This window comes from Myotis nattereri (genome assembly GCF_964212035.1).
Source record: "Myotis nattereri genome assembly, chromosome: 3".
In the NCBI taxonomy this organism is placed as follows: domain Eukaryota; kingdom Metazoa; phylum Chordata; class Mammalia; order Chiroptera; family Vespertilionidae; genus Myotis; species Myotis nattereri.
In genome coordinates this window covers 203,510,846-203,640,973 of record NC_138077.1, presented here as the reverse complement: position 1 = coordinate 203,640,973, position 130,128 = coordinate 203,510,846, and the positions used below count along the sequence as shown (strand labels likewise).

The 130,128-nt window shown below is 54.4% G+C and overlaps 1 protein-coding gene across 1 annotated transcript; it reads right to left on the bottom strand.

The window, feature by feature from the left end:
- Positions 1 to 9,298: 9,298 nt before the first annotated feature.
- On the bottom strand, positions 9,299 to 108,664 carry HSPG2 (heparan sulfate proteoglycan 2; the record flags this gene model as incomplete). The annotated part of the gene is made up of 98 exons (XM_081086921.1): positions 9,299 to 10,407; positions 10,521 to 10,624; positions 10,908 to 10,991; positions 11,167 to 11,237; positions 11,350 to 11,428; positions 11,520 to 11,595; positions 13,268 to 13,324; positions 13,416 to 13,538; positions 13,633 to 13,804; positions 14,162 to 14,406; positions 14,689 to 14,910; positions 15,306 to 15,404; positions 15,935 to 16,043; positions 16,164 to 16,273; positions 16,403 to 16,502; positions 16,589 to 16,733; positions 17,439 to 17,550; positions 18,206 to 18,322; positions 18,403 to 18,550; positions 18,753 to 18,862; positions 19,537 to 19,803; positions 20,781 to 20,878; positions 21,410 to 21,614; positions 22,684 to 22,944; positions 23,238 to 23,417; positions 23,654 to 23,849; positions 24,319 to 24,500; positions 24,744 to 24,878; positions 25,185 to 25,325; positions 25,436 to 25,580; positions 25,952 to 26,103; positions 26,422 to 26,563; positions 26,945 to 27,096; positions 28,142 to 28,289; positions 28,487 to 28,638; positions 29,197 to 29,335; positions 29,578 to 29,729; positions 29,833 to 29,968; positions 30,780 to 30,931; positions 31,028 to 31,166; positions 31,571 to 31,722; positions 31,874 to 32,009; positions 32,717 to 32,868; positions 32,962 to 33,097; positions 33,289 to 33,440; positions 33,894 to 34,041; positions 34,127 to 34,278; positions 34,852 to 35,002; positions 35,198 to 35,346; positions 35,433 to 35,568; positions 35,845 to 35,987; positions 36,065 to 36,217; positions 36,351 to 36,476; positions 37,268 to 37,448; positions 37,547 to 37,647; positions 40,469 to 40,579; positions 40,728 to 40,895; positions 41,091 to 41,149; positions 42,877 to 42,963; positions 43,102 to 43,229; positions 44,263 to 44,376; positions 45,769 to 45,999; positions 46,220 to 46,300; positions 46,641 to 46,733; positions 52,247 to 52,438; positions 52,821 to 52,961; positions 53,269 to 53,363; positions 53,681 to 53,730; positions 54,215 to 54,301; positions 54,701 to 54,828; positions 54,971 to 55,084; positions 55,249 to 55,360; positions 56,007 to 56,125; positions 56,245 to 56,424; positions 56,614 to 56,790; positions 56,907 to 57,047; positions 57,903 to 57,970; positions 58,148 to 58,206; positions 58,294 to 58,380; positions 58,703 to 58,830; positions 59,677 to 59,824; positions 59,918 to 60,114; positions 60,215 to 60,394; positions 60,903 to 61,066; positions 63,564 to 63,710; positions 63,804 to 63,955; positions 64,050 to 64,194; positions 64,358 to 64,489; positions 65,491 to 65,610; positions 65,703 to 65,939; positions 66,219 to 66,344; positions 66,743 to 66,793; positions 68,161 to 68,321; positions 68,609 to 68,667; positions 68,769 to 68,878; positions 74,408 to 74,452; positions 74,957 to 75,092; positions 108,602 to 108,664. 98 exons carry the CDS (start codon positions 108,662 to 108,664, stop codon positions 10,235 to 10,237), a joined length of 13,221 nt encoding a protein of 4,406 aa, XP_080943047.1. The 3' UTR covers positions 9,299 to 10,234.
- Between the last annotated feature and the right edge of the window lie 21,464 nt (positions 108,665 to 130,128).

Sequence of the window (130,128 nt, the reverse complement as noted above, 5' to 3'; positions counted from 1 at the left end):
CCTGTGACCTTAGCACTCCTCTCTAGCTGCTTTTATGAAGGAGGTTCCCATGATTTCCCTCCTGCCAAAGCCAGTGGCCTCTCTGTCCTCAGCTCTGCAGTCACCAGCACAGATGACCCCTCTCGCTATCTAGACGTGTCCTTCCCCGTTTCTGAGCAGCGTCCCTCCTGGTTTTCCACTTCCGTCAGTGGCTGCTCCGCAATCTTCTTGGCCACCCCCTCCTCTTCTATTGGTTTTCTCATCTAAAGGATGGTGTAAAGGAAAAGCTCATTCCTATGTGTCTCCTGTATTCTCAATACTCCACTCTTACACTTCTGTGAGTTTTCCACTCATCCAGCAATTCTGTGATACCACGTGGGTGCCCTACAATTTAACTCAGACACTGCCTACCTGGAGACGGCATCAGATCACACAGGGTAGGGATTCAGGCTAATACGACTGCGCGCGCACACCCTTCAGCTATCAGTTGCACGTCCAGGTCCTCACGGTGCTTTGGACCAACTGCTTGTCATTTGGAGGTTCCCACAGCCCCTCCCCACACACTTGGGTTAAATTAATTTGCTAGAGTGAAACATTTTAACTACTGATTATCAATTTATTATAAAAGGATCAAACTCAGGAGCAGCCGGTTGGAGGAGAGGCATTGGGTAAGGCATGCGAGAAGGGACACAGTTTCCACACCCTCTTTGGGGGCATCACCCACCCAGCACCTTCACAGCTTACCAACCAGGAAGCTCTCGGAACCCTGTCCTTTGGGTTTTGGGGTTTCATTACACAGGCTTAATTGATTCAATCATTGGCCATTGGTGACTGGACTCAGTTTCTAGCCCCTTTCCCTCCCCTCCCTGAAGGTTCCAGTCCTCTAACTATGGTTGGTTCTTCTAGCAACCAGCTCCCACATTCTCAGGTTACCTAAGGGGCTTTCCTGAAGTCAACCCATTACCATAAACTCCTGTGATTGAAAGGGGCTTGTTATGAGCCCGGCCAGTGTGGCTCAGTGGGTGAGGTTTGACCTGTGAACCAGGAGGTCACAGCTCAATTCCCGGCCGGGGCTCATGCCCAGGTTGCATGTTCCTTTCCCAGTAAGGGGCGTGCAGGAGGCGGCTGATCAATGATTCTCATTATTGATGCTTCTCTTCCTCTCTCTGAAATTAAAAATATATTTATGAAAGGGGTTTGCTATGAATAGCAAAAGACACCTTTTGGCTAGTGCTATTTTGGGGCTGAGCCCATCAAATTTCCAGATGATCTAATACATTTATAATTCTTTACAAATTCTCTAATCGCTTCAGAAATTCCAAGGGTTTTAGGAGTTTTGTGGTAGGAATGGAGAAAGACCAAATATATATTTCTTATAAATCACAATGTCACAGCTCTGTCCACTAAGCAAAACTGGCTAGGGCCACACACTTATTCTTATTTATTGGATAACTGCTCTGTGCCAGACACTGGGCATGCTCTGTTAACCTGATTGCTTTGTTCTGAGTAAAGAAAGCACATTCTAACCTGCCTGGGAGTTAGTTGTACGCCCTGGGACCTGGGAGTCAACCTAGCCCCTGGGGCCTGGGAGTTGACTTGCCCCTGGGAGTCAACCTTGGAATGTGGTCAATTCTCATTCAAGAACTGCCTATTATCATTGAAAGATTAACAACCGTATTACCCGAATAATAGAGTCTAGTCCCAGCCCAAATTGCCTATAATCTGTAATCATTATACCCATTTTTATTCCTTTTGCCTACTTCCCCAGGCCTGTAATACCCATTCTTTTATTTATTTATTTTTTTAAATGTTGTCCATACATCTTTATTTTATTTATTAATTTTAGAGAGAGAGAGCGAGCTAATGTTTTGTTATTTCACTTATGTATGCATTCATTGGTTGCTTCTTGTATGTGCCCTGACCAGGAATTGAACCTGAAAGCTTGGCCTATCACAATACTCTAACCAACTGAACTACCCAGCCAGAGCCTCATTCTTTTATTTTTTTTCCCCATGTATTTTGATTTTTTACAGAGAAGAAGGGAGAGGGATAGAGAGTTAGAAACATCAATGAGAGAGAAACATTGATCAGCTGCCTCCTGCACACCCCCCACTGGGGATGTGCCCGCAACCAAGGTACATGCCCTTGACCGGAATCGAACCTGGGGCCTTTCAGTCCGCAGGCCAAACGCTCTATTCACTGAGCCAAACCAGTTACGGCTCATTCTTTTATTTTTTAACTTATCTTTATTGTTGATAGAATTACAGATGTCCCCTTTGGGTTTTTTGTTGTTGTTTCCCCATTGACCCCCTCCACCCAGCACCCGCCCCTCCCAGGCCTCACCACACTATTGTCTGTGTCCTTGGGCTCTGCAGACAAATTTCCCAGTTATCTTCCCCCACCTGCCTCCCCATCCCCACCTCCCCTTGAAATTCCTCAGTCTGTCCCATTGTTCTATGTCTCTCGATCTATTTTGTTCATCAGTTTAATTTGTTCATTAGATTCCACATATGAATGAGATCATGTGATACTTGCCTTTCTTTGACTGGCTTATTTCCCTTAGCATAATACTCTCCAGGTCCATTCATGCTGTTGCAAATGGTAAGAGTTCCTTCTTTCTTTTTTTTTTTCTTTTTTTAAAATATATTTTTATTGATTTCAGAGAGGAAGGGAGATGGAGAGATAGAAAACCAAAGATGAGAGAATCATTGATCAGCTGCCTCCTGCACACCCCATACGGGATTGAGCCCACACCCCAGGCATGTGCCCTGACTGGGAATCGAACCCTGACCTCCTGGTTCATAGGTCTATGCTCAACCACTGAGCCATGCACATCAATCAGGCTCTTTGCCCATTTTTTCATTGGGATAATTGTCTTTCTTTTGTTAAGTTGTATGAGCTCCTTATATATCTTGGAAGTTAATCCCTTATCAGATGTATCATTGGAAAATGATACATAGATTGTATCATTGGCAAACCCCATATCATCGTCCTACCCCATATAATAGATTCAGTGTAATCCTGACTAAAATACCAATGACATATTTCACAGATCTAGAACAAACACTCCAAAAATTTATATGAAACCAAAAATGACCTCTAATAGCTGCAGCAATCTTGAGAAAGAACAAAGTTGGAGGAATCACAATACCAGATATCAAGTAATACTACAGAGCCACTATACCAGCCGTGGGCAAACTACGGCCCGCGGGCCGGATCCGGACCGTTTGAAATGAATAAAACTATTGAAAAAAAAGACCGTACCCTTTTATGTAATGAAGTTTACTTTGAATTTATATTAGTTCACACAAACACTCCATCCATGCTTTTGTTCCGGCCCTCCGGTCCAGTTTAAGAACCCATTGTGGCCCTCGAGTCAAAAAGTTTGCCCACCCCTGCACTATACACTAAACAGCGTGGTACTGGCACAAGAACAGGCATGTAGATCAGTGGAACAGAATAGAGGCCCCAGAAATTGACCCGAACCGTTATGCTCAGTTAATATCTGACAAAGAAGGCTAGAGCTGCAATGGAGTAAAGGCAGTCTCTTCAAATAAATGGTGTTGGGAAAATTGGAAAGGTGCATGCAAAAAAATGAAACTAGACCACCAACTTCTACCATACACAAGAATAAACTCAAAATAGACAAAAGACCTAAAGTAAGTTGTGAAACCATAAAAATCTTAGAAGAAACCATAGGCAGCACAATCACAAACATCTCAAATATATAGCAATATATTTACTGATACATCTCCTAGGGCAGTGGTCGGCAAACTGCGGCTCGTGAGCCACGTGCGGCTCTTTGGCCCCTTGAGTGTGGCTCTTCCTTAAAATACCGACTTCTGCGCATGGGCCACAAAGTTTCAATCGCACTGTATGTGCGCGCCCGCACGTGGTATTTTGTGGAAGAGCCACACTCGAGGGGCCAAAGAGCCGCATGTGGCTCGCAAGCCGCAGTTTGCCGACCACGGTCCTAGGGCAAAGGAAACTAAAGAGAAAATAAACCAATGGGACTACATCAAAATAAAAAGCTTCTGCCCAGCAAAAGAAACCAGCAACAAAGTGAAAAGAGCCTGCTTCATGGAAGAACGTATTTGCAATGCATATCCATTCTTATTCCCTTTGTCCTACCCCATATAAGCAGCTGGTTTATCGGGGGTTGCCGGGCAGATTTTGTGGATGGCCTGCTGCTCTCCCGGTTGCCAGCAGTATTGGAATAAATACTCATATATGACTCAACCCTGTCTCTGCTTAATTGGCTCAAGTAGTGATAGGCAGTCCGGACCCATTGGTTGTCCAGTTTCTCTAGGGGTTCAGAGATCAAAAAGACAGTTACAGAATGCAATTTTAGTGGAGGCCAACAGGCAATACATACAAGATAAAAATAAGCAAAATAATTCCAGTGAGTGCTGATGGAATAAATTTGGGTAGATGTGATTGAGTGACAGGAGGGAGAGTGCTAATTCAGATTGAGAAGTGTGGTCTGAGGAGGTGACATGTGACCTGAGACCTGAATGACCCAAAGAAGCCAGCCATGGAAAGCTATAGAGCAAGAGCACCCCAGGTGGAGGGAGCTGGGAGTGCAAAGGCCCTGACCATCCTGGGCCAGGTGAAGTCCAAGGGGGAGTTCCTCGGCCTGCGCCTGGTCACCAGAGGTCGCCAGCCCTGCGTGGACTTCGTGGGAGAAGTCACCTCTTTCCTTTTGGGTGGGTTAGGGCTGTTGGCCAGGACGGGGCCTCCAAGCTAGGGTAACTGCGGCCCTGGGCTACCAATAGGGCACTGGGAGCACTAGAAGATGGAGGGGATTGGGTCCTAAGAGAGGGAAGGAGGTGGTGAGTGGTGGCGGCGTTGGGCGTAGTCACGGTAAGGGACATTCCAGACTCAAAGAGCTTTCCCCATAAATCTGGCTTCCATGGCTGCCCATACCAGACACACATGCTCCCACACACTCACACCCACTCACTCACACTGTACATGTACACAACTCACACCTCATACACATGGAATTCACATCACACACCTCATACACTCACAGTACCACCTTGCACACTTCCACACAACTCACACTCATGTTCACACGCCTCTCCTCTATCAGCAGAGGGGCCTAGTTAGGACTCTCGAGTCTGCATGCACATGGAACCAGCCTCCTCTCACCTCCCACATTCTCTCACTATAGGACCACCCATCCTGCTTGCTATGGGCTAGCCCACGTTCCTCATAACATGCATCCCCCTGAGTCTGGTGTGCAATATCTGGGGCATGGACAACTGTGGCAACAGCAGTGACCAGGCTTCCTGACCACCAGCCAACTGCAGAGGTCAGTGACGGGGTGCAGCCTGGGCCCTGCTGAGCAGCTAGGAGGGAAGCTGGGGCCCAGCTCCCCTTCCCCAGGGCAGGGCCTCGGTGGGGAGGCCGGAGGCGGGGGCATGGCAGAAGAGAATAAGGGGAAGCACAGTAGTGGGGAATCGCTTTAGAAAAACTGTGCACACAGCCCACAGAGTACCTGAGGATCAGAGCAAGTTAGAGCCAGAATGACATGAGAGATTATCTAATCCAGCTGCTTTCAAATATTTTTTAAAGAAAAAAAAATTTTTTAAATTGACTTCAGAGAGGAAGGGAGAGGGAGAAGGAGAGATAGAAATGTCAGTGATGAAAGAGAATCATTGACTGGGTGCCTCCTGCACATCCCCTCCTGGGGATGGAGCCCGAAACCCGGGCATGTGCCCTGACCAGGAATTGAACCGTGACCTCCTGGTTCATAGGTCGATGCTCAACAACTGAGCCACACCGGCCGGGCTCAAATGATATTTTAGTGCTGGAAGCTCTTCCTAAAGAAGCCCAGAGGCCCAAGACATTAAAGGAGAGATGCTCTGTTTGAGTGGACAGGATGGGCCCCGTGTCCCAGTGAGGAACCTGGCTTTGACTCTCAAGACTTACTTTTTTTCTTTCTTTCTTTTTTAAATTTTTTATTGATTTCAGAGAGGGACCGAGAGGGAGAGATAGAAACATCAATGAGAGAGAAACATCATCCATTTTGGCTGCTTCCTGCACACCCCACACTGGGGACCGAGCCCGCACCCAGCCATGTGCCCTTGACTGGAACTGAACCCAGGACCCTTCAGTCTACCGGCCGACACTCTATCCACTGAGCCAAACCAGCTAGGGCTCTTTTTTCTTTTAAATATATTTTATTGATTTTTTTACAGAGAGGAAGGGAGAGGGATAGAGAGTTAAAAACATCGATGAGAGAGAAACATCGATCAGCTGCCTCCTGCACACCCACTACTGGGGATGTGCCCGCAACCAAGGTACACGCCCTTGACCGGAATCCAACCTGGGACCCTTGAGTCCGCAGTCCGACGCTCTATCCACTGAGCCAAACCAGTTAGGGCTCTTTTTTCTTTTCTTTTTTTTATTTTCAAGACTTACTCTGGCCCTGACCAGTTTTGCTCAGTGGATAGAGCGTCAGCCTGCGGACCAAAGGGTCCCTGGTTCAATTCTGGTCAAGGGCATGTACCTTGGTTACGGGCACATCCCCAGTGGGGAGGTGTGCAGGAGGCAGCTGATCGATGTTCCTCTCTCATCGATGTTTCTAACTCTCTATCGATCTCCCTTCCTCGCTGTAAAAAATCAAAAAAATATATATTTTTTAAAAAAGACACTCTGAAAACCACTGATCCAGTCTGACACACATTTCACAGATGGGGAAATGGGCCTAGGGAGGAGAAATGACTCAACGGCTCCAAGTTAGAGTCAGTGATGACATAACCAGGAATGACCTCTAAGTCCAGGGAGACCAGGTCACTCAGGAGTATCCTTCTGAGAATCTGGAGGTGCCCTTGCCCCCAACAGGGCTGGCATACATGGCTGAACAGGTTGTTTACTACAAAAAAGCAGCTGGCGGAGTGGAATCCAGCTTCCCGGGTCCCCGCACACTCCCTCCTCAGTCCCCTTGGCAGGTTCCTCGCCACCTCCCTGTCGCTCTGTGCTTTGTGCCATCAGGCCCAGTCCCTACATCCGCTCCTCTTCCATCCTCCACACTCATTCCCTCAGTGGTCTCCTTCAGAACGCATACCAGCTGGAATGTCTTTGAACTCTAGTTATATAACCACCTCCCTGCTCATCTCCATGTGGGTGTGTAGGTGGCATCTCAAACTTAACTTGGCCCAAAACTGAACTCCTGATCCACAGCTGTTGTGTGACTCTTTTTTAAGTATATATATTTCTTTATTGATTTCAGAGAGAAGGGAGAGAGAGATAGAAACATCAGCGATGACAGAATCATTGATCGGCTGCCTCCTGCATGCCCTACATTGGGAATCAAGCCCACAATCCAGGCATGTGCCCTTGACTGGAATCGAATCCGGGACCCTTCAGTCCGCAGGCCATCGCTCTATCCTCTGAGCCAAACCAGCTAGGGCTACGGGTCTCTTCTTAACCCTCACTCTTAATGAGCTCTCTCCTGACCCCTTAATTTTAAAAAAAGCAACGCTGTGTCCACGGACAGGTGAATGGATAAACAAAATGTGATGTGGCCACACAATGGGATATTATTCAGCCCTAAAAAGGAAATTTCAACATGTCTGAAACCTTGAAGACACTCTGCTCATTGAAATAGGCTAAACAGAAAAGGATAAATGCTGTATGATTCCACTTCTGAGACATGGGGGGAGGGGGGAGGAAGAGAAGAGGGAATTAGTATCTAATGGGGACAGAGTCTTAGTTTTGCAAGATGAAGAGCTCTGGAGATGGATGATGGTGATGGCTGCACAGCAATGTGAATGTGCTTAACACCACTCAACGGTACACTTACAAAACGGTTAATGGTTTATTGTGGTAAACATCACAACCTTAAAAAAAAAGCAGCCCTGCTCTGAGCGAACATGCCTGTCCCTTTTCCCTGCTTAATTTTATCTCCATTTGACATCATTTCCTTTGTGTCTTCTCACACTGAACTGCCAGTTCCATGAAGACATTTTTGTCCGTTTTGCTCACTGTTGTATCCCCAGTCCCTAGGGCATAGTAGGAGATGCTCGAGAAATATGAGTTAAATGAGAGGAATGAACCTCCATGCCTCAGCTTCCTTATCTGTGAAATGGGGTGATAAACCTCACTTTTCAGAGTTGTTACAAACTTTAAGTGAAACGCCATAGGTACAGGGCCTAACACTGAGCACGGTGTTGGGTGCACAGAGAACGCTGAATGTGTGCACATCCTCCTTCCCGAGAAGTAGCTCCATTCATAAACTCCAGGCCCTGGAGCTGGACTGCATGAGTTCGAGTCCGCCCCTATCACTCCAGCTGTGTGACCTGGCAAATGACTTAGCCGCCCTTCCTTGATCTACTAGCTTACAATGGAAATACTAATTGTAACAAACAGGTTTGGAAAGGACTAAAGGAGACATAGCCATGTCTTAGGAGCCCAGTTCTGTGTTAGCTCTGTTATTTCCCACTCAGGTCCCTCTCTGATGCCCAGCCAGGAGGGGAGTACAGAGGCTGACACCTCCAGGCCCCCACTGTCTCCCCAGCTCTCGGGTCAGCAGGCCCCCTCCAGAGTGCAGCTGGGAGCAGTCCCCCAGCGGGCCGGGGCCCTGCACAACAGGATGCAGCTGCAGAAGGAAGATGGTCTTGTTACCACCTGTCCCCACTCCTCCAGGTGTAGGGAACCGGGGGAGCAGGCCAGGCTGAGACCTGAGTGGACTCTCCCTTTCCTCCTGCAGGTCCCCGGCTACAGAAGGTGGCGCTGGCCTCCTCGCTGCTCCTGGACTCCGCTGGCCTCCTCTGGTGCTGCTGCTCCTCCAGCCAGCTGGCCCGGAGGGCTGGTGCCCGTGGCCTCTGCTTTAGCTGCACCATCTGTCACACAGGTCCTGGCCAGGTGGCCCCTGGTGGACTGCGGCCGAGAAGGACAGCCTTCCAGGGTCAGGGAGGCCATGCATAGAGAGGCTGCGGCTTCAGAGGACGGACAGTGGGCTCTGGGGTCGGACAGACCCTGGGTCTGTCCCCACCCCCCCGAGGACTGTCTGACCTTGGGCAGGTCACATAACCCTCTGAGACTCAGTCTGCTCCTCTGGAAAACGGACGATCCCTGCCTCCCAGGGTTGTGGGGAAGGCCACAGGAGGTGACCGGCCCCATAGCTCGTGTGGTGGCTGGCACTCTGCTGGATCTGTGAAGGGCAGGACCTCCGTGCCCAGGGCAGGGAGCAGGGGCCTCGCTCACCTGAAGCTTCCCTGACTCACCCCCAGGCCTCACCTGCCCTGCTCTGGTGCACCCTCAAGTTCCACAGGTGAAGCCCTAGTCAACGACACAGGGGACCGCCCTGGCGGGGATAGCACCGTTTATTAAGAAAGATCAAGACAAAGACCACAGGAGGGCCCTTCTGGACAGAGGCCAGGCGTCCTGACCCAACATCTGGGGAGCTACTGGTGGGGCGGGCGCTTGTCCCCAGCTGGGCCCTCAGGTTCCCACAGAGGGGGCAGGGGTGCCATGGCCCCTTGCTGTCGCTCCGTCATGAGTCCTGGCTTCCCCCACCCAAGGCACTCGCTCTTTCCAACCAACACCCTCCTCCCCCCATATCCCTTGGGCCTTCACTTCCAGGTGAGTGGGGGGATGTGGCCCTCTCAGGGCTGGGCTCGGGCTGCAGCAGCTCCTGGTAGGAGCTGGGGTGGAGTTTCCCTGTAGCCCCTGAGGGCGGGGGCCCTGGGCTAGGTGTTGGGTGGGGGGATGCAGACCAGCTGGTCAGGCAGAGGTGAAGGTGGAGGGGGGCGGGGACATGGGCTAATGGGGTGGGGGCTGCCTGTCCAGGGGTGAGCTGCCTTTTGCTCCACAGTTGGCACTAAAGAGCTTTTGCTACCCAGAGGAGGGTGGCAAAGGCCATTGCGACGCCCTCTGCTCCTAGTGGCTGGGGAGGACCCAGGCTGTACGCCATGGTTGGCTCTTGTAGGGACAAGGGCTGCAGACACGGGTGGCCTGGCTCTGCCGTGGGGGCACTTCTGAGGCCACTCAGCCACCATGCCTGCCCCTCTGAGGCACCTGCTCCCAGCCAGCCTGCCCTGTTCCCCAGCCTGCGGCTTTGCCCAGGTGTGTTTGGGTGGGGGGGTGGCATGCCCACCCTCCAGTCCAGCCCAGGGCGGTAGCAGCAAAGCGTGGCATCGCCTCCGTTTCTTACAAAATATTCATAATAATAATATTAATAATAATAGACTCGACGATGTGGGGCTGGGGCACTGCCCAGGAGTCCTTGTGGGCAGGCAGCTGCCTATGAGGGGCAGGGCCGCGTGCTGGCCCCCTCCTGGGCGTTGTGCTGCAGGTCCAGGGGCTGTGGGGGCGGGGCGCCCGGCCCGGCCGAGTGCAGCACCAGGTTCCTGAGACAGCCCATGATGCCTGAGGAGAACCTGCCCCCGGTCAGTGTGGCCACGTTGGGGGCTCCGCCTGTGGGGGGAGAGGACAGGACCTGTCAGCTCCAGGGGCCCCAGAGGAGAGGGGGGCGTGTGCTGGAATCTGCAGGCGCCCTTCTGGCACCGAGGCCCCAGCCCAGGACTCACCGACATAGATGCTGCCCTTGGTGTTGACGGCCACATTCGGGCCTGGGGACTGGCCGCTGACCAGCTCCTCACCGTCCACCTGGATGGAGCCCCTCCGGCCCTCTCTGTGGGGGCGGGGCTGGGTCAGGCCTCCGCGCTTCCTGACCCAAAGAGCCCCTCCCATTTCCACACACTTGAGAAGTCCGCACCCAGAGTCCTTCCCTTCCCCCAGATAAGAGACCTGCACCCCCAGCTTCCTAGCACCCACCAGGTTTCACCCACCCGTAGGTGCTTCCCCTCCATGCCCTGCCCTGAAGTCTGTGCTTCAAGCTGTCTCCCCAGAGCCCACCGCCTGCCTCCGAAGCGTGGTGGGCCCCTTCCCCAGTGTCGGGGGGGGGGCTCCCTTACCGCAGCGCTGTCACCCGATGCCACTCGCCGTCATTGATGGGGTCCTCAGAGACAAGGCGGGCCTCCCCGCTGCCCAGCTGGTAGCTGCGGTCACACAGGCCCAGGGAGGGGTGAGGTGGGCAGGACAGGAGGGGGTATGGGAGGGTGGGGGTGACACTGGGAGCTGCAGCTCCTTGTGGGAAGAGCTGTGAGCTGAGCAGACGGGAAGCTATGGGGAGGGCGGGGGAGGGGGAGGCGCCAGGGAAGGGAGAGAACCCACCTGAAGACAAGGTGCCCATCCTGAAGCCCGAGACTGATGAAGTCCTTCCCTTGGCTGGCCTCTCCCATCTCCTGCCAGGGAAGCACAGGGTGTCTGGGGTCCCCAGCGTGGAGAGCTGAGGCCCCTGACGGTGTGGCCTCTGCCTTTTTCTTTCCCACTGCCCTGCCGGACGCCCACACTCACCATGCCCTGCCAGAGCAGGAGGCCGCTGGCTGTGCTGGTCCGAACTTCCAGCTGGATGGTCTCAGGCACCCTGGGCAGGCTGGGGGGGTAGGTGGATAGGTGAGGGGGCGGAAGTCCCAGGTTCCCACTCCCCTCCCCGGGCTCACAGGCTCTCCCAACCCCCGTCTCACCTCCTGGGGAAGACATAGCTGGGGAGGGCTAGGAAGCCACCGTCGTCGAAATAGGCTCCGTACTGTCCTGGGGCATCTGGGGAGAAAGGGGCTATGGGACAGCTGCTCACCTGCTCCGAGTGTCCACCCGCACCGGGTCCTCTGACCCCACCTCCACCCCGTCATGTAGGACCAGGGGGCCCTGAACCTGCAGGCCCTGGACACCCAGGGGGCGTGGACAGAATTCAGGGGCCTGTGGACTTGGATAGGAAGCACTAGGATTCTGTGTTCCCTGTGGTCTCGCTGGATCTAGCCGTTTCTCTAGTTCTGCGCGCAGGCAACAAAGGGGAGGAGCAGCAGGAGGGCCTGTGACTTCCTCACCAAGAGATTGCTTTTCGAATCGCAGTCGGTGCCAATATCTCAGAACACTGTGTACGCTTATTGAACTGTGTTAGCTGTTAGGACCAGCACGAGATCTTATTTAATGTGCTGATGAAGCAGCACATAGGTTACAGTTGAGAAAGTTTAAAACATTTTGATCAACTTATTTCAGTGTAATTGGTTTCCTATTTTTGTGATTGTTGATTTTAATACATTTTTATTGATTAGGGAGAGGGGGAGAGAGAGAAACATCAATGATGGAAGAGAATCACTGACCAGCTGCCTCCTGTACATACACTATCGGGGATTGAACCCCCACCCCAGGCATGCGCCCTGACTGGGAATAAAACCGTGACCTCCTGGTACATAGGTTGATGCACAACCACTGAGCCACGCCAGCCTGGCTGCATTTTTTTTTTAAAACAGTCAATAGGTCCATCCCTAGTTGCTAAGTCCTTTTCCTGGTTTTAGCTCTGAAAGTCCCACAGCTCAGGAAACCCCCCAGCCCCCAGGAAACTGGGACAGTTGGTCACCTAAGTCCACGGCACCTGAAAGATCCAGAACTTTGTGTTCCTTCCATCTCCCAGATGGGAAGCCAGGCTCAGGGGTGAGTAACTTGCCCAGGAAGTAGGAAGTCTGGATGGTAACCTGGACCTTTTGGCTCTAACATCCATACTGTGCGCACCTCCAACACCCAGCCCTACCTGCTCAGACCCATCCCACAGGCCAGTGCTGGCCCCTGTGGGCCTGGCAGCTGCAAGGGTTGGGGATACTTGGCCACCCTCCACCAAATGATGAGGAGAACAGCTAACATTTACTGAGCACCTACTACGTGCCAATCACTGTGCAGGGAGTTTCACATCCAGCTGTAAACATAATTTCATTGAACTGGATCCTTATAACAATCCCATGACTTACAGATGATATTCATAAAAGCTAACATCATATATCCACCAGGTACCAGGTGTTGTTCTAAGCATTTTAAAGACTTTCAGTAATTTTACTCTCACAATATTTTATCCCAAACCTTGTGGAAGGATGTTACTTCTCTCCATTGTACACATGAGGAAACACAAACTCACACAGCCAGGCAGGCTGGCTTCCGTCTACACTCTGACCCACGACACCACCACCTATCTCAGTAGTGATAAATGAGATAATGTCTATAAAGCAGCTAGCACAGTGCCTGTGAATGTTCAAGATGGTAGGACCCAGCTCTGTGTGGCTTTCTTTGCTCTTGTTTAGTTTACTTGTGCCCAGCGAGCCTCTCACATGGACCTGTTCTGTTTAGAGCCAGGATTAAAGGTGTGGAGTAACTGGACAGGGAGCTGAGAGACCCGAATCTAATTAGGAGACAAGTACACTCAGCTTCTCTGGAAAGTACGTACCGTTGCCCCCACTGCCTTCAAGATGCCAGTCGGATTCCGCGGTGCCATGTCTAGAGCCTATGGAGAAAGGCAGGGTCCCATCAGTGGGCACAGACGCTGTCCCGCCCCAGAGCTCCGAAAAGGGATGGAGAGAAGCTGGGGCAGTTACCTTGTTGGCAGCGGGGGCCAGAGAAGCCGGGGGGACAGAGGCAGTGGGTGCCCTGGCAGGTGCCCCCATGCAGACAGGGCTCACGGAGCTGGCAGGGGTTCTCCTCATGCTCGCAGAGGTCTCCTGCGGGTCATGGCAGAGGTGAGTGGCATGAGCTGGAGTTGCCGCTGACCACCCCACGCCCCTCCCTCTCCCAGGGCCTGGGCAGCTCACACACCTTTGAAGCCATCTCGACACAGACACTGAAACTCAAACTCGCCAGCAGGAAAGCACGTGGCGCCGTTCTGGCAAGGCTGGCGCTCACACGGGGAGCTGTCATAGCACTGCCCGATGCCCCGGCTGCCCAGGAAGCTGTAGGTGAGGTCTAGCCGCTTTCCATTCACTGACACCTGTGGGCATAAGGACACTAAAGGATTCGGGCCACACAGGAGGTGGGGCATTGGCGTACCAGCAGAGAGAATGCAGTAGAGAGGTAGCTGGGAACCCAAACTGGAATTTGAGTGGAACAGGGGACTGTCGGGTAGGAAAGGGAGAAACAGGAACACCTACTGTGTGCCATCAACCTCCATCAGTACAGTCAATCCTCAGAACAACCCTTCCAAATGAGGTGTAATTACCCCATTTTACAGAGGAGGAAACTGAGGCTCACAGGTGAAGCTTCTGGTCCCAAGGGCCTTAGCTAGCTGCAGGTGGGGGAGTCTGGTTTGCACCCCTCCCCTCCTTGTCCTCTGGAAGCTGCTCCTCACCTCACCCAGGCAGCCACGGAAGGGAGTGCTAATGTTGGTGGCCGGGGACAGCTGCACCGAGGGCTCCACGCCACCGAGGTAGAGGAGGGTGTGCAGGTTGAGGCCTTGGCTCTTGCCCGGGGAGGAGCGCAGCACAGGGCGTCCGCCGTCCACCCGCAGGCTGCCGTCCTTGTTGAGGCGCTCAGCAGACACACGGTGCCAGCGGCCCAGGGCCAGTGGCTCTGGGCTCCTCAGAACAGCCAGCCCTAGGGAGGATGCCGGGAGGGCTGACACACAGACAGCCCCTGCCCTGCCCTGCCCCCCCCACACAGGGACAGGGAACTCCCGTCAGCGTCCTGGTGTTCCACAGGAACCTGAGAGGTCTAGGGACTTGAAGTCACACACACAGAAGGAATGTGAAGGAGCAGGGAACTCCAATTGGTCTGACTTTTGAATTCATTCCTCTGAGCCTCCTCAGGGCACAGGCAGCCAAGGGGGCACAGAGCGTGGCCCCTAGAGCCCATCTGCACTTGGTGTCCAGTGCTCACCTGACCCCAACTCGTAGCGGAACTCCAGGTGGCCACCAACCATCGCCAGGGACACGAAGTCCTCCACAGGCTCGCGCTTGCCCCCACTGAACAGCAGGATTCCGTTGGGTGCCAGCGGCTTGAACTCAATGTCCAGGCGTAGCTCGTGGTGCATGTTGGTGAGGGCGGGCAGTACCAGATAGGAGCCAGTGCCCGACATGGAGGGCGTGGTCACGGTCACACCTGCAGCAGCCACAGCTCAGCCAGGGACAGTGGGGACACCAGAGTCCCGGGAGGGGTCCCATTACTCAGCCTTATTCTGGGATCCCTGCCCACCTCACTCTCTAGTCCCAGAGGCTGGAGATCAGTGAGGCAACAGCTGTGGCTGCACAGAAACTCCTGGCCCACCCGGCATGCAGACCAGGCTGGAAGGATCCCTAGTAAGAGGGGCAAGTCCCTTTGCGGACTCTCACATAACGGATTGGGACTGGGCAGAAGCTAGGCCAGGTGACTTTGAGGCCCTCTGGCTCTGGCATCATTTTACCATTCTAGGACCCATCATGGCCTCAGAGGGCCCCTGTCCAGCTTCCCCATCCTTACTGGGATCCCTGGGGGGTCTCAGGCTGGGCTCTACTCACCTTCCTCACACCTGGGCCCGGAGCGGCCCAGGTGACAGCGGCAGTTGTAGCCTCGGCCATCGGGCCTGTTTACACAGGTAGCGTCGGGCCCACAGGCCTCTGGGGGACACACAGGCCACGAGAAGGACATTGAGGGTATAGTCCTGATGCCAAAGCCCTACCTATTGCATCTCAGGGGCCTCGGCTATCTAGGGCTTGGCCAGACTAAGGAGGGGGAATGGATTAGAGCAAGGGCCAGAGGAGGCTGGGCAGCGGGACCGCATGACGGGAAGTGAATGAGGACTCTGTGGTGTTCTCGAAAGACTGTACCTGGACAATGGTATGGGGGCCGCTAATGGGGCGAGTGCCTTGGTAATGGATGGGAAGGTGGTAATTACCTGGGTTGCACGGGTGGGAGAGAGGTGAGTACCTGGGCATCATAATGGGGGTAGGTACTTGGGTAGCAGAGATGGGAGGCAGGGGAGTGTTAGGTGGCAGTGATAGAGATCAGTATCTAGGAGGAGTGGTAAGTACTTGGGTAAGAGGGACAGCGTGTGGTAAGTACATGTAGCAGCTGGGGTACAGGTGGATATGAAGGGGTACAGGTAAGTTCCCCAGGGTGACAGTGATCAGGGGGAGTGGGTCCGCACCTGGGTGGCAGTGCAGGGCCTGGGAGTGCTCACAGCGGCTCCCGGTGAAGCCAGCTGGGCAGATGCACAGGTAGCTGCTGCTCTCCGAGTCCTGGCACCAGCCCCCATTCTGTAAGGCACCCCAAAACATCAGGCCAAGAATATTGGCCCTCCCGCTCTGCACAGGGCTCTGCCACAGCTGAGGGCAGTGTCCAGGGCCAGCCAGATGGCATGTGAGGTGTGGGGTTACCTGGCAAGGCTGGTCCTGACAGGTGGGGCAGTGGGAGATGCCATGCGCTGTGAGGTTGAGGTCATGGAAGACAATCTCCTCGCCCTGGATTTGTAACTCCCGGACACAGCCTGGGGGGGTGGGCAGGTGGATGAACAAAGGTGGTGGTGCTCATTCCAACCACACTTCGCAGGGCCCTCCCAGGCTCCGAGGGGCATTGGAAAGGCTTGGGCAGGGCGGGAGATGGGGAGGGAGCTCACCTATGAAGCCGCTGCTCAGCCCCGCTTTGGGGATGGCGCCATAGTCAGGGTAGCCGCCCAGGTAGAGCTCCTCATTCAGATCCAGGCCCTGGAACTTGCCCTGGGGAGTGGGAAGGTCAGGAGTGGCAAGCAGGCCGGGTGGAGGTGGGGCTGGGGCTGGGAATACGGGGATGGGCTGGGTCTCACCTGGGAGGTCCCGTTGACTGGGGCCAGGCTGCCTACAATCAGGGAGCCCTGGGTGAGGCTGCGCAGCAGGGTCACGGTATGGAACCGGCCCAGCACCAGCGGTGTGGGGTGGCGGATGGTGGCCATGCCTGAGCCGGCGTCAAACCTACTCCATGGGGCAGGGCCAGGGCAAGAGAGGGAGGATGTCTGGTTGGTAAGAAGGGCTGGGCAGGGGGCGCAGCCTGGGCAAAGGTGACTTCACCATTTCCCGCAGTCCTGCTCCAGTTCCTGTCCCTGCCTTGTGGCCCACCCCATTATCCACTCCCAGCTTGCCCCATCCCTGTGCCTTCGCTCGCTCTTCTCTCCCCCCACACCCCTGCCTTGGGAACTTATCCAGAGTAGCCCCCAGGGTTCTAGTTGCCCAGTTCTGAGGCCCTGCAGCCTAGCACCTGGCCTCACTGTTCCTCCGAGATCACCTTGTTTCTTCCCATCTTTGTTTACGGCTGATCTTCCCCAACTAGACTCTACATTCCCACAAGTGCCCGGCACATAGCAGGTGTTCAACAGCTGTTGAATGAATGAATGAATGAATGAATGAATGAGTGAATCCTGGACTGCAGCAGTGCCAGCTCCTAAGGATGCACTTAGCATCACTGAGTATTTCTGTGCAAGTCTCAGGCTGCTTCCTCCTCCACTGTGCCTACTCCAGCAGATCGAGTGGTCGCCGAGGGTAACAGCCGCATCTCCTTCCTCCAGAACCTCCATGTATAACTCAGCCCAGGGCGTGTATGTCTGACTAAAGCCCTACAGTCTAGTCCCTAGCCTCCCCCCCCCCCCCGCCCCCTGTAAATGGGGAGGGGGAGGGTCTCACCGGAACTCAGGCCTCCCACCCACGAGGCCGAAGGAGATGAAGTCGGGCAGCCTGTTGGCCAAGTTGGAGGGGCTGCCTGGGATCCGCTTCTGCCCATTGTACAGCAGCATCCCTGGGGGAGCACAGGTATGTAAGGGCCTCCCAGCCAGTTACCGGCTCCCTGTCTGCCCAGCCCAAGAATGAACCACCCATGCTTGTGAGCCCTCCACTCTAACAGCTGTCCCTCCCCTGGGACACCCCACACAGCCAGAGCCTCCCCACTACCTCAGGATGTGCCCTAACAGAAGGCCTTGCTGACGGCTCCTAGGCAGACACTGAATTGGCTTCACTCACACTGTAGGGTCTACCTGAACGAGGTGACGGAGGCAGAACTCACCCGAGTAGAGGAGGAGGCCTGGACAGTGAAAGTCAGAGACCCGCAAGAGGTGGGAGGAGACAGATGAGAGAGAAGAGAGGAGGAAAGGGTGAGAGATGGGAGAAGGAGGGAAGACGGAGCAGAGATAAGAATAGGAAGGTGGGACAGGAGGGCTGGGTGTCGATGCACTGATGGCAGAGGGACCATGGGGAGACTGAGATGAGAGAGGTCATGGAGGTGGGGATGGAGAAGAGAGGAGGTGTGAGAGAGGGCCCAGAGGGGAGGCCCGGCAGCCTGGGGACGCCAGGACAGGGGAGGGCTGAGGGAGGTGAGGAGGACTGGGGGCTACCAGGGCTCATAACATGACGGCAGTGACACCAGGCCCCCCCAAATCAGCTTCTCTCCTGCTCACCATCAGCTGAGTCAGGCCGGAAGGTGATCTTGATCTCAAACTTTCTGTAGGCATCCTTGATGGTGGGCAGTGGCAGGAAGGAGTGGGGGGTCTGCGTGAAGTAGGGCACCACCCGCTCTGTTGGCAGAGAGCAGAGTTAGAGACGATGCCCACCAGGCAGTGGGCAGGGCCCTGCTATCCCGGGGGTACTGTCTTACCTGGTACCTGCAGGTCGGCGAAGGCTTTGACCTTGCCCTGGCGGTTAGTGGCAGTGCAGACGTAGGTGCCTGCGTCCTGGGGCTGAACTGAGGGCAGCAGCAGCATGTTGTTCTCCACGCGGCTGCCGGGTGGCAGGTTCCCATCCAGCTGCAAACACACCCACACGTTGGACCCTACCTGGCCTTAGCCTGCACCTCCATAGGGCCCGTCTCCCATGTCTGCCTCAGGCCCATCCTCAAACCCTGAGCACTCTGTGCCAAGTCTGGGCCAGATCCTGGGGGCACTGAGATGGTGAAGACCTGGTCGCGGACCCTCAGGCATGCCCACTGGTCCCCTGCCAGGCCTTTACCTTGCTCCAGCTGATGTCAGGAGTAGGGTAGCCAGAGGCCATGCAGGGGAAGGCGGCTGCAGAACCAGCAGGCACACGGACCTCTGGGGGTGTTGAGATCAGGGGCAAGGCTAAGAGGGAGGAAGGAGACAGAGGCCATGAACGGGATTGACAGCCATTGTTTGTGAGCCTAGCCTATGCCCTGACGTGTTCATTCCTGGTTGCACAGGTGGAACTGGGCAGAGGCAGGGCCCAGGAACAGGTCCATTTGACTCCACAGCCCAAGACTCTTCAACACACCTGGGCAGAAAATGGCGCAGTCCTCTGGGGACCTGAGAAGGGGTAGGTACTAGGGCAGTGTGGGTCAGGAAGTTAGGGGCAGAGCATAGGGTTTGGGGTGAAAAGGAATTGCCTTTGAAGAAAGCACAGATTTGTGCCTGCTCTGCATCCACGGCCCTTATTTTATTCTCTGTTATGTCTCTTTGGTGTTTACAGGTCTCAGCCCTCAGACTGGGCTGTAGGTCTCCCTCATCAGAACAGGTGCTCCAGTAAGTAAGGACTACGTATCCATTTTCCTTGGATGCCCCTGGGGGTAGCCTTTTCCTGCAAGTCCCAGCCTGGTCCAGAGGAACACTCATGTTTATCCCCTGCTGCCACCACTCGTATGAAACCTGCCTCTTAAATACACAAAACTGAAATTTCCCAGGAGAGTGGAAAGGAAGAGTCAAGCAGGCAAGACAGGAGATGGCAGCATGAGAAACCCCTGCCACACTCCAGTCCCCACGGAGTCCCTGCTGGCCCTCACCTTGCACGAGCAGCAGCACGTGGGACTGAGTGGTGCCGGCGGCGTTGGTAGCAGTGCAGCGGTACTGTCCAGCGTCGGCCAACTCTACGCGGGCAATCCTGATGATGCTTCCGCTCTGCATGACGCCAGGCCGCAGGCGCCCTCCAACTTTGCTCCATGTCACTTGAGGCTTGGGGTCACCCATGGCCAGGCACTCGAACTCCACAGCATGGCCGACCACCACGGTCTGCACGGAGGTCCGGATGTTGATGAGCACCGAGGGCAGGGCTGGGGGAGGAGGAGGCAAAGGCAGCGTGAGGCCAACCTGCTGCAGGCCTGGCCTGAGGGTGCGGGAAAGGTGAGCACTGGAGCCCTATGCCAGTGGTTCTCAACCTTCCTAAGGCCGCAACCCTTTAATACAGTTCCCATGTTGTGCTGACCCCAATTTCATTGTTACAAATTGAACATAATTAAAGCATAGTGATTAATCACAAAAACGACATGTAATTATATATGTGTTTTCCGATGGTCTTTTTTATTTTATTTTATTTTAATTGCTTAAAGTATTACAAAGAGTATTACATATGTCTCCTCCGCCCCCCCTTGACATTCCCCCGGCCTCCCTTTCCCCCTTTTCTGATGGTCTTAGGCGACCCCTGTGAAAGGGTCGTTTGACGCCCAAAGGGGTTGCGACCCACAGGTTGAGAACCGCTACCCTAGGCATTCATTCGTTTCTTCATTCACTTTTCAAAAAATATATATATTTTATTGATTTTTTACAGAGAGGAAGGGAGAGGGCTAGAGAGTTAGAAACATGGATCAGCTGCCTCCTGCACAACCCCTACTGAGGATGTGCCTGCAACCAAGGTACATGCCCTTGACCAGAATCGAACCTGGGACCCTTCAGTCTGCAGGCCAACACTCTCTCCACTGAGCCAAACTAGCTAGGGCCTTCATTCACTTTTTGAAGCATTCACTCATTAACACACTTGCTATCTGCTCTTTTGTTTATTCCTTACTCACTTGTGTATCCAATGTTATTCTTCATTGGTTTGTCTGAGCACCCACTTACTCCACCCATCTCCCTTCTTCCTTCTTCCCTTGCAATATTTGTCAACCCTCTTACTCTATGCCAGACACAAGCACAATACAATCGGATCATTCTCTTCATTCATAACATTTAAGGGGCTTCCTGGGGAACACAGTCCCTTTGTTCCTCATCTCTGTCCCCTGCTCTTGGCAGAGGCCTGACACCACCATCTTACCTTGGACAACAAGCTGGGCACTGGCCTGGGCCTGTCCCCATGGTCCATAAGCCTGGCAAATATATGTCCCTTGGCAGCTCTGGTCCAAGTTCTGGATTCTATAAAGAAAAAAATAGTAAGTCATCAGTGAATAAAAGCAATTGGTGAGAATGCTTTGCAATTGCATGGGAGTTCAAAGCCACCAGAGATCAGCACAGTGTCACTTCCAGTTCCCCAGAAACCATGTGAGGTGGGCAGGGTGGCAGGCAGGGTGGCATCACCACACTCATTTTGGATTAACACCTTATGGTTTAGAACTCAAGGTAAAAGTTACCAATTTGTAGAGCTGCAACCTGGATCATGTGTCTGTATCTGGCCACAGAGCCCGTTCTCTTTCCTCTATATAATAACACGAATATGGGCCACTCTTTACTAAAGGCCTTCCATATGCTAAGCACTGTGTCAAGTGCTTTAGATAATTTCATTTTGATCTCATAACCCACTGTACAGCTGAGGACACTGAGGTCAGAGAGTGACTTGCCCAAGGACATTGTTTTACGTGGAGCCGCAAGAAGGCAGGTATTCTAACAGCCCCACTGGACACCTGGGGCCGGGGTGCCCAAGTTCAGTCCTGCCCCATCCCCACTCACCGGAGCACCCCATCCTGCACACTGTGGCCAGGAGGCAGCTGGCCCCCTTCCTTGACCCAGCGGAGCTGGGTGTCTCGGTCGTTAGGCACGGCACAATGGAACTCCGCACTGGCCCCTATGCTCTTGGTCTCCAGCTGAGGCGTGACCTGAACGGTGTGTGTGGATCCTGCTGGGATGGGGGTGGCAGGGAGCGAGCCGGAGGGGCCTGTGGAGACATGTACGAGGGTGTGTGTATGTGTGTGTGTATGTGTATATGTGTGACCCCTGACGCCTCCCCAGGACCCAGGGAGCCCCATCCTAAAATTGAGGGAATATTCTTCTCCCGGTAGCTTCTCTGACCAGAGAAAAAAGACCTTTCATTGGCACATTCATTCCTTTGCTCGCTCAGGCAGTCACCCAATCACCCCATGTAAGAGCCTGTGAGGCGCTGGGCTCTCTGCTTCCACCAGCTCTCGTCTCTCCTAAGAGGATCCATGGTCATGGTGAAGGCGCGGGTCCTCCGGCAGGGGATGGATGGCAGGGTAGGTGCAGATACACATTATCGCCATTTACTAAGTGCCTACTGTGTGCCACCGGCTCCATGTATGTGTATCTCTCTTAGTCAGCCTATGTGCTGGCATTGTTCTCCCATCTTTACAGACAAAGAAACTGAGGTATGAGACAACGTAGCCATGTCTGACCACCAAGTGACCGAGCTGCCCACTGAACCCAGGCTCGTTGTAGCCCAGGCTCTAGACCAACGGGCGACATGCTTTTCCACTTCTAGAATATGGGGCCCAACAGTACTTGTTGGTCTGGTGTAACTGATGGAGGAGACCATCGAGAATGGATTCTTTGGAGATCCACGGGAACCCTGGGCACGCCAGGGGCGGGCGCGGCCCTGTCACACATGCCCGGTCAGCAATGCCAGCATTTACGGAGCCTGTTCTGGGTCCTGTGGTGGACAAGCCCGGGGCTGCTGAAATGACGGAGGCCAAGCCCTGCCCTGAGCGTCCCCAGTCTGGTAGGTGAAGTCCGGAGGACTTAGGTAGACAGCCCTCGGCAGTGCGAGGTCAATGGCAGTGGAGGGATGCAGCCATGAGAGCCGGAGGTGCTGAGAACTGAGTGATGGGTCTTCAAGCTTTGGAGAACAGGGGGGAGGAGGGATTTCCAGGTGGGGTAATGGAGGGAGGTCCTTGTGTCCTAAGTGGGGGTCCCAGGTGCCAGCTGCTGGGTAAGGAAAGGGCCTGGAGGAAAGCTGACCGGTTCTGCCCAGCCTGAGCTAGGCTGCTCACCTTGAACATGTACCAGGGTGAAGGCCTCTGCCGAGCCCACCCTGTTGGTGACCTGACAGCGGTAGCGGCCTGAGTCCTCGGGAGCCACGGACTCAAAGTGCAGCATCTCGTTCCTGGCCGTCGCCCTCCCGGGGAGGCTACCACCCACGCGGCTCCACTGGAAGGTGAGTGGGGGCGTCCCATGAGCCAGGCACTGGAGCTGCACCGCCTCCCCTGCCCTCACCGAAGTGTGCTCCGGGTCCGTGGTGGCGTACGGTGGGCCTGGGGAAAGGGGACGCAGAGGTGGGGAGAGGGGAAGAACAGAGGTCAGATGGGAGCAGGAGACTTGCCAAAGAACCAAGGACACTGAATGGTGAGCCCCAAGGACTGGGAATAAGGGAACCAAAGGTCCCAGGAGGGAATGTGGGCTTTAGGCGAGAGGAGGCTCTGGGGGGCCGAGGTGCATGGGACCTGCCGGATGGGGTTCCATCCAGGGTGTAGCCTGGTGGGGGGGCGGGGCTCAGACCTGCCTGCGGTACAGACAGTGGCCCAAGGAGGGCGGGTGAGTGCCTTACTCTCCACATGCAGGAGGATGGTGGCCTCCGCATGTCCGGCAGGGCTGGTGGCGTTGCAGATGTACTGGCCGGAGTCCTGCTGGGCTACCCGGGGGATGATCAGTGTGTCACCTTCCAGCCTGTGCTGCCAGGGCAGTGGGGAGCGCAGCTTAGACCAGTGGATGGTGGGCTTCGGGCTGCCTGTGAAGCAGAGTAGAAGGTAGCCGAGGTCACTGGGCTGCCTCAGGGTCCAGCTGGGAGTAGGGATGGTGAGGAGAAGACCTGGGTGGTCCTGCCCCTTCACGGAGGCACCAAGTGGGCACCTCAGCCATCACTAGGAGATGCAGCAGCGACACCATCTTCAGATTTCTTGTGTCTAAAATTCAAGCCCAGGCACCACTGCTCTGCCTGCCCCGTGCGCCAGCCCCGGTCCGCACCTGTGGCTGAGCAGCGCAGGGCGGCCGTGTGTCCGGCTTCCACAGTCAACTCAACTTCTTCCACCTGGACCTGCGGGGCCCCCGGGGTCACGCTGCCCGTGTCCACAATCACCTCCACCCGCTTCTGTGCCGTGCCCAGTGCATTTTGAGCGAGGCATACGTAGGTACCCGCGTCTGATGGTTTAGCTGATGAAATCTGGAAGAAAGCAAGGAGGCTGGCCATGAGAGAGGACCCTGGCATCAGCCCCCACTCTGCCTTGGCTTTACCTCCTTCCTCTACCCTTCCTTTGGTTTTTAGCTTTCCTGTTTGACTGGCTGCTTGAGAGCTAACACTCAAGACATCCTATTGGTCCGTCTATCCATTCACCCATCAAACCGCCCACCTATTCATCCATCTACCCACCTCCCCACCCATCCAACCCCTACCCTCTCTTCTTTCCTCCCTCCCTCCCTCCCTCCTTCCTTCTTTTTTCTTCCCACCCATCTTCCAATCTACCCACTATCCACCTCTCCCATTCCTCCCTTTCTCTCTCCATCCATTCATCACCCGACTGCCCATCCAACGTTCTTCACTCCAAGCATCTGCTCAAGGATGGGCCCTGACTGGGCCTCAGACCCAGAGATAAAGCAGCCCGGGCCTCTGGCCAGGGGAAGCCACGCCTCACCTGCAGCATCGTGTGGCTGTCCACAAACCCAAACATCTGCTGCTCCAAGTTGGTGGGGGTGCCGATCCGAGTCCAGCGAGCAGAAGAGCGGGGCTCCCCAGCACTGACACATTCCAGGGTGATGGCCTTCCCCACTTTCACCCGCACAGGGCCCTCGGGGAGCACAGACACCGTAGGCGGCCCTGCCCAGAGGAATAACCGCTGATCCACCTGCAGGCTCTGTTGGTCACACTGTCACCACCCCTTCTCAGGAACTACCATGTGGGTACTTGTCTCCCCACTGCACAATGTGGAAACTGAGGTTCAGAGAGGTAGAGTGCCCGAGAGGGAAGCAGTGGCAGAGGCAGGATTTAAACCTGGAGGCTCTGAGCTTGGAATTGGGGCGGAAACAGGAAGGCAGAGCCCGTGGGGTCGATGCCCCTCACCATGGACGCTGAGGTTCACGACGCTCTGGGCCACGCCGTAGGCATTGGAGGCCACGCAGCGGTAGGCGCCGTGGTTGCTGGGCCGGGTGCCCACGATGGTGATGATGGAGCCGTTGGGGCTGATCTGGACGTTGTCTGTGGGGTTGGCATTGGGGAGGGTATGGTCAGTGAGGGTGTCCCATGCCTGGGTGCTGTCAGTAGGTGTACCTCTGCCCCACGCCCCTGACACCTCCAGCCTGCGTGTCCAGCTCACAGGGTCACAGAAGGCAAATGAAAGAGTCCTTGCAGACTCCTGGGTCCAGGCCGGAGGCCCCAGAAGGGAAGGGCCTTACCCAGGGTCACACAGTGAGTTTGGTGCCATCCTCAGCCTCTGCCCACCCACAGTGGTGATCACTATACACTGATACCTGCCTCCGGCCCCACCCACCTCACCCAACTCACCCTCCAGCTCTTGGTTACGAAACTTCCACTCAATGCTGATGGGGGCGGCCCCGTCGTGAACGAGGCACTTGAAGCTGGCATCCTGGCCCTGCTGCACGGTGCTGCTGGGCGGGTCGATGGAGATGACAGGGCTATTAAGGCCTGGGGGGTGGGGGCATGGAGGGCCGGGCTCAGCAGGGCTGGGTTGGCTCAGCGCCGCTGCCTCAGCTCCAGCCTCCCCTTTCCCCGGCCACGGCCTCTGCCACACTCACGGTAGGAGGAGCCCGCTGCTCGGGGTGGGACAGTGACTGTGAAGGACGCCTCCTGCTCAGGGCCGGCACCGCCCGCTACGTGGCAGACGTACTCGCCGGAATCGGCTGGGGAGATGTTGTGAAGCCGCAGCTGGGAGCCGTGGGTCTGCCGGAGCGAGGACGGGGCGGCCATCAGGCCAAAGACTTGGACGGGGCAAGTCCCCAGGCCTGGCTGTGCCCGTGCCCGGGAGCTCTCCCTTGGGGTCCAGGGCTCCAGCTGATACAGGTGAGCTTCATTCACAGAGTCCTACATGTCCAACCCCCCACGTTACAGAGGAGGAAACTGGCTCAGGAAACAGCTCAGCAGCAGAGCCAGGAAAAAAACTGGGTGTCGACACTGGTGAACTCTTCCCCCCAAAAGTACTTTCTCCCCTGGGGCGCTCACACTGGCCAGGGTTTGCTTGAGGTTTGGGGTGCAGAAGGCAACTGCAGGTCAAACCCTGCCTGCCTGGGACCACCCTACCCTGGTCCCTATACCTGGTGCTGGGCGGGGAGGCTGCCCCCACGCTTGTACCATGTGACCTGGGCGTGGGCCTGCCCGGGAACCACACAGTTCAGGTCCAGGGTCTGTCCTTCAGCCACACGGGAGGAGGAGGCCTCGATGTAGATGGGCTGGGCCAGTCCTGGGGCTGTGGGCACAATGGGTGAGTGAGAAAGGCCAGGCTCCTAGGGTGAAGGCAGGGACCTAAAGTGAATGCCAACTGGTCCTCCTGGAGGCACAGTGACTGCCATGGCTGTGCGCCATTGACCTAAGAGGGGTCTCCATTCCCTGGGGGCCAAGATGCCATGGTGAGACTCAGCGTTAGACCCCGGTGGCTGGGGAGCAGCTGGAGGACCTCCAGGGAGCCCTGAGCCAGAGCCCTGCTGGGAGAGGAGGGAGGAGCAAGGCCAGAAAGGGGCCCCTACTGGCCAGTGCCCCACCATCGCCCACTGCTCGGGTCACTCACCGGGAATGGGGTCTGGGCTGGAGGCCTGAATTGTGACCTGGACAGAAGTCCCCAGGATGTCTGAGCCGCTGGTCACTTGACAGGAGTACTCGCCAGAGTCAGCTGGGGACACCTGGTTCAGCCTCAGCAGGGGGCCATGGACCTGGCCGAGGTTGGGGTGAGAGTGGGGGTGAGCTGGGGGCCAGTGGCCAAGGCCTTCAGACATCCAAGTCCTCTGGAACCTGCACCCCAGGACTGCCATATGCAGTTATACAGGCCGCATCCTGCCAAAGGCAACCCCCTTTGACATCAGACATTGTAGAGTATGTTTATTATGACATTTTTTCTGGGAGGAGGAGTAAGAGCTGCCCTCTTTTAATTCCCATCAAGGTGCTGGGGGGCCAGGAGTGGCACGCAGGGTTCTTGACCTCCTGACACCCAGCGATCTTGGGGCCACCTTCCCTCCGGGCTGGATTCCGGCAGGATTGCCTGAGCAGGGGGTGGGGTGGGGAGTGCCACCCCCCGCTTTCTCCAGCCCCCTTACCTGGTGCCCGGCGGGAAGGCTGCTCCCTCGCCTGTGCCATGTGACCTGGGCGTGGGGCTGCCCAGGCACCACACATTTCAGATCCAGGGTCTGCCCTTCAGCCACGTGGGAGGAGGAGGTTTCAATTCGAATGGGTGGGACTCTGCCTGGGGCTGGGGCACAAGTAGAGGTCAGTGAACTGGGACTGCACCCCCCTTACACCCATGCCCTAGTCCCAGCCTCGGTTTCCCAGATGTTCAGACCAGAGACCATAGGGATTCCCCCTTCCCCATCCTCCCGAGGCCGGGGGCAGCTAGGCTAGTCTAGTGGGTAGAGGTGCCTCATTTTCCCAGCCCCGCCCCAGACACCGGTCCACCTCCTCCTCCTGTGCTTCACTGACAGCCAGGACTTGGGGCTCAGGGCTCAGGGCCAGGCACCTCCCCACAAATCACTGATGTTTCCTAAACATGAGTCATGTGTGGCTAAGAACTCAGACTCTGTGGCCAGACTGCCTGGGTTCAAAACCCAGCTCTGCCATGAGTTCTGTGACCTTAGGAAAGGTACTTCACTTCTCTGTGCCTCAGTTTCCCCATCCGTAAAACGGAGAGAGCAAGCATACCTACCTCCACGCATCACTGTAAGGATGAAATGAGTTAATCTGTGTAAATATAACATTATTTATGCTGTATCATGTCTATTACTCAGCAACTCATGTACTGTTATCATGATGTCTGCCACAGCCACATGTTCCCCTGTGTTACATTTTCCTTTTGATTGATTCATTTTAAAAAACCCTTTCATACTTAGCTCCGTGACAGGCAATAATTTCCATGAAATCATTACAGGTTTGATGTGCTGCTGTTTTCCCCCTAATATACCACTATTAATATAGAAGATGTCTATTAGGGTGTCACCTCAAAACACCCTCACATGCCCCCTGCGTTCCCTACAGGTGCGCTGCCAGTCTTTAGGGAACTCAGGTAATTGTTGCAAGAGCTCGACTGTCTCCACTTTACAGATGAGGAAAGTGAAACGCAGAGAGGAGAGGACTGTGTAACATCTCAGGGTGTGGACAGAGGAGCTGGGACCCAGGCCCACATATGCCAGGCTCCAAAGTCTCTGCTCCAGGGCCCCAGAGCTGCACCCCACTTGACCTCTGCCTGCAGGTCCCCCCCACCCCCTTTTCTAGCCTCCTGGCACCACTGTAGGGACTCTTACCAGAGACAGGAACAGCACTGGAGCCAGAGGCCTCAACGGTGACCATGATCGAGGCCTCCAGGGAGCCAGAGCTGCTCACCACGCGGCACATGTACTCGCCGGAGTCCGCGGGGGACAACTGGTACAGCCGCAGCCGTGAGCCGTGAGCCTGAGCAGGGACAGGACAGGGGGACAGAGGAGCAGACATGGCCATCGGAACCCTTGAAGGATGGTGCCAGGGAGGCAACTGCATCCCACAGGCTCTCCCAGGCCTACTTGCTGGGCAGATCTTAGGGAGCAGACCCCGATCCAGGGCCTCCACACCCAGCAGCCCTCCCACCATTTCCTGCCCACAAACTCCCGTACCTGGTGGTGAGCTGGGAGGCTGCCCCCACGCTTGTGCCACGTGACCTGGGCGTGGGCCTGTCCAGGGACCACACAGTTCAGATCCAGGGTCTGCCCTTCGGCCACGTGTGAAGATGATGACTCAATTCTGATGGGCACGGCACCAGCAGGGGCTGGGGGCACAGAAACACCAAGTCGGGGCTTTGGGCACAGACAGACTGGGGAACAGCTGGGTTGATAGACACACCTCAGCCATAGAAGCTCCCACCCCCAAGGTAATAATGATACAGTTTACACTTACTAAGCACTTACAGTGTGCCGGGCATGCTCTAAGCACTTTCCGGATGTTAACTCATTCAGTCCTCACAAAATTCATAAACTTTCTTCGATGACAGAAATGTCCTATTACCTGCACTGCCCAATACAGTGGCTACTAGCTATACTCATGTGGCCACCAAGCACTTGACATGTAGGCTAGACATTTGACATTTTAAAGAATTTAATTGCCACATGTGGCTGGCAGCACCGTTTGAGACAGCTCTACGAGGCCGGCATAGCAATATGCCCATTTCACTGCGGAGGAAACAGGCTGGGGGAGGAGAGTAACTCACGCAAGTCCCTTCGTGGTACGGGCCGGATTCAAACCCAGGCGTCTTTCTGCAGGGCCCGTCCTCCCCAGGGCCCTGTAACCTGTGCCTCCTGGCCCCTTCCAGGGTCTTCATCAGACTCACCGGAGGGGTTGCCAGCATTGGGGGAGACGGAGACCCTGATGGAAGCCTCCCGGGCATCGATGTTGTTGTTCGCCCGGCACACGTACTCGCCCGAGTCGGCCACGGACATCTGATACAGCCGCAGGAGGGAGCCATGGGCCTGGAGGGTAGATGGGGAAGGAGGGAGAGAGGAAGTGGAGGGGCCAAAGGGTCACGGACTGGGCCAGGCCTCTTCCCAGGCCTCCCTCGTCAGACCTCTGAGGCGACCCTCTGTCTACCCGGGCAGCAGGGAGGACTGCCCCAGGATTGCCAGCTAATGCTTCGGGGTCTTTGCCCCACGGCCGTCCATGCGCCCACCCAGGAGGCGAGGTTCCACCCCCTCGGCCACGTTCCACTCTGTACCTGGTGTCGGGCAGGAAGGTGGCCCCCACGCTTGTACCACGTGATAATGGCCTGGGGCTGCCCAGCGACCACACAGTTCAGATCCAAGGTCTGCCCTTCGACCACTGTGGGGGATGAGGACTCGATCCTGATTGGTGGGGAGACACTGGGCACTGGGGACAGAGAGGGTCAGATGTAGCCAGTCAGCCAACACTGACGGTGCCAGAAACCTCCCCCTGCCCCCACTTCCTGGACCCCCTGCCTGTGTGTTCTCACCATGGGAGGAGCTGCTGCCCTGGATGGTGACGATCAGCGAGGTTTCCTGGGAGCTGGCGCCGTTACTGACATGACACACGTACTCGCCTGAGTCGGCTGGCGTCACCTCGGGGATCCGTAGCCGGGAGCCCACGATCTGAAGGGGAGCAAGTGTCAGTGGGTGAGAGCAGCATCTCCATGTCTTGGGCACTGCTGCTGCCGGGCCTGGACTCTGGGAGCACCCCTGCCTTGCCTGGGGCCAGCCCTCAGCCAGCCTCCTTCAGAGCTCCCTCAGCCGCCTTCCTGAGGCTCTGGGCGGGGAGCACAGTGCCTCTAGCCCAGCCGTGGGCAAACTACGGCCCGCGGGCCAGATCCGGCCCGTTTGAAATGAATAAAACTATTGAAAAAAAAGACCGTACCCTTTTATGTAATGATGTTTACTTTGAATTTATGTTAGTTCACACAAACACTCCATCCATGCTTTTGTTCCGGCCCTCCGGTCCAGTTTAAGAACCCATTGTGGCCCTCGAGTCAAAAAGTTTGCCCACCCCTGCTCTAGCCTTTGTACTGTTCTGCTGAGGCCCATCCTAGTGACTCCAGAGCGCCCTGCTGTGGCTCCGGTTACACTGCTGTCAGCTGGCACATTTGCCTCACCCTGTAGCCTGTGAGCTCCCTGAGGGCAGGCACCTGTCTCCTTCCTTAGCGCCAGGTACAGGACTTGGCCTGGAGCAAGTTCTCAGGGAAGTGGAGTGAGTGACTCATAGAATGTTCTGCTAAAACATGGGATTCAACTGAGGTCAGAGGGGCTTATCTCCATATCCTCAACACTGGTCGAGGGCCCACACAGCAAGAACAGCCGGTGTTTGTTGAATGACTAAACGAGCACAGAGGAGGTGCTGAGAGCCCCTCCTGATTCCCATCAGGGCCAGTGCGCTCAGCTTTTGCCCTCCCTGCCCGCTGGTTGGTACCTGGTGCCGTCTGGGTAGGCTGCCTCCACGCTTGTACCAGGTGATGGTGTGGGGGGCTTGGCTGGCCACCAGGCAGTTGAGGTCCAGGGTATGTCCATGGGCCAGGGAGGACGAGGAGGACTCGATGCGGACGGGGTACACCACACTCTGGGCTGGGAGGGGGGGACGGGAGGCAGGGTGTGGAGCCGCTGAGGGTGGAGAGGCCCTAGCGGCTGCACACCACTTTCCATGACCCCTGAGGTACTCACTGTGGGAGGGACTAAGGCGCTGCTGGATGGTGACGAGGACTGAGGCTTCCTGGGGGCCCGAGCTGCTGGCCACACGGCAGACGTATTCTCCAGAGTCGGCTGGAGTCACCTGGGGCAGCCACAGCCTGGAACCATGCACCTGAGGACAGGAGGAGGCAGGCTCAGAGCTGGGCACTGGGGCTCGCAGCCAGGTTCCTGCTCCCTCCCAGCCTGCTCCCCCCCCTACCCCCCACCCCTCCGCCCCCAGCTTGAGGGAAGCTCTTCCAGGGAGAATCTCCATTCATGACTGTTCAATTCCCTGTCCCAGTGTGAGGACTGGGTCCCGCAGGAAGAAGAGGGGGACCAGCATCTGCTGATGTGCTACAGGGAGGTGAAGTAGTCAGTGTGAGGATCGGGAAGTCAAACGATTGGCCTAAAGTTACACAGCAGGCCAGAGGCAGAGAGCAGCATCTGCACTTGAATGTGCCTGAATTCAAAGACTATGGTCCTTATTCTGTAGTCACAAGGGTCCTTCAGGCCGCTTAGTAGCTCCCTGCCTCCTACCTGGTGCCGGGCAGGAAGGCTGCCCCCACGCTTGTGCCACGTGATCTGGGCGTGGGCCTGCCCAGTGACCAGGCAGTTCAGATCCAGGTTCTGCCCTTCTGCCACGTGTGAGGAGGAGGACTCAATCCGGATTGGGAGGGTGACTCCAAGCGCTGGGGACAGAGAGCAGAGGGTCAATCCCTGGCTGGAACGGGAGGAGCAAGTGTGGTGAGTGAAGGGAGGGGAAGTCTCCATTGGCTGGGCCGTAGCCTTTCCGTTCCAGCCCTCCCGCTCCCCCCACCACCCCCACACAGTACCACTCACCAGGCACAGAGCTCACAGACTCAATGGTGACCCGGACAGAGGCCTCCAGGGGCACCGGGCCCCCCACCACACGGCACACATACTCGCCCGAGTCAGCTGGGGACACCTGGTGTAGTCTCAGCTGTGAGCCGTGGGTCTGGCGGAAACGGAGGTGAGGTCAGCGGGGGGCTCAGTGAGACCCCTGCACTAAAACATGCCTCTCTCTCTGACCCCTGAGGCCTGGCCATCAGCTCCATCCTGCTTAGGGGTGGGGAAGAGAGGTCTCATCCCAGGGTGACCAGGAGGAGCCATGGTGAACTGGACAAGCACCAATACCACATCCCATCAATTCTGGGACATACTTTCTGACGTCGCTGATGTCCCGATGCGTCTTTTACAGTGAATAATCTTACAGCTAAATGGCAGCTTTTTTTCCCTTAGAGACACATAAAATAATGGCGCATCTTGCAATCAATGGCATCCTAAATTCTATAAAATACATGAATAATAACAGCTAATGGAATTACAGTAAAAACACTCTCTGTGTGCCAGTGCTCTGAGCACTTTGCATAAACATTAATTCACTCCATCCTAAGACAACTGTGTAAGGTAGGGGCTATTACCATTTAACAGGGGCTGAAACTATGGCACAGAGAGGTTAAGTAACAAGCCCAAGGTCACAAGCTAGTAAGCGGTGGAAGCAGCATTCACGCTGAGGTCCAAGAGTCTGGGCTCTATCCCTGCACTCTACACCTGCGCAATGGGGCCCACGGCTTTCCCGGTCTCAGAGGAGCCCCCGGCCCTCACCACCCAGGGGCCTCCCTCCTGTCTCCTCATTGGCCCATCCATTCTCAAGTCCTATACCTGGTGCCGGGCAGGGAGGCTGCCCCCGCGCTTATGCCATGTGACCTGGGCGTGGGCCTGCCCGGGCACCACGCAGTTCAGGTCCAGGGTCTGCCCTTCAGCCACGTGGGAGGAGGAGGACTCGATACGGATGGGCTGGGTGCCAACAGGAGCTGGGGGAGAAGGTCCGTGGGTCACTCCAGTTCTCTGCAGCTGCCCGTCTATTCCCTTTCTCTGTCCCAGCCCAGCCTGGTGGCCCTACTCACGGTAAGCAAAGTTGGCCCCCTGGGTGCCGGTTACTGCGACTGTGATGGAGGCCTCCACACCATTGTTGGCCCGGCAAACGTACTCGCCTGCGTCAGCTGGTGACGCCTGGAAGATGTAGAGGCGGGAGCCGCGGACCTGGGCAGCATGGGCAGGGCTGTGAGGAGGGCTTCCCAGGGCCCAGCAGATGCCCCCCTGCCCACCCTTTCCCCGTTCCTCTGAGCTGGGAACTGCCAGCCCCTCAGCTCAGAGGCCAGGATGCCTGCCACCCAACTGTCCATGGCTCAGCCCAGCTGACCCCCTCCCACCTTCCTGCTGCTGTTATGTACCTGGTGCCGGGCAGGGAGGCTGCCGCCACGCTTGTACCACGTGACCGGGGCATGGGCCTGCCCTGCCACCACACAGCTCAGGTCCAGGGTTTGCCCCTCGGCCACTGTGGAGGATGAGGACTCAATCCTGACAGGAGGGACGGGTCCTGGGGCTGTGGGGAGAGGGGTGAGGGTAGTAGTAGATGCTACCAGAAGAGAGGGCAAGAGCTGTCCACCCTGGAGCCAGCTCGGCCTTGTCTTCTGAGGCCAGGCCCGTGTTTGGGGGGTAGGTGGCCTGGGCTTGATGTCCTCAGCTAAGCAACCCTGGGGGAAGGGCCGGGGCACAGGCAGAGCCTTGCAGAGTGGAGTGAGGAAGTGGGAGGGTGAAGGTGGTTGAGGCTGGGAGAGAGGATGAGGAGGCAGCAGCAGAAACATGAGGAGTGATGTGGCCAAAGAGTGATGGAAAGATGGTGGGTAACTCAGAGAAGTGGAGTCTGCCTGGGCCAGGCCGCGGCCAGCTCCAACATGAGCCTCCTGCCCCGAGTCACAACAGGAGTCCCTCGGACTCAGCACCTTGGGAGGCTCTCGACCTCCTCCAGCTTGCCCTGACATCGGCAGCCACTCACCCGGAAGGGAGCCAGTGCTGGAGTCCGAGGCCTTGATAGTGACGAGGACAGAGGTCTCCAAGGGCCCAGAGCCAAGGACGACACGGCACACGTACTCGCCGGAGTCTGCTGGGGACACCTGGTACAGCCGCAGCAGCGAGCCGTGCGTCTGAATGCAAACAGGGAGGGTTGGGAGGGAGCCAGAGCGGCCCAATCCAGGCCCTCCAGCAGGCTGGCCCTGGGGGCTGCTGTACCTGGTGCCGGGCGGGGAGGCTGTCCCCACGCCTGTGCCATGTGACCTGGGCGTGGGCCTGCCCGGGCACCACGCAGTTCAGATCCAGGTTCTGCCCTTCAGCCACGTGGGAGGACTCGGACTCGATGCGGATGGGCTGGGTACTGCCCCGAGCTGGGGACCCACCAGGAGCTGGGGCACAGAGAGGCTGGTCAGATGGGAGACCCGTCTGGGGCTGGGACCTGCTCCTCAGCATGGCCAGCCAGGCCTCTTTCCCTCCCAACCGCCAACTCAAGAGTTCAAGGTCCATTTGCCCACAGCCCCTAGGCCAAAAGATGCAGGCTACGCCACAGCCCCTTTCTATCGTGTTTGCTGTTTTCCTGGCATATGGTGGTGGTATGGTCCTCATTTCAGAGGAGGAAACAGGCCCAAAAGGTAAAATGACCAGGTCAGAGCTGATAAGGGGCAGTGCTAGGATTTGAACCCACGTCAGCCTGATTCCCTACTCACTGTTCCACCCTGATTCCGCTGCTTACTGCCGAGCTCTGAAAACAATAGCCTCATCATGGCCCCAGGTGCGCTGGACCAACCTGATCCCCACCTTAGTCCTCTCAGCTCCCCAAGCAGGGAGTGGAAGGTCAAAGCCTGCCTAGTGGCCCCCCTTGCCCTGAAGGGACCACAGGCACCTCCCCTGGGAACAGTGAGGTCCCAGGGCTCGGCCTCTGCCCAGGCCCACTGGCTCCTCACCTGGGGTGTTGCTGGGGCCTGAATGGGCGCCGTGGAGGACAGAGATGGTGATGGAGGCCTCCTTGGAGTCTGATCCGTTCTCCACTCGGCACACGTATTCTCCAGAATCAGCTGAGGAAACCTGGGGGAGCCGAAGTCGGGAGCCGTGCACCTGGGCCGGGTGGGGACAGAGGTTATGTGAGGATGGGGAGAGGACTGTGGTCACCACTGAGCCGCCCCATGCCGGAAGCTGGAGAGGGAGGAGAGTAAGGGCTGGCCCCTGTGCGTAAAGTGCCAGGGCTGTGTGGAGCCTCCATGTGCACAGGACCACCCCAGGACCCCTGCCTCAGGCTCAGGGAGCTCATACCTGGGTGTGGGGAGGCAGACTGCCCCCTCGCTTGTACCATGTGACCTGGGCTTGGGGTAGCCCTGTCACCACACAGTTGAGGTCTAATGTCTGCCCTTCGGTCACAGAAGATGATGAGGACTCAATCCTGACTGGCAGGGGGCTGGCACCTACAGGTGGAGGCAGAGGAGTGAGTAGGCCTCAGGAGAGCCCTGGCTGGTGCTCCCCACACCTCAAGCCCCCACAGGCCCTGCACCTGGAAGGACAACCACTTGGATCCGGGCCTGCGCGGTGCCAGCGGGGCTGGTGGCCACGCAGAGGTAGAAGCCGGCATCTGCGGTCGTGATGGCTGGGATGAGCAGGGTGGCGATGTCTGTGTGCTCGGACCGGGCCTGCCACACAGGAGAAGGGTCAGCTGCCTGAGTGGCTGTGGCAGCCTGGCAAGGGCTAGCCAGCGAGGGTAGGCAGAGGGGGGAAAGGTAGAGGCAAGCACAGAGCCAATATTAGAGCCCAGCTGGGCACCAAAGAGGCATGGAGCCAGGCCACCATCTTGGAAGTGATGAGAGCCTGAAGAGGCAGAGATGGGGTAGGAAGTACAGGTGGGAGGGGCAGATGGCAAATGCTGGGACTCTCTTGAGCCTGTGGGCCTGCCGGATGGATCTCCTCACCTGTGTGGGGAGGCTGCCCCCTTCCTTCCGCCAGGTGATGGTGGCACTGGGCACGCCGGCAGCCCTGCAGTACAGCCTGACCGTGCGGCCTTCGTGCACTTGGGTCCTCTCTGGACTCACCTGGACCCTGGGCCCATTGCCCCCTGCAGACAGAACCCTGTGAGAACACCTCTCTGGGCTGCCCATGTGCTCCCAGCCCACCCTCAGCCTGTCCCCTCACCATGCACATGGAGCATGGCCCTGGCCACATGTTGCCCGGCGCTACTGCGGGCATAGCACAGGTACTGGGCTTGGTCCGAGGGCTCCACAGCTGGCAGGCGCAGGATACCGCCATGGACTTGTGCCTTCTGAGGCAGCTGGCCACCAGGACCCCCTGATGTGGAGAAGTGGGTCAGCACCTGCTGAACGGGCATTGCTGCCCCCCTCCCGGCAGCCTAGAATGCTGCCCCAGGCCTCCCACATCCAGGAGAGCCAGGCCCTGAATGTCATTCCTGCCACGGCCTCACCTGTCCACTCAAGAGTGGGTGTGGGGTGCCCCGTGGCGCTGCAGCGGAACTCGGCCAGCTGCCCGGGCTGCACTGTGAGCTGTGGTGGGTGGATAGACACCACGGGGGCAGATGGGGCGCCCGAGGCTGACGGGAGAAAGAACATGTGGTTGGGGGAAGTGTCTTCTGAGCTTCCAGGCTGCTCTCTTTGCTTCTACTCCAGCCCCTCAGGGCCATTTGTCCACAGAGCAGGCAGAGGGAGCTTATGAAATATCAATGGGGTCTGTTACTTGTGAATTTAAGGCCTATCTGTGGCTCCCTATTGCTCTTAGAATAAAATCCGAACTCCCTGCTGTGATCCGGCAAGTACTACACGTACTCACCTCTGCCTGCATCTTCAAGTTGATCATCCCCCGCCCCCTCCACAGCTCCAGCCACATTGGCCATGCCGTTCCTCATACATCAACATGCTCCTGCTCCGGGACCTTTGCACAGGCTGCTTCCTCTGCCAAGAACACTCTCTGCCGGCTTTTTAAGTAGCTGAACACTTTCCCTTCCTTCAGGCCTCAGCTCAGATGCCACCTCCCCAGGGAGATCCCCCCTGACCACCCATGAAGAGTAGCTCACCCTTCTCCCACATCATCGCTCACTTTCCTATCACCATTTATTACTAACCCAGCGTGCATCACCCTGTGTAACTATCCTGCATGTTCGTCGGTTCCATGTTTATCCCCGCCCTCCGAGAACATGGAGTGCAAGAGAGCAGAGCTCCTGTTTGACCTCCTTTGCTCTGTTTCTTCCGAGTCTAGGCCAGGACCTGGTATACCATGGATGCTCAGAAACTGCCAACTGAACACTAGTCCTGGTGGGCATTGGGGAAGGCCGGGGGTGGGGAGTGAGGTGGGAGGGGGGGGCAGGCATGGGCATGAGCAGTATACCTTGCACATGCAGTGTGGCTGTGCCCTGGTCCATGGCGAACATGTTGGAGCCAGTGCATACGTAGGTGCCTGCGTCACTTGGCTGGGCATTGCGAATGGTCAGGATGCCATTGAAATCCATGGCTCGGTCTGGCAGTTTCCCATTGTGCAGGCGGGTCCACACCAGAGTGTAAGCCGGAGACTGCAGGTGGGGCAAGGGGATGGGATGGGGGTTAGGGGTGGCGCTCGGAGACCCCAGAAGATAGAGTCTCCCCGGTGACCGCTCCATGCCTTGCCCACCTTGCTCTTGGCTGTGCAGATGAAGGTGACATCGGCTCCGGGACGCACACTCTGGCTCCGCTGCTCCTCCACTGTCACCGTGATGGGCTTACTTGGAGCCTCTGCAGGGACGGGAGGCCCCCGTGAGTGGTGTGCGGCCAGGCCCCTGTCCTGTGGCCAGTTTCTCTCTCTCTCTCCATCATCTTGTCTGGGTGTCACTTGCTTCCCAGTCTAGCGTAGATTCCATTCCCCTGGAATCTACTTTCCACCCTTATCCATCCGAACCCCATTATCGTCTTTTTTCTGCTGGCACTGAGCAGGCAGCGGGCTGTGACAGGAGAATGTCACACCATGAGCCCGCTTGGCTCCAGTTCACGACCGCAGACCACAAATGAGCTCTGAACACTTCACACTTCACTCCAACTGGCCTTCTGGGTCTGGTTCAAGTTCCCATCCTCCCCAAATCATTTCCCACTTCCTCCCATCCTCTCCACCCTCCAGAACCCCCCTTCCTCTTCTGTAGCTAATGGCTTCAATTCACACTGGTGGAGAAAACAAATTGCTGGACAGGAATTTTCCTGTCTTTCCAAATCTACCCACCTCCCTCCTTCCTGGTCCCTGAGGAGCGAGCTCTCCCTCCACAACCCCTGCTTTCTGGGCGCTGGAGCCCCTCCCGGGACTTCCTCCCTCTGCCGCGCCCGCTCTGCCGCGTCACTCTCCTCTCCCTCTCCACTGGATCATCCTCCCCGTAGACAAATGCGTTCTAGCATTTCCCGTCTCTGGAAAGGCCCCCTTGACTCCAAACTCGCCCCAGCTAACACCCCATTTCTTGGTCTCCCTGTAGAGCCAAGACTCGAAGGAACTGTCTATGCTCGTTGCCTTCCCATCCATTCTCTGCCTCACTCGAATCTAGTTCTACCCCTTTGCTCCACTGAAAACAGCTTTTGTCAAAGCATGCTCATCGGGTTATTTCTCTGCCACATCTCACTTCCTCCGGGCATATGGCGAGGCCGAGCGCCCCCTCCTGGAAGCCTTCACCCCTCTGGGCTTCCAACACGCACCTCCCCGCCTCCCCGCCTCCCCCTAGCTCACTGGCCTCACCTGCTCCAGTCTCTTGCTGTAAAAGAGACTCTCCAACTTGCCATGCTGAGGTTGGAGCTCCTTGTGGCTCTGTCCTCAAGCCACACTCTCCCTGGTAATTTCACCCTGTCCCATAGCTTTAAACACCACCCCTAGCCCTAGCCAGTTGGGCTCAGTGGATAGAGCACTGGTCTGAAGACTGAAGGGTCCCAGGTTTGATTCTGGTCAAGGGCATGTACCTCGTTTGCAGGCTTGATCCCCAGCCCCGATCGAGGTGCGTGCAGGAGGCAACCAACTGATGTGTCTCTCAAACATCCATGTTTCTCTCTCTGTGTTTCTCCCTCTCCCTTCCACTCTGTCTAAGAATCAATGGAAAAATATCTCGGGTAAAGATTAAAAAAAAAAAAATATATATATATATATATATATATATATATATATATAGATATATATATAGATATATAGATAGGTATCTATATATCTATATATATATAGGTATCTATATATCTATATATCTATATATCTCACCCCTATGCCAACACCCCCCAAATTCATTTCTCTGGCTGGGGCCTCCTTCCTGAGTTGCAGGCTCACATACCCAATGCCTGCCGGATGTACCTACTTAGATGTTTCCCCAACATCTCAAACTTGGGGTTCCCCCTGGCTTGTTTGTAGCAGGTGCTGCCAGTGCCCTGCCCAGTCCCCTCACCCTGTTCCTTCAGTGCCACCAGGTCTGACTGCTGCCAGCCACTGCACTTCTTCGCACAAGGGTTTTCTCAGGTCACCAGAGACCACCGTGCCTGCCCAGGAGGGGGGCAGAATGCAAGGGAACTGGTGCTCCTACAACAGGCCCCAGCTGATGGCTGATAGGAGCTGGTAGGTACAGACCCCAGCACCCTCGATCCTGGGGTGGGGTGACTCCTAGGTGCATGCTTTACCCTAGAGCAGTGGTTCTCAACCTTCCTAATGCCGCGACCCTTTAGTACAGTTCCTCATGTTGTGTTCATCCCCAATTTCATTGTTACAAATTGAACATAATTAAAGCATAGTGAGTAATCACAAAAACAATATGTAATTATATATGTGTTTTCCAATGATCTTAGGCGACCCCTGTGAAAGGGTTGTTTGACCCCCAAAGGGGTCGTGACCCACAGGTTGAGACCCTAGCGCTTCCCAGAGTTCCCTTGGCTGCATTAAAAAACTGCTCACAGTGGTAACTTGCTCAATAACACACCTGTTGCTGGCTGCCTTCTCTTCCCTGTCTTTATCCATCTACTAAATAAACTACTAACATGCAAATCATTGTCTCAGACTCTGCTTTTGGGGGAGCCCAAATGAAGAACCCTCCTATCGAGCCTCTCTCATCGCAGTAAATGGCACCCCATTTGCCTGCTGCTGGAAACCAGATGGCTAGGCATCATCCTAGACCAGTCGTGGGCAAACTACGGCCCATGGGCCGGATCCGGCCCGTTTGAAATGAATAAAACTATTGAAAAAAAAAGACTGCACCCTTTTATGTAATGATGTTTACTTTGAATTTATATTAGTTCACACAAACACTCCATCCATGCTTTTGTTCCGGCCCTCAGGTCCAGTTTAAGAACCCATTGTGGCCCTTGAGTCAAAAAGTTTGCCTACCCCTGTCCTAGACGTTTCTCTCCCTCAGCGACCACAATCAAGTCTGGCCATCTTTGCTCTAAAGTCAGTTCTTAACTCCATCACCTCTCTCCATCTCCATGGCCAGTGGCCCTGTCCAGGCAACCACCATGCCCTCTGGTAGATGAATGTGTCAGCTGCCTGGGTCTGCAGCCTCAGCCCAGCCCAGAGCAGACTGTCCTGGGGACAAGAGAAGGAGGAACTCACCAGTGACCAGCAGTTCTCCGCGACTGGTATTGGCATGATGATGATTACGACAGGTGCAAATGTAGACCCCAGAATCAGAGGGCTGGACGCTGGGGAAGTGGAGCTCGGAGCCTGGTGGGGAACAGATGGGAACTCGTCGATGCATATGCACCCTCCTCCCATCACCCAGCCCTGTGGAAGGGCAGGACCCCAGCAGGGCCGAGACAGGCCAGTGCCTCCCCGCCCATTGGGTGGTTCATGGGGTTGGGGCCATGGGTACCTTGATGTCGCTGCTGGGTGCTACTGGGCAAGGGCCGCCCATCCTCACGAGACCAGTAGAAGTAGTGGGGTGGGCTCCCACTGACTTGGCACCTCAGGGAGTGGGGGCCACCTTGGGGTACTATGCTCCGAGTCGGTTGCACCTGGACCACCAGTGGGGCTTGGTCTGCTGGTAGGGGGAGGGGAGGACAGGAGAGGCCATTCAGGTAGGAGGCCGAGCATATGGCACCATCTCAGTATCTCTACTTTTCCAAAGACTGGTCTGCCCTACTGCTGGTCCTGTCCCCCAGACCTAACACTTCTCAAACTCCCTAGGCTCCCTGACTTGCCCATCACCCCAACCAGGGGCCATGGTCCCACTTACTCTGTGGCAGGCATCGGCCCCCTCGCACACTGGGGTTCCCCACGTAACCTGGGGCGCACCTGTAGGGGAGGAACAACGACCAATTCTGTCAGCTCCCAGGGCACCCAGTGCCTCATGGTGGACTTGGGGAGATGGCTGCCCAGTGTGGGCTGGGAAGGCTCAGTGCTCTGGAAGGATTTCAGACACCAAAGAGGCCTCAACACAGTGCCTTGGTGAACTGAGAAAGGGGAGGGCAAGGGGATATCAGCAAGTTAGGTGTGGGGGTGGTAAAGCATTTATTGTCCAGGAAGACTTTCATTCAATTAACATTTATTAAGCAACTATTATGCTAGGTTATGGAAATACAACAGTGAACACAAAGTTCCCGCTCTTACGGAACTTACTTATTGGGAAACCAACATGAAAACTACATAATGGTGCAGCCACTGTGGAAAACAGTATGGCGTTTCCTCAAAAAATTAAAAATGGAACTGCCATTTGACCCAGTAATACCACTTCTAGGAATATATCCCAAGAAACCAGAAACACCAATCAGAAAGGATATATGCACCCCTATGTTCATAGCAGCACAATTTACAATAGCTAAGATTTGGAAACAGCCTAAGTGCCCATCAGCAGATGAATGGATTAGAAAACTGTGGTACATCTATACAATGGAATACTACGCTGCTTTAAAAAAGGAACTCTTACCATTTGCAAAAGCATGGGTGGAACTGGAGAGCATTAAGCTAAGTGAAATAAGCCAGGAAGTGAGAGAAAAATACCACATGATCTCACTCATTTGTGGAATATAAAGAACATTATAAACTGATGAACAAAAATAGATACAGAGGCAAAGAAGCATCGAACAGACTGTCAAACTACAGCAGGAAGGCAGGGGAGGGTGCGGGGGTGGGGCGTAAGAGACCAACCGAAGGACTTGTATGCATGCATATAAGCATAACCAACAGATGCAAGACACTGGGGAGGAGCGGTGAGGGCATGTGCCGGGGGGTAGGGGAGGCCGGGGGGAGGTCAACGGGGAAAAAAAGGAGACATATATACTACTATTTGTAATACTTTAAACAATAAAAGTAAATAAATGGAAGGAAGGAAGGAAGGAAGGAAGGAAGGAAGGAAGGAAGGAAGGAAGGGAGGGAGAAAACTATATAAAATGAGAGTGAGGAACATGTATTGGGGGCTGTGAGTGCACAGACCCAGCCCTGAGAATGAGGCTTCCCAGAGAATGGGGCTTCTGAGCTGTTATGTTCCCTGGGAGCTGTTATATTCTCTTCAGGCTACCTATCAACGTTTGTAATTATATATTTGTATGATCACTTTTTTGCTGTTTTCTCACCCATTACAGGTGGTAGACTACACAGGACTGGGATGGAATCTGTTTTGTTCACCACTGCATCTCCAACACCTTCACACACTACGCATCACATAGTAGGTGCTCAATAAAAATGTGCTGAATGAATGAATGAATGAATGAAGCTGAGCCTTGAAGGCTAAGGAGTTAGCCAAAAGGGGAAAGTTTGAGGGTGAAGAATGTTCCATGAAAAGGAAATAGCTCGTGCAAAGGCCTGAACATCAAGTAGTCACCAAGTTCAGCCCAACCAGAGCAGAGTTAGGTGTTGGGAGTGGATGAGACTGAAGAGTGACAAGGCTACCCAAGGGCAACAGAGAATCAAGGGCAGGGATATGATCCTGGTGGAGAACTTTCTTAGCAGCACCCTATCTAGGGCTCTCACCTAGGAATTTACCATAGACCCGCTCCCTTCACCCTTCCTGTTTGAAAACTTACTGCTCACAGTACTGGCCAGTGTAGCCAGGTTCGCAGGCTGTGCAGCGGTACCCACCAGCTCCCTGGCTCTCACAGGTACGGGAGAACCTGGGATAGAGGAGGCAAAGGTTAGGCCATGGGATGCCCACATCCCACCCTGCTCCCTGCACTCTGGCCTAAAAGCCAGTGCAGTGCCCTCTACCCCCAGTGGGAGTTCCTCCTTGGGCCTTGAGCAAGGGCACACACATGTTCTCCGGGTTGGTCAGTGGGCAGGCACAGGGCTGGCAGTCCTCCGGTGTTCCGGCCGTGGCATCTCCATAGTAGCCAGGCGCACACAGCTCGCAGAACTCCCCAGCGGCATTGTGTTGGCATTGCTGTGAGGTACAAAGATGTCAGCCACTCGCCCTTCGGCAGAATTTACCAAAAGCCTTACAATTTTGGAATCCTTTGATCTGGAAATACCATGTTTGTGAATTTATCTTAAAGACTGTTTAGCTCAGTGGTGTTTATAGAAGCAAAATGCTGGAAATAAACCTAAAAATCTGTGAAGAGAGAACTAAAAACAACACCCACCCAAATATCTAACAAAGGATGATGTTGATTACATTTCTTACATTTTCTCCCTACACACCTGTAATATCACAGGAAAAGTAGAGGGGTACACCTGGGTGTGTGGGGAAAGAGTTTTAAAAATAGGTGCTTTATTATAAATACATGTGGGTTAATAGTCTTCTCCGAAGAGATTCGTGTTTGTTTGATTAATGTACCATGTTCTTTGCTCTGTCAACCACCCAACCCTGACCCTTTACTGCAGGGAGGCTAACACACCCCACTCTGAAAACTTCAGGTATAAAAAAGTACTTAATGATACGGAAAGATGTTCATGACCTTTTAAGTGAAAAAAGGTCACTGAACACATCCTGTGTTCATTTGGAAAACACTCTAAGAATCAATGGAAAAATATCCTCAGGTGAGGATTAACCAAAAAATCTATAATAATAAAAGTGTAATATGCTAATTAGACCGGACGGCCAAACAGCAGAACGACCATATGGATGACCTTCCGGACAAAGCTGGGGCTGCGAGGCAGACTCCACAGCTGCAAGGGCTGAGGCAGCCGTGGCGGCTGCGAGGGCCAAGCCCCTTGCACAAATTTCGGGCCTCTAGTAAATAAATAAAGATGGATGCTATTCCATAGTTCTGACTACCTCACCATGCCTGCTGCTGCTTGGTGATCAGACCTGCTGGCCTAGGTGCTTTGTCCCACAGGCCATGCCCCATGACCTTTGCCCCTGGACCTAGGCCAATCTTACCAAGCCCACCCCCTCGCTATCCCACAGCGAGCCCTGGTATCCCACCCCAGGCCCAGCCAAGCTGACCCCTGCCCTGGCCCTGCTTGCATCTTACCGAGCAGGCCCCAGTCTCTGGGTGGCACAGGTCCGAGTGGCCATTGCATTCACACAGCTCACAATGGCCGAGGTAGAGCCCACTCCCAGTGCGTGTGTAGCCCGGGGCGCAGTCCTGGGCAGGGAGAGAGGAAGGTTGGTCTCCATCTCCAGTGCAGGCTCATCCAAAGCCAGGAGACCCAGAACCCCACACCCTCCATCCCTTCCCAAGACTCTCACTGGCTCTGGGAGGGAAAATCCCAGGCCCAGCCCTCCACCCCCTCGCCCTCTCTCAGCCGCCCTCTTCCACGTCTTCATCTTCACTTTACACTCCAAAGCCGGATGTTGTCCGAGCCCATCCTGGCATCGCCCGCCACTTAAATTTACTGAAATAGTAGTTAATCCTGAATGGAGACCCTATATGCACCCCTAGGACTCCGTTCCTGAAAATTCTCCTGGCAGGGTCTTTACTGAAAAAACGTAACCCTCAATAAAAAAAGCGGGTTCAGGAGAGGAGGTGGAATGAGCCCTTGAAGAGCTGCACAGCCATTTGCACATCCACTAAATAAAGTGACGGAGGCTGCACACATACAACCAAGGATGTTTTTACTCATTCTCGGTGAGTAGTCATGGGTTTTGAAACAATGAACTGCTGTTCGACACCCCTTCTTTGAAATCTCTCCAGGCCCTCCCTCTCTCCCCAACCATTTCAAAGGCATGTTTATAATCTGTTTTGCTTCACTGCAGAAAATGTGCACCAAGGGATACTGCTTTCCCCAGGGGTTCGCCTTCAAAATGTGTTAAATCTTATCATTCCAAGGGACCTGAAGTTCATGTACTTGGGTTTGAAAACTCTTGTGGCCACAGTCAAGGTGCACAGATGTAAAACTGCAGAAATGTGGACTTCCCACGGTGGGGTTCCCGAGTGGGTGGGGGGCTGTTCCCATGGTGGACCACTCCACTGCCCTTCCTCCCAATAGGACTCCCCGTCTTTCCCTCTGCCCCATCCGTCTCACTCACCATTGGCAGAGGGATTTTCCCGGGGCCCAGCTCCCAAGGGTTGCCTTGTCCCAGGCCTAAGGAAGTTCCCACACCCCAGCCCAGCTTTCCAGGGGCGACCCTTCTGCATCGCAAGCTATGTCCCCACACATTCCTCTGAGCTTCTGCCTTCCTGCCTAGAATCCTATCCCCTCCCCGCGGTTCCTCCTCTCTCTGGGACTCTTCCTTGCTCTGCTTTGGGCGAGAGTCTCTGCATGGGCTGCCTGTCTCTGGTGGGCACCCTGAGAGCACGCGCTGGGTCTTAACCTCCGGAGAGGGTAGCTGTGTACCCTCATAAGCCATTCGTCCTTCAGTGCCTCTATTTTTAAAAAACCTGTTTAAAGGGGATAATTACACATTTCCAGGGCTGTTGGGAAGAATAAATGAGATATTGCAGAGCACATTAAAGTTACGACTCGTCAAATGCCAGTTGACCAGCTTGCTGACCCAGCTGTGCTAGAGTAGCGGAGTCTGGGCTGGCCACGCTCACCTGGCAGGACAAGCCCACATAGCCTGGGGGACAGCGGCATTCCTCCACCTCCAGAGCCGGGGGTCCCCTCGAGGGTCCTGGCTGGGCCACCTCCAGGCTGACCCCGCTGATGCTGGCCGCCAGGGGCACCGAGGAGAACGTGGCCCGGACCAGAAGCTCGTCCAGGTCAGCCAGCGCCATCAGGAGGTGCTCGCGTGTGGCTGGCTGCCCGTCAGGCCGGCGCCAGAATTCCTGGGTGGGGGGACGATAGCATGTGTGGGTGAAGGGGGTTAGGCTCTGTGTGCTGCTTCTGCAGCAACCCGCCCCCCAACTCCTGCCTTCCAGGCACTGGAGGAGGACCCTGAGGTGAGGATGGGGGAGTGAGCAGCAGGGTGGCTGGCGTCAAAGCCAGGCTCCAAAGCAAGGGTGGGGGTGTGGGGGAGTCGGACACTGGGTGGCCGGTGCCCCTTACCTCTCGGAAAACAATCTCATAGCTCTTCCTCTCGGAGCCCTGCAGTGCTGGCTGGGAGGCCACCAGCATGATGTTGTTGCCCTGTGAGACACCAGTGGGATTTGGAGGGGAATGAGGGGCTCTTGGGAACAGTGGAGTCTTCCACCAGTTCCAGACTCTCTGTACCACCAGCCTCCCACACGCCAATCTCCCAGGCTCTTGTGCCCAAAGGAATCTGGCACATGCCCGCTGCCCCCTTCTCCCGGCAGCTGGGCCTCTGCCTGGGTAGTGTGCAGCCAGATGTTGAGGTGGGAGCATGGGCTTACCCCCTCCCCCCAGCCCGTGCCAGGCCAGCTGAGTGCTGGACTGAAAGAACAGAAGAAGCAATGAGGGTGCTCCCTGGCCTCCCCTCAGCCCACCCAGCATGGAATTGGGGGCTCACCATGATCTGGATGTCAGGGTCAGAGAGCGAGCTGCCCTGCGCCCCGGCTGTGTAGGACAGGGTGTACCGCAGCTTCCCGCCATAGGCCGCCACCTGCAAGAGGCAAGCCCTGCTGTCACAGCCTGATTGCCTTTCCCAGGTGAGGGGGCAAAACCTCTCAAGGCGCTTTTGTACCTGTGCTGTCTCACCCCACCACCCAAACAGAGGCCGGTCACTAGGCCTGGCCTGTGCCTGCCTAGGAGACAGGCCATCACTCAGTTCCTTCAAGCCTGAGCCGGTGGCAATGACCCTGAGCAGCCTCTTTTCTGCTTCTGGGGCTCCCCATTTCCAAGTGTCCGATAATCACACCAAACATGCTCCAAGTCCCTGTCCGTCAGAAGGAACTACCCACAAAGCAGACAGGAGTAAGGACAGTGACCACCCAGGGGAGGCTGCAAAAGGTTCCAAGTTCTTAGCCAGGGGGATGGGGCTGAGGGTGGCTCCTCAGAGGTCTCGTCTCCTGGGCAGGTGGGTTTTGTTTGCTCAGAATCCATTTCCCCGCTTTTGGCAAACTGCAGCCTTGGTTTCCTTTAAAAGAAACTATGTCCTATATGTGGGCCATGTAGTTTGAAGAGAGACATGAGCCAGGCCCAGCCAACCTGCACATTCCATCACTCCCCTCTCCACTCCATCAGATGTGGACACGTGAACCTGCACATCTGCTCTTTCTACTGGAACAGAGAAACGTCCTTTACCAGCCATTCTGGAAGCCAGAGGAGGACACCAACTGAGATAAAGTCTTAATGAACCCCTGGATCCAGCCATGCCTGATACCAGACACCCTTGGACTCTGGAGTTACCTGAGCCAATAGATTCCTTTCTTTGTTGCCGACAAGACAGGTGGACTTAGATTTTCTTTTTTTTTTTTAATTAAATCTTTATTGTTCATATTATTACAAGGAACTTAGGTTTTCTATGGCTCACAATGAAACAGCCCTTAGGTCTGCCACCGAAGGCTTTCATGTGGGCAGCCAGAGCCTCAGCTCCGCCCCACAGGACTTCCCTTTCTGTCCTTTGCCACCAGGACAGATGTTCAAACCAATACCACAGTGCATCAAGCCTAGCCCATTTGTTCATTTGTTTGTTCATTCAGTTGTGAGCATTTATTAAATGTCTATGGATGACATGCCAATCCTGGGCTACACGGGCCCCGAGATGTTCTCCACAAGCTCAGGGTAAGGTAAGAAGTTTAGGGCCATCACCAGATAACCATGAAACAACTAGTTTTCTGTTTGCTTTGGATGCCACAGGTCACGTAAAATACTGCACTCAGCACAGTGCCTGCGACACCCATCCCTGTCACGTCCAGCTCCACCCGTGGCTTCAGCAGAGCTTCCCCATCCTCATTCTCCTGGGCCGGACTTTCTTGTCTGCTGCTCTGTGTGTTATTTTATTACAAATTATGTGTATTCTTTAGAACAGCGGTCGCCAGCCGGTGGTCCATGGACCACTGGTGGTCTGTGAGGTCCAAAAGGTTGGCGACCGCTGCGTTAGAAGACTCTAAGTCATTTCGGAATAAGATGGAGGTAATGCCAAGATAACACTAATGTTAATAACACTGCTGCTGGTACTGATAACAGGCAGGATAATCAGACTGACAGTGCGCGCTGCGAGGCCAGGGTCTTCACTCATCTACACTACAGCGCACAGTGAGTGCATAATCCATGCTTCTTGAATGAACGAATGTAGTGCCAAGAGCTAGTTCAGTGACGCAGGGTAAATGGAGCCTAAAGGAGGGGTGTCTACTTCCTGAGGCTCCCTCTAAGGCAGTGGTTCTCAACCTTCCTAACGCCGCGACCCTTTCATACAGTTCCTCATGTTGTGGTGACCCCCGACCATAAAATTATTTTCGTTGCTACCTCATCACTGTAATTTTGCTACTGTTATGAATCGTCATGTAAATATCTGATATGCAGGATGTATTTTCACCGTTACAAATTGAACATAATTAAAGCATAGTGATTAACCACAAAAACAATATGTAATTATGTATGTGTTTTCCGATGGTCTTAGGCGACCCCTGTGAAAGGGTCGTTCGACCCCCAAAGGGGTCGTGACCCACAGGTTGAGGACCGCTGTGCAAGACAGCCCCTCTGCCAGGGGCCTGTGGCCACTTGAAGAGCAAGTGCTGAGCTGGGTGTAGTCTCAGCTACTCTGACCTAAACGTGGAACCCCAGACGAGTCCCTTCCCCTCTCTGGGCCTTGGTCTACCCATTTGATCATGAAGGGCTTTGAGAAAGGGCCTTCTGACATTTCAGGATTCGATGACACCCTGAACCCTCCCAACTCCTTGTTACCTTGTTCCCCAGGAAGGCTCGGGGCAGCTGCCAATAATAGAGGCTTTCCGGAAGTAGAGAGAAGCTTTCGTAGGAGAGAGAGAACTAGGACAGAAGGACAGGCAGTGAGAGCTGAGGGAGCAGGTGCGGGGCACGAGGGCTGAGGGACAGAGGCCCGCACCCCACCGCCCAGGTTCCAGCCCTGCTTTTGGAAAACCTGCTTCCCCTGTCTGGACCGAATACCCCAACTGCTCTCGCTGGGCGTGGTTTGGGTCCGTGTCTCCTGTGGACCCCAAGGTGACAGACACAGCACACCAGAAAACATTTTTAAATTTAATGGCAGTCTTAAAGTGTACTTAAAAAAGTATAGTTAGCATAAATGAGTTGTTCCATGATTAATTTAAAGGAAAATCTGAACTAAATACTAGTCCAGGCAGTGTGTGGAAACGCCAGAAATTGTAAAGTTGGTTCAGAACCAATGTCTAGAAAACATGGTGTGTGTGGGTCTTTGGTGGGTGCCTTGGCACATACCTGCGAGCCTATGGAAGCCAGAGGAGCAGAGGAGGCGGAGGAGGAGGAGGAGGAAGAGGAGGAAGAGGAGAAGGAGGACGGAACTGCTCGCAGAGCAGCTGCAGGCTGGGGACGGGGCAGGAGCCCGGGGGCAGGGGGGTGAGGTTGGGCAGCAAAGCTGGAAAGGAGCTGCCAGATCTCAGCGTCCATCCTCCTCTGGGCCTCGTCCACCTGAGGGACCAGGAGAGGGAGGACAGAGGAAGGAGCAGAGAGGGATAGAAAGAATGTCATGAGGCTTTGCCCTCCCACAGGCCACACCAGGCCCAGCCAGCCGCCTGCTTCTGTTCTATCTGTTCACAACTGCTGATGCCTGACGCTCTGGCCCTTGCACCCGCCACCCTCTTGCTCCTCATGAGCTTAATGGGGCTAGCCCAGGGCGGGCTCAGGTGACTATGGGCTGTGGCTATGGAGAGAAGTACATATAGAGGGTACCTGGCAAGAGAGGGGCAGACCTAGAGGCATCTGTGGGAAGGAGGAGCTCCTTGGGCCTCACTCTCCATGCGTACCCACGGTGCCAGGACAAGCCATTTATGGCTCTGGAATGTGTCCCAAGGACAACACTGGGGTGGGCTGGGCAAACAGGCTGGGGCCTGGTCTGGCATGGGGAAAATGGCCCAGGAAGGCCAGGGCCTCGGCTCAAGGCTCCTGCTTGGACTAGGCTCTCAGGGGCCCCTGACACAGCCTGTTCAGGCCAGGCCCTGGTTACCTGTGAGAGCTGCTGCGCCCGGCCCCTGCCCTCTGGGGGTCCTGGGATGCTCCCAGTAGTCACAGCTACCCGCAACTGCTCCTCTGAGAGGGACGTGCGGTTCTGATGGGTAGAGGGCGTAGGCCAGCTCAGACCTCCCGGGACCTAGAGCTGGAGGCCTGGGGAGTGTCTTCTCCCGGTGGATATCATGGCCACAAAGGCTCACACTGACTGGGGAGAAAGACGCATGCTCCCCTCTCCAGGCTGGCACACAGGGGTTAACTCCAGGCTGCTAGAGGGGGGTTGCACACAGAGGGTTAATGTAGGCTGCTGGGGAGGCAGTGCTGGGAAAACCTGGGGAGCAGGTATAGTCATGTGGTTTTTAGCACTGAGTTAGTTTCCCTGCCACTAGGCCACCACTCTGGCCACCAGATGGTTGGCACCAGAACTGGACCACACAGCAGATAAGGCACACCCACCTCCTGACTCTAACTCCTAGCATCGCAGGGGCTTGGGCACAACAGTGCCACGACCGGGGAGCCAACGGGCACTACCTGGGTTCATGCAGACCCACAATGCCTTGGACACTGGGCATCTCCCCATGCACGGCTGAGGGCATCCAAAAACACACCATGCCCATGTCACATCAACTTCACACCACTCAGATCACATCATGGGCCTACCTGGTGAGCCCGGCGCAACCGCGCAAAATATGCCTCCCTCTGCGGGGCACAGGGAGACACCAGGAGAGGAGTCAGAGAGAGAGAGAACTAGGAACTGCAGGCCAGGCCAGGGGAGGAGGAACCCGAGAAGGAAGAAGAGACTAGAAGGCAGACAGCCCTGGGAGAAGGCTGGGATGCTTGGGTCTGTCCAAGGAACAAGGTCAGGACAGCTCGAGACTCCACCTCCTCAGCGTCCCTGACCTTCCTGGGGCCCTGGGTGAGAGGACATGTCTGCCTGAACACCAGCCTCACCAGCAGGGGGCTCCCGGACCAGGACCCCCTTTCTCTGGGTGCCACCCAATGACCATAACGACTCAAGGAACGCATTTGGGCAAGCTGCCCTGGATCCTCCCCTAAGACCCTGCACCCCACAGGACCACCATCACCACCCACTAGACCTGTGGTTGGCAAACTGTGGCTCGTGAGCCACATGCGGCTCTTTGACCCCTTGAGTGTGGCTCTTCCTAAGCCTTAGGAGTACCGTAATTAAGTTAATAATAATGTACCTACCTATACAGTTTAAGTTTAAAAAATTTGGCTCTCAAAAGAAATTTCAATCGTTGTACTGTTGATATTTGGTTCTGTTGACTAATGAGTTTGCCGACCACTGCACTAGACCATGACTCCGGAGTAGCAAAGACATGCTTGTCTCTGACTAGTGTAGTTAAGGAGGGCCTCGGACCTGGGTGTGAATCCCAGCATGGTCACCTTCTGGCAATGGGAGCTCAGGCAAGCTGCCTAACCTCTCACCTGAGTTTCCTCCCCGATGAAATAGCGCAGTCGTAGTACATAGCTCATACAGCTGTGATTTGTGATATATAAATAAGTGCCTGGAACAGTGCTGAGCATGGAGTAAGAGTTCAATAAATATGACCTACAATAAGAATTATTATTATGCCCAACACCAAGCACAGAGCCATCGGCACAGGTGCATTTTCAGTGAGCAAATGAACAAAACTGAAACACATGTCTTATTTGTCCATGTGTTTCGTCCAGGACCTAATTGCATGAAAGCTAACAATCATCAACAGAGGAGCACTTACTATGTGCCAAGCACGATCTCCAATCCTCCCAGTCACCCTGGAGCTGAGGTTTATCAAAAGGCAGCCAGCTGGTAACTGGTAAGGTCGACTGAGGCCTATCCAACCCTAAGGCCTGTGCACTTAACCACAATGTGGCTGACACCTGCCTGCTGGCGCAGACTGCTCTGAGGTCAAATAGCGTCTGAGTTCCCACTGGCCCCAAGGCTCAGCAGAGGCCTGGCCCAAAGATGACGGTCAGGGAGGGCCTGCCAGCCTCTGCTGCATGTCATACCTTGTCTCCCTGGTATTTCTCCGGCAGCTGCCAGTAGAAGGAATCGTGACCAAGTTGGGCGAAGTTGCCAAAAGAGAGCTGGGTGCCCTCAGGCACGGGTTCCACGGTGAAGCCTCCTGTCAGGCGGCTGTTCCGCTGCGGATTCACCAGGGCAAAGCCTTGGAAGTCCCCGGGGGCAAAGTGGGTAGAGATCTAGAAGCAGGAGGGTGAGTGTAAGCCTGTGTACTGGCGCTGGCACCTTGGTGAGGGAGGGGCATGGGAGGGCATGAGGGAAGGTAACAGGGATGGTGGAGATCAGGGCCGAGACAGAAACAATGGGCGAATGGGGAGGACAAATGGGGAAAGGAGGGGATTGGGCCCAGTGCTGACAAAGCAATTATGGGGTCATGGGGAGTATTAGGGCAGGGCGAGTGTTGCTGGGATCTGTACTGACACGGCAATAATGGGGGCATGGGCATAGGTGTCCTCATAGACAGTGGGGATGCCACTGGGCCAAGGTTCTGATTTGCCCCAGTGACGAGTCAGGGAGAGGCAGGTGGCAGGCCCCAGAGCAGGGGTGGGCACAGGCTCTTACCAGGTGGCGGGTGTAGGAGGAGCTGGCGCACTGCTGGCTGATGCCCATGCAGAAGCAGGGCAGGCAGCCGTCGGGGTTGCTGGCGTTTAGGTAGAAGTAGTGGGGCTGGCAGTGGCTGCAGGTGCGGCCTTCCACCCGGGCCTGGGAGGATGGATGAAAAGGTGGGTGCAGGGAGCTAGGCTGGGTCTCTTGCACCTCCAGTCACCCTTGAGCCCAGTCTTCCCAGCCATTTCCAGCAATTCTGGGAGCCCTTTTGGCCCCATACCCAGGCCTCAGATCCCATCAGCTGCTGCCTGACTTCCCACCAGTCTTGGAGCCGTGGGGCAGAGAGCAGCCCTCTGAGGGTAGGTGGCCAGGGCACAGTGATGGTCCCGAGGGTACAGTGATAAGGCCTGGTAACCACTGTGGCTGCAGGTCAGGCCTCATAAAGGGCTGGGTTTAGACTAACCTTGCACTGGCATTGGCCAGCAGCGTCACACTGGCTGCTGATGCTGCCCTGGGGGTCGCAGGCACAGCCAATTGGCTCTGGCATTTGGCCGTCTCCTGCAGTGGAGGGAAGCCACAGCTGGAATCCCAAGCCCGCTACCAAGCACTCCCATTTCCACCACCCCGGCCATCTAACTCTCCGCCAAGATAGGGAGCGTTTATTTCTGAAGCACGGGTAGGCCTTCTACACATTCACAGCAGCCCCCTGGCACGGGGTGCCTTTGACTAATCCCCATGTAACAGGCCAAGAAGCTGAGGCTCCGAAAGGGAAAGTCACTTGCCCCAGGTGGAAGGAGAACAAAGGCTCTGTCCTAACTTCACCCCTGGGGCAGACTGGGTAGCCCAACCCCACAGGCTTCCCCAGCCATACTCACTTCGGCATGGCTGGCCCTGGCGGGGATTGCCATAGTAACCTGGGGCACACCTATGGAGAGAGAAAGCACTAGATGAATGGAGGCAGAACTACAGAATCCTGGGGAGCCTGCTGTGAGTCAGGGATCAATGACCTCACAGCGCTAGAAGAACCAATGGGCCTAACTCACCCATTTTACAGCTGGGGAAACAGCTGGGAGAAGAGCAGGCGGGTGGCCTAGGCCACGGAGCAGTGTAGTGAGCATGCTCAGGCCTCAAACCTATGTCCTTCACAAGAATGAGGGGTTTTCTGGGAAGACTCTGGCCAGGGTGGGTCAGGGATGTTGGGGCTGGAGGTGAACTGCAGATCTCCGAGGACCTCAAATGGCAGGCTTAAGGTTGAGGCTCTCCGGGAAGGGAGCTGATCACCTTCTGGGGGCTTGTGTATGATGAGTGGGAGGCTTCTGGTCCCTCCAGGTCAGGAGGACTGGGCCCAGCCTGACTCCAGGGGCAGCCCCTCCTGCATGCCACCCACCCTGCCAGTCTACCCGCCTCACCTCTCACAGTGACGCCCACTGTGGCCTGGGGAGCATGAATCACAGGTCGGGTGGCCGTCTGTGTCCAGAAAGCAAGTGTGGGTGGCCCTGAGAGTGTGGGGGCAAATTCCCAGTTAAAGGTCAGCAGCTTTTTCTTCAGGACTAGGGAGTGGGGGGGGGGGGGGGCGGGGGGAGAAGGGGGAGAAGGAGGGGCATGCGCACTAACATATTCCAAGTGCCAGGCACTTTACTAAGAGCTCCATCTGCATCATCTCATTCAGTTCTTACACAGGAAACAATGGAGTATGTCATTATCCCCATTTCACAGATGAGGAGGTTGAGGCCCAGAAAGGGAACGTGTTATCATATCTTAAAACGACACACTGAGGAAGATGTAAGGCCAGGATTGAACCACTGCCTTTCAGGCGGGCCTGGGAGGAAGGGAGTGGGGAGGGAGGGTGGGGGACATTTCAGGAAAGGGCAGGTACAGGCAGGGGTTGGACGCACTGGCCAGCAGAGGGGACTCCATAGCAAGGGCATGGCTGGCAATCACGTGGTGTCCCTTGTTGGGCATCCCCGTAGTATCCCGGCTGGCACTGCTCACACCGAGGGCCCTCTGTGTGGTGCTGGCAACCCTGAAGGGGCAGAGCATGGTTAGGGATGAGCCCCCAGAGGCCACAAGCCCAGGCCTCAGATCCCATCAGCTGCTGCTACTTCCTGCCTGGCCACTTCCCCCTCCTGTGTCCGTCCTGGGGTAGGAAGAAGGGTGAAACTCACCTGGCAGTCGCCTGTTTCGGGCTCACAGACCTCCGTGTGGCCATGGCAGCTGCAGCGTTCACAGGTGCCCAGGTAGAGCCCGCTAGGCATGCGTGTGTAGCCGGTGTCACAGTCCTGGGGGCAGGAAGATGGCAGTGGGAGGAGTTTCCTCGGCAGGACCCATTCTGAGCAGAGACCACTGGGTGGCGAGGCTGGGGTGGGCTTGGGGCGGGGGAAAGAGCTAAAGGGAGCACCATGAAAGGAGCTGGCTGGACAGGTGTGTGGGGCCCAGGGCTCACCTGGCAGGAGGGGCCACGGTACCCGGCGGGGCAGGTGCACTGCTCCACTTCCAGTGCAGGGTCCTGGCCAGTGTCCTCAGGCACAGCCACGTCCATGCTGATGCCAGAGATCCTGGGTGTGACAAAACCCTCTGAGTGAGCACTCGCTCTGCGCCAGGCATCTCTGGAATCCTACAGGTGACTAACTCATTCATCCTCCCAACAGCTCTGTCATGATGCTACTGGGCCCCATCCAGGTCCCTAACTAGGCGTCCATCCCCAGCTGCTGCGAGGACTGTGGCGAGTGGCTTGCACCTGCAACTGTCTCCAGAGAACGCACCGTCCTCGCCCGGAAAGGTCACACCACCCCGGGGTGACCGATGACAGACTGACCCAGGCACAAAAGCTCCTTTGCCTCAAAGCAGGATGACCCTGAAGGGCTCCACGGGGATGAAGCAGAGGCTCCACCTGAAACTACTTCCTGCCCGGCCACTTCCCCCTCCTGTGTCCCTCTCTCCCTCCTCCCCACAGGTTCCGCCTGTGAATCATGTGCACCTCAATACCCATCTCAGGCTTTGCTTCTAGGGAACCTGACCTGAGACAAGCCCTGTGAGGGAGGCACTGTTATAATCTCCATTTTACTGATGGGAAAATAAGGCACAAGACGTCCACACTGCCTGCAGGAGTAGAGCTGGCAGTCTGGCGGCAACGCATCACACGGCTGAGACTGGAACCGCCTGCGCAAGCCCCCTCCGTCCCCCTGCCCCGTTCCCAGACACCTGCTCTCAGCCGGCCGCTGGCTGTAGGATGCCTGGATCAGGAGAGTATCAATGCCCGCCAGTGCCATCAGCAGATGCTCCCGTGTGGCCGGCTGCCCATCAGGCCGCTGCCATGCTTGCTGCCAAGGCAAGGATACATGTGTTACAACCCTTACATCCTGGGATACTGACACCCCTGAGTAGCAGAAGCAGGGGCCTGCCTCCTCCTCCGGAAGGCTCCTGGGACGCTGTTGCTCACCTCCCGGAAGGGCACGGTGAAGGTGCTGGGCTGGCCGGGGCTAGGCTCCCGGGAGGAGTGATGCTCCAAGACGATGCCATTGCCTTGCAGTACCACCAATGGCTGCCGGTGCAGGGGCAGGGAGCCAGGCTGGGGCTGCTGGGTCACTGTGAAGCGCAGCTCTCCTCCATAGGAGGTCACCTGGGGCATAGGGTGAACAGGCGCTCAGCTGCGGTCCCGAGTCGGACCGGCCACTGCTCCAGCCTCCCACTGCCCCCACCACCTTTTCCACTCTTCCCCCAAGGCATTGCAACACTCCTGCACCCGAGCCTTTGCCTGTGCTGTTCTTGCTGCCTGGAATTCCCTTTCTTTTCCCGTTCCCCTGCCTACCTTGTCCCCCCGGAAACAAGAAGGGAGGTTCCAGAAGTGGGGTCCAGATAGGAGGCTGTGGAAGGAGGAGAAGACCAGTTCCCCAGGCGAGGGGGATGAGATGCCCATGCTGGTGGTGTGGGTGCCCGCAGCGTTGGTCAGGCTGAACTGACTGGGTGCCTCGGAGGCCCCATGCACCTGGGAGAGGAGAAGAGGCCAAGGTGGAGCTGTGCCCTGGGACTGGTGCTGAGTCCACCCAGCCCTGGGCTCGGCGGTCCCGCCTGTTTGCCCACCCGCCCGCCTCGGGTAGATACCTGGGCGCGGCTCCAAGAGGAGCTGGTGCACTGGCGACTGACGCCCATGCAGAAGCACTTCAGGCAGCCCTCGGGGTTGCGGGCACTCAGGTGGAAAGAACCAGTGATACACTCATTGCAGAGACGCCCCACCACGTTGTTCTGCAAGCACAGAGCTGGGAGCTGCAGGATGGCCCACAGGAGGGGCTGCCTGGAGCTTCCGGCCAAGTCGGCCCACATTCAGATGGGCACCCAAGGCCAGGGGGAGCCAGGGAAAGAGCACATGTATGAAGAGTCGAAACCACGTGAACAATAATTTCACTTAAAGGGAGCTTGTGCAACCAATCATTTCCCCCTTTCCTCTTCAGTTGCTGGGTGGGGGGGGGGGGCTCACAAATACATTTAGATTTAAAATATAGCAGGTTGGTTACAATAATTACTGCTACCGTTTATGGAGTGGTTCGTGCACTTTGCTAGTTGCTGTTCAACCATCATCTCATTTAACTCCTCTAAGTACCTTGAGAGGCACGTGGTATCTCCATGCTTCACATGAGGAAACGGAGGCTCGGGGATGCAAAATGACTCACACAAAGTCACTTGGTTTGCTAATCCGCTCTGGGATTTAAGGTTGGGGTGCTTGACTCCAAAATCCGTTCAGTTCTTTTTTCCAGTGACACTCTTAATGCAAATGACTTCCCTCCTCTGAGCTTCTATTTCCTCACCTGTAAATTGGCAATGCTAATACCTACATCACCGTGTCCACGTGAGAATTAAAGTATGGCTGAAGCCAAGATACAGCACAGATACAATGGGTGTACAAAGAATGACTAGAGGACTTGGGACCTGAACCTGGGTCACCTGACTCCCCAATCACCTCTCATGAGGTGAAAAACCTGCCAGCCAGACCCATCAGCCTCTGGCTGGCCACCATCCACCAGCCAAGGAGCTATGGAGAGTACGCGTCCTCCTTTCTCCCTCTCCCAGGTCCTTGGGGTGCGATAGGGGGGGCATGTGTACCTTGCAGCGGCAGGCCTCCCTGGAGGTCTCCGAGGTGCCTCGCTCATCGCAGCGTACAATCTCCTGGCCTGGAGGCACAAAGTGGGTGTTGGCAGGGTAGGAAGAAATGATAAAGACATAGTCTGGGCAGACGGGGGACAGAGTGGGACACTCCTCAAGGATCATGGGGTTTATGCTAGGCTCCAGGACTGGGGCCTGGTGGGCAGCCAGGGGGGAGGCCAGGGGAAGGTGGCTATGATACTCACTGGTAGGCTTGCACTTTCCGCCTGGCTGGATGGGGTTGCCCGTATATCCAGGGGCACAGCTGGGGGAGAGAGCGGGTTGTGAGTGGCACTTCCATGCCCCCTCCCCATCCAACCCGCTTCCCCTAGCCCCCACCAGCCTCTTTTACCTCTCACAGCGGCGGCCTGTGTAGCCTGGGGCGCAGGCATCACACGTGGCTTGGCCATCTGTGTCCAGGAAGCAGGTATCTGAGAATCTATGGGGATCAAGTGGAGAGGACACGGGACAGGCTACAGAGATGGGCCAGGCCAGGCCTTACAGTCCCACGTGGGGAAATGACCACTGTTCACACAGACACAGTCATAATGTCATCTCTCTTCCCACCTGTTCTTATCTGCAGCCTCATAACAACACCTGGAAGGCAGGTGGCCCACAGAGGACAAGGGGCATAGAACAACTTAGCGGCCAGGTTAGGATTTGAACCCAGGCCTCCCAGCTCTTTGCCCAGAGTATGCCCCTAGCTTGTTACACTGCCCACTCACCCAGACATACCCGCCCCATCCCGAGCTGGGTCCTACCTGCGGGAGGCATCAATGTACGGGCAAGGGCAGGGCCGGCAGGCCGTAGCCGTGCCCTTTGTGGCATCCCCAAAGAAGCCGGCCTTGCATTTGTTGCACTGTGGCCCCTCGGTGTTGTGCTGGCAATTCTGGGAGGAAGGGAAGGGAGTGGCTCAGACTCTATAGAGCAGCCCTCTGCCCCCAATGTGGGGCCACACTGAACCAGGTGGGCTCCACCAGGGGGGCCTCTGAGGCTGCCTGGCCCCGCCTCCCCCATCATGCTGAAATTACTCCACAGCTCTGCAGGCAGGGAAGCATCCAGCTGCATCCTGATGAGGAGCTCATCGCCTCACATGGCAGCTAAACACCTGCCTTCTGCTGACCTAAACCTGCCTCCCTCTTCTAACCTGTACCCACTGGCCAGATCTGCCCTCTGGAGTCCGTTCCTTCTACCCTTGATAGCTCTTCAGAGATTTGGAGATAAAAGTTTTCCCTGCTTGAGCCTTCTCTTCTGTCAGCTCCATAATCCCAGCTCTCTCTATTATTCCTATAAAGTAACAGGATTTACAGGCTCCTTTGCTTTGCATGGTACTCTCCAGCACTGATTTTTTAAAAATATATTTTTATAGATTTCAGAGAGAAAGGGAAAGGGAGAGAAAGACAGAAACATCAATGATGAGAGAGAATCATTTATCGGCTGCCTCCTGCACATCCCCTACTAGGGATTGAGCCTGCAACCCAGGCATGTGCCCTGACTGGGAATCAAACCAGGGACCTCCTGGTTCATACGTTAATGCTCAACCACTGAGCATACCAGCCAGGCTCCAGCGTTGCTTTGACCAGGGTGGGAGAAAGCAGGACTTTCACTTCCTTCATCTGAACATTGTATCTCTATTAATGCGTCCAGAGGTCACAGTAGCTTGTCTGGTGGCCATGACCCCTGTCTTTGTCCCCTGCCCCTACCCAGCGTCCAAGTGCCAGCTGGCACTACTCACCAGGCAGTGGCCATACACAGGGTCGCAATAGGTGGCATGGCCATTGCAGTTGCAGCCAGAGCAGGTACCCAGGTAGGGCCCTCCAGGCACCCGGGTAAAGTGGGCATCGCAGCTCTCGCAGGATAAGCCAGAATAGCCAACAGGGCACCTGTGGGGAAAGGACCCAGACAGTGGCTGCAGGAACTGTGAGGTCCTGCTGTTTCTCTCCTATCCCTGCCAGGGTCCCTGCTGGGTCAGGCACCTGCACTCCTCTACGCTGTGGGCACGGCCGTGGCTGGTGGCGTAGGTGACCGTGGTATCCATGGCGATGTCGCTCAGCCCCACGCTGGCCATCTTGGCATTGTACACTGTCTGGATGAGCACAGCCTCCAGGCTCTGCAGCACCTGCATCATCTCCGCCCGCTGCACTGGCTGGCCAGACTCGTGGACCCAGTGCTCCTGGGTGCAGACAGAGGTGTGGGGGCGGAGAGGTCACCGTCAGCGCCTGCCCAGCCTGCACCCTCTTACCCGCAGCCCTGAGGGCTCAAGCACCACCCACCTCAGAGAACTGGACTTGGCGCTGGTTCAGAGCACCAGGTTGGGTGGGTGTGTGGCCTCGAGAGAGTAGGCGATATCCGGCACCCACAAGGACCACATCTGGCCGCTGCACTGGCTCCAGCGTGCCCCGTGCCAGCTCATATCGTATCTTGTAGCGCAGCGAGCCGCCGTAGGAGTCCACCTGGCCACGACAGAGCCAATCAGGGCAGGGCAGCCATGGATATGCTTGATGCCCACTGTGTGCTCAGTCATCCCCCTCCCCCTCACTCTGCAACCTGGTGCTCACTGTGTGCCTGGCATGGAGCTGGGCACAGGGAGCAGAGACGAGAGTGACCTGGGCTCTGCCTTTGGGGTGCGCAATCCAATGTGGCGAGGGATATGCTAATTCTATGCAAGAGATGCCCAGGGAGACCTGAGGAGGGGCCCTTATCTCAGTCCTGGTGTGGAGGTGGTCCAGGAGGGTTTTCTAAAGGCTGAGTCGGCTGGCATCCCTCCTGACTTGAGAGGGGCGGGCAGGATGAAGAGCTGCTGCCCACAGGGGCTGTGCTGGGGCACGACCACACCTTTCCCCACAGCTGAGTCTTCTCTGCTGCCCACTAGCTTCAGAAGGAGGAAAGCCCAGGCAGGTTCTGGGCACGCGAGGAGGGGCTTCGCCCCCTTCTTATCCAGGTGGCAGCTGGGCCCCTCACCTTGTTGCCCAGGAACTGCTCGGGCAGAGCCCAGAAAGAGTCGTGGACCAGGAAGCGCCGGGACAGGTCGACCAGCTGGAACTCCTGCAGAGCAGTGTCGATCTGCAGCTGGGTGGTGGCCAGGGGTGGCATGCTGGGCTGCGAGGGCATCAGCACCTTCACGCCTGTGGGTGGCAAGAGGGAGGGCTTGAGGGCCATAGCATGTGACTGCTCCAGACACCATCTTAAAAGGTGGGAAAGTTCTGGGAGAAATCTGACTTAGAGAGAACTTCAGTCTCCTTCCCAAAGTAAAAAAACAAACAAACAGAAAAACCCCAGTTTCTTTCTCTTCCTGAAGCTTTGGCGCAAGATTTCCCGCAGCATGCTCTGGGGAGAGCCAATGCGGTAGAATGATGGTTGGGGACTATTTGGGAACCACGGGGTCAAAGAAAGGCCAAAGGGATTCTTTGCCACAGGACTTCTCAGAGCCTTTTCCTTGCCAATAGGTCCAGGGACTGTAAAGGGTTGGAACAGCCCTCAGGGGAGCAGTAAAGAGCTACACGGGGCTAAAAAACAGGCACCCAAGTCCTGGTTCCGCCACCATCCGGATATGAGTCTGGGCAAAGGCCTCAGGTTTCCCATGTGTAAAATGGGGTAATAGTGGCTTGCCTGAAAGGGTTATTAGGAAGATAAAATGAGCAGACTGATATAAAATGCTTAAAACAAAGTGTGGCGCAGAGGAAGTGCTCAAAAAACAGCTAGCTGTTATTACTGCTGTTGGATGGTTGGCTGTTGCGGCTCTAACTGCAACAGGCCATCTAATCTAACCCTCTCCTACACACACAGGAATTCTCTCCAGCCCTCTAGGGTAGCACCAACCATCCAAGAGAACATTCTGTGATGATGGAAATACCCTCTATCTGTACTTCCCAATATGCTGGCCACTACCCACATGTGGCTAGAGTGACGGAGGATCTGAATTAATTTATTTAAATTTAAATAGCTACAGGTGGCTAGTGACTACCACACTGGACAGCTCTAAGGGATGGGGAGCTCATTACTTCCAAAGGCAGTCCCTCTCAAGTCTGGACGCGACCCTCAGACAGTTCTTTACCCTGCTTCTGTATCTGTCTACATCTGCAATAGCTTTTCCCCTTGACCCTAAATGTGCCCCAGCAACCATGGAGGAGCCCAGCACCTCATCTGCAGAATGAGCATACACAGCCCCCAAGACCAGGCTGCACTGCCCCACGCCTGCCTTCCTCCCTCCCTCCCTCCCGGGGATGTTTTTAGGCTCCCCGCTATGCTGGTCACCATCCACGTTCAGACCACCTACTCACTCTGGAATTCCCTACCCACCTTGACCATCCTGATTCCAATCAGACAAATCTCTAAAACAGCTGTGTGACCCCTACCCCTCTGCCCCCCACCACACAACCTCTAAGACAGTGGTTCTCAACCTTCTGGCCCTTTAAATACAATTCCTCATGTTGTGACCCAACCATAAAATTATTTTCGTTGCTACTTCATAACTGTAATGTTGCTACTGTGATGAATTGTAATGTAAATATCTGCTATGCAGGATGGTCTTAGGCGACCCCTGTGAAAGGGTCGTTCGACCGCCAAAGGGGTCGCGACCCACAGGTTGAGAACCGCTGCTCTAAGCGCTTCGAGGTCCTCATCCGAGAACAGTATCAACAGCCGCAACCTTGCCAGGACTATTAGCCACCCAACGACTGTGTGAGTCAAACCACAGTGCCAATCGAGTGCTTGTGAAATGGTGCCCACGGCCATTATTGTTCTAAATATACCAGGGGAACAACTTTGGGAGGTGATTACATCTGATAAGTCACTGAGGTTCCTCAACCAACAAAGGGACGTAATAGGCGACATCTGTGGAGTGCTTACTGTGTGAGGCCCTAAGCCTTCCACTTGCACTTGACCTCCTGTGCTGGAGGTAATGAGATGAAGGGCTGGCTGATGTCAGGTGCTAAATGACAAAGCTGGGACTTGAACCCAGGTCTGTCTGATGTCTGGGCCCATGCCATTCTGCCTCTCAAAGCAAGAGAACTGAGCCCAGCTGCCTGCCTTTATGTTTGGGAAAACAGGCCCAGAGAAGCCAAGAGACTGGGCCAAAGTCACACGGGCAGTACTTCGGTGCAGCTGGAGTTCAGTCCTGGGCTGAATGCTCTGGGGACAATGACACCCTCAATCTGTCAGGATCAGGAAGGCAGTAGGGAATACTTACTGGGCACTGGTCATGGACCAAGTGCTATTCTGAGAGGCTGACATGTATTAACCCATTAAGTCATTACAACTACCTGGGGGAGGAGTTATTATTTTCTTCCCATTTTGTAGATGAGAAAACTGAGACACAAGATAGGATTGACCAAGGGTACACAGGCAGTAAGGGCCAGAGCCAGGATTTGAACCCGGAATCTGATGCCAGAGCCCATCCTCTTTATAACCTGAAGCAGGCAAATGTCAAGTGTGGATTTGGCTTTTCCTAAAAATGTTTGTTTTCCCCCTGAAATGCTTTTCTCACAGGACTCGGCATTTCTTCAACAACCTTGTATCCCTTCCCAGTGCTGCTGCTCCCCCATGTCTTCCCTCCCTCTAAGCCCGCTGGAGCCTGGTGTCTGCCTCCCACCCCCCATAGTGCCCACCCACCCACCAACGCACCCTTGAAGTCATCAGGCTGGTCAAAGCGCAGCCGGATCTGGTCTCGGAAGCGGCGGCTGCTCTGGCACACGTTGGTAACCCCAAAACAGAAGCAGGGCAGGCAGGAGGCGCTGTGCTCCAGGTAGAAGTGCCCATCGGCGCAGGGTCCTGCTGGGCGGCATAGGGGTGGGCTGCAGCAGGCCCCAGGCAGGCAGCCCTGGCTCACCCCGATGCCCGTGCCCTCCAGTCTGATGGTGGTACCTCGCTGGGGAATGAGCTCCAGGACACCGTCAGGGATGCCGAACACCATGCCTTGGGCATTCATGGCCTCACAGGTGTAGGCACCCTGATCTGCCTCCTTCACGTCTCGAATGGTCAGCGTGCCTCGGCCTCCCTCACTGGTCACTGTCACCCTGATGGGTCCCGAGACAGAGGCAGGGTCAGGCCTGGGCCATTGGCCCAGCCTCCTCTGCATTCCCAGCCCCCAACCCAGGCCCAGAGCCAAACCTAGTATGAGATGGAATGTGGCCCCAGTTGAGTCGCCAGTTGATGATGGGGGTGGGGACACCGATGGCCACACAAGTGAAGGTTACTGTCTGGCCCCGGGAGGCCTGGATCAACTCCTGGGGAGGGGTCACCACCTGGGGAGGCACTGGAAGACAGGAGCAGATGTGAGGGGTGTGAGGGGCAAAGAAACAAGAAGGGAGGGGATGGATCAGAGGATCCAGGCAGGAGGGCTGAGGCTGAGACTATAGAGAGGGGCCAGTAAAAAGCCAGCCCAGGGCCCCCATCTCGCCCCCCAGCTCCCTGCTCACTGCAGCCAATCTCATCGCTGCGGTCGGGACAGTCGCTCTCCTTATCACAGTGGTAGCTGGCTGAGATGCACTCGTTCGTGGAGACACAGCGGAACTGCGTGGGCTCACACACGTCCTCGGGGTGCTTGGCAGCTGGGGGACAGAGCAGGTGGTGTGGGCAGAGGGTGGACCAGCCCCATTCTGACCTGTGCCCACAGCCCCACCCTGTCCACCTTCCCCAGGTGTTCCCAGGGTCACTCTCTCATCTCGCCCACGTGACAGAGATGCCCCGACCAGGCCCGGGCACTGCTGCCACCATACTGCCCACAATGTCACCATCATCAAGGCGGCCATCAAACAGCTCATCACATTACCCTTCTGCCCGCCCCCCCCACTCCTTTGACTCTTTCCCTGCTCTTAGACAGTGGGAAAGATGACAATGAATGGATGGATGATAAGTGGAGAAATGGATGGGAGGAAGGATGTTGAACAAATGGATGGATGGACAGATGGACAGTGAATGGATGGATAATAGAATGGATGGTGAGATGGACAGGAGGATGTTGGATAGGTGGATAGACAGATGAAGAGCTTTGCAGCTAGACAATGGTGGATGGATAGTTGGATGAAAGGGTGGGCAGATAGATGGGAGGAAAGAAGGATGCTGGACAGATGGACAATGGACAGTTGAATTGACAGATGGATTAAGAGCTGGGATGATGAAGGAACAAATAACTCAGAACCAGCTGTACGTGAAAACCCTCAAGGCCCATAAGGGGAATGCTCTGACTCACACATACATCAAGGAACCCATGAGCAAGGCACCCTGGTGTATATATCGAGCCCTTTTAGCCACTCATCCGACCCCCACACAAGCATAAATAACAAAGACAAGATTAATGGTAACAAAATAAAGAAAAGAAAGAAAGAGACATTAACCATGGGCAATCTGCCCAGACTGCTTGCTACAAAGACCAGCTCAGAGCCAAGGGCTCTCAATGCTGGGGTCAGAGAAAGATGAACCTTAAAGTTTGTCCCCAGGGCCTTCACCACTCAGCCAGGGAGAGTAAACAAACCTACCCAAGAAGGGAAAGAATAGGGGTGAACTAGGCCGGGGCGGGGCAAGGACGCCAGGCAGATCCTGGGACACTCACGGCAGTTGGCCTCATCGGTGTGGTCCTCACAGTCAGAGTCGCCATCACAGCGCCACAGCTTGAGGACACAGTGCCCGTTGCCACAGGGGAACTCGTTGGGCTCGCAGGGCGGAGTGGGGCCTGAGTGAACCAGGCAGGGTTCAGCCAGAGGCCCGCCCCTGGCCAGGTCCCCCACCCCGAGCCCCCTCCCTCCATCCCTGCCCAGTCCTCACCACAGTCCAGCTCATCACTGCCATCCTTGCAGTCCTCTTGCCCATCACAGACATAGTCTTTGGGGATGCAGTGCCCACTGTGACATGTGGTCTCGTGGGGCCCACAGGGCCTGTCAGGACGGGGAGCCGGGGTGACTGGAAGTAGCCGTGTGGTGGTTGCCTCTGGCCGGGGTGTTATAGGTAAAATCTCCGTCAGATGGGGTGGTGTGGAGCCGGGCTCTGGAACTGGCTCTGTAACTGGCTCTTCTGTGGACACAGCCCACTTGGCGTTGGCAGGGGTGTCACTCCTCACCCCTTGCCCCCCACACTCCCCAGGCCCTCCCTGCCACACACACCCAGTGCCCTGGCCCTGACCCTGGTATCACCCTTCCATGTCCCTGCCCACCTCCCTCAGACCCCTCTGCCCCTCTGCCTGCACCCAACCCTCACAACCCCGATTGACATGCAGGCCCAGGCATATCCTGACCTTTCCCTGGCATCTGCAGGCCCCTGTGCCCCCAGGCAGCCCCTCACCACAATTGAGCTCATCAGACATGTCCCTGCAGTCAGGCCTCCGGTCACAGCGATACTCCAGGGGCACACACTCATTGTGGCTGTGGCAGGCAAACTCCGTCTCTGTGCAGACTCTGGCGATCTGGGGCACTGTGGGGTTGGAGGGAGTCAGAGGGGCAGGCGGAAGGTTGATGGGAGGCGTCAAGGACAGCTCAGGCACTGCCAAGCTGGGCGTGGGCTTTGGTGCCCTGTGTCAGGCCATGTGGTTTGGGGCAGACTCAGCAAGGGCAAGGAGCACATGGTGGATACATCCACAGCACACATGAGATATATGTGTGGCACAGGCCACACACACAGTTAACATGCCACACACATGCAACCACCACACCACACACATGCAGGCCACACCTGGCCCAGCGAGGATAAAGAGGAGGAGGAGAAGGGGTGGCTTGTGGGCTATGCCCAGCCACCTTGCCCTCATCCTTCCTTCCCTTCCACCTATTAACTTCAGTTACCCTGTTGGGCCTGGATCCGGCTTACACTCTCACCTGGTGTCACTGCGGCCGCCACAGCGGCCAAGGGGGGCGGGGGTGTCTGTGCTGGAAAGGAAGGGGTGATCAGCAGCCATCCCCCCTGGGACCTGGGATCTGGGAGCTGCAGGGCTGGGCCAGGCCCATCCCACCATCCCTAGCCCTGAAGACTCATTGAAAAATGAAGAGGCTGCCAAAACCGGTTTGGCTCAGTGGATAGAGCATCGGCTTGCGGACTGAAAGGTCCCAGGTTCGATTCCGGTCAAGGGCATGTACCTGGGTTGCGGGCATATCCCCAGTGGGAGATGTGCAGGAGGCAGCTGATCGATGTTTCTCTCTCATCGATGTTTCTAACTCTCTATCTCTCTCCCTTCCTCTCTGTAAAAAATCAATAAAATATATTTAAAAAAGAAAAAAAAAAGAAAAATGAAGAGGCTGGACCCCCTGCAATCTTCAGACCTGCGCTTGGGGGTGCCAACAGAGCAAACCTGACCTTCGGGTGCATTAAGTAACGGTTTATGTGCAGAATGAGAAGGTGATGGCTTCACTGCATTTTCCTGATTGGGCTACACCATGACAGGGAGTTTGTTCAGTTCTGAGTTCCACTGAGTCAGAGGGGGTGACATGTTGGAGTCTTCCCAGGAGAGGGGACTGAAATAGTCAGCTGAGACCCGCAGCCTATGAGGAATGAACTGGGACTGTTTAGCCCAGAGAAGAAAAGACTCAGGGACTCCAAACAGGAGACAGGATGCAGCAAAAAGAACCCTGTGCCAATGAGAGGACCAAGGCCCAGACTGTGCAGCTAATAGCTGTGTGACTTCGGGCCAGTTTCCTATTCTCTCTGAGCCTCAGTTTCCCATCTGCTTCTCATCTCATCTCATCAGAGACTCTGGCAAGACTGGCATAGACACAGGGTTTGGTTTAAGTTCTTGCTTTTCCATTATCTGTGTATGTGGATCTGGATAAGTCATTTTTCCTTTCTGGGCCTCAAAACCCTCATCTCTAAAGCAGGAGGTATAAAATCTATTTCACAGGAATTATGGTGAAGATTGAATGGGAGGCTGGAAATAAGGGCATTACAGAGTGCCTAGCATGTATTCAGTGCTCAGTAAATAATTGTTGGTTATTATTAAACACCAAAGTGTTTTGGATCTGAAAGTGCTGTATGAGGAAAAGATTACCTATTGTCAATGTATAGAGGTAGATGGAGAACAGAAATTGAGTTTAATAGGTACAAGTTAGAGGAAACAATTTATGCTCAACCCAAGACAAGACTGCATAAGGACTGATAGGGCAGACCCATCAGATGGTGAGCTCCCTGTCCCTAGTGGTGTGCAAGCCCAAGCTAAGACAGCCCATGGGGGGGATACTCCAAAGGGATCCACATGTGTCTGATAAACTGGAGGAGGTGACCCCAGGCTGCAAGATGGGCTCACCTGTGCCCAGGTGTCGAAACTGGAACCCCTGGGGAGAGGTGGTGTAGGAGGCAATGGAGCCCCTGGAGACGACCGACTGCAGCACCTCCTGAATCTGAGCCCCGTCTGCGTTTCCTTCGGAGCCCACGTCCAACTCCACGAAGACCCAGCCATCCAGCTCCCTAGGGACAGGCATGGGGCGGGGCAGCAGGGTGAGAAAGATGCCTGTGGTCTCAGCTCCTCGCTTGGTCCCCTGTCTGATAGTTAGACCTGATCTGACACCCTGTAGCCCAGGCAGGGCATGTTAAGGTCCAAATTGTCCCCCAACTAACTCCTGAATTTTCCCCAATCTTCACCTGACTAGACCTCTTCTGCCTCCCCTCCTAGTACCCAGGCTTCTCCCCACCTTTGTCAGCTTCTTCCGGGTTACCCACCAGCCCCCAACCCGCCCCCAGGGCGCCCTTCTCACTTGATGAACACCACATTGACAATCTGGTCTCCAGGAATCTTCAAGTACTCTGACTCCAGCTGGGGAGGGACACAGCGCCGTCAGCCTCCAGATGCCCTCACCCCACCCTCAGTCCTGCCCACCGCCACCAGGCGAGCTCCCTAAAGCCCCTTCGCCTCACCGTGTCTACCACAGCCTGGGATACTTCTCGGAAAGCCTGGGAGCCTGCGTCCTCCAGCTCAGAGCTGTAGTGGATGGAGCGAGTGAAGTTCACCAGGGCTCGGAAATAAACTGCAGAAAGGGGCGGAGAGGTGTGTCACTGTGTGGTGGCCTCAGGCAGTTGGGCCTTAGGTGGAAACAGGGAGATGTTCCCTGAGGCCGCTTGCTGAGGCTGACACCTGGGTGCCTATAGCTCTGCCCAGCTCTGCCCAGCATGGCCCCTATCAGCACATACTCAGTGGCCCTGGCTGGTCTGCCCAGGGGTCAAAGCTGAGGCCCCACCCTTGAGTGAGGGGCTTCAACTAATAGGGAAAGTGGTCTGATCCAGAAATCAGGTGATGGTGCACAAGAGGAGACCCCTGGCAGCTCAGAGGAAGGCTAAACAAGAAAAGTGGCTTCCAGAGGAGGCTGGCCTGGTACAGAAATTACTTGCAAGTGACCCAAATGTTTCCCCACTCTTCCCTGGCCAATTCCTCCTCACCCTTCAGGACTCAGCTCAGCCATCACCTCCTCCAACCCTGGCTGGTTAGAGACCCCTCCTTGGGGCTCCCGCAGGCTCTCTGCTTCTCCATCAAAGCACCTTCTACCCCACCTTGCACAGTCCTGCCTGAATACATGTGGATCGTAGAGCGTCTTCATAAAAATCATGGGTTCTGAGGTTAGCCACATCTCAGACCTCACCGCTCTGAGCTTCCTCAGTCAATTGGGGACATTAATTACATTAACACCTTGGGCAGCAGTAGAGAATAAATGATATGCTTACATGCACCTTCTCTCTGTGTGCTCAGATGCCGTGCCTGGCACGAAAAATGGGCTAGAAAATCAGAAGTTGTTGTCACCTTGTCCTCTCTACTGCTAGACTATGAATTTGAGGCGGGGTGGGGAGACTGCAGGTCTCATTCATTCCTGTATCCCCAGTGTGTGCATCTAGCACATGGGAGGCGCCTAATAAGTGATGGCTGAATCAATTCATATCAGATTGGTGTGAGCAGATACATACACCTATCGTTTCTTAGTACCTACTATACATTTTATACACATTACATCTCATAATGTTAATGAATTCATATAGCAGTTATAAATATGTTAATATAAGTTGCAAATGACTCATACATATGCACGTAAACACATACACCAATCATTTCTTAAGCACCTAGTAAGGACAAGATTTTTTTAATGCATTAATTCTCAATGTCATGAATTAAGGTATAAATCAAGCATGTCAAACTCAAAGGCGAACACAGGCCAAATAAACGAGGCATGCGGCCTGCAGATTGCGAGTTTGACATGCTTGGTGTAAATTATAAATACTGAGTTGACATGAGTTTTAAATATGTACAAAGTACTTAGCACAGAGCTTGGCACACAGTAGGTGCACAATACTGTGACCAATTCCTATATGAGAGGCAGTGTAGCTCAGTGATGAAAAGCTCGGCCTCTGGAGCAAAACTGCCACTTGCAGCCCTGCGACCTTGAGAAAGTTACCTCCACGGAGCCTCCGTTCCCTCCTCCATAAAATGGGAGTAATAGTAGTGCCCACCCCAGAGTAAGAGCTGTGAAGAGTAAGTTAACAAATGTAAGGTGCTTATAACAGGGTCTAGCACACAGTAGGAGCTACATGGAGTTAGCTGTAACTATTCCCTCTGGTCTTTAGGACGAACGGGAGGAATGGATTTGGCTTTATTTCTTCCCATCTGAGGGGGGCAGGCATTGCTTTGACAAATCTGTACTGAGGGCCTTCTGTATGCCAGGTGGTGTTCTAGGCGCAGGGCACGTAGCAGTGAACTCCGCAAATGACAAGTCCTCTGGCCACAGAGGTCACTGTCCAGTGGGAGGAGAAAGGAAATGAAACAAGTGAGCATGGAAGATGTGGAGGTAGGTGCTACTCTCCCCGGGGGGCCAGGGAAGGCCTTTCCTCAAAGGGCATATTTGAAGGAAGGTAGTGAGCCAAGGGGAGGTATCTGGGAGAACAGCATTCCAGGCTGAGGGAACAGCATCTGCAAAGTCCCTGAGGCAGAAGTGGGCTCAGAGAGGTGACAGAAGACCAGCCTGTGGGTGGCAGAGGAAGTGGCATCCTAACTACAGGCCTGTCCTCCTCCCTCTTCACTCTGTCAGGCCCATAGGTGCACACGCCTCCAGAACCAGGACCCTGTCCCTCTGAGGCTCAGGCTGAGCAAGCCCAGACAGGGGTGTACGGTACAGGAGTAAACTTAAACTTCTACACCAAGAGAGGGTGCTTGTGAGGGCAGCACCGCCTGCTCGGAGCCACAGGGACCATGGCGGACTGGACTCCTGGGGGCCAGGCGGGTGGGGCTCTGGGGGCCGGAGTATGGAAGCCACGAGCTTGGCCACAGAGGCCCCTTGTGAGCAGGCACAGAGGTCCATTGAGAGTCCCCCCCACCCTGGCCCCTGGCCTCAGCCCCACGGCACGGCGAGGGTGAGGAGGCCAGGCCTCTGCCCAGGAATGTGACTGGTCCACAAAGCCCCTTTCTCCTAGGGCCTGGGAAGGGCATGGACCCTCCAGCCTGACCCCACCCCCGGCTTTTTGCAAACCAGGGTAGGTCAGGGCGAGCCCTTCCCTCTTCCACCCTGGGATGTGTTCCTGCAGCCGGTGCCTGAGGGTTGGGGCAGGTGAGGCCTGTCTGTTTCAGGAACCAGCCTCCAGAGCTGAGGGTGCTGGGAGGCGGTCATGCTGCCAGAGCTGGGAGTGCTCATTGGGTGCCTGCCCAGGCCAGCCCTCTCCTTCCCAGCCCTCATTCTGACCCCATCTGGAGAGCTCACTCAGAGCCAGAGGCTGGAGGGACAGGAGGCCCAGAGCTGCCTTGCACCCAGGTGGGGGTGTGGAATGCAGTCTACCCTCTTACTCCCCATGCTCACTCCCTGCTCACCAGAACTCCCACACACACCTAGGCCCCTGAACCCCAGCCCTGGTCCCTTAGGTGGGCCCAGGATCAGCCAGTCCTCAGGTGGACACAAGTTGCCTCCAGACTCTAGGGTCTTCCCCCACAGAGGTTGCCACACCCATCCCTGCCCAACCAGTACTCCATGGGGAGAACAGCAGCCCCAGCCCACTTTGTTCCGACTGAGCGCCCAGATGGGGCCTAACTGCATCCTGGGCAGGGCAGGGGAGAAGGTGGGCCAGCTGGGGCAGGGCAGGGGCTGGCCTGGCCTCCAGACCCTGGAGGGAGGCGCCTCTGAGCCTCCAGTGTGACAAAGTGCAAGCTGGGGAGGAAGAGAAGAGGAAGGAAAAGGAGTGAGAAGGGAGAGCTGGGACAGAGGGTGGGGGGGGAGAGAGAGAACGAGTCCACCAGGCTGGCAAGTCACTTACTGAGAGGAGACGCCTCATCAGGCTCCAAGACCATCATGCCAGACAGGGCAGGGCGGCCCAGGGGTGGCCCAGGGCCTGCAGAGTGGAGCAGCAGAGAGGGAGACGAGGAGGGGCAGACACAGCAAGGCAGGTGGGGAGGACCAAAGGGAGAGACAGGGACATGAAGCGAGAAAGAAGACAACAGACGGGGGTGGGGGCGGGGGGAAGGGGTGGGGGGACCACAGAGATTTGGAGACAGAGACACAGAGAGATGCAGACGGAGGCATGGAGAAAGTGGGGGGGGGGGGGGGAATGAGAGAGAGGTGAGACAAAGGCAGAAGGAAATGAGGCAAAGACAGAGAAACATGGGGGCAGAGGAGGCAAGCCGATGAGGAAGAAAGACAGAGTGAGAGAGAAGGATGAGGCACGGTGTAGGAAAGAGAGCTCAGGCAGGGGAGGAGGGGAGCAGGAGAGACAGGGGGACAGGAAAGACAAAGAGACAGGTCAGAAGATGGAAAGAAACTGGATGAGAGGAAGTGGGCAGGGGCTGTCAAGGAGGGGCACAGGGGAGGGGGGACAGGGCGGGGGGCAGAGCCCTGCCAGAGGGAAGAGGAGAGGGGAGGTGCCATCTCTGGGGCTACATTCCAGGGTCTGGCGTTGGCCCAGGGCCCAGGCAGGAGGCACAGCCAGGGACGGCCCCAACACCGTCAGCATGGCCCCAGCTCAGCAGCACAGAGAGGGCAGGGCTGAAGCACACATGCTGAGCCCCTGGAACCAGACACACCTGCTGCCTTCCAGGCGAAGATTCAGCCCAGCTGCATGGAGCTGCCCCAAAGGCAGCGGGCGGGTGCCAGGGCTTGGGCCTAGAAGATCTAAAGCCCTACATCTTCCCACGGATCAGCCGTACCCACAAGGAAGGGGTCCTACTCTCGGGCCCTCCCCAGCTGCTACTGCCCATCCCAACCCTTGTCCCACCCCTGGCCTCTCCTGCCCTCACAGCTGCTTCTCATGGGGGAGATGGGCGGTAAACAACTCAGAGTGGGCAAAGCTGCTGCAGTGGGCAGCCCCATGGGAGGGGCTATAGATATCCCGAGTGGACAGGGTGGGGCAGACCAGGCCCTTCACTTGCAGGCCCGGCTGGGCAAGAGGCAGCTCCCAGGGCCGCATCAGCACAGGCCACTCTGGGATGTGAGCTGTGTACATGGGCCCACGTGACACCCACTCCAGCTCCCAGGCATCCTTAGCCCGGCGGGGGCCTCCCCGTGGAAAAGCTTCAGGCAGTGTCTGAGTCCCAGGTGCCGGGAGGTCACAGTCAGGACTACTCTGCCCACAGGCCAACCCTCCTATTTGCACTGGCTTAGGTAGGGTGCCACCCTCTGGAATCTGGATGCTCCTGAGATGCCAGCTAAAGGGAGTCAACCTCACCCCTGGAGATGCCCAGGCCAGACTCGCCCCAGGCCTGCCAGTGTGGGCAGCACTGGGTGGTGGGGGACTGTCCAGTGGTCAGGCTGAGCCGAGCCCCATCTTTGGCTCTGACCACAGAGTGCCCAGCACTGGCTCCCAGAGGTCAGTGGGGACTCTATGGAGCTGCTGGGACCTGTGACCAGCTAGTCCCTTCTCTACCCAGCATCCTAGGGTGGGAGGAAGCAGGGACTCTCAGCCCCCATCCCAGTGCTGGGCCAGCCCCTGCTCTGGCTGGCACTTCGGGCGCTGGCAGAGTGGGCAGCTGACAGGCTCCTGATTCCTTTCCCTCCATGAAGCCAAGCCCTCTTCCCCCACTGGGAACCCTTGGCTTCCCAGAGACGACCTACCCTAAGGCAGGGTTCCCTCCCATGTCCCGGGTGAGGCTGACTCCCCCCACCCCACTCCACCCCCAATCAGCTCTGTTGGCCAGCCCTATGCCATGGAGCCCCTCTGGCTGCCCACCCTGCCTGAGGTCCCCAGCTCTGCTGCCCTGGGAAGTGAGGGTTTTGCTCTGAATGCTGAGCAGCTGGCTTTCAGTCCCTATCAGAACCGGGCATTTCTTATCTATGGCCATACCACCCTGAATGTGCCTGATCTCCTGATCACAGAACCAGGTATTTCCTGGCACAGGCAAGCATAGAGCCTGGCAATGCACGACCTTGCAGGGACCTGAAACAGCTGTCACTTAGGAGGTACAAGGCCACCTTCACGGCAGGACCAAAGACCCGCAGGGCCCTGGGTTCCAGAGATAGGGCCTCTGTGGCTGGGCAGACCTGCTCTGGGCTTTCCCAGGCACAGGATGGGGCCTATAGGATGGCCCAGCAACTTACCCATCTGGAAGTCCCCACTGCCCACATCTCCACTGCCCAGGTCATCTGTAAGCAAAAGAGAGACTTATTCAGCAACATATCTGGTGAGTAACTACTGGGTGTCGGGCACTGTCTGGGCACAGAGTGGGGAAGGTCAAGCTCAACCGTTACCGCCTGCCCCAGCCTGGTAGGGAGGGCTGGCCTGGAGAGAGGGTGTGGGCCCAGGGTGCTGGGGGAGAGGGACCAGGCCGGACTGGCCTCCAGGGGAGGACAGGAGGAGATGGAATAGGGTGGGCACTGTCCTCCACCACTTTCCCCGTAGGTCCTGACCATCCTTCCTAGGAGGGGACCGTGCAGCAGAGGAGCTGCCAGCAGCCCAGGGTCACACAGGTTGTAAGTGGAGAATCCTGGGGTCAGTGGGCTCAGGGCTCAGGACACACACAGCTCTTAGCCCATCTTTTGAGGAGCCACCTTGGGCAAGCTTCCTGAGGCCTCTTTAAGGCCTAGTAGGGGCAACCTGATTCTGCCCCTCACTCCCTCCACACCCGGGCACCGGAATCCTCTGCCCACCTCCGGAGGCTTCGTCAGCCAGCAAATCCTCATCATCAGAAAGGTCTGAATCACTCCAGCCGGCCCGGCCCGCCGTGACCGTCTCCGCGTCCTCAGGCAGAGACATGCCATCATATGCCCTCAGTCCACGGGTCACCTGTGGGAGACCGCACAGACAACTGTCACACACTCCAGCTCCTGCCAAGCCCAGGACCCCTCCCCTCCCTCCAAGAGGGACCCAGAGTTCTACCCCAAAGCCCTCCAGGGGTTAAGTCAGATGTGGTTTGGCGAAAAGAGTCAGGCTGGGACTGAATCACCATTTTTGACTCAGCTTCCCCAAACTTCACTAGCCCCTTGAGGCCTCAGAGCCCAACCCTGCAAATTCACAACGTCTGAATGAATCCTCAAATTCACAGACAATGAAATTAAAATCACTTTGGTGAGTGATGACTCTTCTTCTTTGGAGATATCCACGACATGGGTTAGTGGGTAGGGGGACAGAGGCAGGTAAAGGGTGGGCTGGACCAGCCAAGATGGGAACATAGGCTGGTGGAAGAGTGGCCAGGGTCAGGGTGGATGGGGACAGAGGCAGAAATTGAGGGTGAGCTGTTGCCGCCAACGGCAGCTCCCAGCCAGGCCAACTTGGCCACCTCTTTCTGCCTCAGTCTGGCCTCCAAATCTCCAGGCCACAGGGAACGCATTCCAGCCACGTTGGAGAAGTGGCTGGTGAGGGTGGGAGCCAGCAGCTGGGCTGAATGGGGGCAGGTCAGGCATGGTGTCAATTCCACGTGACCTCAGGCTGCTGCCGAGGCCCTGCACCCTGCCGGCGGAGCCGAAGGGCCCCAGCAGCCATCACACCTGCCTGCCACAGGGGTGGGTGTGGGACTGACTGCCTCTTTCCCTTAGACAAGATCAAGATTTTTCCAAATGAGTATTACCAAGTCACTCAGAGGAAAACAAACCCAGCAGAGCCCCAGGGAACTTCAGAGCCCCCTCCCCTGTCAAGTGTGCATGGATTGGCTGTGACCCCATAATGCACCTCCAGGCCCCGATGGCCTGGCAGGAGCGTCTCATGCCCTGCCCTGGCCTCGGCCCTCTCGGGGGAGCCCAGCCTGGCCAGAAGGAAATGGTCTTGCTTGTGAAACCCAAACCCAGCCGTCACTGGCTGGACAAAGTGTGGCAGCAGGAGAGAGGCCTAGGGAGAAGAAAAAAATCGAGGAAACAGTCTGTCCCTCTCCTTCCCCACCTCCCAACTTCACAGTCCATGTCCTGGAGACTCCGGTCTTTTCTCACACTGGTCCCTCTGTCCGAATGGCCTTCCTCCCTTTGTTTATCGGGCTAACTTCAATTGTCCTCCAAAATTCAGCTAAACATCATCTCCTTTACCCGCTCAGAAATAAAAAGGAACAAATTGCGGACATGCACGGCAACATGAATGAACCTCTAACACAGTGGTTCTCAACCTTCCTAAGGTTGCGACCCTTTAATACAGTTCCTCATGTTGTGGCGACCCCCAATTTCATTGTTACAAAGTGAACATAATTAAAGCATAGTGATTAATCACAAAAACAATATGTAATTATATATGTGTTTTCCGATGGTCTTAGGCGACCCCTGTGAAAGGGTTGTTTGACCCCCAAAAGGGTTGCGACCCACAGGTTGAGAACCGCTGCTCTAACACATTGTGCTATGAAAGCAGCCAGACACCAAAGACTGTATGAAACTCTATGGGGAAAAAGTCTAATCTACAGCGACAGAAAGATCAGTAGTTGCCTGGGACCAGGGGTGGGTGGGGCTGACCAGAAGGGGGCACGAGGGAGCCTTCTGGACTGATGGTTGCCTAGGTACATACATATCCTTCTCATTTCTGACCTGTACACTTGAAACGATGGGTTTGTTTTAGTGTATGTTTTATAGCTCAATAAAGATGACTAAAAAGAAAACCTCTGCGAGACCTGTCCTGACTCCTTGCCTTTCCCTGCCACCTGCACCCTCAGGCTGGGCCCTGGGCCCTCTGGGGCTCACCCCATAATCGCCTGTACCTCTGCTGAAATAGAAGCACTTTGAAGGCAGGGACTGTGATGAATTCAGCTCTAACTTCTCAGTACCTGTATCCAATAAATACTTGAATGAATGGACAAAAATGCCATCATCTATTAATTCTAGAAGCTTCCTGGAGATGACTTGCTTTGAAGGGTGCACAGACGCCCACGCAGTCTGTCTGTATGCATCTCCTTTCCGAGGCTGGGAGCCTGCGGGAGGCCGGGGCCGAGTGCCATTGGGGCATCTTTGTGTCTGCAGTGCTACCAAACCTGTGTAAGGCCTGCACTGCTGACTTTACCCTCTACTATGGCCTAAGGCCCATCCGCCCCACAATCCATGGGCAAAGCCCTCCTATTCCTTCTCCTCCCTGTACCCTCTCCCTCTGGACAAGGGCGGTCAGTGAACTTCTGGGCTGGGCCATGAGGTTTGCATCCAGGAGTGAGACATGGATTCCTGGGCTGTTTCTCAGAGCCACTGAGTCAGGCTCACTCACCTCCGGCCAGCGGGTTAGAGTTCTGTATGCTCAAGGGGATTCGGACACTCACCGGCTAAGAATCACAGGACCATCCCCATCCCAGGGGTTCTCCCCCCTCCCCTGGATGGGGCTGTGGGTCCTGAGCACACCCTGACTGACCTGGTACAGGGGCTACTGACACTGGGCAGAGGGGGCTGGGGGGCAGGCGAGGGCTCTGTGTGTGTGTGTCTTTGACACACCCTCCTTCCTCCCATGCAAGCAAGGCCGAGGAGGCTGCATGAGGCACAGGGATTCCTTGCACCCCGAGACGCCAGAAGCTGTCTGGAAAAGGAGAACCCTGGTGAGCAAGGTCCAGAGCGTCTCCCAGGGAGGGACTTGGGACCGGACAGGAAATAGCAAAGTGAGATTCATCGTGGAAAAAATGTCAGGAACACACATCTGCAGTGAGAGAGGAGAGAGAATCAGAGCATTTGGGACCTGGACAGAAGTCCCTTATCCCAGGGACCCGGGAATGGGCCCTCCCCATGCCCGACTGCCCTTGCTTGCAGCCCTCTCTCCAGGACCCAAGGCTCTGGGGTCAACCGGGGCCTGCAGCAAGGGCCAAGCCAGCAAGGGCAGCAGACTTCACTTGTGCAAAGCTGAAGACCAAACGGCTCCGGCAGCTGCGTTTCACATCTGGGAGGGGAGAAGGAGCCAGGCCGGAAAGAGGCTTCGGAAAGAGCCCAAGGAAACCTGAGACTTGCCCATAGAAGGGAACCTGGATTCAGACCTGAGAAGTCCAGGGTCTACTTGGGGAATAAAAGGAGCTAATTTATTGGGCACTTACTATGCGCCAGGCACTCCTTTAGGACTTTTATGTGTTAACTCTGGTTACAGGTGTTAATCAGCCCCACTGTAAAGATGGGGGAAAGGAGCAGTCAGGTCACCTGCTTGAAGACCTGGGTGGTAGAGCTGGAATCGGAACCCTAAGCTCTTACCACTGCACCACACTGCCTCTGTAACCAGGGCTGTGCAATGAGCCCAACTTACCAAGAGGTCACTGAGAGTCACTCTCAACCACACTGCATTTCCGTTTACAGAGCATTTCCTAGGCCTGTGTCGTTTGACCCTGACAGTGGCCCCCTGAAGTGGCTGAGCAGATGTGAATGGCCCCCTTTCACAGAGGAGGAAACTTGCCCAAGATCAGAGCCAGGACCCCAAGCGCCCTGCTCATCAGGAAAGGAGGTAGGGCCGGGCTGGGCTTGGCTGGGCCGGGGCTAGCTGGTCCCCATCCCCAACCTAACCTGCTCCCAGGGTGGATCCCAGGAAGCTGGCATCGGCCTGGGCCCATGCAACGGTGCCTCAGGTCCCAAGGAGGGCCCTCAGAGACTTCACGTCAAAGGCAGAAATAGAACCCAGGGCTCCTGCCTGCCGGCACGTCTCAGACTGCGACTTCCTCCCAGAGGAACCCGGTACTTCAGGCATGCACTGGGGAAGGATGGTGGGCCAGAGAGGAAGAAGCCAGGCAGAGGAGGATTTTCCAGACCCCGCAGGTTCCTGTGGGGGAAATGGGGCAGCTGACTCATACAGGCCAAGGTCAGAGGACTGTCCAAGTGAACCGAGAACAATTGTTTAGGACGGGGGTGTAGGTAGGGTGACCCCCCAATGAGCATAGGGGGCTTGGGGTGGGAACTGTAACAGATAGACAGGGGATCTCTGGGAAGCACCCGCTCCCTGAGGCTGGGCGTGTCCAGGCCTCCTGGCGAGGATGTGGGTGCACACAGAGCTCCAGGTCCAAGTCCTACAGAGGCCCTTGGGGGCAAGGGACAGAGGCTGGGCCCCCTCCCGGCCTGAGTGAGGATGCAGAGGGAGGCGAGGATGGCTGGGAAGAGCGTGGAGGTGAAGGTCAAGCCATTAGAGAAGGGTACAAAAGTTAGAGAAGGCTTGGGGTGCAAGGAGAGGTATAGATCCAGACATAGGAAACAGGTTTTAAAAGGAGTTTATGAGGACTGAGGGCCTTGCAATGGATATGTGTATAGATAAGAATTTCCGGAGCTGCTAAAATCAGAGCTGTAGGACGATGGCGCACAGTGAAACGATGACAATAAGAACGGTCAGATCCATCGCATTCTCCCGTTCTCAGTTGGAAAATCAAAAACGGGTTGAAAATTTCAGTAACCTCTTATGTCTGTTCCATTTGTACGGTTATGAGAAAATGTTATCACTCTCAAACTGGTTCTCAGAAAACTATATTGTGTAAAAATGTGTTTCTTTTTTGTTTGTTTTTTGATTTCAGAAAGGAAGGGAGAGGAAGAGAGATAGAAACATCAATGATGAGAGGGAATCATTGACTGGCTGCCTGCTGCACGGCCCCCTCTAGGGACCAAGCCTCTGACCAGAATCAAACCTGGGACCCTTCAGTCCGCAGGCCAACACTCTAACCCAGGGGTGGGCAAACTTTTTGACTCGAGGGCCACAATGGGTTCTTAAACTGGACCGGAGGGCCGGAACAAAAGCATGGATGGAGTGTTTGTGTGAACTAATATAAATTCAAAGTAAACATCATTACATAAAAGGGTATGGTCTTTTTTTTTTTTTTTTTTTTTTAGTTTTATTCATTTCAAACGGGCGGATCCGGCCCGCGGGCCGTAGTTTGCCCACAGCTGCTCTAACCACTGGGAAACCGGCTAGGGCTGTGTTTCTTTTACCTATGTAACTTTAGTATACATTATATTATCTACGCATTCATTAGATAGTCATATAATAAAGAACAACAATAAGGAAAAAGAAAAAAAAAAAGAAGGGTCAGACTGCATGGAGGGCTTTCTCCATCCCAGGCCCCCTGTTCATCCTCAGCAGCCGGGAGAGGCGGCACTGCAGGGCCACTATCCCTCATTTGCAATAAGGGAAATCCAAGGCGCCTGCTCTGAAAACCAAGAGTGGTTTTTTTTGTGTTGTTTTTTTCTATACTGTTCAGCCCCCTTCAGTGCTCACAGCCCAAGGGTAAGGAGGCTGGGCAATGGTTTGAGGCTGCAGCTTCCTCTGGCATGGAGTGTGTGTTTTTTTAAATAAGTTTATAACAAGCTCATTTGCTACCAAGTCCTGACCTGAACTGACATGAAGCTATTAATAGCTTATTCACTCCGCTTCAGGTGAACAGTCGTACATTTTGCTGCAGCAACAGTGGTGTGTTTTATTGTGGGGTGTTGCCCCAGATTCTACTGATGTCACATCACAGCTGGCGTGCGCTCTATGTCACCTTTCTCAGGTTTGAAAACTTCTGAATTCCAAAACACGTCTGACCTCAAGGATTTCAACTGAGAGATTAAGCTTGTCCTGTTATTTCCATTTTGTAGGTGAGGAAACGGACGCCCAGAAGGGGTCATCTGAGTAAATGGGGTTAAAGTCCGTGAGGCACTCAGCATGGTACCTGTCTACAGTGAGGGCTCAATGAACATTAGAAGTAGTACCACACAGTGGGTACGGGGCAGAGGTGAGGGGTGAGGGGGGCATGGGAGTGTGGGGTGTGGGCTCAGGCCTGGGGTCAGCCTCCAGGTGTGGGAGGTAAGGAGGGGTGTGGTTCAGCTGCCCAGGCCCTGGGCTGGTGGAACAGGCAGGGCACTGACTGGGGGTGACAACAAAGCTTCGTTCCAAGGCTCAAGTTGTCTGCCTGCTCTGAGGCCGACTCTAAAACGACCGCTGAGCACTTCCACTTCAGACTTCTCCAGAGACATTCTTCACATGCCTTGGGCAGCCAGCCCACCCTCCCCTCCACGGCCCAGGCCTGAGGCTGAGCCCCCTACCGCCCCCGCAGCTGGGCAGAAGGTCTAAGCACTGCAGTCCCTAGGGTGGCTGCAGCTGCCCAGAGCAAGGCTCCAGGCATCTGGGCTGGAGTGAGCTCACCCCATCGAAATCCACAGACAGTGTGGGGGTGGGGACAAACGGGCCCCTGCCTGCCCACCTGCCTCCTGCCTGCAGACTCTGCCTCGGTGGCCCCTCCCCTGTGCCTGGCGCAGGAACCAGCAGACGCTGTGACCCACAGCCCCCAATTCTCTGGGACACTGAACCCAGTCAAGTCCCCCCACCCTTCTCTCTGATGCAGGCTCCCAGGTAACCCCACAGTGCTCTCTCTATTCTGTTACAACCCAGGCCCCAGCGGTAGGGTCAAGGTGCCCTGCCCCACCCACAGGGCATGGTACCCTGTCCATGGACAGCAAACGGCAAAAAGGAAGGAATCTGTTGGGGCAGCACTTTGTTGTACAAACTGCCAGGGGCAGGAGAGCCAGACACAAAGGCCAAAAGGCCTTTAATCCCCTGGCAGGCTGAGAGGGGCACTGGGCTGGAAAAAAGGTGGCCACAGCCGCCGCTGGCATGCCTGCACTGCCCGTGCCACTCGGGAGGCCTGCCAGCTCTCCGCACTCAGGCTCCCAAGATGGCAGCACCTCCCCAGCCAGTTGGCCAGGAAGGATGGTGATCCCCAAAATAAGAAGGGCTGAGGCTCAGGTGCTGCTGCTGAGATAAGGTCCTTGTGGGTGCAGGTGCTACGTCCTGTGCAAGGCTTATAGCTCACGCAAATCCACAGCCTCCTAAGGCAGACACACTGGCGCTCACAGATTTTACAGATAAGAACCCAAGGCTCGGAGAGGTGAAGGCCACACAGCGAAGGCAACAGGAATCCAGTCTGAACGCAGAGCCCTCTCTCCTGGCTGTGGCTACCTCAGAGGCTCTGACCGCTGCCATCTAAACTCATACCAAGGCCTAGGACCTGGAAAGGCTGCATTCCAGCCAGGGCCTGGGGGAACACCGCGGGCCCATTAGGGCCTTTGACAGAGACCACCGGAGCCAGAAGCTGGGGTGTGGGATTCCTTGTCCCAGCTCTGCCCCGAACTCACCATGTGGCCTTCGACAAGCTCCCTGTCACTTCCCTTTTAGCAAAGGGCAGCGAGCCCCTATGATATGTGCTAGGCTTCCACGCCACCCGTCCCTGTCAACGTGCAGAGAAAGTACCAGGAAGGCGGTGATTTTCAGGTGCTTTGATCTTTGCTGCATCTCTGGAACTGACAACACTTACTAGGTGCTCAGTTAGTATCTGCGGACACAGACAGACTGAATGATCGAATGAACAAACTTGGAATGAGGGGTGAGCTGCTTTGGGAAGCACGGTCGGGAAACTGAGTCTGTCTAGCCCTTTCCCAGGTGGGCCTGACATGGTCTCTGCTTTGAAGGTCCCTCTAAGGCAGCTGGGGTGTGCACCCTAATAGGTCCGCTCCTGCCATGGCTGAGCAAGAGCACTTTATCCCCCACGACCAGAGAGATGCGGCCAGGGGTGCAGAGGGCAGACTCTGCTCAGACACCCTGACTCCAGGCCGCCTCGGCCACTTTCTAGCAGGGCGACCTCAGCTTTCTCATGTTAAAAAAATAAAAAGGAGGGGTGGGGGGATAATCAACCAGACCTGCCCAATCAGGTTTAATTTAAGTCACTCTGAGCTTTACTTATCGAGCATCTACGATGTGCTGGGCCCTGGGAACAAAACTGGGAAGCAGACCACTGGTTCTCAACCTTCTGGCCCTTTAAATACAGTTCCTCATGTTGTGACCCAACCATAAAATTATTTTCGTTGCTACTTCATAACTGTAATGTTGCTACTGTTATGAATCGTAATGTAAATATCTGATATGCAGGATGGTCTTAGGCGACCCCTGTGAAAGGGTCGTTCGACCGCCAAAGGGGTCGCGACCCACAGGTTGAGAACCGCTGAAGTAGACACACACGGAGAGCTCTGATGGGGGCTGGGAGAGCCCAGGAGAGGGTCCCCCACTTAGTGAGGCAGGTGGGAGTTTGGGGAATGTTTCGCAGAGGGAGTGGCAATTCGGCTGGGTCTGAACGATGACTTCACCTCAGTAGGGTGAAGAAGGGGAAGAAGTGTACACCGGGCAGAAGGAAGGGCACGTGCCAAGGCCCAGAGGCGGGACAGTGCACGGCACAGTCAAGGGGCTGGAAGTTTGGTGCCGTGGGACACGGTGTGCCAGGTGGCAGAGGATCAAAGGGACGAGCTCTGAATGGTCTTTTCACTTAGAGAGCAGTGCCCCTTGGCCATGCTGTTGTCATGCTGCTCACCAGAGCCCAATTCTCTCAGTCCGCTCCCTCACCCCGCCCGCGAAGTCCACGCACTCTCCTGCCCCCACAGACACCCTAAGAATGGGCCTTCCCTGGTGCAGGAAGCCACCGGGAAATGACCCTGCCTCACCCGTTTGCCAGGTGCCGCTGAGGCGGTGGAGGTGGCCAAGCGGGAACAGCTTCCTGGCTGGGCTGCCCAGCAAGAAGGTCCCCAGGGGTTGAATATTATCCGCTAAACACTGTTGGTGCCAACAGTGCCTGCGGCGTTCACGTGCCTGCCTCCTGCCGGAGGCCTGGCTGGTTCTCAGGTTCTCTGGCTCCCGGGTGGTCCTGCTGTGGGCCTTCAAGGCCACACCAACCTGGTTGGGCCTGCCCATGCCCACCAGGGTCATTGCCCACAGGCTTCATGATGCCCCTAGCACACTGCCAGGCCTATGGGAGGATGGGAGAAATATTCCACAAAATTTTCTTGAAATGAAATGCCACTTTTGACAATGACCACTTCCTGAACCTCCTAGGTTAGGCCTTTCCATTGCTTTTGACTCAGCAAAGGATTAGAAGAAAAGCCCCTATTATGGCCAACCAGGTCCTGTGTGATCTGCCTACACACACGCATACACCTACACACACCTCTCCAACCTCCTCTCCCACTGCGCTCTCTCACCATCTGCCACATTTATCTCAAACACAGCCCCCTCCCACCTCAGGGCCTTTGCATTTGCTGTATTCCCTGCCTGGGACATGGCCCCCACATATGCTCACCCCTTCTCTTCCTCTAGTTTCTGCTCTTCCTCTAGATGTCACCTTTACAGAGGCCCACTCTGATCACATTCCAGGTCCAGAATCTATGATAGGTAGCTGTCTGTCACTTCCTTACCCTGCTTCATGGCACCTCACCACCTACATTCAACCCTATCTTTACATGTTTATCTGCTTATCATCTGTCTTCCTTACTAGAACATCAGCTCCAAAAAGGCAGGGACTTTGTCCACTTTGCTCACTGCTGTCTCCCTAGTACCTAAAGGCATCTGGCATACAGTGGATGCTCAACAATATTTGTTAAATTAGTCAATGAATGGGGTTTACGAATGAAGACACGGCGGCTCAGAAAGGTGACTTGCCCATAGTCACAGAGTTGGAAGAGCTGAGACTGGAAGCCTGACCTGGAAACCCTATACTACCTGGGCCGTCCTCCTGCCATCTCTGGGGAGACAAACAGCCCATGGCCACTGAAGAGAAATCTGCCCACTGCCCAGACCAGCATCCCAGGGAGCGGGCAGGGGTCTCAGAGGCGAGCTGGGCCACAGCTCCGGCCCCAGGGCCTTGCACAAGGCAGCCAGGCAGCCAAGCCTCCGTGGCTCCGCTCCTGCCTGCTCCCGTGGGCATCGGCAACAGGAAAAAACAGACTGGACCGGCAACCCAGCAGCTGCGGCCAAGAAGGCCAGCTCCCCAGGTCCCCCAGGGCTTTCCCCATCTGCTTCCTGGAGGCGGAGGAAGTTGGCAGGCAGGGCCGAGCCCGTGGTTGACCAAAGGCCTGTGGGCAACAGACCTAGAAATAAGAAGAAGGCCCCTTCCTTTCACAGTGCCCTCTTCCCTCTCCTCATGACGAATGTCCATCCCAGGCACAGTAACTCTGGACGGAAATAGGTATGGGGGAGGGTCCTACAGACAAACACATCTGGGAAAGGCTGGTTACACAAAGCGGAGCTGGTTCCCTAAGTCTTAATGTCTCTAACACCACGATGAGGGAACGGGGTGACCGGCGTTTCCCAAACTTGCTTAACTTGGAAGCCTTTCTTCCTGCAGAGCTCATGGGACTAGGGTTCTACAGAACACACTTTGGGAACACCCACCCCAACATACACCTTTCCTTCAGCTCGCTGCCAACGAGCTCTCCCTCAGGAAGGCTTTAGATGTAAAGAAACGGCCACCACCACTGGGGTCTTGAAAAGGTGGTTCTCGAAGACAGAAGACAGAAAAGCCCATGGCATGAAGTGCTGCTGGAGAAAAAGCCGTCGAGGTGACAGGCTAGTTGGTGGCAGGAGGGGTACGCTCTCTCCTCCGGGGGACCCTGTCAGAGTCTGAGCAAACCCAGGCAGGAGCTGCTCCTTCCCTTGCTGGCCAGCAGCCGGCCCTCTCCGGTGATGAGTCCGTCAGAGGGGACAGCGAGGTGGCCCGGCGCCCGGTCACTCCTGATCCCCTAGGACCGTACAGAAGGTCCCAAGCCCTGGGGTGGGGGTGAGGGGAGCTGAGCGTTCTAAGGGAGAGTTCAGCGGAGGGGCTGGGGATTGCCGACAGGGTGGGGGTCGGGGGAGAGCAGCGAAGGGGTGAAGCCCCTCTGGGCAGCAGGGTGGACTGAGAACTGGCTTCCAGCTCACCTTGCTGTCTTGGGCAAGTCCCTTTCCCTCTCTGGGCCTCAGACTCCCTCTGTCAAATGATAAAGTAGAGATCTCAGGTTCCCAGGCTGTCCTCAGCGGCCTGGGGGCCACTTTAGAGCAGCAGACAGATGGTTTGACCCCCTCCCCCTCAAACACTCACTACAATGAAAAGAAATCTACCTTTTTTTCCTTTTTACATTCTGACCATCTACATAATATGTCTGGTTCAGCCCCTGGTTAGCTGTGAGGCTGTGAGCAAGTCATTTCACCTCTCTGGTGCCTCCATTTCCTCATCTGTAAAATGGGCATGATAATTAATAATAATAGTATCTCCCTCATAGGGTTGTTGTGAGGATTCAATAAAAATGTAATAAGCTACAAATAGTATTGGCACACGGTGAGTGCTCTGTGTTTGCTATTATTTGTCAAAATATTATAGTAGTTAATCAAAATACCATTATTTTTATTGAAATAGGGTTTCACCGCTCAATAACAGTAAGTTAGAAAGCTCTCTATTTAGATGATTCCAAAGGTTCCTTCTGGCTGTGACATTTTAGGACACTGAAATTCTGAAACAACAGGATTCTAAAACTCTAGGCTGTGACTCCAACCAGCGGAGAGGCCAGGGCCGTCGGACGGAATTACAAAGTCAGAACCAAGCGTAAGGGGCAGATTGAAGGGAACTGACCAGCTACGGGTTGCCTCCACCGTCATCGGTCTATGTCTACCTCCCCCACCACCCAGTTCCAAGAAGACTCTAAGCAGCTTGCAAAAATGTACACATAAACGCAAGAGAACATCAACTGAACATACACAAGAAAAACTCGGGTAGGGCCACAGATGGAGCCTGGAGTGAGGTGAGTAGACAAAGTATGTGCCACTAGAGGTCTGGGAAAGCCAACTCACTTGGCTCTGAGTTTTCTGGTGGCCAATGGGAAGAAGGAAGCCTGACCAGGCCCTGGATTCCGTGTCCCATGAGGTAGAAACAAACCGGTTGCTTAGAAGAAGCACAACTATTCCTGAGGCGAGAGCAGGGAACGTCCCAAGGGGAAAGGTTTGTCTGGTGCCCTTCCTTGCCCTTGCCAGTGGGGCCAGCCTCCCCTCGGAGTCCACTGACCATGAGCCTCTGAGGCTGCACTCAGGGTCAGAGTCTACAGCAGGGGTCCTCAAACTACGGCCCGCGGGCCACATGCAAATACAAATATTGTATTTGTTCCCGTTTTGTTTTTTTACTTCAAAATAAGATATGTGCAGTGTGCATAGGAATTTGTTCATAGTTTTTTTTTAAACTATAGTCCGGCCCTCCAACGGTCTGAGGGACAGTGAACTGGCCCCCTGTTTAAAAAGTTTGAGGACCCCTGGTCTACAGCATTCAAAGATCCAGGACCCTGGAATGGCGGTCCAGGCAGCGCCCCAGCATCCTTGGTCTGGGCAGGATTACCCATCCCTCCCCAAGCCTGAACACAGCCAGTGCCCAAAATAGCCAGAGCAGGAGAGGGTGCCAGGAAGCCCCGGGCAGGACCTGGGTAAGCCCGCCCACAGCAGAGGGCCCAGTGGGCCAATGAACACATCCCTGACACATAAAGGAGCACCTTCACTAGGAAACAGGGCCCTCCCTGGGAGCCTCCCACCCACCAAGCTCCCCCTCAGCCACACGTTGCTCACGCAGAACCCAGGCAGCTGCTCCACCCTTCCCACAAGGCGGGCCTTCCTGCAGAAGCCAAATGGAAAAGTCTTCGAAGAAACACCACCCATAGGCAACTGCCAGCCCCCACCCCCAGGATTAGCCTCCCTCAGGATCCTCCTGCGTCCCCCAGCTGCTGGCCAAGACAATGGGGGTTATTCTGGGCTGCACGAGGTATTTAAAGCTCTGGCTGCGCTTCTGTCCCTGGGGAACAAGAAGCCTTGACCTCAGCAAGACCTTCCTGAAATTGTTGCTGCCCAGACTGTGATGGCTGTGTCCCATAGAGTCTGCACCCAACCTCTCCTGCCAGGCCATGAGGCCCGGTGGGATACAGCACAAGTGCCTCCTCTTCCAGGAAGCCCTCAGGGCCACTGCCCAAGAACCTCAGAAGAGCTGGGTTCTGGCCCCTGCTCTGCCACCAGTCTTCTCAGCCTGCTTATTCATCTGCAAAGTGTGGATAATAATATCCATGTGCACTAAGCGCTCAGAGGCTTCTGTGGTTAAGATGAAGTCGTGTCTCCCCAGACCCGTGTGGTGTGAAATGTAAGCAGGGATGGGAATTTTGCCTGTTTTATCACTGTTGTGTGTTTTTTTCTAGTACCTTGCACACAGTGGGTCCCAAATAAACATTTATTGACCGATATAAATATTTGTGGAATGTGTCTGTAACCCCCACAGAACCACCCACAGTGCTGGGCACGCAGATGGCTAATACTCTTTGAAAATATTGCCAAATCTCATTTGGGGCACTTAGAACATGCCAGGCTTTTGCTAAGTACTTTACATGGATTCTCATTTCATTTGCACAATAATCCCAAGAGGTAGGGACTATTATTATCCTATTTACAAGCAAGAAAACAGGAGTTCCACTCCCAGTGGTTAAAGAGCTTGCCAGGGGTCCCAAAACTACTGAAGTGGCCAAGCTGGGCGTCAAACCCAGGAACCCAAGTCTCTATCACCCTGCACAAACACACCCTGAAGAAAGGCAGCAGCGTGAACACTGAGCTAGGAGCCAGGAGCCTGAACTCAGCTACTCAGTAGCTGTGTGACTTCAAGCAAGTTGCTTGGCTTCTCTGGATCTATTTTCTTTTCCATAAAAACAGGGGCATTGATTCCTATTTCTCTGTGCTCTGAGTAGGATCAAGGAAACTAAGGGATGGGACCATGTCACCATCTTGGCCCCAACCCCTCCCCAGGGGCAGCAGCTCTTGCCTATGCGGGGTGGTGGGAAGCTATCCTGGGGAGGAGGGCGGTGCCCAGTGCTGGTTCTGGAACAAAGCTCAGCAGCTGCTGACTACAGCTGGGAAGAGCTCTGGGCCTGGCCCGAGCACAGGGAGAGAGAAGAGGCGGGCTGAGAAGTCACCTCTGGCCCTCCTCTGTCACCATTCCCTGCTGACAGCTGCTGGGGCCTCAGGGCCTAGGGCCCCACTGCAGGAGAGGGTGGGAGCAGGCTGGCTGGTTCATCTCAGTCCTCACACTGCCAACTGCTCAAATCCCAGGGTGCCAGGACACAGGCCTTGTTGCCCCACCCCACAGCCCTTTACCCAGTTCCTTGGAAAGTCTGGGGTGAGGGTGGAGGGGCTGGAGCAAAGGTCTATGGGCCAAGCAGGCCTTGCCTGGAGTCTGGGCTGCCCCAGGACCCTGGTGGGAGGAAGATGGGCAGGACTAAGAGGGAACGGGGTTTGAGGAGAGGCCTTGTGATTTTCCTGGCAAAGAGACGGGGTTGCAGGCCACTCAGGGAGGCTTCTTGGAGCCTGTGAACTTGGCCTTGGCTGGCCCCACCCCAGGCCCCTCTCGGCCCCCTCAGCTCCACTCCCAGCTCAGTGCCAATCCTTTCCAGTCCGCTCCAGCCCACACGGCTCTCGCTCCTCTGAACTCAGGCAGACCCATAATTACACATTTTCCAAAGCCCTAGAGAAACAAAATTTAACAAAGGATTCCTGGGCCACTTCCGGTGTCAGAGGCAGCCTGGGAGATGTAGTTTGTAAGCACAGGTACTCAAGTTCTGGGGCATGTTCATAATCTTTTGGGAAGACGATTACTTTTATTCCATTTCATTAGTAAATCAAAGCTATCTTAGGAAATGTGTGTTGGCCACATGTCACTCCGCAACACCCTAGCCTGGCGGCTTCCTAGCTGTGCAGCTTTGGGCAAGCACCCGACCTCTCTAAGCCTGTGTTCTCATCTGTAACTGGAAATAAACATGGCTGTTGGGAAGATTCAACAAGACAACCTGAGAGCTTAGCCCAGTGTCTGGCACTTACAAGGCTTAAGTGTCACTTCTTCCTTTTCCTCCCCTCCCACCCCCACCCCGCCAGGAGCTCACAAGCAGGAAGAGTGACCTGACCTTTCGGGAGAGCAATTCCTGTTATGCCCTCCACAGGCTAGGTAAGGCTCCAACCAAGTCCTGGGTCCCTGGCTGCCAGAAATGGAAGCTTATCAGAAGGGGAAACCGACCCAGAGAAGGGAAGTTAGGCCATCAAGGAGGACCAACCCGTGTTGGGAGCCTGAGCTCAAATCCCATCTGTGACACTGACAGCACCACCACAAGTGCTGCTATAAGGATAAGCAGCTCCAAGAAGAGAGGGAGCAGTCTCACAGCCAGCTGATGGCAGAGGCGGACCCAGGTCTTCTGGATTCTAACACAGGGTCCTTCTCCTTCCACAATGGCACCTCCTTCCCCAAGGCTGGAGTCTGGGGCCACACAGATGAGGACTTTGGGAGGGTGGCACTAAGCTGGGTCTTTGTCAGGGGTTCGATCAGCACCTGAGGCACCAGTCTTAGAGCTGGTACTTAGAGCTGGTCTCTCTGGTCAGGCCGAAGCCCCAGGCAGACAGGCTGAGCCGAGGAAATGGCAGGACCGGCAAGTGAGCAGTTGTGTCCTTGGCAGGAGAACTCACCTCCCAGGGACTCAGGTTACCGGAAAGGAAATGGTAAGTCTGCTGCCTGCCACCTCCGAGCAGGAATGTGTGCTGCTTGCGGGAACATCCTATCCGCCTGCCCCCGGCAGCCCAGAGAGGACTCCCCAGCCCTGGCCCACCCCTGGGGGCTCAGGTTGACCTCTGGGCTCCCCAGCCAAAGGGCATCTGTCATTCTGGGACAGTGGGAGCGGTTGTCACTGACCAATCACAGGAGAAGAGAGGGCTGGAAGGGCACCCCAAAAAGATTGAGAGCCACCCCTAAATCTGACGTGTTTAATCCTGTCAAACGGATTCTGAGATTTAAATTTGGGTGAATGGGCTGATCTTGTTAATCCAACATAGGAGGCAGCACAGTGTGAGCTCTGGGGCAGGATGAACCCCACTGGAAATTGGGCTCTGCCACTTCCCAGCTGGGTGACCTTGGGCAAGTCACTGAAGCCCTCCCGCCCCTCATCTCTGATGTGCAAGTGACAAAGCCATGATGGGGACCCTGGGAAATTCAAGGAGCTGAGATGGGACTGGCTTAGCACAGGGCCTGGCACATGGGAAGGGCCTGGTAAACAGTGGCTGTCGGGTATTGATAAGTATTGGGAAGAAGAAGGGAAATAATCAATCATTGCTATGTGAGCAGGTTCTATGAGCTATGCAAGTTTTCTGCCTTCATGGGACATTCTACTTGGAGCCAGCTGGAACATAAAATAATATCTGTCAAATAACGAGAACGCTAAAAAGAAAAATATAGCAAGGTGAGGGGAGCAGGGAGTGGCTGGGTGGGGCTGCTATGTTCCACAGGCCAGTTAGGGAAGGTGACGCACAGGAAGCTGGTGCATGCATAGAGGAAGAAGGCTCCAGAGACAGGGCACAGCAGCTGCAAAGGCTCCAAGGCAGGAGTATCCTGGAAACAGCCAGAAGACCAGTTATCTAACCCTCACAACTACCTTGAGAGCAAGGTGGAACTATCCCTATTCTTCAAGCTCAGAGAGGTTTGTCTAAGGTCACAGAAGGAGTAAGTGTCAAAAGGCCAGGATTCCAGCCCTCTTTCTCAGCAAAGTGTCCAGAAGCCATTGTCCTCAGAGCTCCCATGCAAAGAGGCAGAAGGGACAAGAGCATGTTAGGTATTCAGGGTCAGAGGTCTGATTCCTGCAGCCTGGCTGTGTGATCTCAGACGGTAATTTCCTTGCTGGGCCTTCATGGCCTCAGCACATGACTGGCCCAGCGATGCCTGCTCATCCATCTCCCAACTGATGAGGCAGGGGGCCAAAGAAGGGGGAAGGGAGAGCATGATGCTGGGAGACGAGCTTCTCTGGCATCTCAGACCCAAGGCTCCTCCCAGACAGGTGTGAATGCCGCAAGCAGATCCTACCCATCTGAACTGGCCTCCTGCCTGGCCCCCAAGAGTTTGCAGCCTGCCTATACCTATGTGGGCCTTGTCCCCTCCTAGCACCCAGGCTCAGCCACAGCTGGGAATCTGTTCTGCACTCCAGCTCCAGGCGTCAGACATGCCCATCACCTTAGGACCCACACCAGGAACAGCTCCTGGTGTCCTGACCCATGATTGGCCTTTGTAACCAGGGGTGCCAAAGCAGGCCAGCCCTCATGGGCACCAGGCCAGACCCTGAGGCCCAGCCAAGTGCAAACAGCATGCTTGGTGCCCAGATACGGGCGCGTTAGAGTGGGCAGGCTGCCCACTGCCCCGTCACAACAAACCATCGTCCCCACCCTGCTGAGAAGGGCCAGCCGGATGGGAGCTGGGGACTTCCAGGGAAGGCCTCCCCTTCCTACTCCCTGGGAATGGGCAATGGGAATCTTGGAGGCTGGACATAGAGATTCCAGATGCCAGCAGCCAAACGGGGAAACAGGCAGAGACAGGCTGAGGGGAGTGGGTGGGAAAATAAGGAGAGAAGGTGGGCTGGATGGAGCCAAGTCTCGGACTTTTTAAAAATATGTATACTTTTATTGATTTCAGAGAGGGAGACAGAAACATCAATGATGATACAGACTCATTGATCGGCTGCCTCCTGCACGCCTCCTACTGGGGATTGAGCCAGCAACCTGGGCATGCAGCCTGACTGGGAATCAAACTGTGACCTCCTGGTTCATAGGCGGATGCTCATCCAATGAGCCTTGCCGATCAGGCGCCAACTCTCGGACTTTTTAACATTCCAGATGGGGTCGGGTGAGGGAACAATGAGACCTCTCAGCTGCTGATGGGAAACTGCACAGGACCACAGAGGGGCAATCCTGTCCAGCTCCATCGAGGCCCAGGGGTCTCCCTGAGGGAGTCCCACACTGGGACCGGGAACTAGTCATAACAACAACAGCCATTCCTTACCGAGTGCACACGGCATCAATGCCATCTAATCGAACTTTCTGCCGTGACGGAAATGTTCTAGGTCTACATTGTCCAATAAGGTAGCCACAGGCCACCTGGGCTATTGAGCACTTTAAATGTGGCCCCGAAATCATATTTTCAAATGTTTTATTTCATTAAATCTTCCATTTAAATCATCACATGTGGCTGGCCGCTACCATACTGGACAGTGTAGATGACACCATCCTTAAACCAAGACGGGAGGTAGAGCCCTCACCACTTTACAAAGAAGGAAACCGAGGCTTGCACAAGACGCAGCTCGTAAGCCACAGAGGCAAAATCAGAACCCAGGCCTGGCTGCCGCACTGTGCTCCCCACCCGGGGTTACTGTCAACGCTGGAGAAGACTAACGGAAATCGTACATGTGTGGGCGATAAGGCTGCCCAGTTAATCAAGACATCGCGTCTCTTGCTTTTGGCCTGAATTTTGTCAGCTACACCGGTTATCACACACTGACCAGAAACTCAGACAGGCCATTTATAAAAGTCTTTGGTTGAAGAAAAGGCAGAACGATGATAGACTAATCCCAGCTGGTTGAAGAGCCAAGTCTCTGAAGGCTGGGAACCGTCGATGTCAAGAAAGCTGGGCTTGGCCCCGCCACCTCCTCACCCCAGACCCCATGCAGCCTCCAGATGCTCCTGAGAACTGGATGACACTCTCACAAGACACATTTCCCTGCTTCTAAGCTTTTGTGTAGACCAGGGGTGGGCAAACTTTCTGACTCAAGGGCCACAATGGGTTCTTAAACTGGACCGGAGGGCCGGAACAAAAGCACGGATGGAGTGTTTGTGTGAACTAATACATGTGAACACTGCTGCTGGTGAAGGAGCGGAGGGGAGAGCAAGAGAACCCTCCGCTCTTTCGGCTCCGCGGGCCGGATAGAACAGCCAAACGGGCCGGATCCGGTCCGCGGGCCGTAGTTTGCCCACGGCTGGTGTAGACTGTTCCCTTCTCCTAGAATGCTGTTGCTATGCCTCCCAATCTAAACTGCTCATCCGCCCTTCAAGGCCTGGCTTAATTGCTACCTCCACTCTGAAGTCTTCCTGGACGCCCCACAAAGATAACTTTCTCTCCCGCACATCCATAGGACTTAATTTCTACCTTTCAGAGAGCTTGAGGTTTCGTCTTTATTATAGTCACTTGAGTAAATGTCTCTACTCTCCTGCTGGAACCAAAGCTCCTTGGGGACAAACACCAGGTTGGGGGTTTTTCTTTATATATATTTAAACCTTTAGATACTTCCCAATACTGAGTAGCAGCTAGTGGATAATAAACAAATATTTACTAAGTTGAACTGAATTATAATAGTGGCTTAGAAGTTTGGGGAGTCAATATCTTACGGCTCTCCCCAATTTCCGGGGACCCCGACAGGTAAGTCCCTTCCCTGCTCTGGACCTCAATTTGTCCATTTGTAAAATGGGGGCAGGGACAGTACCCACCTTATTAGGAGATTATTTGTACTTATTATATTTATTTAACAAACATGATGTGCCAGGTACTTGACAAAAATTACCTTCCTAACAACCCCATGAGATATATTATTAACAACTATCCCCACTTTATAGAAGAAGAAACTGAAAGTGAAATTCAATACATAAATGAGATAATGTAAATCTAGTGCTTATTACAGAATGGCATAGGATAAGTGCTAAATAAAGTATAGTACCTTTTTTGGTTGTTCTGTATAATGAAGAGTCTATGGAATTAAGAAAAATGTGAGATACTTTTCCAGGGCTGGACACGTAGTAGGCGTCTTGCAAAGTATTTTTTGCCAGATTGACTCGGTCTCAAATATCCCAGAGACAGGCAGGGTGGCCCTAACTAAGCCCAGGCTCTGACTCCCCAACCCCTCCTCTGACCTGCAGGCCAGTGGTTACTGCCGGTATCACAGGCCACAGCGGTAGAGAGCTCTTTTCCTGCCCTCTTCTTTCTTCGAGGACCGGAAGTGTGGAAAGACCCCTGTCCAACTGTACTGGTCCCATGGGTCAATGGAGAGAAGAGTCTGATTAAGTCTCAAAGGCAGGGGACATTCTTGACCTTTTCCAGTCCTGCCAGGGGTTTTGACACCACATTCACCTCCCCAACCCTGGCCCAGACCAAAAGCAGGGAAGACGGGGCAGAATTTGGGAGAGAATGAATGCTGATGGAGTTTCTACAATGGCCCCTCTCCATGTATCAGCTTTCACAACTGTCAAATGATAATAATTTCTACACCACAGGGGTGGGCAGTTTGCAAGATAAAATGAGACAATGTATGTAAAGAGGTGCTTCCACAGCTTTAACATGTACAGGGATCTCCTGGGGATCTGGGGATCTGGTCCACATAGATTCTGATTCCGTAGATCTCGGAGGCCTGAAACTCTGCATTTCTGACGAGCATCCAGGTGCATGGACCACCCCATTGAGTTAGAACCGCACCTTGCACACAGTGGACCTCAATAAAAGTTAGCTTTCCCTTTTCTTCTAGAGATTTAATCCTTTAAAAGCAGCCCTAGGGGATTGGAACCTTTATTTCACCACCGGTAACGTTGAGTGACTTGCCCAAGCACAGAAGACTAGAATTTGAGGCCAAGTCTACAAGAGCCATCCTTCCCATGTCTCACACCACTCCAGGCCCCACCGCCTCAGTGGCAGCCACCGGCCTGGAGCTGAGGACACACCAGCTCCGCCCCTCAGCCTCATCACAGGCCCCTGCTGGGCCAGCCAGGCCTCCAGCACGGGAGCCCAGGCTCCCCACAAAGAGGCCTGGGACATCCCCTTCGCCCCCCCTGTGGCAGCTTCCAGTGGCCTCCCCCTCCATCGCCTTATAAAGCGACCCAAGCTGCTCTTCCAAGTTGCAGTTTAATTTTATATGGAGTGAACCGACTGGCCTCTCCCTGCAGCCTGGGCCCAACTGCTTCACACATTCCTTCTGGAGCAACATTACCTAATTTAACCATACCCCTGCTCTCCAGGGCTCCCAAAAATAGCAGCTGCACTGGGGGAAAATGCCCTAATGGTATCAAAATAAATAATTCTCCCTCCTCCCCCACTCTTGGCCTGCACCAGCCTCAGGACCCAGCCCAGGGAAGAGCCAGGGCTGAGAGGATTGAGGTAGGCCTGGGTGAGACACAGCGACCTCGCCAAAGCCTCATGATCTCCATCCTTCTAGCTGTCTCCATACATACATGTTCCTGGGACCTCCCCATCCCCCGGCCTCCCCCAAATCCTCCAGCTCCTATAGTGGGCCAAGACTAGGATTCAACTTTCACTTTCTCCTAATAATAAAAACTACAATAGTAATAATTGCTACCATTCCCCAGATATTGATTATGAGCTAAACACTTCCCACACCTTGTCTTGCTGACACCAGCCAAGTAAGGCTCAGTATCCTCCTGTTTCAAATGAGGAAATGGTGCTCAGAAAGGTAAAGTGACTTGCCCAGCGTCACACAGCCCGGAAGTGGCAGAGTTAGGGTTGGAAGCCAAGCCCAGCTGCCCCAAAGCCCTAAACATCACACCATCTTCTAGCTTAGACTTTTCAGCAGAGTCTGAGCCAGGAGAGAAGGAGCCCAGGGGTTTTTATGAGCTAGAAGAGGTTTGCTCACCTGGCATATTACTGTAGGGTCTGCTCACACAGCTGGGGCCAAGCCTCAGGGGCCTATTACACCCTAGCTCACATTTTACTCAGATCCTGTAGGCCCTAAGTCTGTCACCAGGACCCCAGGGGCACAGGCTGCTTATCAATTTGTGGCCCAAGCCCCTACTCCCTGCTCCCCCCCCCATGTGCCCCAGAGCGAGGCTGCCACATTAAAGCAGGGAACACCCAGGCTGCTGACATACCTCAGGTGCAACCAGTGGTTAAAGAGCTGGGAGGGTGGGTCTCCCTCTTCCCTGCTCTCTTGCAGCCCAGAATAATCATTAACTGAGGCAAAGCCAGGAGTGAGAGCTGAGGCAGGAACCTGGGCTTTAGCACCCCTAGGGCCAGCTCCAGGACCCTTCCCAGCTAGGGCCTGCTGGGGCCACCTTCCTACCCACACAGCTCGGCTGCCAAAGCCCCTGGTGTAGGAGGGAGTGGCTTGGAAAGCCTAACCTGGTATCACTAGGGCAGGTGGCCTGGCAGGCCCCATAAGGGAGCCTCTGAGCACCCAGGGGTGAGAGAGCTGGTGGGGTGGGAGTGGTAGGGAGAGGTCCCCCCTCCCTAGTCTGGCTATGCCAAGTAACGGTGGTCCTTGGGATTTCCAGTACCTGCCAGGGCAAGAGCTGGGGCTTCTGGGAGATTGGGGGTAGCTGAGGAGGGACACCTAAGGCTTGCATGAAGTGGGGCCTCTTGGCGCGTTAAAGGGAGGAGGTGGCTCCTGCAAACTCCCTCCCCCAGAAGGTCACCATTCTTCATCCTCCTCCAGCTAGAGAATTCCCTTCAATTGCTCAGGTGAAACTAAGGTGAGGCCCAGGCAGGCTGAAAGCTTTGATCTTATCACACATTCCTACCCCAGCCCCAGCAGTCCCTGTCTCCTTTCCCTCCCCCCTCCCCACCCCAGGTGAAACAGCAGCCATCTTAACCCTTTCCTCCCATTTCCTCAAGTCAAATCCAGGCTTGAGCTGATCTCTGCCTCCCTTCCAAGCCCCGCTCCCCTCCTAAGGAAGAGGCAGAAAAGAGGAAGGAAAGCGGAAAGCAGGAGCTCCGGGACCATTCCGCTCATTTAACTCACTCACTGCCAAACCTGAGCCCTGCAGCTTCCATTCCTCCTAAATTAAAATAACCAAGCTCAGTATAAATAGCCGCACTATTTTCCATATCCATGATCTCATCTGAGACTCACAACAAAATCAGCCTGTTCTCCTCTCCACCCTTGTGGGTCTTATCCTCTGCCTTAGCCCAGGGGAGCTGTCTCCGCAGGTCCCCTCTTCCCACAGGCTACTTTCAAGGTAAACAGACAGTTCAGTAACTAGAATAACAAATGGGGGCTGAGACAGTCACAGAGACCCCAGATACCCCCCAAGAGGTGATATGGCCCTGAAGTCTCTTTCTTGAATGCAGACTCCTTGCCCCCCCCCAACCTTTATATATATATATATATATATATATATATATATATATATATATATATTTTTTATTGATTTCAGAGAGGAAGGGAGAGGGAGAGATAGAAACATCAATGATGAGAGAGAATCATTGATCGGCTGCCTCCTGCATGCCCACCCCCTACCTGGGCATGTGCTCTTGAGCGGAATCAAACATGGGACCCTTCAGTCCTCAGGCTGATGCTCTTTCCACTGAGCCAAACTGGATAAAGCTGCCCCTCAACCTTTTATTGACTCTCCTATCAGACTAAAAGCTCCTTCAGCTCATGCTTGGTGTTTATACCTAATACAGGACCTGGCACTCCATAAATGTTTGCTAAATCAATGAATGAATGAATGGTTCCAAATTTAGCTCAGAGAAGCTAAATGACTTGTCCTGGATCACACAGGGAGGGCCAGGAAGAATACAGGAATCTTACGCCTCCTAATCTATGCTCACTCACTAAACACCAGTGGCAGGTCCCCTGGATGTTAGCTTAGCGGCACTTGCCCACAGGGCACACAGGTGAAACAACATGGCAGACCACTGCATGGGTAATCCCAGGTCCACATGGGTGGACAGGCAAGGAAGAGCTAAGGAAGCAGAGAGCCCTCTCCCTCAACTGTTTCCCTGGCCCAGGCCCTTGTGGGCTGGTAGCAACAATAAATTGATAAGGAGGTAGCTTCTCAAGATGGCTGCCTCCCCAGGCTCCAAAGAATAGAATACTATCAACTCTTAAGGGGGAGCTTTCTCCAAGAACTCAAGGTCCTGGTCCTCTGAGTTGGCAGGCAGCCAAAAAGCAAGAAAGCAGACCATTTCATGGGTAGGAAAAGCGAGGCCCAGGTCTTGACTTCTTGCCTCCTGGTCTAGCCGGGTATGGGCAGGGGACTGGGATGTACATGACCTCAGCCATGTGGTGACTTCCTCCCATTCTTTCCCCAGTGTTAACGACTCCAGCAGCAGGCCAGGACTTTCCTGCCCACACTCAACAACAATGCAAATCTAGGGACAATGGGGATGGCTCCCTGACCCCTGCCCTGGATGTCTTCCTCCTCCACCAGCCTAATTCTCCTTGCTTTTTAAGCCCCAGTTCCTCCAGAAAGTCCCTCCAGATAACTCATGCCAAACTGATGTTTGCCTTCCCTGACCATGTGCTGCTGTCCGGGCTTGGAGTTGCGGTGGGTACTTATGATTCCTGAGTCCTCCCTCTGCAAGACCCAGAGCTTCTGGAGAGGAAATACCATGCCCCTAACTTCTTCCAAGAGGACATGGAACTGAACTCAGCTCCTACCTTCCTCTGCACCTGGCTATGTGATCTTGGGCAAGACACTGCCCTTCTCTGAGCTGTCTCCTCTAGGAAATGAAAGTATAATCCCAACTACATAGGAAAGTTGATAATGCAGATAAAACACTTAGCATGAAGTCTAGCACACAGCAGATCCTTAGGCAATGAATGAGTGAATGAATAAATAAATGGACGGATGAATTCTTGACTCCTCCACTACACAGGGATGTTCAAATGACACAGTTTGGGGCTTGCATGTAGATTCTGGCCTCCAGCTGGGTCATGTGCTTCTGTGGCTTCTATTGCAGCCTAGCCCCCAATATAGAGTTGGGCAAAGGGCTGGCTCAGGACAGGCCCCACTCAGCAAAAATTCACTGACTCCCAACAGCAAAACCTACAGGGAGCCTGGGTCCAGGTGAGAAGAATCCAGGTTTCAGGGGTCTCAATCCCAGGGAAAGGCAAATCCATCTCCCTGGGGAATGTTATCGCTAAATTGAGAGAGGCCCAGAGTCAAAAGGCACCCAAGCCCGAGAAGTAGGAGCTGGATATGTTCACATGGCCGATATGCAGCTTACTGTAGCCTCTGCCAAGTCCGGCCAGTCCACCTCCTCCAGGCAGACCTTCCTAACTATGCCAGTTGACCCAGGCTGTCCTCTCTCTGCACCCAACAGGCTAAATCCACTCAGGTTGGAATGACAACTTTGGGGTCAAACAACCTGAGCTCCATTCCCAGCTGATCCATGTACTTGATGGATGACTTGGACCAGCCATTGCCCCCCTCTGAGCCTCAGTTTCACCCTCTGCAAAATGGAGGTTATTGTGCCAACCTCAAAAGAGTGCTGGGAGGATCATATTCCATAATGCCCCTCGAGAGGCTTGGCTTAAGAGAGAATGGCAGTCTAATCAAGAAAAGGCATAGCGTGAAATGTTCCCTGAGCATCGGCTGATGACCCGGTGACAGGTCACTAGCGAGCAGACCCTAGTCTCTATTCTTCCTGTGCACACAGGGAGGCAAATGGCAGGAGAGGGAGAAGCGTTGTTAAGTGGTAGAAGCCACTGGGGCTAGGATTTTGAGGCCGGAATTTCAATCCATCCAGCCCAGTGAGGGATCCAAGAAGAGGCATGATCCCAGTTCCCAACTATTTGAAAACTGGAAACGCCAAACAAAGAGAGGGATGAGTCAGCTGGAGTAAGGAGGGGAGGCCAGGACCAGGAGATGGGGCCAGCGCCGACTCCTTGTGGTGAGCACTGGAAGGCGGGAAAGGAAGAACTGGGAGCACGGACCTGGAGGTGGGCTGGGAAGAGGCCAGAGGCAGCTGGGAATTCCCACCCCAGCCCAGGAGAAGCATCTGTGGGGTCACCCGAGGCCGCCTCTGAAGTCCTCCCCTTGCCCAATCCCAGGCTGCTTCCCTAACCCCACAAATTGGCACTGGGGAAAAGGTGGGGAAAGATGCCAAATGTTAAAAAATGAAACACCTGGATGTGATCCATGCAGCAGCCCAAGTCCAAGGCACAGCGTGGGGGGAGAGGTCACCGTGAACTTTAGTCTTGCTGTTTCTCTGAGAGCCCCTGGGGACCAGATTTAGAGCTGCGAGGCCTCGTCAACACTCGAAAATGCGAAACTGCTACAGGTTTTCCCAGGGCTCCCTGGGCAAGGTCCTGCCTCCTCCGGTTCGGGGCCTGCGGGAGAATGGGACTGGGATGGAGTCCCAGGAAGCCTCCCTCGGCCGCTCCCCTTAAGATGCATGAACATCCTTTCTGCACCCATGGGAGCCTCTAGGCCACGCCTCTTATTGCTCAGAGCCCACCAACTGCACACATCTGGGAAGGGGACAACAGGTCCATAGGCCCCAGACTTTCCCAGGCCCCACCCTGGGGTGTGCCCCTCCCTCTCCCCCTCCAGGAAGGAGCAATCAGGGTGGAAGGGTGGACTCTGTCCTGCAGCTGCGGCCTCAGTGGGGGAAGGGGGGGCAGTGACAGATCAGATGTAGTCACATCCAGGGCGCTCAGACTTCGGAAGAGAAACAGAAAGAGCAGGAATGATCCCTTCCCTCGGTCATTCATTCCACAAGCCCAGAGCAGGGCCTGGGTCAAAAGATGGCCGATGACAGCAATCTCGATCAGAAGAAACTGTGCCATGCTGGGCACTGTGAACTCTGAGTCATATACTACTCTGGCCTTGCCCTGGGCAGAATAAGACTAATGGAAGAGCCATCAATTGTCAAACACCTATAACATTCCAGACACTGAGCCAGGTCCATCCACCTGGTCTCATATTCACTTGGGAAATAAGCATCATGATCCTCATTTCTGACCTGAGGCTCAGAGAGAGGAAGCGACTTGCCCACAGTCACACAGCCAGTTGGGGCTGAGCCAAGACTTGAAGTCAGAGCCCTCTGAGCCTACACCTTTCCCTCAACCACAGTGCCCAGGGAAAGGGCACAAGTAAGTGAAAGGCAGCAAGGTAGGCACTCAGACTTGTCCCCCGTGTTCCAGGTGTCAGTCCAACACTGCCCCACCCCCATGCCATCCCCTCCATCACCTGCCATTCTGCACCTTCCTCCCTAGTCTGCATCTCCTGGAGTTTTCCCATCTCAGTTCGTGAGAGCTCCATCCTTCTGGATGCTCAAGCTGGAAGGCTGCGGAGACACCCCTGACTCCTGTCTGTCTGTCACACCCCACCCTCAGCAAACCCTGTGGGCCCTACCTTCACAATATCTTCAGGATTCCACTACTTCTTCCCACCTCTATCTCCCTGGTACACCTTCCATTGTCTCTGGCCTGAGTCACAGACTCCTTGCTTTTGCCCTTGACCCTCCCTGTCTTCTCCACACAGCACATCAAGTGATCTCTCATCTCGCAAAGAAGCAAATCCAAAGTCCTTCCCATGGCCAAGGCTCTGCCCACCTCCCCTTGCCAAACCTCTGGCCACATCAACCATGCTCCCCTTCACTCATGCTATTCCAGCCATATGAGCCTCCCTGCTTCCCACAGACACGCTAAGCCCACCTCTGGGCCTTTGCCTTAGCTGTGCCCTCTTCCTGGAGTGCCCTTTCCCGAGATATCTGCAGGGCTCACACCCTCACTTCCTTCAGACGCGTCTGTGTAAATGCCACCTTATCAGAGGATTTCCTGACCGCTCGATCGCTCTCTATCCTCTCCCCTGCTTTATTTTTTCTGGCACTTTTATTGATTGTCTGTCTTCCTGCACTAGCTATAATGCAAGTTAAACGAGGGGAGGGAATTTGCCTTTTTTGTTCTCTGCTGTAACTTCAGCACCTAGAACAAGGTTGATAGTTAGAAGATGCTCAATAAATATTTGTTAAATGACTTTTAAGTCTAACACATAGCTGTTGGGGATTCCGTTTGCAGAATATTTAGTCACATCATGAGTCCATTCATTCGCTCAATGCACACTGTAAGCTTTGTGCTCCAGATGCCCCCCTAAAATTCAGAACGGGGCACCCTCCTCATGCTTCAGGGAAAAGGGCCCGGTAGGTAGCTGGGAGCTGGTCCTAAGGACATCTCAGGGATACCACACATGCCCCTGGGGATGCTCTGAGGTCCCTACAACCATGGCATGGGCAGCCATCAGGGAAAGGAGGGAGGGTGAGTTCTGGGGGCGGCTGAGACTTGAAGTCCCCACATTCCCTGGACTCAAAGACCCGCCTTGTTCCCAGGGCTTTCATGATGGTGCCCCTGGCCCAGACACCCCCAGCAGCCACCAGCCACTCCCCTCTCAAGGCCGCTATTGACATGGCCGACGCCACCAGGCTGGGCAGTGAGGCTGGCGGCTCCCCGCGAAGCAAGTTCCACACATTCTTCTGGGTTTCAGTCAGCCAGCTCTGGGCACTGGGGTAGCCAGCAAGCCCCAGCCAGGCCCTGGGAGCAGGAGAGGGCAGCAGGGCCCAAGAGGCCAAGGCCCAGGTTGAGGCAACATTCCAGCAAGACCCTCAGCCCAACCTCCCCCTTCCTGGCAGGACTGAGGTGTGGGGAAGGCCAGGGTGGGCCCTGGGAGGAGGGTGCAGGGGGCTCACAAGGTCTTTGGGAAGCTGCTGGAGGATGGGTCACATTCACCCCCTCCTCCACCAGCCTGCCGCCTCTCAGCGGAGATGGGCTGGGCAGGGGGGCAACAGGCCAGGGCTGGAGTCCTTCCCGCATGCTCCAAATGGTCTGAGGGTCCAGAACCCACATGTCTGGCCTCCAAGTGGCCTCTGAATCATCACTGCAGATCTTTCCACATTTTGGGCAGCCCCTCCTACCCTCCCTTCTGAGAATCTTGCCCAAGGCCAGAAAGCCCTGAAGCCTGTGCAGACTCACCCTAAACCTCGAGCCCCCAGGGGAGCCCAGTGAGGGCTCTGCACAGGGCAGCTAGCCATTTTCCCCCCTCGCTTCCCACACAGGGTAGGGCTGGGCCTGGCCTGCTCTGGTCTTAAAACCTCTGGATTAATTCAACTGTCTATAGGGTCTCAGGGAATATTTAATGAGGAAATTAAATAGCTAACAAACCCATAAAAGAACAGATAATCCCACAAACGACTGCCCTAGAGTTTAGTATTTCTAGGTTCCAGCCCAGGCAGGCCCTGTGGACCCTGCAGCACGCTCATCCCTAGTGCCTCTTATCCCAAAGCCAGACCCGCTATTCTTGCCTGAGGTAGGCGCTGCACTACTTAGGATCCGAGTTCTTTCTTTTATCAACCTGAGTGACAACAGTTTCATCAACATCTACTGTCTGCCTGCTACAAGCAAGTGGGAAAGCAGTAGAGCAGTGAGGAGAGCTTTGTCTGGCTTCAAAGTCTGACTCGTGGGACCACTGCATATGTGTGGGAGTCACTGAGCAAGTAACCCCTCTGTGCCTCAATTTCCTCTGCTTAGAGCTGTGGTTCTCAACCTTCCAAAGGCCGCGACCCTTTAATACAGTTCCTCATGTTGTGGTGACCCCCAACCATAAAATTATTTTCGTTGCTACTTCCTAACTGTAATTTTGCTACTGTTATGAATCGTCACGTAAATATCTGATATGCAGGATATATTTTCATTGTTACAAATTGAACATAATTAAAGCATAGTGATTAATCACAAAAACAATATGTAATTATATATGTGTTTTCCGATGGTCTTAGGCGACCCCTGTGAAAGGGTCGTTCGACCCCCAAAGGGGTCGCGACCCACAGGTTGAGAACCGCTGGCCTAGAGAAAGCGGACTGTCCTAGTAGCTATAGCTTAGTGCATTCAACGGCCAGCACTTACTGAGCACTTACTACCTGCAGGTGCTAAATATAAAGCAGCAGGGAGCAAAAATACAGAAGGTCCTGCTCTCATGAAGCTTAAATGGGAGTAGGGGGAAACAAGTACACAGATACATGTCGGATGGTGACAAAATAAATAAATAAATAAAGCAGTACAAGGGGACAGCAAACGACAGGCAGAGTAGCAGAGGAGCTGAGGACCTGAAGGAGGTGAGGCAGAGGGTCACACAAATATTCTCTGGGCACTCATTCTAGGCAGGAGGAATAGCAGATGCAGAGGCCCTAAGGTGAGAGTGTGTTCAAGAAGCAAAGACCAAGAGCATCAGCCTGTAGACCGAACGGTCCCGGGTTCAATTCCGGTCAAGGGCACATACCTCGGATGCAAGCTCCTCCCCGGCCCGGGCCCTGGTAAGGGTGCGTGCAGGAGGCAACCAATCAATGTGTTTCTCTCACGTGGATATCTGTCTTTCCCTCTCTCTTCTACTCTCTAAAAATCAATGGAAAAATATCCTCAGGTGAGGATAAAAAAAAAAAGAAAAAGAAACAAAGACCAGTGTAGCTGGACTGAGCAAATGAGGGGAAAGTTGGCAGGAGGAGAGATTCGAGAGGCAGAGGGAGAGGCCGGATCTCATAGGGCCTCCAGGGCTTGGGTCTGACTGTAAGCAGGGGAACATACCAGTATAAGGACCTGCTGAGAAACTTGGTGCCTAGCAGACAGTGGGCATTTGATAAATGTGAACTGTCCACATTACTTTGTCATCATCAGGCCCTGCACCCCAAGACCTCCCTTCTCACCACTCCAAGCCCTGAACCCAGTCACCTTCTGCCACCTTCCTTCCACCCATCTCCCAGGCCAGGCCTCAGACCCACAGATCCCAACTTGCCTGCACTCAGCCTGAGAACAGGCCTGGGCCAACTCTGGTGGGGGCCGAGACTCGCATTCACAGGGAGCTTGGCCTAGGGCATGGGGGGAAGGGGTCCATCTCTGTTCCATTCAGCCTCCACCTCCCTCTATGGACTGACCTGCAGCCCTCCCTATGGAAATCGCCAGGGCTCAACCCCCTCCCAGCAGCAGGTCTAGAGCAAGGGGGGCAAAAGGGGTTGGGCAGGGCCGCCAGCTATGTCAAGAGGAGGACTGAAGTAAGATGCCCCTGAGGGAAGGAGGCTCCTCCATTTCCGGCCAGCCCACAACCTCCCCAGCGAGGAAACCCAGTTGAGGCAGGAAACGGGTATCTCAGCGACTTCCCTCCTCAGCTCTGGAAAACACTGTAATCACTGTGGCCTCCTCAAGACTCCTATCTCCTGGCAGGGTGGGCCCCAAGAAAGGAAGGGCTAAGGCCCCAGCAGGAAGAAAAGGGGTCAGCAGGCCCTGAGTCACCCAGACCTGGCCCCCTGCCCCAGCAAGCCTCCGCACCGCCACTGAAATTACCCCCACACTTAACCACAGACCACCGTCTCCTCTGTCTCCTGCCCCTGCTGAGATCTTGAGCTCCCTAAGGACCATCTCATCCTCCTCTCATATCCTCCTCTCACCCACTCACTGCTGGCTTATGGATGTGAACTGAAGGGTAGAAGAGACCAAGGGCAAGTGGGCAAGGAGGAGCCCAAGGCGGGCTGGGGCCCTGGCTAGGAAACCTGGTATCATTGAAAACTTACAACAAACTCCTTACTCCTATTTTACAGATTTGAAAAGTAAGGCTCAGAGAGGAAAACTTGCCCCAGGTCACAGAGCTGGAAAATGGCAGAGCTGGATTCAAACTTGAGTCCAGAGGCCAAGCTCTTTCCAGGCCTCCACCATGAGCCTGGGGTGGGACAGGGAAGACCTTGATGTGGTTGCTGAGGAGACTCTATAATCACAGGACCGGAGCTGCCTATTTTCTGATCTCAGTTCTGGGAAAGCACAGACAGGGCCTGATCTTGCTCACCCAAAACCCCCAGCCCCTAGTGCCGTGCCAGGTGCACTGGTACACAATAGGTCAGTGATGGCGAACCTTTTGAGCTCGGTGTGTCAGCATTTTGAAAAACCCTAACTTAACTCTGGTGCCGTGTCACATATAGAAATATTTTGATATTTGTAACCATAGTAAAACGAAGACTTATATTTTTGATATTTATTTTATATATTTAAATGCCATTTAACAAAGAAAAATCAACCAAAAAAATGAGTTCGCGTGTCACCTCTGACACATGTGTCATAGGTTCGCCATCACTGCAATAGGTGCTTGGCCAGTATCTGCCCAATGAGAATGAATGAACCCTGAACACCTGTTGATTGTCATGGGATGCTGCTCAATGAAGATGTGTTGAATGGACAAGTGAATGAGATGACTGGCTACAATCTGGGAATTTCTGTGGAAATTACTCCAGAACACAGCAAACAACTCCACCTCCTCCCCACTCCTGCCATAGTAGAACCCAGGCATCCAGGAGCCCTTCATTGGGAGGCAAAGCTGGGGGAGAGTCAAAAAAGGCAGACAGGCCCTAGCCAGTTTGCCTCAGTAGATAGAGGGCTGGCCTGTGGATGGAAGGGTCCCGGGTGCGATTCCAGTCAATGGCACGTACCTAGGTTGCAGGCTTCTCCCTGGCCCTGTCTCTGGTTGAGGCGCGTGCAGGAGGCCCAACCAATCGATGTAAACACATCAATGTTTCACTCTGTCTTTCCCTCTCTCTTCCACTTTCTCAATGGAAAAATATCCTTAGGAGAGGATTAAAAAAAAAAGGCAGACAGCCTACGTGCTAGGTTGGTGCCTCCTTTTTGGAAAAGTGAAAACCAGTGTTGGGAGCTGCATGTTCAGGTCAAGACTGGGAGGCAACTGGACAGGCTCTGCTGAATATGGAGAGGCTGAGAAAAAGATTAAGGAAGCTGTCCAGATTTGGGGGGTGGGGGGGGGGTAGGAGAGGTGATGAGTGGGTGGGGCATGAGAGGTGAGAGGGGTCAGGCCTGGGTGGGAGTTAACAAGTGACTCAGGAGGCCAGAGGTGAGAGGAAGCTGGCAAGGCAAGGCAAGGCAAGGCAAGGCAAGGATAGGGAGTCAGTCACTGGGTAAACACTGGCCAGCTTAGAAGAATCCCTCTCTTGGCTCTGAGAACATGGAGGCAGGGGCAGGGACCGCATTGGACCACCTCAAAAAGGGTGGGTGTGGTTCTGTGGCTCCCCAGGGCAGGCCCAGCTCCCTAGATGTGCCCCCACCTACTTCTGCCACCAGCTCCCTGCCCATTGACCCCACCCCACCCTCCTGGAGTTCATTCAGGTCCTCACAGCCTCTCCTGGCCAAGTGTTCTCCTTTCCTCCATCCAAGCTCCGAGCAGGGGACTGGGCTGTAGGGGCAGCCCCCTCCCCATCCCGCACCTTGGAGACCTGGGGGAAGGAAAGCTGAAGAAGCAGATCCACGGAACGTCCACCACTTAGCAGGCCCAGCTCAGGCACTTTCCTGGGCACTCCACCCGGTCCTACACATGCGCTCGGAGGCCACACATCTTATGTCCCTTAGGCATGAGGGCTGGTCTCCGAGAGCTTTGCTCGCTGGCTCTAGGTCACACTCAGTGAAGAGAGGGGATTGATCCGGGAGTCCTGAGCGCAGGGCTCTGGATCCGGCGGGGTCACAGTCTCAGGTGTGTCCTGAACGGCTCTTTCCTTGCGCCCGCCTGGTTACCAGCTCCCCAAGGGCACGGGCGCGTGGTGAAGTTCCCGGGGGGCTGCGAGGATCTGCATCGCCCCGAGGGCCCCTTTTCCCAGTTGGCACAGAAAGAAAGGGGTGCCCTCCCCTGCCCAGCCAAGTTCCCACCCTGCTCAAAAGTTTCTCAGCCTGGTCCCCGGGAATGGAAGGCCGAGCCGAGCCCAGCGCCACTCGGAGACTCGACAACGTGGCTGGGCGACCCACGGGCTCCCACGCGGGAGGCCCCGCCCCCGGCCCCACAGGGTTCCCTGGGCGGCCCTCCGGACAGCCCCACGCGGGAGGGGGCGCCGGTCGCTGCCGACCGGCCTGGGCCGACCCGGGGGTCCCCCACGGGCGCCGCGTCCGGAACCAGAGTTCCAACAGCGCAGGGTCGGCGCCCCCGCCAAGTTGGCGGGCACGGCGAGCAGGGCCCGGGCGCCCGCGCCCCCCCGCCCGCACACTCACCGCGAGCAGCCGCCCGTGCAGCAGCAGCGCCAGCAGCAGCGCGCCCGCCGCCCGCCGCCCCATGGCCCGCTCCGCTCCGCTCACTCGCACGCTCGGCGTCCGCCCGCAGCCGCCCGCTCGCCGGCCTGCCGAGTCCTCGGGACAGCGCGGCCCGCTCCCGCCCCCGCCACCCCCACCCCTCCCGCACCCGCCGCCCGCCCCGCCCTGCCCCGCCCCCGAGGCCGCCAGCCCCGCCCCCGAGCCTGGCCCCGCCCCCAGACCGCCCCGCCGGGGCGCGAAACCCCGCCCACGGGCCACGGGCGCCGCTCCTCGGAGCCAGCAGCTCCGCCAACTGGGCCTTTGTCTGGCCCCCAGCCCCCGCCGCGGGCCGCGGCCCAGCCCGGCTCCCCGCCAAACCCGGCCTGGAGTAAAGATGGGACGGGGGCCCGGGGCCTCCCTCCACGCGCACGCCGCTCCGCGCGCCCCCTCGGACTGCCAGACCCGTAAAACCCCCTACACCTCTCCACGCTCCAGCAGCGGGACCCCCAGCGGGCCGCTCTCGAGGACACTCCAGAATGCCACGCGTGCACACACGCATTTTTGACACGGGCACCTGAGCACGTGCACACGCCCTCGCGCCAGCTGTCGCTCACAGGACACTTTCACACTCACAAGTGCCACGCACCAGCACTTTCATCTGCTCCCGGTGCGCACTCGGCACATTTGCACTCTTGTACCAACTTTCATACACTAACAGTCTTCACGGATGCAAAAGAATACGGTATCTCCTCAAAACTCTCACCTCTGCAGGTGACACAGTGGGCACAGCTGGCACACTCATATTCACATTTTTACACAGACTCACATAGACATCTTTTCGCACACAAATTCCTCACAGGCGCCGACAGTTCACACACACAGGCCGACAATTTTCTCACATGCAGGTTGGCCTTTACTTGTTACATTTTCTCACACACTAACCACAGTGACCTACAGTAGCAGGCACTCAACCCTGAACTGCCCCGACACATGCCATTTTCCATATCCATCACTCACAGACCAACTTTGACTCACATAAATCACAGCCCCTACGACAGAGACACCCCACGCACACATCCAGGCCCAGACACAGACAGACCCTGCCAGAGCCCCGATCACAGCTGCTGGGCGGTAAATCACAGTCCCTGAGGATCCACCTCTGACACAGACCCAGTCTGGGCACACACGGCCCCGCCACCAGGTCGCCCTCTCGCCCACGCACAGGGCTCCTTTCTGCCTGAAAATTTCCAGGACAGCTAGGCTGATGGGTGGAGAGAAAATTGACGTGTGTGTAGCTGAGAGGAAAACCTTTTGAGTAATGATAGAGGGAGGAGAAGAAAAACTGAAGTTTCCATTGTTTCCTCGAGAGTTGCTAGGTTCCAGAGACTCGCGGCTGGGTTTGCAGCCAGGAGTGAGGTGAGCTGTGGACAGAAGGAAATGCCTAGCTCACAGGGTGGCACCAGGCCTGGCTGCGGAGGAAGGTGTGTTCCCTGTGATAGCAGCCTGCAGTCTCCCGGGCACTCTGGGGCCTCCTATCCAGGCACCTGGGGGACCGAGAACACACTAGCATCCTGGCCTCCATCCCAGATAGGTGTCCCATCTCTAAAAGATGGGGTTCTCCACCCTGTGGGGCATATTTCTGGGGGACCAGCTCAGAGCTGTAAGGAACAGAAATTCATCCACAATGTTTCGGCCAACTCCCTGTGCCCAACCCAGATGCCAGGCACAGCACTGAATAAGACTTTTTTTTTTTTTTTAAGAAAGAGGAGGGTGGGAGAGAGAGAGAGACAGGGAGAGAGAAAGACTCCAACCAACTGAGCCACTAAGGCCAGGGCAAGGTCTGTTTCTGATCCAGACAGGGAGATAGGGATGGACAGCAGAGGGACACCAGATCTTAACCCTTGATGAACTCCTAATCTGATGGAGGGAAGAGGAAGGATATTGTCCCTGTTTTCATGTTGTTTTCAGTGCGATGGAGAATCCTGCCTCCACCACCGTGCTGTGCAACCTTGGACAAATTATTCAACCTCTCCGTATATCTCCATCTCATCAGCAAGAAAAGGAGACTAATGCTAAGACCTGCCTCATAGTGTTGTTCTGAGAGTTAAAATGAATTCATATCTATTTTAAAAAGAACCGTTTCAGGCACCTAGTAATGACTAAATAAGTGGTGGCTATTTCTCTTATTTCTGTTTCTGGGTGAGCTCCGAATCTGAAGAGGGAGACACAACTCTGCCCTCAGATGGCGGGAAGGGGCTCCTGTCTGATGGAGGAGCAGCTTCTGCACCCAATGTGTTAATCCCAGTCTGAAGGCCAGAGGCAACCCCCGCCCCAAGGATCTCCAGTGAGATGGAGGACTACAGCCTTGTGCCTGAGAACTCCCTGTCTGATGAGGAAGGCTATAAAACTCCGCTGACTTCAGAGTTGGCAGGTGGCCAGCTCTGGTGGCAGGGTTTTTTCCAAGGCCTTGCCTGTCTGTGGAGGTCAGCATCCGTGACAAATCGCATTTTGTGAGCTGCCTCAGTGTCTACTATCCCCTACCTCAGGCCCTTTACGTCCCAGAACTTTGGCTTCTTGGATGATTTGCTCATGAGCAAAGGGAAAAGGGGAACAAGTAACCCTTTGTAAAAGTTTGGTCAAGACGAAAAACCCAAGCTATAAGCCTTGCTTCCGAAAGGAGGTTGGGGAGAGAGGTGGTAAAGCTGACTGCAGCCGGCAGGAGCGGGCGGAGAGCAGGAAAATGCGGCCTGTCTAGAAAGCCTTCCAGGGTGACTCCACCCGCCCTGAGAATTGGTCATCCACCTATTTATTCTGCATCATCTCCCCACTAAGGGACTTGGCCGGCTCTGTTTTATTTTGCAGTCCTTGATATCTTTAGTAAATGTTCTCAAGTTGCTTTGTTTAGGGCCTGGCTTTCTCCTCATATGGCTCAGAAGAGGAGCAGGGGCCGGGCCTTCTGGGCTTCGCTGAGCCTGCGAGGCGCCTGTAATTGCACTGTACGTACTCATAACTCCCAGTGCTGCTTACACTCTTTGGAAAAGAAACAACTCGAGTCTTGCACAAGGTTCCTTAGATAAGGAGAGGCTACAAGAGTTTGGACAGGCACAAGCAGCCAAACACTATGGCTTCTGAGAAAACAGGAGTCGGGGGTCTTCTGGAACCAGTAGCCAGCGCCCGTCAGTCACCTGCTCCCAAGTCAACAGGACTCAACTTCTCCTGGCTTGCACTCCCACTCCAATTCTTCTCTCTGCCTCAGACCTTCTCACTCATTTCACGTTTTATTTATTCATTCATTCGTTCATTCAGGGCTGCAGGGGACAGTTAAGGAGGTGGTTCACTGCACAAGGGTCTGCAGCCAAGTGGGCCCTGTTGTGAACTCTGTCTGCTTAGAGGGGGTACCTTTTGCGAATATGAGCAGGGACACTGTATGGACTAGTGGTGGCCCTGCACTCATCCAATAATGGAAGTAAACATCTATTTTGCACAGGGTTCCAATGCCTGTGTAGGAAAACAGGTGCTAACATGGTACAGATATGTTATTGGGTGAGAATGTGGAATAGGACATTGATATTGAGAGGGAGTGGGGATGGAGGAAAGGAAACAAGGAGATGATGTGGCAAAGAGGAGAAAGTGGAGGGAGGACATAGTTCTAAGCAGGTGGTAAAAGTTCCCTTGGACAGCCCAGCCACTGTGGCTCAGTGGTTAAGCATCGACCCAGGGACTAGGAGATCACGATTCAATTCCCAGTCAGGGCACCTGCCCTGGTTTCAGGCTGGGTCCCCAGTGGGAAGCAGGCATGCAGGAGGCAGCCCATCAAGGATTCTCTCTCATCATTGATGCTTCTGTCCCTCTCTCCCTCTCCCTTCTTCTCTGAAATCAATAAAAACTTCTTTTTTTTTTTTTTAACTTCCCTTGGACGGAGAGAGGACCCTGCAGGGCCTGGCAAGATACAGTCCTGCCCATTTCTCCAGCCACATCCCTCCCCCAGCATGGTCTTTGCACTTGCTGTTTCTCTTGAGTGCCTACCCTTAGAATTCAGATCAAACTTCATGGCACCATAGAAGCCTTCCCTGTCCTCCCTGGCTAGATCACGTCCCTGCTATACTTTCCAACAACCCCCCCCCCCCTTCTCTCTCTCTCTTACCATTTTTGACAATAGCAGTCATTGGGAAGATCATCTAACATTAGGAGGCATAACGAAGAAGGCACAATTGTCTTGTTTCTATCTTGGTCCCAACTATAGCCCCTGTGAAGAACACAGTGCCTGGCTGGCATGAAGCTGGCACTTGAGTGAATAATGTTACTTGAGTAAAAGGACAAGTTAAAGCAAGTATGTCGTGAGGCACCAGTGTCCCCCTTCTGGTTTATACTTGGGGCAGAGATAAACTCCCTTCCTTGACCAACATTGAATCTCATTTTTTTTCACTACCACAGTCACGGCATTATAGACAAGCGAGAGCATTTTATTTTTTTTTATTTTTTATTTTTTTAAAAATACATTTTTATTGATTTCAGAGAGAGGAAGGGAGAGGGAGAGAGAGATTGAAATATCAATGATGAGAGAGAATCATTGATTGGCTGCCTCCTGCACTCCCCCCACTGGGGATTGAGCCTGCAACCTGGGCATGTGCCCTTGACCGGAATCGAACCTAGGACCCTTCAGTCCGCAGGCCGATGTTCTATCCATTGAGCCAAACCAGTTAGGGCGTTTTTATTACTTCCCTCTATCAAACAAGGAAACTGAGGTCCGGGGGGTGCGATGGCCTGCCTCGCTCACACAGCCAGTGAGGGGCAGAGCCAGGATTCACGTGCATGACTGTCTGCCTCCAGAACCCATTCCCAGTTCTGCTCCCCACCCCACCCTGCCTCGGGCTACGCTCAGCTCTGCACAGGCAGAAGTGAGACTCTTGAAAATCGTTTTGGATTTGGCCCTCTGACCCCTCCTATCTCCACACCATCCCTCATCAATCAATCACCTTCTTGCAGAGCTCCTGCTGTAGATCCCAGGCCCAGGGGCTGGATCCCCATACGGTGCCTCATGGATCACCTGCTCTCTGAGATGCTCCTTGGGAAAGGGATTCCCTAGTCAAGAAGATTGGGGATTCCCCGCTCTTTCCCACACTTGGGCCATCTCAAGAAACACCAACACAGGAAAGTTTCTGAGCAGACCTCCAGCGCAGTCACCCATCCAGCTGTGGTTTGTTTTTTTTTTATTGATTTTGAGAGAGAGAGGGATCTATAATAATAAAAGCATAATATGCTAATTAGACCAGACAGCTGAACGACCTTCTGGAAGCCATTCCGGATGTCCTTCCAGATGACGCCGCCGTGGTGGGGTCAAGGCAGAGGCAGTTAGGGGCGATCAGGCAGGCATGCAGAGTGGTTAAGGGTGATCAAGTAGGCAGGCGAGCAGTTAGGAGCAATCAGGCAGGCAGGCAGGCAAGCAGTTAGGGGCAATCAGGCAGGCAGGCAGAGTGGTTAGGGGTGATCAGGCAGGCAGGCAGGCAGGTGAGCAGTTAGAAGCCAGTGGTCCCGGATTGCAAAAGTGATGTCCGACTGCCAGTTTAGGCCCAATTGGCAGTTGGACATCCCCCAAGGGGTCCCAGATTGCAAAAGAATGCAGGCTGGGCTGAGGGACCCCATCCCCCTGCACAAATTTTGTGCACCAGGCCTCTAGTAGAGATATAAAAACATCAACGAGAGAGAAACATTGATCGGTTGCCTCCTGCATGACCCCTACTGGGGATCCAGCCCAAAATCAGGGCAAGTGCCTGACCAGAAATTGAATTGGTGACCTTTTGGTTCATGGGTTGACACTCAGCCACTGAGCCACACCAGCCGGGCCCAGCTGTTAATGCTGCATTCTTCAACATACTCAAGATAGGGACCTCCCTTGTTTTTATGGAAAAACCTTGTAACATTTCACAAGATTAGTGTTTCTCATAACACACTTTGCACATACTGCCCCCGAGCCAGCTCCTGAAAGACCTAAATGGTTTCTATAATTTGAATTTGTCACTCATGCTCCCCCACTCCCATGGCTCCCCTCCAGCCAGGCTGGAATTCTCATGGTCTCCACATACCCACTCACATTCCTGCCCACACGCCCCTGCTTCAGCCATAGAAGACTTCTGTGCAGGGCCTGTCATTGGAGCTCCAAAAATGTTCATTTCCCTTCCTTTGTCATTGTACACATGTGCATTTTACCCCATGTGATCCCCATATGCATATGAGTTCATGTTTTGCTTTTTCTGCTTAACATTCTTTTCATTAACGCCATTCTGTGTGTCAGTAAAGACCAAGGCCACTTACAAATGGTTCTGTGGATCAGTGCCAGTCCTCAAACTGCTTAGTACCAGTCTGAGACGAGATAAGAAGCTTGTTCAGAGTGGAAACCAACCATATCAGTAAGCACTCTGTTTAGCTTAAGCTAACACCTTTTTTCTTGCAATACTTGGTCCATTTGGGAAGCAGCACCTAGACACATTCTGGTACAAGCTCTTTTTCTTCTTTTCTTTTTAAATATATTTTTATTGATTTCAGAGAGGAAGGGAGAGGGAGCAAAACATCAATGATGAGAACCATTGATGGGCTGCCTCCTGCACACCCCACACTGGGGATCGAGCCCACAACACGGGCATGTGCCCTGACTGGGAATCGAATTGTGACCTCCTGCTTCATAGTTCGGTGCTCAACCACTGAGCCATGCCAGCCGGGCATGGTACAAGCTCTTTATTTCAGATGGTAACCGTTAGCAATTTACGGGCCATCTACTTTGAACAGCACTCTTATTGAGTTTGCACATAGTACTTCTAATAATTATTTAGTGTTGTGCCTCATCGACATACTGTTGTTCATTAACCCTATCTGATTGTTGGATGGCTGTTTCCAGGTCATTGTGGTTCAGACAGCATTGCTATGGCCAGGTATGCATGCATCCATGTGTTTACTTTCCCAGCTCCTTCCGTTTTTAAGGACCACAAATCTGAGGCCAGGGAGGTGAAGTGACCTTGGCAGAGTCACGAGTGGCAGAGGCACCCTTCCACCCAGACCTCCTGACCTCGGCGCCTTGTTCCTCCAGCCTGACCGCCCTTCCTACCCGGCCGACTTTCCATTCCTTTCATGCTTTTCTTTACTAGGCTATGAACCTTCGGCAGTGTTCCCACATGTTGTCTTTTGGAGCTTGAGAGAAATCCTTTTGGAATGTCCTGTGCCTTCTCCCTCCGGCTTTGTTCGATTGTTCACAAGAAATTCCTGCCCTGCTGGGAGGAGCTTAGGAAGCTGTAAAGAAAGTTTGCCAAAAATGGTGCTACCAGCTCAGGCACAGCACATGTCTGAGGCTCTCTCCTTCCTGAGATTTCAGCTTAAAAGAGGGCAGTGTGAATGCAATTGAGGGGGAGGGTGTGCCCCATTCCTAGTATTACGTTTCTTATGGGGAGCAAGCAGGGGCAGTTGGGTAGGCAGAGAAGACAGTAAGGGATAAATGGGCCTCAGGAATGGGGATGAGAGGGGAGGGGGGAGAGGGCGGGAGGTGAGGGCCCTAAGGCTAAGGTTCAGGATAAGAAAGATTAGGGTGGAGTAAAGGGTCAGGAATAGAATGAGTGTGTCTCTCAAACACGCACCTTAGTCATACAAAAGCTTCATTTAATTTCTAGGATCTTAGAATAGTGCTATCAAATGATCTGTTTGAAAGGAGTCACATTAGATCAGTGGTTCTCAACCTTCCTAAGGCCGCTACCCTTTCATACAGTTCCTCATGTTGTGGTGACCCCCAATTTCATCGTTACAAATTGAACACAATTAAAGCATAGTGATTAATCACAAAAACAATATGTAATTATATATGTGTTTTCCTACGGTCTTAGGTGACCCCTGTGAAAGGGTCGTCCGACCCCCAAAGGGGTTGCGACCCACAGGCTGAGAACCGCTGCATTCGATTGTTTTAAATACACAAAAATAATTCTAATATCATGCCCTTATACCCAATGTTACCAAATGATGCAGGGACCAGTGGATTGATCAACTGAGACAGCAGATGACCCTTGAGGAAATTTCTCCCTTTGCTTACTATTCCCTGTAAGAGCATGTTGTCCCAGGTTAGCACGGCCCTGCCCAAACCCCTGGACTTAAATACAATCCTTGCTTTGTCGAATTTATTGCATGTTTTAGAGGCCAAGATTTACCCCTCTTTCTTTTAAAATCCATTCAATAAATACTAAGAAAAAAACCCCAGCGGTTTGACTAGAAAGGGCATTGGCTGAGGGTCAGAGGCCTGGGTTGGAATCCCAGCTCTGCTACTTTTCAGCTGCAGGAGCTCAGGCATGTTACTTTCTCTCTCTGAGCCTCAGTTCCCCCCTCTGCAAAATGGGGTACTGACACCGAGCCTAACAGGGAGGCTGAGGGCCGGGAGCCTATGATTCAGGCCTTGGCAGCATGCCTGGCACTTAATAATGAAGGACTTTCCCCGGCCACACTCTGCTGTGGGGACACCTAGGCCATTCTGTACACAAGATAGACAGCACAGTAGGCCGTGACATTGTTCTGCAGCCTGCCTGCTGCTTCCTGTTTACATGGACCCTGCAGATGCATGGTTTGACCGGTGGATACAGGGACTTCCTGTGGCCTCCGCATGGCCACATGAGGCAGAAGGCCTTCTCTAACCAAGAGCCTTATTTTCTCTGGACTTGGGCAGAGTGACTGGTTGAACAGATTTGTGAGCCATGAGTATATATCCTGAGAAGTCTGAGCCATGCACAGAGATCCTGTCCCTTTAGGGTACAATCGAATCCCCAACCAATGGTCAAATTTCAGTTGAGCATCTACTATGCACTGGGCTCTATAATGACATCTACCATTCATTGGGCACCCACAGTATGCATTTGTGGAGCACCTTCTGCTTCCAAGATGTTGTAATCCTAAAGATAATTATTATTGAGCACCTATTCTGCACAACCATTTTTTGAAGAGCTGCTGTGTTCTATGCACTGTAACCATCTTTAGCACATCAATTATACCTGATCTCTCTGTGCTTCAGTTTCCTCATCTGTACAATAGGGACAATAGTACTTTACTTAAAGGATTGGTATGAGGCTTAAATGAGTTAATGCATATGAGGCACTTAATGCCTAGGGTATAGTTAAGAGCTTAATAAATGTTGACTGTCATCATTATCAGTTATTGAAAGTGCACAGTGTGCAAGGTACTGTAATTACTTTTAATATCATAGTAGTTACCATTACTGAGCACATGCTGGGCACAAGGCCCTTTAATCCATATCAATATAACTGAGCCCCTATTGTGAGCCAGAACTGGGCTAGATACTGGAGACCTCAAGAACAGTGTCTTAGACAAGGGTCTTACACTCTGATTAGGGGAAATTGGACCATTTTTGAGGTAGGCATCCTTAGGAGTCAGGATGACTCTTTTGCAAATATGGGCTTAAAGCAGGAAGGAGATAGGTTTGAGGGGCCAGATTGGGTTTAGGAATCAGGGCACTATTTTTTTTATTTATTGGTTGATTTTAGAGAAAGGGGAAAGAAGAGAGAGAGAGAGAGAGAGAGAGAGAGAGAGAGAGAGAGAGAGAGAGAGAGATTTGTTGTTTCACTTGTTTGTGCATTCATTGGTTGTTTCTTGTATATGCCCTGATGGGGATTGAGCCTGCAACCTTAGAGTATTGGGATGACGCTCTAACCAACTGAGCTAGGGCTTCAGGACACTCTTGAGCTACCTCTTGAGTTGGACCAAAATGGATTCTAACCAGCTATATTCCTGTGACTATTTGCCTGGGGAATAAGTCACTGGAGGGCTGAGGACCCCTCAGACAAAGGCCAAAGTCTTCTTCCTGGGAAGGTTAGAGATGCCAGAGACAGAGAAAGAAGCTGCTGGGCTTTGAACCCAGGAAGGATCACCCTTGTCCTTCAGAGATGGAGTAGGAGAGGGGGTGAAGTCAGTGGGCTGGGGGTTCAGTGCCCGCTTCCGTCTTCCTATCCTAGGACCACCTCAGCAATCTCATGGTAGAGATATTCAGGCTTGCTGCCTTCTCTGCTTGGCCATAGGGCTAGGCCACCCCCTCCAAGAGCCATGGAGCTTTGTAGACCTTCGGGTTATTTCAAGGTCAACCCCATTCCATACTCCATTATTGCCCTCATATTTCCAAGGGGAGTTCTAGCAAGAAGGATCTGGCTGGGTCTGGAGTTCAGAGCCACACAGAAATGGGCCCTGAGGCCTGAAATAGCCCCTGGACAGCCTGGGAAGATAACTCAGGACTTAGGAGGCTTGAGTTCTTGGGTGGGGGTGGGGTACAGTCTCAATTCTCAGCTCAGGAGGCTCTAGGCCTCCGTTGGGACCAGGAGAAATGCAAAAATATGAGTCTTGGAGCCCATAGAGATCATCAAATTACCCCATTCATGTTATAGGAGAGGAAACAGAGGCATAGAGAGGGGAAAGGATGAAACCTCGGTCTCTGGGCAGGTGAGTGGCAGGACTAGGTTGGAATCCCAGGCTCCAGAGTCCCTCATCAGCAGGATGGTAGATACCTGGGTGCCTTGTGGGGCCTGTTGAGTCTGAAAGTTTGGAGCCTTCAGTGGCCCAGGGGACACTTTCTCGGATATTCCCAGCAAGAAATGTAGGAGTACCTATTCTGACCCTCCAACCCTCACCTGGTTTGGACAGAACCATTCTTTCCAGAGATTTCCCAGGAAGGGCCATCCTCCCACCTGCCACTATCCCAGGCTGCCTGTTCCAACACGTCTCACACTGGGCATTGTAAACTTTTCTCTACATCCACCCTGGGCCCTGGTCACCAAAACCACATCTTTAGAAGCATAAATATGTATGAAACACTTGGAACAACAACAAAAAACAACAACCCACTTAGAACAGTGCCTGTAAGGCCTCTACAGGGTTTGCTATCATCATCATCATCATCATCATCATCATCATCATCATCATCATCACTTCTACCCTTCTGCTCACATGGGCTGTGCTAAAGTTAATAATCCTGGAAAAATAAGAGTTTGGATGGGGTTGGGTATAAACAATCTATTTCTTCACATGCAGGAACCAAGGGTAAGGGAGGCGAGGAACCTCCCCAGAGGTCCATGCAAAACAAAACCCAGAGGTTCCTAACTGAGACCTGTGGGCTTCACACTCGGCCAACAAGTATTTTTGTTCATCTCACAGACCCTTATGACTTTTTTTTAAAAGTATGTTTTAATTGATTTTTAGAGCGAGAAGAAGGGAGAAAGGTAGAGAAATAGAAAAATTGACGAGAAAGAAACACCATTGATTGGCTGCCTCCTTGCACATCCCACACTGGGGATCAAGTCCCGCAACCTTGGGCGTGTTCCCTGACCGGGAATCAAACCATGACCTCCTGGTTCATGGGTCGACACTCAACCATGAGCCACACCAGCTGGGCTGACGTTTTTTAAATTTGTTGCTAAATATTAAACTCAGATTCCTGGCTTTTCTTGAAAAGGCAACAGCCCCTTTGAGACCTGGGTTTTGTCCAGGTATTCCCTCTCCACTCAGATACAGTCTCCACTATCCAGCCCAATTCACTCATTACTTTTTTTAATACTTTTTTATTGATTTCAGAGAGAGAAAGAGAGAAGGGGAGAGGGATAGAAATATCAATGATGGCTCTAGCTGGTTTGGCTCAGTGGATAGAGCGTCAGCCTGTGGACTGAAGGGTCCCGAGTTCGAGTCTTTTCAAGGGCACATGCCTGGGTTGTGGGCTCGATCCCCAGTAAGGGGCATGCAAGAGGCAGCCTATCAATGATTCTTTCTCATCAGTGATGTTTCTATCTCTCTCTCCCTCTCTCTTCCTCTCTAAAATCATTAAACATCTATTTTTTTAAAAAAAGAAATATCAATGATGCTCTAGCCAGTTTGGCTAAGTGGATAGAGTGTCAGCCTGCAGACTGAAGGGTCCCAGGTTCGATTCCTAGTCATGTACCTTATGTACCTTAATGGCATGTACCTTAATTGCAGGCTCCTCCCAGCCCAAGCTCTGGTCAGGGCATGTGCAGGAGGCAACTAATTGATATGTTTCTCTCACATTGATATTTCTCTCTGCCTTTCCCTCTCTCTTCCAAGCTCTTTAAAAATCAATGGAAAAATATCCTCAAGTGAGGATTAAGGGAAAAAAAAAAAAAAAAGAAACATCAGTGATGACAGAGAACCATTAGTGGGTCATGGGTCCATGCGCAACACTGAGCCACACCAGCTGGGCGCACCCATTAACTTTTAACTGCCCGCCCCATAAGTCCTCCAGTTTATAATCCCCAATCTAAATGGCCATTTCCCTCAATGGAGTCTTGGAAGGAGCATTTTGCCACAGACAATTTATTTTGCACAACTGCAGACTGATGGACGTGTGTCCATTTCATGGTTGGTGTCAATATCACCACCAGCTACAGGGTTTGGAGTTGGGTTTGAGAGAGGCATTCCAGTCCGAGCGGATTTCATCCCAGAATTTGGGCAGGCGACCTAAAGAAAAAAGCTTGTTGCCAAACAAACGGAGCTCAGGCAACTTTATCTCTGGTCTCTGTGGCGGCATCGGAGGGGGGTTCTGGCTGCGAAACTGATGTGAGCAACTTGTGTTGACGGCATCATCCACATACTGCAAAGCATTGACACCCTTGGTGGCTGGCATCATGGTGGTGCTGGGGTTGGAGTACCCTCGGGCGGAGGAGTGGTCTGGTTGACCCAGGTAGGAGTTGGCCGCCTGTTCTAGGTAGTTGACTGCGAGCTGTGGCAGGTTCAGTACTGTGGAGCAGTTGGTGGCCCTGTCGAGGTAGTTGATGCCTCTGATGAGTTGGTCCAGGAAGGTGGGACTGGAGTGGTCCAAGGGACCATCGGTGCAGAGCAGACAGTGGGGGCTGTCTCGGTAACAGGGCTTTTTGGCCACCTTGGGGCGGTTCCCCGGGTGGCCCGTCTCTACGAACTTGGAGGTGTAGGGCCGGCCCATGAAGATTCTCCTCACTGGAAGTTTCGGGGAGCTGGGGCTGCCGGACTGTTCCGAAGGGTTGATGCCGCTGCTGAACTCCAAGCCCCTTGGGGTGTGAGGACGTTTGAGGCTGTTAGGTCTTGTCTCAGGGCATTGGAACCAGCCTGGAGTCGGGATTTGAAAGGACACATTCTTGGGACGGTTCAAGTGGCTGTGAGTGTTGGGATATCTCACCCGGCGCCCAGACATTGGCCTGCTGGGAGGAGAGAACTTCGTGGCACTGAGTTGCTGTGAGCTCACCTTGAAGCTGGTTACCTGGGTCTGGTGAGGAGAGTGAGGTCAGCCTTCCTCGGGTCCCTGCCACCTCCCTCCTGGATTTCTCTCCAGGTGTTCCATCGGCCTTCACGGAGCCAACACACCACCCTTCTCCTTCTCCCCATCTTCCTCCTAGGCCCAGGGATTTTCAAACTGAAAAACAGACACCCCAGTACTCAGAAAGCACAAAGAGAAGGGCAAGAGATGGGTAGGAAGGCAAGATCCTGAAAATGACGGAGCCAGAAGACCCCTAGAAAGAGTGGGGGAGTCTCTCTCTTCTTTTAGCTCGAGCCCACATTCTGAAATTCCTATTTGCCCTTTAAGCCACAGAGGCCCAGCACTGAATCTCATGGTGAATTTCCAAGCACTGAGACAGGCTTTCTTACGAGACAATATCAACTCGCTAATCAACAACTACACAATGGACTCTGATACTAAAAAAATGTGTCTTAGAAGCAACACAGTCCTAGATGCACTATCTCTGAGCCTGGATTTTGCTTGTCTCTTGCATGGAATTCTTAGTACAAATCAAGGTGGTAATTGCTATTCTATTCCTAGATGACTGATGAGGAAACTGAGGCTCAGAGAAATGATGGGACTCGGCTTCAGACCGCACAGCTTGTCAGGGGTGGGCCAAGGTACTATCTTGGGTGTGTCTGATGACCCCTGGAAGACGACGCTATGTTGTCCAGGTGACTTTGGCTTCCCTCACAGTCTACTTAGGAAGAAGTCTCACCACATCTGCTCTGCCTGCCTGGATGAGGGCACGAAGGGGAGAACCAGAGGCAGGGGGGCACTTGCTACCCTATAACTAAGAATGGAGCTGTATTTGAAGTCCAAATGGTGGGGGGGGGGGGGCAGGGGGTGTGGCAAGCCTACTAGTCAGGTTGGACTTGTGAAATCAGAACCTCGCAGGGTATTTGGCCTTGATCCTCTCTAACAGTAGGGGTCTCCTCATCCACCCCACAAGAAGGGGGTGAGTATTGGGACACCGACTCCTCCTGCTTCAAAAGTAGGCACTTCACAGGGACTAAGCCCTGACCAGGCCAAAGAGATGCCCCGTCCATTTAACCCCCACTCCTGTTCCTGGGCCTCCCTGTTCCCATTGTCGCTGAGTTCCCCAGCACTGCCCCCACCAGAAGGAAGGCTCTGATTTCTCTCCCCGAGTAATGCCAGCTTGATGCTAATTTTCCACTTCTGCTTAGCAAGGACAGAGCTGTATTTGAACCTGTCCCACCCAGAAAACAGCTGCCAGCCCCTCTCCCAGCCCATAGCCCATCAGCTGCCCTTGTCCTTTGGGTCTGAATCAAGTGGAATGTACAGATCTGCCTCTGCCCTCTCTGGTCCAACCCCACCCTCATTTCCTCCTCTGGAAAAATAGGAGGTAACTGAGGGCTGACCCCCACAGGGCCCCGCCCTTCCCTTCCTGGCTGGCTGGGCCCCATCTGCCAAAAGGCCCTCTCCCACTCTCACTCTGTCTTTAGGAGGTAGATGACTTGGCGCTCTCCTTGGTGTCTACTGAGGTTACCCTCATACAGACTGCTGGCCATGTCATAGAATCACGGAATCCTAGCGCTGGGAGGGGCCTCCTGGGGTCATCCTGGTCAGGCCCCTGCCTCAAGGCCAGGCCACTTCAAGCCTTCCAAGACAGATGGACCCTATTTTTAAAACGGGGCTGGGATGGATGTTTTCCAGCATTCCTTGTTGTTTTTCTAAGTGTTTAATTATGCTGCGAGTCAGGAAGTCCTATGCCGGGTCTACTGTAACTCCCATTGGCTGTGGTCAGCATCAATGACTTCTCTTTTCTCATCGGGTCAGTAAACATTTCTCCAGAGGCGCTAGAGTGCTAATCCCTTTGAATGACCCATTCCTGGGCATAACAGCACCTTCTTTCCGCCCTTCTCGCCTCCTCCTCACACCCTCCACAACCTGGTGTCACCCCGTACATGTTCGCTGAAAAAATAAGCAAAATCCCCCTTTTGAGTTCTTACTGAATTTGCCAAGGAAAGCCTCCCTCCATCATTTCCTTCCCTAAATATTGAAAATACAGGTTTACTTTTTATTTTTAAAGATTTCCAGTTACTGAAAACTTGTAAGACAAGAACTCCCATATAGTTTCTGTCTAAACCAGCGGTTCTCAACCTGTGGGTCGCGAGCCCCTCGGGAGTTGAACGACCCTTTCACAGGGGTCGCCTAAGACCATCGGAAAACACTTATATAATGACATATTGTTTTTGTGATTAATCACTAGGCTTTAATTATGTTCAATTTGTAACAATGAAAATACATCCTGCATATCAGATATTTACATGACGATTCATAACAGTAGCAAAATTACAGTGATGAAGTAGCAACGAAAATAATTTTATGGTTGGGGGGTCACCACAACATGAGGAACTGTATGAAAGGGTCGCGGCATTAGGAAGGTTGAGAACCACTGATCTAAACCCACTAATTATTTTTTCATCCACTAATTATTAACACATTTGTCACTACACCTCCCCCCCAATTCATTATTATTTTAAGAGGAAGTTGCAGACAATAATATCTTTACCCTTGAATACTTCAGCATGTATCCCCTACACACATGCTGGGAGAAGAAGAATCTTTTCTTACATATCCACACGACGACTACCAAACACAGGGCATTTAACATCGACACGTATCTACTATACAGTCCGTGTCCCTCTGATGTTCTTCATGGCAACTCTTCCTCCAGCATTTCATCCAGGATTCGAGTCAGGACCAGGCCTTGCCCTTAGCTCTCAGGTCCCTGGTTTCCTTCCACCTGGAAGTCCCTCAGTCTTTCTTTGTGTCTTATGACATTGGCATTTTTGAAGAGTACAGGCAATTTGGGTTTATCGGATGTATTCTAATCATAAGATTCAAGATTACAAAGCACTTTTACACAGAAAGCTCTGCATACGGCCTCCCCGCCCACAATCATTGAGAGGATGGGCTTTTTGCACCCAGGCAGGCGGGGGCGGGGGGTGGGGGCGTTATAGTCACTGAAACAGGGAGCTGAGAGGGAGGATCAGCGCCCCTACCTTCCCGCCCCCCACCCCCACCCCGAGGATGAAGAGGTACACTGGGGGACTCAGGGAACCAGGGAAGTGGTGTCAACTGTTCCTTTGTGGGGCCTCAGCCGGGCCTGGTTCTGCTCTGGGCTGGGGGCTGGGCCTCTGTGCCATGTGTCCTGACGGTACCCAGGCATCGAGATCACTGGCCATTTCTGGCCTGGGCACTAAGAGCCTCTGGAAATAGCTCCAGGACGATTATTTCAGGAGGAACGTGCAGTTACTCCAGCCTCCCAGAAAGACAGGCTGTGTCCGTTAAGATGAGGACTGTCTCTCTAGGGCAGTGATGGCAAATCTATGAACTCATTTTTTTGGTTGATTTTTCTTTGTTAAATGGCATTGAAATATATAAAATAAATATCAAAACTATAAGTCTTTGTTTTACTATGGTTGCAAATATCAAAACATTTCTATATGTGACACGGCACCAGAGTTAAGTTAGGGTTTTTCAAAATGCTGACACGCCGAGCTCAGAAGGTTCGCCATCGCTGCCCTATGGCCTCTCCAGCTCCAAGGGACCTCTAGCACTTCGGGGGGCCACAGAGGCCTTCAGAGACAGAAGGGACTGGGAGCCCTGAGTGGGAGGGTTGTTTTGTCCTGAGATGCTGGGTTCTCAAGACCCCACCTAGAGTCCGGGCAGCCGTCTGACTCCAAGCACAGGGGCACTTGAGGGGGAGGCTGGGGGAAGCAGCCTGCCCCAGCTCCTTCCCAGGCCCATCCCCAAGAAACTGATATTGTGCCAGAGAACCTGACATTGTCGGGGCCAGGACCTTCACATCCACCCTCTTGTTAAATTCTCATGGCACCCTAAGAGGTGGGGGTTTTGTTTTCCCGGTGAGGTCATTAAGATCCCAAGAGGGGCCCCTGGTGTGGCTCAGTTGGTTGGGCGTCGTCCTGCAAACTGAAAGGTCGTCAGTTTGATTCCCAGTCAGGGCACATGCTTGGTTGTGGGCTCAATCCTCGGTTGGGGTGTGTGCAGGGGGCAGCAGATCGATGTTTTGCTCTCACATGGATGTTTCTCTCCTTTCCCCCTCCTCTCTCTCTAAAAATCAAAGAGGGGAAAGAAAGATTCTAAGAGGGTAACAGATTTACCCAAGCTTAGCCTGTGGTCAGAATTAGAACCTGGTTTCCTGGGTTCTCCGGGCTTCAGCACTAATTGAGGGAGAACGTGGGCCACCCCTCACTTAATGAAGACTCCAACTGAGCAGCGTTGGGGGGGGGGGGGTCCAGCCTGGAGACACAGGTTGGTAGGCAGCTGTGGCCCTGTCCCCCACCAAGCATGCCCCTATCTTCCACCGTCCAGCCAAGCCCAGCTGCTGCTCCCTCCCTAGCACTGCAGGGGATCCTGAGTGAGTAGGGTCCCCTCCCTGCATAGTCTCCAGCCACAGTGGTCCCCACCTTTGCCCCATGGGGCGACTTCCAACCGTGGCTCCTTAGCTCCTTTGCCAGACCAACTGCAAATCGTGCGTGGGCTTTCCACTAGCCTTTCCCCCTCCCACTCACTCACTCTCACCTAACTCCTCTTCCTGAAGTCCTACCCACATCCTTGTCCCCTCCTCTGCCCCACCAAGACCATCAGGAACCCTTTCTCCGCCTCAGGCTCCAAGAGTTCAAGGGCATCTCCTTCCCTGGAGGCTCCAGAATGACAGGAACAGCCCCCCTTCTCCAAAGACCTTAGGACCCTGCCCCATGGCTGCATATGCTACTTATAAACTCCCCCACATGTCACCAGCTGTTTTCCCCTCTCTCGGGGCCTGATATGGTGGGAGGAGTGTTCTCTTGAGCTTTCAGCCACAGTGCTCTTGAAATCATCACAGATAAGGAGCTAGCCCAGTTCAGTCCAGGGGACAGCTAGAGCCAAGAGCAATGACATTTTGGCTGTCCCACCCCGCTTAAAGACTGTGCCCAGCCTCCGGCGACTGTCGGCAGTGTGACTCACCTGAGCCCTTAGCTGGAGTGGGGCCAGCCTGCCTGCAGGGCTGAAAATCTTTCTTGGGCTTGGTTCTGGCTCTCCCCTAGCTGCAGCCTTCCACCCATCGAAGCACCATGAATGAGTCACCCTCTCCCATCCCCTAATACCCTCAAGGATAGGGCCCTCCGCTCACCAGCTGCCAAAATAGCACTTCCCCAAGCCTGTGGGAGGTACAAGCTGGGACAGATCTGAGCTCAGGAGCAGTGGGGCAGGTGTGGCTTGGCAAGTGCCCCAGCCAGTAAGAGCTTCCTTCCTGCCAAGCCACCTCAGGGCTTTTGGGGTGCAGCAGCCAGTCCTGGCAGGGACATCGTTATGGGGTCTGGGAAATTCCCTCTCAGGGGTGGGATGGGGATGGGGATCCTATGTAGGCTTGTGTGCGACCTTGCTGAGAGAAGACATGGGAAACAGGAGAGCAAGTCACTGGCTGGTGCTGTGGCCTGGGGTAGCTGAACTCCAAACCTCAGTCTCCTGTTTGTCAAATGGGAGTAAGGAGGGTGCCCAGGGAGCACTGTTCACCTGACTCCTTGCAATAATGGCTAATGTTTAGGAACCCCCCTCCCCACGCGGCAGGCACGGGGGAGCCGCAGGAGTGTGCTGCGGTAGTTGTTAGATACGCTGGGATTGGTGCAGTGCTTGTTAAACCATCCGTAGCTTGAAATCAGCCATGGTGGGGATATTGGCAAATGGGACACATGAGAAGGGGGTTTGTTTTTTGTTTTGTTTTCAGTTTGAGACCCAGTTCGCCAGCAGACCGTTGCAGCTGTGTGGCTATGGCCAAATGACTTAACCCTTTTGAACTTTTGTTTCCTTGTCCATAAAACTGTAATGTGTTTGACAAGAGGTTCTACGGAAAGTCAGCTCACAGGGTGATCATAAATTCCTAACTGGGGAGGTCATGGTGGGTAGTCACGTCCCAGGCCTATCACTTCTCCAGTGTAAAGCTTATCTTTGCCTTGAGCAAGCCCTGCTCAGGGTTTCTGCGCACCCAGGTTAACACACCTCTGCCATGCCAGTTTCCAGACCCCTCCCTCTGAAGACAGCACGTAATCCGAAGCTTCCTGCAATCCAGTCCCGCCTCGCTTTCTCCGACCTTCAGGTAGGTAATCTTCCTGACATTCCTCCCTGATTACAAATGCACTAAAGAAACACCAAACTACCCTTTTCCAGAGCCTTTGAGGGCTTGCTCCCTGGCCTATGTCCTCAGTTTGGCTCAAATAAACTCTTCCACAAATTCTCTACAGGTTTGGGCGTTTCTCACGTTGACAGGAATAATGGCCTGTGCGGATTGGTCGCTTCCTGGGTCCCAGCTGCTGTGGGTGCTGCTGGGTGTTATTTTACGTGTCAGCTTCACTGGGCAACAGGATGCCCAGATGTCTGGTGAACCGTAATTTCTGGGGGTCTCTGTGAAGGTGTTTCTGGAAGAGATTAGCATTTGTATTGGTAGATGGAGTGAAGCAGACAGCCCAGCCATCTATGAACCAGTGTGGGTGGGCAGTATCCACTCTGTTGAGGGCCTGCCAGAGGTCTGGACCATGGGACCATTAGCCAGGTCCAGGCTACTGTCTTTGCTGCCTGCGGGTGGCTGATTATTTGCGGGGGGGGGGGGGGGGATAGGTTTCTGAGGGATGGGCAAAAGAAGGTTTACAGTTAATACAACTAAATAATACAATAAATAACAATACAAGAATAAACTTTGTCTTGTGTACTGACAACATAAACCTACTTTTGCCAACTTTGGGTCCCCAAAATATGTATACACACTTTATCAGCTGTTAAATTTTGAAAATGAAATGTATTCTAATAAACACGTCCTGTGGGGGAAGGAACGGGAAGGGGAAGGTGCAGGGAGAGAGAGTGCACGCTGGGACCCTCTTTTTGAGGGTTTTTAAAGTTAGAGAGCGTAGAGGAGGTCTTAGGGGAGGATCTTTTTTTTTTTATTGATTTCAGAGAGAGGAAGGGAGAGGGAGAGATAGAAACATCAATGATGAGAATCATGGACCGGCTGCCTCCTGCATGCCCCCGCTTGGAAAAGGAGCCCACAACCCTGGCATGTGCCCTTGACCAAAATCGAACCTGGGACCCTTCAGTCCGCAGGCCAGGCCGATGCTCTATCCCCTGAGCCAAACCGGCTGAGGGAGGGGAGAGGGGGATCTTAATAGAATATTCATTAGCTTTTCCAGGTGTGTCCTTTCAAGGTCGTGGTGGCCTCTGATAGGTCAGTGCCAGGGCAGGCTTTACTGCTTTTCTGGGCCTGGAACTGAAATACACTGGGGCCTAGGTGTTATCTCTAGGGAGAAAAGGTCAGGGGGTCTAAACTGCATGGCCAGTCATATGCCAGGGGAGGAAAAGCCACCGTGGAGGCAAGGCCCAGTGCCAGTTTTGCCCGTTGGTAGGTATCGGGGCTTTCTGCCCTGGTGACCTGCATCTGGCTGTAAATTGCTTGGCCAGTGTGTTCAGCTATCTGCCTCAGTATCCCCATTCCACTTGCCAAGGAATTTTCCTAGCTTCTTACTATCCTGCTTCAGTTGTAGCGTTGATAAGGTGTCATAGGAATTTAACTCTTGATCATATCAATTAGCCTATGGTAAAATTGGTTTCATAATATGTCATTTCTCTTAAATGACAGTCACAGAACTGACTGCATGTGGCTCTAGACCAGTGGTTCTCAACCTGTGGGTCGCGACCCCTTTGGCGGTCAAACGACCCTTTCACAGGGGTCGCCTAAGACCATCCTGCATATCAGATATTTACATTACGATTCATAACAGTAGCAACATTACAGTTATGAAGTAGCAACAAAAATAATTTTATGGCCAAAGCCGGTTTGGCTCAGTGGATGGAGCGTCGGCTTGCGGACTGAAAGGTCCCAGGTTCGATTCTGGTCAAGGGCATGTACCTGGGTTGCGGGCACATCCCCAGTGGGAGATGTGCAGGAGGCAGCTGATCGATGTTTCTCTCTCATCGATGTTTCTAACTCTCTATCTCTCTCCCTTCCTCTCTGTAAAAAATCAATAAAATATATTTTAAAAAATAATAATAATAATTTTATGGTTGGGTCACAACATGAGGAACTGTATTTAAAGGGCCAGAAGGTTGAGAACCACTGCTCTAGACTAGACTGAAAAAAATTCATATGTTGAAATCTAACACACAGTGTGATGGTATGGAGGTGGGACCTTTGGGAGGTGAGTAG